The 122,817-nt window shown below is 38.3% G+C and overlaps 2 protein-coding genes across 4 annotated transcripts; one reads left to right on the top strand and one right to left on the bottom strand.

Moving 5' to 3' along the window:
- Positions 1-3,857: 3,857 nt before the first annotated feature.
- Positions 3,858-111,145, bottom strand: RDX (radixin). 3 transcript variants are annotated; one of them, XM_025266921.1, is made up of 15 exons: positions 94,808-94,834; positions 86,921-87,004; positions 82,342-82,437; positions 81,529-81,803; positions 73,078-73,161; positions 72,733-72,879; positions 71,505-71,601; positions 70,524-70,687; positions 54,663-54,793; positions 39,403-39,563; positions 37,247-37,339; positions 31,017-31,259; positions 29,373-29,533; positions 9,579-9,676; positions 3,858-4,454 (listed from the first exon to the last, which is right to left on the bottom strand). In XM_025266921.1, the coding sequence occupies exons 1-14, from the start codon at positions 94,817-94,819 to the stop codon at positions 9,610-9,612; spliced, it is 1,815 nt and encodes a 604-aa protein (XP_025122706.1). In that variant the 5' UTR covers positions 94,820-94,834; the 3' UTR covers positions 3,858-4,454; positions 9,579-9,609. The 3 variants fall into 3 exon arrangements, with proteins under 3 accessions (XP_025122706.1, XP_025122705.1, XP_006072640.1); XM_025266920.2 differs by lacking the exons at positions 3,858-4,454; positions 9,579-9,676 and adding an exon at positions 111,001-111,145 and having other exon boundaries at positions 27,003-29,533; positions 94,808-94,881; XM_006072578.3 differs by lacking the exons at positions 3,858-4,454; positions 9,579-9,676 and adding an exon at positions 107,971-108,074 and having other exon boundaries at positions 27,003-29,533; positions 94,808-94,881.
- On the top strand, positions 64,353-64,541 carry LOC102399842 (60S ribosomal protein L39-like). The gene has a single exon (XM_044929769.1). It carries the CDS (start codon positions 64,389-64,391, stop codon positions 64,539-64,541), a length of 153 nt encoding a protein of 50 aa, XP_044785704.1. The 5' UTR covers positions 64,353-64,388.
- Positions 111,146-122,817: the final 11,672 nt, after the last annotated feature.

The raw sequence follows: 122,817 nt of genomic DNA, 5'->3' as shown, positions 1-122,817 counted from the left end.
TGAAGGTCCCAGTCCACGCTCAGCGGCATGGGCTGAGCGGAGCTCTGGAGGTGGGGAGCTGCAGGAGGGGCCACGGGGGGCCCCGAGGAGGCCGCTGGCCCAGGGGCAGCTCGGGGACCAGGCCGTCGGGCCCAGGTTCCTCCCCGTCAGGGCGCAGAGCTTCACACCCCCCAGCCTTTCTTTCTGCTTCTGAGTCTCCCTGCGGGGGAGCTTTCTCAGCTCTGCCCCTTCACCCGCCCCAGCCAGAGTACGCCCGCAGCTGAGACCATCAAGTGGCTGTGGGGAAGAAGACAGCGACAGGCTTCCAGAGATCCCCCTCCATCTTTCTAACAATTTACAGCCTTTTGAATCCGCTTCCCAGATTGGGAGTGGGAAATGCCAAGTGGTTAAAGCGGAGGTTCAGGGAACCTTTGAATCCAGCCACAGACTCTTGTTCTGTGGTTAAGATACACAGTCATTCCAGGATCGACCGGCTCTAGTGGCCTCAGTGCCCGGGAGCTGAGGGGCGGGGGTGGGGAGCCCCACCAGGGGTGTGGTTCCTGACTTGCCGCCCATCTTGCAGGTCTCTGCGTCCTTTGAAACAGGTAGCAGCGTCACCAGACTGCCTTCCTGAGCCTTCTTTGCTGAATGGGAGGCACAAGCACAATTTCCCATCTCTCCGTGGGGTCAAAGTGCACCCACCTCCCCCTGCAACCACGGGCAAGCTCTGCCGGCACAGCCCTCCCCTCTGATCGATCCAACATTTGGGGGGGCTAACTGTATCATCCCAGGGGAAAAGAAATGGTTTTGAGAGGCATCAGCTCTTTCAGATTGTAAAGCAAAACCTTGTCGTTCGCAGTAATACTCTGCCAAGGGCCTGGAGCAAAGCAGAGACCCAACAGCAAGGAGAGCTGGGTGGAGGGAACCAGTGGCCAAGGGAGTGGGCGGGGTAGGGAGGGGGGTCCAGCCTCTGGCCAGGGGAACAGACTGCTGCTCAGTCCTGTGGGAGAGACTGTGTGGTGCTGGAGTGGCGGGCACAGCAGCAACTTTTTTTTTCTCCATTTATCAAAGGAGAACCATACATGTCTTGGATTCTGTTTTTAAATCAGTTCTTCAGGCTGCTGTATGGCTAAAATTGATTGCTCTCATGTTTTACTCAGAACAGAAATGAGCATAATCCACAACCATTTGTTCCTGCCCAAGGCTGTGGGCTAGAAGAGGACATTGATCTGCGAGAATTACTCATACAGACCAAGAATGTTTTCTGGCCCCAGGTGAGTGAAGGGCACCCAGCTGACTCAGACAGCCTCGAGAACATTTGGTTCTGGAGTTTGACAAAACCAGTAAACAGAACTCCTCTCTGTTCAGCGCCCCCGGGCCTGTAAGTGTGGTCCCCTGTCCTGGGCCCCACCCCTGACCCAAGAATCAGACACTCTGGGGGGCAGGGTAGGGTGGGGGACATCTGTGGTTTCACAAACCCTCCAGATGATACTGATGTTCATAAAGTTGAAAGTAAAACCACTGAGTGAAACTGAGAATTAAAGCAAAATAGTAAGCAGGTGAAACTCACATGATCACCTTCAGCTGGGCTTGTGCGAAACTGGGCTCCCTAATGTGTGTGTCAGTTGCTCAGTCGTGTCCGACTCTTTGCAACCCTGTGGACTGTAGCCTGCCAGGCTCCTCTGTCTACGGAATTCTCCAGGCAAGAATACTGGACTGGGCTGTCATTTCCTTTCCCAGGGGATCTTCTCCACCCAGGGATTGAATCCAGGTCTCCTGCATTGCAGGCGGATTCTAATACTGAATCCCAAATTTGACAGACACCTGTCTCGTGCAGGAGTCCAGGCCTGCCTCATTGGAAGTACGGCATGGAGGAGCCAAGATGGTGTGTGTTTTCTGGGGACAGAGAACAGGAGTGGGAACACGATTCCTCTGCAAACTCACCACTCAAGCGACCTGTCCCACTGCCTGGAAAGGAAGGAGGGGGCCAGCGGAGGCCAAGGGGGCAGAGGCGCTGTGCTAGAGCAGTTGTGTCTGTGCTGGGCGAAGGTCACGCTGCCCACCGATGCGTTCCTAAGTGACTGGGAGTGATCGGCATTTCTCCCTTTGAGTGGCTATGCCCCTGACAGCTTGGCTTGAGCAGGACTGAAGTCCAGCAGTTCACAAGGGCCTTGGCGCTCTTCACGGCATTGCCGCCTCTGTTGGTGTGAGCAGTTCCTGAAAAAAAGGGGCTTCTTGTGCTGAGGCTTCAACTCCCCACCCATCAGTCCCAGGGCCCAGTGTAGACCGCAGCCTCTCTGCCCCTGCAGAAGAGAGCTCACGAGGAGTCCGGCCAGTTTCCTCTCCCACAGGAAGTGGGAGCTGAGTATGTTGTTTCCTCAGAAAGGGTTTGACAAAGGTGGTGCTTTAGCTTGTTATCTTCACGCATTTCTTATAACCTGAAAATGAGTGAGCTTCAGACTCTCTTCAACTCCCAGCTGCCCACCTGTGCCTCCCCCATGACCAAAGGAAGCTAACTCCCTTCCTAACCCAAAGATCAGAAAGGGTTTTAGACATTTAGTCCAAATGTCTCATTTTCTGGCAGACGCATCCGAGGCCCAGGGCACTGTAGGGACCCATCCAGGGTCTTCACCATGACCCATGCCTAGGTTTGACACCCACAGGCTGAAAATCCGCAACCCTCCCCACCTCCACGAACAAGCTTGTGAGCAGCTGGTTATGTGGCATTATCTATAGTTGTGTTTCTCTCTTATCGCACTGTAACAGAGGCAACTGATCATTCATCCTGTCTCTTTTCTGGTATTTCCCCCATATCAACAGTCACAGCCAGACCGATCTGTGTGTGGAAAGATCCGTCTGATGGTAGCACATGGGAATTGGCTGCAGTAGCAGCAGCCCACGCTGCGCCTTTCCCTGTTGACCTCAAGCCTCAGGGCCTCCGATGGATCTATTAAAAGGTGAAAGTAAGCACATACCCGGCTGTTTGGATTGCTACCTGATCAGTGGTTCAAAGGCCCCAACCAGGTGATTTCCTCAAGTGTTTCAGTCTGCATTGTTTTAACACAGAACAGCAGTCTCTCAAGTGCTGCCTGAGAACCCCGGCCACAGGATCCCAGCTCCGGGCTGCACTGCACCCCCAGGCCTTAAGGCCGAATGCTTCTACACCACCTGCCGCTTGTCATCAAGGAGCGGCCTGGGAAACCGCAGTGTGATAAGAAACCACACAAAGTATGTGATTATCTTTCAAGTTATAAAAAATGCCTGATAAAGCAAAGACTTCAAATAAACTATGAGACCAGTCTGGGAACAAATATTTCTTGAAGTTGACAAACGGCATAACAAAAAAGTTGTTTCCTATGTGCTCCCTTTGGAAAGGCACAGTTTCTAAAACAAGCAGACTTACTTAGTGCCCTTGGAAAACCTCAGGGACAGATTCAATATCATGCTGGCATATTTTGTGTGGTTTTTCTGAAAGTCTTTAAGAGGTAATTCTGTGCCTGACCGGTGAGCACCTGTCATATAATTGAAGCACAATACATTCTTCAAGGATGTAAGAGTGGCTATTGAAAAAGCCGACTCCTGTTGCAACCTGTCACCCAATCCTCTACGCTTCAGTCCTCAGACATTCAAGCCACTTTGCAGTGTCAGGAATAGTGCCACCTAGTAAATTAATAATGTGGCTTCACGTCCCAGCTCTGCCCTCAGCCTTCTTTCTCAAACACTGGCTGACTCCAAGCTAACACTCTGTGAAATCGGAGAAGACGAGAAGCTGAGACACGGCAGGCAAGCCCGCTGGCCAGTAGGGCAGTTCCTCGAAAATGTGGTAGTCACTGCCCACCATCAGTGTGCAGAATCAAGCAGAAACTAGTGCCCCAGGCTGATGTTAGAATATATTTATTGCTACATTTATGTACAGTTATACAAACAGCCAGGAATGAAAGAGAGTGTTGCAACAATTTTTCCAGATTCCACAGATGTGTGCCAGGAAACAGAGCTATATACCACTGAGTCTGCTCTCGGTTCAAAGCCAAAAATGTCACATTTTTTTAATGGAAAGTTCTTGGAAATCCTCTCAGCTTATCCCTCCTTACAAGCTAGTCATGCAGAAAAAAGTGGGTTCTCAGAAGCCTACGCCTTCAGGCATCTGTTGTGAGGATGGAGCCTTGAAGACAGGATGCTGGCTTAGGACTTTCGGGTGCAGTGCAGAGCTCGCCTGTCCTGGCCCAGCTCTCTAAGCTCTGTCCTTAGGAAAGACAATCGAGAAGGGTGAGGAGAGAGACAGAACAGCAAGAAAAGGGAAGCCAACAGTCGACAGGTGTGGAAAAAACCACCAACAAGAGCCCTGACTGAGGGAACATTTGTCCATTGGGCTCCAGCTGAGATTCTGGACTTTGGGGGAGAAAGATGTTCAAATCATCAGGCATGTCTTGGTATGACCTTATCCTAAAACTCGCCATGTGTCAGATGCCAGGGACCTGCATGAAGACACAGAAAGTGAACAGGAAAATTAGGCAACAGAGAAGAAAACACAACTTTTATTTATCACCGTAATACAGTTGAAAAGGGCACCACCCTGAACACCTTTCCGGTGACACGTAGCCAAGACTGAGTTTACTACTGAATTATGAAGGGGGATGGAATGCCACAAAGGAAACACAATAATGTACACATTGCAACAAAACAAAGGTGGTTCCACAGACTCTACACTCTAACCTCCGCCTTGCTAGAATTACTTTTTGGTTCTCAGAAGGAATCTAACATGATAGATCTTGCAGTGTTCAGATCCAGAATCTTGATGCAGATACGAGATCATGGTATAAACAAACTCCCCTTCACGTCACAGTCTGATAAGCCTTTGTATGTGAATCACAAGAGAAGTAGCTGAGCCGCCCGTGAGACAGGTGTGCCCAAAGGATCAGTCACTTTATTTTCACCAGTTCTGTCTTACCCACCTCAGGCCACTCCCCCTCCCCCACCACCAGGGGCCCAGGAAAGGTCATCAGATCAGGTCTAACCCAGCCTCCTGAACCAAAATCAGCCTAGCACCTCAGAGAAATGACAAGTCCTAAAGGTTGAGAACTGGAGAAGGAAATGGCAACCCACTTGTGTTCTTGCCTGGAGAATCCCAGGGACGGGGGAGCCTGGTGGGCTGCCGTCTATGGGGTCGCATAGAGTCGGACACGACTGAAGTGACTTAGCAGCAAAGGTTGAGAACAAGAAGCCTGTTGGTCTGAATGCACCAGACATCCAGAGGCCTCTGGGGCTGATTCATGACTCAGCCTGGCACCCGAGGCTGTAGGTGTTCTATCCCTGACGACACCTGCCAGCTATAGTTCGTTGGTCCATGGCTATCCATGTCACGTCTAATTCCTCGCCATCATAATCCCTCAGGACCACTCAATCACAAGGAAGAGGCTAAGGATTCTGATAGAGAAATCCACAGGACCAGAAACCTGTCAGAAGTCCCTGTCTTTTTCCTTGGGTCAATAACACTATAATCAGCTAAGGAGGGGCCCAGCTGTTCTTCTGAGGTGGGCAACTGTGTGACTTTTCAAGCTGAAGGATGTGCTGATTGCCAACTCCCTTGATCCTTTAATAAATCTGCCTGTGGACAATTCAAAATGTCTGTCATTTGATCAGACTTTTCTGGTGAGTCATGCAGAAACTTTCTTGTCCTATATCTGATGGCAATAGCAGAGTTAAACTCACTCAAAGGATTCACTCTAAAAAGCAAAAACGTTAATGAGTGAATATCAATGAGGAAAAATTGCAAAACATCAGGCAAATTTCAATTGGAAGGATTTTGCTGGTGGTGGTGTTCAGTCACTCAGTTGCGTCCGACTCTTTGCGACCCCATGGACTGCAGCATGGCAGACTTCCTTGTCCTTCACCATCTCCTGGAGCTTGTTTGAACTCATGTCCATTGAGTCAGTGATGCTCTCTAACCATCTCATCCTCTGTCGTGCCCTTTTCCTGCCTTCAATCTTTTCCAGCATCACAGTCTTTCCTAATAAGTCAGCTTTTCGCATCAGGTGGCCAAAGTATTGAAGCTTCAGCTTTAGCATCAGTCCTTCCAATGAATATTCAGGGTTGATTTCCGTTAGGATTGACTAGTTTGATCTCCTTACAGTCCAAGGGACTTTCAAGAGTCTTCTCCAACACCACAGTTAAAAAGCATCAATTCTTTGGCACTCAGCCTTCCTTATGGTCCAACTCTCAATATCCACATATGACTACTGGAAAAACCATAGCTTTGACTAGACAGACCTTTGTCAGCAAAGTAATGTCTCTGCTTTTTAATATGCTCTCTAGGTCTGTCATACCTTTTTTCCCAAAGAGCAAGCGTCTTTTAATTTCATGGCTGCAATCACCAACCCCAGTGATTTTGGAACCCAAGAAAATAAAGTCTTTCACTGTTTCCATTGTCTCCCCATCTATTTGCCATGAAGTGATGGGACAGGATGCCATGATCTTAGTTTTTTTAATGTTGAGTTTTAAGCCAGCTTTTTCACTCTCCTCTTTCACCTTCATTTAGAAGCTCTTTAGTTCCTCTTCACTTTCTACACTGTAAGGGTCATGTCACCTGCTTATCTGAGGTTGGCATTTCTCCCTGCAATCTTGATTCCAGCTGTGCTTCAGGCCCAGCATTTCACATGATGTACTCTGCATAGAAGTTAAATAAGCAGGGCAACAATAGACAGCCTTGACATACTCCTTTCCCAATTTTGAACCAGTCCATTGTTCCATGTCTGGTTCTAACTGTTGCTTCTTGACCTGTGTTCAGGTTTTGCAGGAGGCAAGTAAGGTGGTCTGGTATTCCCATCTCTTTAAGAATTTTCCAGTTTGTTGTGATCCACAGTCAAAGGCTTTACCTTAGTCAATGAAGCAGAAGTACATGTTTTTCTGGAATTTGTTTGCTTTTTCTATGATCCAACAAATGTTGTTAATTTGATCTCCGGTTCCTCTGCCTTTTCTAAATCCAGCTTGAACATCTGCAAGTTCTCAGTTCACATACTGTTGAAGCCTGGCTTGGAGAATTTGAGCATTACTTTGCTAGCATGTGATATGACTGCAATTGTGTGGCAGTTTGAATATTTTTTGGCATTGGCCTTCTTTGGGATTGGACTGAAAACTGACCTTTTCCAGTTCTGTGGCCACTGCTGAGTTTTCCAAATTCGCTGGCATAATGAATGCAGCACTTTCACAGCATCATCTTTTAGGATTTGAAATAGCTCAACTGGATTTCCATCACCTTTGCTAGCTTTGTTTGTAGTAATGCCTCCTAAAGCCCACCTGAGTTTGCACTCCAGGATTTTTGGCTCTAGGTGAGTGATCACATCATCGTGGTTATCTGGGTCATTAATATTTTTTGTATAGTTCGTCTTGTATTCTTGCCACATCTTCTTAATATCCTCTGCTTCTGTTAGGTCCACATAGCTTCTGTCCTTTATCAAGCCCATCTTTGCATGAAATGTTCCCTTGGTATCTCTAATTTTCTTGAAGAGATCTCTAGTCTTTCCCATTCTATTGTTTTCCTCTATTTCTTTGCATTGTTCACTGAGGAAGGCTTTCTTATCTCTCCTTGCTATTCTTTGGAACTCTGCATTCAGGTGGGTATATCTTTCCTTTTCTCCCTTGCCTTGCATGTCTCTTATTTTTCAGCTATCTGTGCTTCTCAAGACAACCATTTTACCTTTTTGCATTTCTTTTTCTTGGTGATGGTTTTGATCGCTGCTTCTTGTACAGTGTCACAAACCTCTGCCCATAATTCTTCAGGCGCTCTATCAGATCTAATCCCTTGAATCTATTTCTCACTTCCACTGTATAACTGTAATGGATTTGATTTAGGTCATACCTGAATGGCCTAGTGGTTTTCCCTACTTTCTTCAATTTAAGCCTGGATTTTGCAATAAGGAGTTCATGATCTGAGCCACAGTCAGCTCCCAGTCTTGTTTTTGCTTACTGTATAGAGCTTCTCCATCTTTCACTGCAAAGAATATAATCAATCTGATTTCAGTATTGAACATCTGGTGATATCCATGTGTGGAGTCATCTGTTGTGTTGCTGGAAGAGGGTGTTTGCTATGACCAGTGTGTTCTCTTGGCAAAACTCTGTTAGCTTTTTCCTTGCTTCATTTTGTACTCCAAGGCCAAACTTGCCTGTTATTCCAGGTATCTCTTGACTTCCTACTTTCCAAAATGGAAGTTACTTACATAAATGCCTGCATTGGAATTAATGGTTTAAAGATGAATAGCTAAGAACAGTATTATTTGTGGCAATCTGGATTGTTTAGAACATGTTTTAACCAAGGATTTTAGCTCAAGTATCAGGAATAAGATTAGATTCTATGGAGTCACAAACAGCTACATGCCTTTCAAATCAAGCCCTTCGAGTGGATTTCAAAACAATGAAAATATTTTGGGGATGTCATGGAATGTCAGAGATTCAGTGAATGACCTTAAACTCAATTCATAGCAATCCAGAAGTCAAGGTAATTAAAAAGAATGAAATAATGCCATTTGCAGCAACATGGATGGAACTAGAGGTATCGTACCAAGCAAAACAGATTAGAAAGACAAATACCATATGACGTCACTTACATTTGAAATCTAAATCTGACACAGATCTATGAAACAGAAACAGACTCACAGACATAGAGAACACACTTGCGACTGCCAAAGGGGAGTAAGAGTTGGGAAGGGAAGTATTGGGAGTTTGGGATTAGAAAATTAATAAATATCAAGGCCAAACAAGCAAATCATTTCTAAAAATTATCCAGGCTAAGTGAAAATATATCACCATTTGTTTAATGTCACATGAAAAGAATCTAAAAAGTAACAGTTATTCCACGTCTTAAAGTATTGTCTCAAATATATTCTCACTGAGTTTTGTGTGTAGAATTTGGGGAGGTTTAAACAGCAAGTTGGGGAGACTCAAATGTACCATTCAAGATCTATAAGGTAAACTTGTATTGCTGTAGTTTTATTTAGAAATAGGATGAGTCGAAACATAACTTTGAAACAATTTCTTGTGGTAATCACGTTGATCAATGATTTTTAAATATTTCCAAATTGCGATCAACGCACAATACTAATCTGGTCTACGAACCAATTCTGGAATTCTTTTACTTAATACATAGGTATGACACTTCATTTTAAAGTATATCTGAACATTTTTTCAAAAAAAAAAAAAAATCCTTCCAGCAGCACACAAGTACCATATGTGTGAGCTGGCACAGTGTTACTCTACATCAAGAAGGTTCTTTCACAAAGTAAGAGAATAGTCTAAAGTAGCATGTCTAATCACCTCACGAAGATTACTGCTAAAATCTCACTGTAGTAAACTCTGTCTGACCTCAATGTTCTTGATTGGCAAAGAGCTAAGAGAGGCAAACAGCTGAGAAAGAATCTAGAGTGGGTGAGATTAGGTGCTGCACAGGGAGGGCTGGTTCTGGGTCAACTCTTTTGACTGGCATTTCACGAGACTAAAAGCTCGGGGCTGTGGATGCACAGCTTCAGGTTTTAGGGGGTCCTGCCAGCACTTCTGAAGTGGCGAGGGTGTGGCAGGTCTACTGGGAATCTGTTACCAGTTGTACTTACCCAGTGAGGGAAAGAGCCTTCTTCCTAACTGTTACATTTGCTTTATACTGCTTTGGCAAGAACGCATCTGGAACAATGCATACAGTTTGGGTCCCCACCTTTTAAAAGAGACATAGAAAGGTTAGAAAGCATTTCAGCAAAAGAATACAGAAGGAAGCCAACGCTGTAGTACAGAAGCCAGAAGCACCCTTGTCCCCTGCATTCTGTAGAGCCCTCTAGGTAATCAAATTGCCAAAGCAATCTCTTTCCTAATCTTTAACCTCTAACTTTTCTTTTGTGGCATATACATATAAATAAGTTTCATTAACCTGATAAAGGTCATCTACCAAAACAGCAAATATATGTCATGGCAAATGTTAGAAGGATCTTTTTGAATCTCCACAATTATTACAATGCGAAAATAAGAATAATGTTAAATCTCCTTTTTAAAGAGATGCTAGGATTCTCATAGTTGCAGCCTTTCCGCACAAACTAGTCTTAGTCTTATGACCAGGGAGAGTGGAAAATATTGTTTACCGTATTTTCTATGCTTGAGGGTTAAGCAATTGGAAACGCAGTTACTGATAATCTCTATCTTATAGGTGGGTTATTTATCAAAAGGGCAGCTGTGGTGGGCTGTTTCCCATGGAAACCATGTTATGGATGACTAGTTTGGTTTCCAAGCAGTTTAATGCATCCGTCTTTGTAGTAAAATACAGTAGAAGTCTCAAAACTTGGATAAAGGAACACAGAAACAATGAAACAAAGGAGTTTTACAATTTATTCTTTATAGTGAACTTTGATGTTAAATGGGCAGAATTAATTAGAGGGTGATTAACTAGTATTTGAAATTTAAGAACACTTTACAGAAAATTTTAAGTATTTTCAAAGACTTTGAAGGTTAGCAGAGCTGGCACTTGATTGTACCAAACGTCAGTCTACAATGTATTGCTGTATATTTCCCCCTAGTAACCAGCACTGTTCTCATCATTCTTAACAATGAGGTAGATTTATAGTACCCATAAAGGAACAAAATAGGAGAGAAGGAAAAGGAAGGAAAAGAGAATGATTTTCTTGAGTATACTGAAAAAATTTTTCGTAAGAGCAAGAGAAAGGAGGATTGGAGAGTAAAGTGAATAAATATTATGGTATAAGAAAGAAAATAAAAATAAATGAGGGGTTACAGTTATAACAGAGAAAACCATGCATGCAGTTGGCCTGAGGTGAAGAAGAGTATCAGAAATGTTGAAAGTTCGCCAGCAGGTGGCACCATAAAATTAAAAGCCTTCTAAGAAAAACCGGCAACTCGTGATGGGGATGGAGGCTGTGAGTGCGAGACACACACACATCAGCAAGGCATATATTCACAATACAGGTGACTCTGTTCATGGAGTGCCAAGCCACAGGTTAGGACGTAAATCATACTAAGTATCCTGAGGATGAAATTTGGTTTAATACTAGAAAAATCTACTAATTCAATATGCTAACAAATAAGCACACACACATATTATCTCAAAATACAAAGAAATTGCATTTGACAAATTTTAAGTATCCTTTTTATTTAAGAAAAACTCTTGGCAAAATAGGCATATACATATAAAGAAGTTTCATTAACCTGATAAAGGTCATCTACCAAAACAGCAAATATATGTCATGGCAAATGTTAGAAGGATCTTTTAAAATCAGAAATGAGGTTCTACATTGTATCAAAAGCTTTAGTCAAATCAAGTTGGTAGATAAGGAAAAGAAGTTATATGGATTGAGAAGACGGACTGAGAACGGTATTAACTGCAGAAGAGGCCTATTTATGCAGAAAGCCCAAAAGGCTTCAGAAATTATGAGAAATAGTAAGAATTGAGCAAGAATCTTAAATATAAGATCAGCAAACAAAAATCAACTTCATTTTTATATACCAGCCACAAATAGTTTTAAAATATAACTACTAAAAAGATGGTAAAAATAAGATGCTTAAGATGCTTAATAATAAGTCTAACAAAAGAAATTGGTGATCTTAATGGAAAATTTAAACTTTACTGAAAAGTATTAAGGAAGACATAAATAAATCCAGAGATATTACATATTCATGACTAGGAATACTTAAGTATTGAACAGATGTAATTTTTTCCAAATTAATCTATTAATGTATTTCCAACAAAAAGGTTTTTTCCCTATGGTACTTAAACTAATTCTAAAATTTATGTAGAACAATAAGAAAGGGTCAAAACTAGTCAGAACTACCAAAACAAGGTGGAAAAACTTTTAAAGAAAACAGGCCAAAAAGGCTATTTCAAAGGAGACATGAAAGGTCCATAAATTTAAGAAAAATTCTGAACTATATTAGTAATCAAGAAAATGCAAACTAAAAGCACATTTTAAACCTTTCAAACTGGCAAAAAGTTTGTGATAGCAAGTGTGCTCAAGTCACTGTGGATATACTCTTCCTTTGAAACACAAGTTGATGCTGACACAGAAAAGCTGAACTGATCAATTCCCCCCCATAGGTGCAGATACTGTTGCTTACATTACTAGGAAACATGTTCAAGAAGATTTCAGGCTATGCTGTTTGTAAAATAAAAAATACTAGAAACAATCCAAGTGGGCATCAAGAGAGTAGAAAAATTGTAGTGCATTCATGAGACAGACACTTTCAGAGCAGTGAAAATGAATGAACCACAGCTATGTTCATCAAAACAGGTGTGGGTGTGAGTGTGTGTGACAGTGTGTGTGTGTGTGTGTGTGTAATCAAAATTAGGTCAAGTCCCTATGCATGCAAAAGAAGACATACTGTAGTTACAAACAGTTAAAAAAAAAAAAAAAAAGGGTGATGTGATAGGGGAGGAATACCGAATGCCAAAGCGACTGGCAATGTACTGTTTTAAAACCTGATGCCTGAGTATCTATTATATATATATTTACTAAGAAAATGTACTGTATATAATAATGTATTTCTTTGTTCATTTTTCTCCTAGGCACATTCCTTTCCCTAACCCTGTTGAAAGCACTCTCTCATTTGTATGTGTTTAAAACTTTTAGAAATCGATGGAGGAAAAATACTATAATAGAGAGTTATAAATTTGGTTCCAATTATCTTTGATCTTTTAATCATTAGAATTTGAAGGTCTCAAGCCCTCTAGGTAGAGAAGTCAATAGCTACTCTGAGGACACTGAGTAAAAGAAGCAACTGTGTTAGTCTCACAGGGGTGCACATCCTCATTCTAAATAAGTGATTCTCAAAGTATGGTCCCAGAACAGCAGCATCAGCCTCCTGGATAAAGATCCAAGTTCTTGGGCCCGACATAGACTTGCTGGATCAGAAACTTTGGGAGGGAAGAGCCCTGCAAATCGGCATTTTAACTAAGTCTTCAGATGATTCTGATGTACCCAGTTTGAGAATCCCTGCTGGAAAATTTTCAAATTTATAAGGAAATCTCTTCATTATTACAAAATAAAACCCCTCTACCATGAAATAAACAATCTAGACAGCTGAGAAAGCTGCATCACTGGCCCTTGGAAGAATCTAATGGTTTTTAAAATCCTTTAATTCAGAGGTCAGCAAACTATGGCTCAAGGACCATTCAGCTCATCTATTTTTTTTTGTTGTTGAGACCATGATTTAAAAGTCAAAAGAAGATGATTTCATGACACATAAAATTATAAGAAAGTCAGATTTCAGTGTCTGTGAATAAAGTTTTACTGGAAGGTAGCCAGGCTCCTTCACTCACATCACCTATGGCTGCTCTCGTGCCAGAACAGCGGGGCTGTGAGATGCGACAGAAACTGTCTGGCACGCGAAGTTGAAAATATTTAATATCTGGACCTGAAAATATTTAATATCTTTACAGAAAAAGTTTGATGACTCCTACTTTTTTCAGTAATTACAGTCTACTAACCTCAAAGCAAAATATAATCCTAGTGATTTTTCTCCGAAAAGTACAATTTTCCTTTTAATTCCACAGGCAAAAATCTAGTAGTTTAGAAGAATTCTTAGGAAAGTTAAATCAGATCCATTTTTTATCGACAAGGTAAAGCAAATAATCCACACAGAGCATCTGAAGAATGTTTTTAATTATGCTACTTTCTCTGTCTTCTATTATTTTAATAAGTGACCAAAAAAAAAAAAAAAACCAGCTGGGGAATTTTAATGAAATATTCCATCACGTTTAGCTCTGGAAATTAGCTTAGAAATCTCCATAGCCATTTCCTCAGGTGGCTCACTTAAAGTGTGAACTTGTCTCAAGGCTGCAGAGACTTGTTTCTCAGGCCTCCCTCTGCAGCCGCCTTCCTCCGTGGCTCCTCTTTGGCTGAAACTCTCTAGGCAATCTGATCCTCAGTCTCTTGAATTTTTTTCTAGACCAAGTTCACTTCTTATTACTGAAGTCCTGCTCACCAAATTCCAGAAATACATTTTATTTAACATCTATTAACTAGCTGAAACGGCCGGTTTCTAGCCATAACCATCTTCATCTCAAATTTTATTTTCCACTAGATTTCTAAGATCCCTTGAGCACAGACCCATTTGATTTTGAGAGCTTTAACACTCAATAAAAATAAAAGGATGTTTTCTTACCCTCACAAGAATAAATCACATATTTCAACTTAAAATCTTTAAGCTATACTCACCTTTTCTTGAAAATGAGAGCACTAAACTCTTCACAGGTTGGCATTACTAGCCCACATGAGAAGTGGAATAAGTCTGATCTCCAATTTGATGGAGTTTGGTCTCCAGGTCAGTGTTACTCTGTATTCAGTATAATATTTAGAGCATTCTTCTTTGCCCTCTAATTCACTCACTTTAAGTTATGCAGACAGGAAAATCCTCCAAAGGGCAGTCATGTGAAAATGTCTCGATTGGAAACTTAACCTTTTATATTTTTAAAAAGCACGGGGAGGGAGACTTTCAATTCAAAGAAACCCATACCCAAGGCACACTCTGACATTATAGTGGCCTCTGGGCAAGTTTTGTGTGTGTTAGTCACTCAGTCTTGTCTGACTCTTTGGGACCCCATGGACTGTAGCTCACCAGGCTCCCCTGTCCATGGAATTCTCCAGGCAAGAATACTGGAGTGGGTTGCCATTCCCTTCTCCAGGGGATCTTCCCAACCCAGGGATCAAACCTGGGTCTCCCGCGGGTTCTTTACTGTCTGAACCACCAGGGAAGCAGGTTACTGAAGTCTGAAATGGGATAGTGCACCTACCTTCAAGGACGCCTGCAGCATTTATGGTATCCTTGTACAGATTAGGAAAGGGTGTCTGTCCCACCAGGCATATGGTCCCAAGGTGCATGCTTGTCTGGCACACACTAAATTTGCACGTCTGTCCCTCCACTTCTGACCTGTGCTTCTGTGGGCTCCTTGAGTTCTGGCTCCTTTCCAACCTCATCTCACAGATAACTCTCCCTCAGGCTCACTTAGCTCTGGACATACTGCCCTCTTTCCTGTTCCTTGAACCAGTTGAAGCCCTTTCTTGCCTCACGTTCTTTGCACATGCTTTTCTCTCCCCTTGGAATGCTTTAAAGCAAAGCTTATAAAGCAGTGTCCAGTGGGCCACTTTTGGAGAACAGACACATTGGTTGGCTTGCAAAATGTTTTCTAAATGTTTTGAAATAAATGACATGTAAACTTTAGGAGATTTCACATAAAATTACACTTCTACTTGAATGTTTAAAGCATTGTTCTTTGGACACTTTTTTAAAAAGGTGTCTGCTGGCTTATCCTGGAGAGTCAGAAGGCGCAGCAGCACTGAGGGTTGCTTTGAGGAGCTGAGCCCTCTCTGAAGAGCGTGGGTTCCCCGTCAGGCCCAGTGTGCTCCTTTGACACTTCCGGCCATTTACATTTGCTGTCTTGATTTACTTTAAAATCTTTTTTTATATGCAACTTCCTCTCAGAGACTTCTTCCGACCTTCCTACCCTAATTATCATATTTTCCCCAACTCACTCCCTTGTTTCTTTCAAAATATTAATATAGATCTATTGCTTTCATAGGTCAAAGATGGCTGAACATCGTCCATTTTTCATGATTCAATCTAATACAATTTACAACTTTTAAATTACTCTGCGTGTGTGTTTCATGTTTTACCATACAAAGTAAGCCCATTGATAAGGATCTAGTCTTTTTCACTATTATATTCTCGGTGACTAGTATGTACATAGTACCTGGAAGGTACCAGGCACTAAAATATTCGGGTGACTAAATGCCAAGGGCTCCTCCACAGAAGTTCCTTAGTAGCTCCAGAACAAACATAAAAGCCATCTTAACCTGTCCTCAGGTCCCTAGAAGTAACCCAAGTGAACTTTCCTAACCCACAGCCCAAGACAGTTCTACTGTCTAGCCCCTCAACTCTACAGCTGGCTTTAGTCCCAGACTTCATCAGCCTCTGCTTATATAGCTGATGCCCCTGGTTTTAGTATTGGAAATTACTCTTATGGTACAATTTTTTCCTTAACCCATGTGTAAACCAGCCTTGAGAATACCACTGGACATCCACATTCCATGGAGTCACAGTCGGACAGAGATTAGTGACTGAACAAACAGGTAGTTCCAGCACAGCCCTTGTCTGGAGGTTTTTGTACATATAACTCCTGCTATCTGGATGGCCCTCCTAGCTTTGCCTCTCACCCCCAACTACCGACTAACTCATCCTGAAAGACTTGGCTTAGGAATCATCTCCTCCAGGGAGCCTTCCACCAAGATTAGATCCCTTCTAAGCTCCCAGAATTCATCCACCCCATTCATTTAACAAAAAAACACAAACATATATATTGAAATATAAAAATATACGCATAGTACATTGGATAGTAAGTGCTACATAAAGTAGTTAAAAGACATAGGTAGGGAATATTGGGGCAAAGTGCAATTTTAAATAGGGTGGTGAAGGGAAGGCCACACTGAGGTGACATTGAAGCAAAATCCTGGACGTGGTAAGAAGTGCATCGTAAAAATATCTGGGGAAAAAGTCATTCTAGACTGAGGTAAACAGGAGCACTGGCTAGTTTAGAAGATAACACTGAAGCCAGATGACCTCAACTCAGTGAGAACAGGGGAAATCAGCAGACAAGGTAAGAGTGACAAGCGATCAGATCTTGGGCTCTAAATGGCCACTGAGAGGGATATAGCTTTCACTGAGATGGAAAAGGTCTGGGGGTTATTCCGGCATAAGTGACAGGATCTGACTTACCTTTCCAAGGCTACTGTCTTCATAGACTGTAGAAGAGCAAGAGAGGACTCCAGAAAGCCCATCAGAAGGCGCCAACAACACTACAAGCAATCCTGGTCTGTGGGATGGGCTGACAGCTGTGGAGGATGTATGAATGGTTATTTTTTAAATGTATTATTGAATGTTGGGGCCAACAGGTTCGTGATTAGATTGGGTGTGGATTAAGAGAGGAAAAGAAGAATAGCATTACAGTCAAGGTTTGGGCCAGACCCACTGAAAGAAGGATCTGGGAAGTGGAAGGCTGACGCAGTAATGAGTGGGCGGGGGGAGGAGGAGGAAGACCTCAAATTTGGTTTGATGTAACAAGTTTGAGATGCCTATTAGATATCAAAGTGGAAATATCAGGTAAATAGACACACACATCTGGAGTACAAGGGAGAGGGTTTTGGCTCGAGATTTGTTTTTAGCATACAGATGATATCTCAAGCAACAACACTGCATGAGGTCACTAAGACAGCCAAGTACTGTAGACAGGGCAGGCCTGGGCCCTGCTACACTCCAACATTCAGAGGTTGAGGTTCCCTAAACCTCACTTGTTCAAACACACACATTATTTTCTAGCAGTAGACCACAAATTCTTCATGCTCAGGACAAACTGTCTATTTTATCTCTACAGACATAGTACAGGGCCTGGCACACACTCAATAAACATATGCTGAGCAATATGAATGAATATGCTGGGTCGGACAAAACTAAGCGACTGAACTGAACTGAACCTTCTAAAGAGAATCACAAAGTCCTTAAAAGGCAAACAGAAGACAGAAAAAATAGAACCCACAGGACTGAGGGAGGTACAAATACTAATACAACACTGAGAGATGAACAAAAAATATTATGAAAAACAAAAATGACATAATAAATGCCTTTAAAACACCAGGCTGTAAACAAAATATTCCATGTATATTATTACAGTCAATGCTCAGTGGTACTCCCATTTAACAGATGGAGAAACTGAGGCTCAAAATGGCTGAGTGGCTTCTGAATGTCACATATCTAGAAAGTGGCCAGACCATAATACAAACCCTAATGAAATTTACTACATTGTGCTGCTTCACATCTATTTCAGACACTCTTGAAGTGCCAAGCAGACTGCCTGTTTATCTAACCTGATCTGGACTGATAACATCTGGATCTATGTATCTATTGTAAAAAACAAAACTGCTGCTGAAAAAGTAAGAGAATCTGGGAAAGGATCCTGAACCCCTAGAAAGGGGATAACCATGGGCTAGGAAGTCTGTATGTTGACTTGACTAAACATTTCTGAGCATGCCTAAAACCTATGCAAAAAACAGAACTCAGCAGCTGCAAGAGCAATAGAAAGATGTCAACTGCTACAGATTGAGGACCTAGACTTCATGAGCCTCTCTGGTACATTAGCTTCGAATTTACTGTGACTCTAAGGGAACAGGAAGAGAGGCAGACTGCAAACCACTAACATCAGTGTTTCTTCTAATTAACATGAAATATCATTAGCACTTCAAAACTAATCTAGGTTGTATCCCCCCAAAATATTTGGGGTTCAAGAAAATCACTTAACCAAAAGTCTCTAGGTACAAGAGCAATATTTAACCTGAAAAGTAAAGTCTGAAATCAAAGGACATTTTCCTAAGGTCAGAAAAGAAGATCACATAAATAGTAGGATGAATTAAGTTGATCTACCGCCTTAAAAACCAAAGAAAACTTTGATATTCTATAAAGTACTTTTGCCTCTGCTTGGTGTCATGGTCAAGTGCTTCGTTTGCAATTATCTGACCTTGCCATTTTTCATTTTAATAAAAGTAAGCAAATGAAAACTCTACACTGAGGAAATGGTGGCACTCGAAGGAAATTAAAAACCAAAAAGCTACCAAAGTACCTTTAGGAAATCCTACCCTACTGATTTGCTTCTTTTTCCTTTAAATAACATTTTCTGATTATAAAATTTGAAGAAGTCAGAGGAGTTTTATATACTGACAGATCTTTTACCCTTTAGCCCTCAAAAGTGAAAAGACCATTACAGCCATCTCATCTTTTAAACTGAAATACAGAAATCCAATTTATGAAAAGGAAAAGTGTCTACTTTTCTTATAAAGATGCTTCTATAAGCACATATTACTATTTACATTTTTAAAACGTAAAAAGTGCACCTACATCATTTGAGTAAACCAAAAATCTCCTTTAAGAATATAATATCTAAATCTTATATAAACTTACCTCATCCACACTGACTATGACACAATATCTTAAACAGGATAAAATGCAAGCAGTGTTTGTACAAGAATACATGGCAGTACTGTTTATAAAGCCAAGTATTAGTAAAACTATAAATGTTCATAAGTTAAGGGGCATCCACATAATTAAATACTGTGGTAGTTTTGTACTTCTATGTAATGATTTCCAAATTACACCATTCAGTGAAAGAAGTGCAAACTATGTATACAGAATGCTACACCTCATGTAAACTAGTATATAACATATCCACACTTCTGTATGGATAGGTAATTTCCAGGAGGCATAAGTTGGAAAAAAATACTGGGTTGGCCAAAAGTTCATTCGGGTTTTTCCATAACATCTCATGGAAAAATCTGAACTTTCTGGCCAACCCAATAGTTAACTTTGGGGAGAGCTGCAAGACTAGAGGACAGAGGGAAGTAAGCTTAACTTTTCTGTATTACCTTATTTCTACCTACTGACTTCAGTTTCATGGTTACATATGAAAATTAAATTTTTTTAATTTTAATGATTTAACCAAGTTCTTTAAAAAATGACACTTAGTCATAAAGTAAAGTATGGCCTAAAGTACCTTTACAAAGGCAACTTCAAAACGTGATAATAAAGACAATGAAAAATGTATGCCTTAAAAAAAGAAAAATGTATGTCTTTAATAGCTATAACTAAATAGCTACTTCCCTAGTTTTTAAAATTTTCTTTACGCATAGCTCAAAATTCTTTTAATAAAAAAGAGAGAGAATCTGGCAATAATTATTTTAATGATTAAAATAATCTCCAAAAAAAGTAACCAAAAGAGAAAAAATCCTTCAATACTCCAGTTTTCTGAAGCTTAGCTGTGATACAAACTGTTGCTATATATGGATATTTACAAAAATCAACACAAACAATTAACCAGTGTTTGAGAAGGAAATTCTACCTGTACTGTTTGGGGTAATGGATATCCTGATATTTACTTAAAGTAAAAAAATTATTTATAGTAAAAAAAAAAAATGGTAAACTTAGTGGAAGGTTAAATAATTAATTAGCAAAAGGGCTATAAGAAAGCTGAATATTAAATTATATTTCAATACTGGCTATTCTAACATAAACCATTATTATTCAGTAAACTTTTAACTGATATTAAAGAAAATGCAATTATTTAGTGGCAGAGAATCAATATTAGGATGCCTACTCAGTGATTAATTTATAACCCTGATGCTCCGCAGGAGCTTGAATTTTACAAATGAAGTAAAATTTTCCCAGTCTCATTAATCAAGTCATTATCATGTTTCTTTGTATACTGATCATAATAACCTCTCATTTTAACTCCTGAACATTTTATCTCAACTTTCCTTCTGATTTTTTTACTACTTTACTTTCAATACATTAATTTGAGTTCATGTCTCAAGTGCCTAACTAGTTTCCTTGACACATTCACAGGGTCAAATCTGTCTCATAACTCTACCGGGGCTTTGCATAAATAGCAACTGCTCTGCGAATCACTGGAAGAATGACTGCCTCTATGAATGCATACACATGTATGTATTAATCTTATTACTTAATGGAAGAAAATCCATGCCTCCTGGTTTCCCATTCATCTTTCCTTTCACAATACCATTAAACTGAAAACCTCTTAAAATTTCAAATGCCTAAGAACACATAATGGCTCAAAAATAGGTAGTGGGGAACATTTTCCTACTTCTGTACATCACATCAGTAATCTAGAGAAGACATACTGGCTTCCAGTCTTCCTAATGCTTGAGAATATTCAAAAAATGTTAAGGCCAACAATCTGCTCTAAAAATGAAATTGCTTTTCCAATGGATGTATCTTCTATACATTTTGATAAAAAGCCTTTGGATACAGCCTATGCCCCCCCACCTCAATTCATTATATTCTTAAAACATCAAGTATACTGAAATGTAATGTGGCCCAGCACATTAAACTGTAAATGATATACACGGTTAGGTTCTGGGTTCTAATTCAGGTTTTCTACTGTTTGGTACTCTAGTTTTTACACAATGAAGGTATTCACAATGTATTTTAAGAATACAAATAAACTGCTAAATAAAAGCGATTTGATTTTGCCCCCAATCAACAAATATTTTTCAACATTTTTAGTTTTTAAATTTTTTAGAAAATTAATCAAAGTGAAAGTCCTAAGAAACTAAAATGTGTGATCATGTAGTACATTTGCAAATTACTAATGAAATAATTTAAAAGAAAGCAAATATATTCATCAGATTATGATTTCCTTTTACATATATTTTGTCTTGATAAGAAGTACTCTTAAAACACAAATTAAAAAGCTTCAAACATCTACATTTAATCTATATACCAGTGATAAATCAACATATTTTAAAGTTAGTGGGAGGGAAAACCATCCATCTGTAACTCAGATTACCAAAAGAGCATACACTTATATTCAGAATTCTACGGCCTAAAAATTGAGAAGTATATTAAAATTGTCTGGGGAAAATAAGCAAAAATAAGAGGAAGAAAACAAACATATAATTTGGGCATAAGCACATGAATCAAAAAAAAAAAAAGAAAGCTAAGTTGATGAGCATAATCAGATTCTCAACTTTAAAAAACCTTCAGAAATTTCCAAATTAATTTGTTCAAAGTTGTCACAGCCAGTGAAGAATTATGTATGTATATTGAGATAATCTGGAGAAGGCAATGGCACCCCACTCCAGTACTCTTGCCTGGAAAATCCCATGGACGGAGGAGCCTGGTTGGCTGCAGTCCATGGGGTCGCTGTGAGTCGGACACGACTGAGCGACTTCACTTTCACGTATTGGAGAAGGAAATGGCAACCCACTCCAGTGTTCTTGCCTGGAGAATCCCAGGGACGGGGGAGTCTGGTGGGCTGCTGTCTATGGGGTCACACAGAGTCGGACATGACTGAAGTGACTTAGCATAGCATAGCATAGCATAGCATAGCATTGAGATAATCAATGTTCATTGAGTTGTGTTTCAATATATATACTCCCTTCATAATTATCTGAAAGAACTTTTTCCTGGACCCCTTAAAACTTAGTTTTTCAACTATAAACAATTCTTAATAATTCAAAACTACATGGATGTTAACATTTGGTCAACACATGCCAATGAAACAGTAAGTCTGGAATCTAAACGTCTGTATCTGATCCCAGTGAAGTGCTCCAAAACAGACATTCTGATTTGGAACTATGAAATCACTTATAAAACAAGAGCGTAACAGAGTACGACGACCTGCCTGTAATGAGAACTCAGAATCTAGTCTATTTGTTCTTGGGTGTTCTTAGTTTCCAGCTCTTTTTTTGTCCCACTAAAGAACCCATTCTTAAAAGCTCACGGATAAAATGGATGTCTTAACTGTCCTCAAAAGATGTTATTTGGAAAACAAGCGGAAGGAAAAATATTACCACATATAGCAAACATGAGAGCAAATTACATCTAAATGTTTGCTTTAAACACTCAGAAGGTAGTAATACCATTTCCATGACCACAGCCTTTCTGCAGGCTAATTACACTATAGCTCTTTCTAGTCCACTGTACAAAGCAGCATGAATTTTCCTTTGGAGCAAAGTTCAGTTATTATTCCCTTCTGTAAGTGCATTCCCAAAGGGACCAGATGTCTTCAAATCAAACTAAACCACCTCAGCGAAGGATTAAAGCCCCCTTTAATTCCTGACTCAACCTTCCATATCTTTACCATCCTGCAGTCAGAACACAGGAAATTACATTTTCTATTCCAGTTAAAACAGTCTATTTTTCATCTCTCTAGACTTTGACCACTCTACATAATCTCTCTTCTGTCTCATTAATAGTTCCTTCATTAATAGGCATTTTTTTCCTCTTAAAAAAAAACAAAGACTAAAACACAGGCGACAAAAGAAAAATAAACAAATTACATTTCATCAAAATTAAAAATGCTTGTGCATCAAAGAACACTACTGATAGAATAAAAAGGCAACTCACAGAATGGGAAAATATTTGCACTCGTATATCTGGTAATAGGCTAACATCCACAACGTATAAAGAACTTCTACAATTCAACAAGTTTAAAATGGTAAAAACATGAATATACATTTCAGCAAAGATACAAATGGTCCATAAGCGTAAGAAAAGATGTTCAACACCAGAGAGAAATGCATCATAAGGAAATTAAAGTCAAAATCAAGATGAGATACCACTCCATCCACTTGGATTGCTATTAGCAAAAGCAACATGAAAATTATTTCCCTGGCTGTCTAGTGGTTAGAACTCAGCACTTTCACTGCTGTGGCCTGGGTTCAATTCCTGGTTGGGAGACTAAGATTCCGAAAGCAGAGTGGCCAAATAAAATAAAACAAAATAACAATTGTTGGTTGAGGATGTGGAGAAACTGGAACTCTTATGCATTGCCAGTGGGAATATAAAATAGTGTAGTTGCTGAGAAAGACAGTATTGGCAAGTTTCTTAAAATATTAAACACAGAATTACCACATGATTCAGCAATTACATTCCTGGGTATATACTCAAGAACTGAAAGCAGGAACTCAAACAGAGATTTGTACACTAATGTACATAGCAGCATTGTTCACAACAGTCAAAATGCAGAAATAATCCAAATGTCCATTAACTAATGAATGGATAAGGGAAATCTGGTATATGTGTACAATGAATATTATTTAGCCTTGAAAAAGAATAAAACTTTGATATGTCCTACAATACAGATGAACCTTAAAAATATGCTAAGTGAAATAATTTAGATACAAAAGGATAAATATAGGAGTCAGTCCACTTATATGAGGTACCTAGTATTGTCAAATTCAAAAACACAGAAATCAGGATAATGATCACCAGACACTGGGGAAAGGGAGGAATGGGAAGTTAGTATTTAATGGGTAGAGAGAGTCTGTTAGGGCTGATGAAAAGCTCTGGAGATGGAACAGTGGTGATGTGTGGTTACACAACAATGTGAATACCCTTAACGTCACCAAACAGTTGAAAATGGTTAAAATGGTAAATCTTATATTTTAATACAATAAAGTAATGAAGATTCAGCTGAAATCTAACTCTACTAAGCTTCTCAGTATTGAACACAGATTACTATACTGACTGGTTGTCAACTGGGTATAAAATGAGTCTTTTTATAAAGTTAGAAAAACTTTTTAAATTAGGCACTTTATTTTTTTAGAGTATCTTTAAATATTGATCAGTGTTTAAAATTTGACCTATAAAGTGAAAATTAAGTCATTTATCAGATAACAACCATACTTAAGAAACTGTACTGTATATTCTTATTCTCTACCGGTTGCTTATTTTCCTCTATTGCTCTTCTTTATGTTGTGGTAGTCTCCTTCATCACACAGTGTATCTTTTTATCCAAATTAGCTAAAATTTAAAAGCAAATAATTACATAAATGGAATGATGGTATATAAAACTAAAATGCTACATCTGAATTACATAGATTTTAGAGTATAAACAAAAGGAAAGAGAGGAAGGAGGTAGTGTTGCCCTATGAGTCTAAGACATTCCTGCATATCTAGGCCTATAAGATAAAACATCGTTTTAAGTTGCAAACAAGATATAATGGCATACATTATAATACAATGCTAGAAGGCTTTGATATAATAAATCCATATTTTATCAAAAGGAATTTCCCCAAGGATTATCACACAAATCTCAGAAATTCTGATCCCATGTTACCACTAAGAAAATGGACATATGGCTATATAGACTTAGTTAAACACCACCAGTCAACTACTTTTAGAAGCAAACTCAATGACATGCATAATAATCAAAGCAAACCTAAATTTTAAAAATGTTCATAAATTAAAACTGAACAATTAAACCAGTAATAAATTACAAGGATGGAAGCAACTGACTAGATATAAGCACGGAGGAATCTGGGCATACAAATACCATGAATCAATAAAATGGTGTTGCCATCTTAAAAGAAATTTAGTACTTTAACAGATTATTGCAAATGATCCAAGAGCTAAGATAAATATTTCAGGTTTCACACTTTAAGGTAGTCTAAAACAATGGGTCACAGTCATTCTAATCATACTTCTATATCGTAGAATATACAACATACTGAATAAAAGTGTATTGGCTAAATGTGTATGTGTGCTAAGTTGCCTCAGTTCATAGCTAGACGAAGGGCAGTTAAGAACCTGGAACTGTTTAGTAGCTAGGGAACTCCATAGCCGAACATAAGCTTGAATTTAAAGACATGCCATGGGGTAATTCTCTCAGTCATAATCTTTAACCCTAAAATTCTGTAAGAAATAATAAAGAATATTTCAACTCCTAAAGCAGCACTCAGTCGTGTCTGACTCTTGGCAACCCCATGCACTATACAGTCCATGGAATTCTCCAGATCAGAATACTGGAGTGGTTAGCTATTCCCTTCTCCAGGGTATCTTCCCGACCCAGGTATCAAACCCAGGTCTCTCACATTGCCAGTGGATTCTTTATCAGCTGAGCCACAAGGCAAGCCCAAGAATACTGGAGTGGGTAGCCTATCCCTTCTCCAGCAAATCTTGCCAACCCACGGATCGAACTGGGGTCTCCTGAATTGCAGGCGGATTCTTTACCAACTGAGCTATCAGGGAATCCCCTAAAGCAGCATATGTAACCTCAAATCAGAAAACTTTTGTTATCACAGTTTAAGGGAGGTTGAAATATTGAGGCAGCAAAGCAAGAAGTCATCATCTTTCCAGAGGGAAAATGGTAGCTCTTAAAATCACTAAGATGGAGACATTAAGAAATAGGTCCACTCAGAAAAAAGGGGAGTTAAAATTAACTGGAAAAGCCAGGGATGAGAAGGTGACAGGCTTTAATATATGGTAGGCCAATTTTTCCTTGCTAACAGTGTACTATGTGAGGAGTCATATTGCCTTGACAGTTTATGAAGTTATGCTATCTGCTGAATCCACAGTGCTTTTAAAATGTAGTAGAATATTTGTCATTCTACATGATAAACCACACAGGACTATTTAATAGACTATCTTCTAGTTAAAAAAAAAAAGAATGAAATACAGAATAAGAAAAGCTAAAGTTCTGTTTATTTAGAACAAACAAACAAGAGAGAACTACCAGGGTAGTTCCATATTTAATGTTTCCCCTTATTATAGACAGATATCTAAGCTCTGGTTTACTAATCAGTCCAGTAAATTAATGCTAAAGGCAATAATCCCTATACCTTAAAGTTTTAGATTTCAAAAAGACTAATTACTTTCATTATGCATGCATACGTAAAATGGGATGCTTTGGGACCTAAAAAATCTTTTTATCTTCAATTCTAAAAATATCACCAATCAACAGGTAGTAAGAGCTGAGACAGAAAGTAATGGTATTTTTAATCATAACATTGGAACTCTTTTCTGATGATAACCAGGAGTGAGTTCTAATCAGTCTAAGATAACTTCCTAAGTGTTAATTCTAGTTCTAAGAGAAAAACTCTACTCAGATAAAAAGCAAAATATTGTAATAAAATTCCCGCTTCTTTTCTTTTCTAACAGGATCAGAATAAAGAGATCACTACCTGTTTTTGAGAGTAGAAATAATAAAGTGACAAATATTATTATCAACTGAGAAGACACCTACCTGGCTTTTATTTTTCTTAGAATAGATTTATCACTTGTTTCTTTAGGAATAATCTTCATGATAATAAGAAGCACTAAGTATATATAGCTCTTTAGAGAAAATTAACATTTTAACAGTGAGATTAATCAATGACAATGAAACTGTTTCTTCCTTAGGAAAATCAAATACTCACTATACAATAAGAGCAATGACTAGAAATCTTATATGATATTCTATGAGGAAGAGGGCTGATCTTTAATAATTTAATTTCTCCAGAAAATTAACAATCACTATTACTTCCATACCAAAAATGACATATAATTTTTGGGAAAGAGTAAATGTATGAGGATTTTAAACTTTTTCCTAATCACTTCTCATTTTAAAAATATAATAATTTATAGATCTATTAGAGAGTATAATTTTCAGGAAATATATATAAGAAATCCATGTTAAATAACAACAGTGAACCGTGAAGGCATGAGCTTTTGTCACTTTATTGTTAATCAATGAATGTTATCCAAAATTATAGATGTAATTTAATTGTACAACACAAAATTATGCTAATGGGAAAAGCCTGTTGGAATTTACCAAATACTCATTAATATATTTTTACATTGCTATATGAACATGTGCTTCTCAACTGCTAATAATAAAAGTTATAATTGGTTTAATGAAAACCCATATTGCAAATAGTTGTTCCTGTTTAGAAAAATTCACACAGCTTTAAAAATGGATTAAATCCATTTTAATCCTAATCTACAAATAGATTATAAACAGCAAATATAACTGGTAATTTTTCAACACTGATATCAAACTGAAGTAGGAATGGTAGTGTACACAATTCAAAATCAAGCAAATTAATAAAAATCCAATAGAAATCCAAATTTTCACCTGTTATGGCAATTGTTTAATGCTTTGAAGTGAACACATGCTTTAACCATGAATAGCAGGGCTCACCATCTATTGCTCTCATGTGCTACAAGGAGAAACATCCTCTTCCACCGTGTTTTGAAGGATGTGCACAACCACTGTACAACAGTCACTTCAAGGTTAACCAGTTACCTTTTGTCCTACTAAATCCAAAAAATATATTAAATGCAACCTTTCCTTTTCATAATGTCTGCCCAGATTAATCCTTTTAAAGTCAGCAAAATCAAAAAAGCATGAGATACTTTCAGACACAACTTAAATCTATTGTGTGTGAAAAATGTCTAACAAAATGGCAATTTTAATGGATAATTGTAAATTTGAACGCATAATACCAGATGGAAAGTAGCTGAACCACACAGAGAAAACAAGGCTTTCCGTATCTCCAAATCTAGATGTTTTACAGTAAAGAAAATGTTAGAACATGTGAATATTCAACATCTTTTAAACTGGAAAGATTTCTTTGTAAAACATTAATGAAATTAGTATCACCTAAAATTATAATTTCTAAAATACAATTAACTAACCAAATTTAAGTATCTTTAGAGATTGAAAAAATAAGCACAATGATTTAGAAACCAAATATGCTAAAATGATTATGTAATAATTACATCAAGAATGAAGGTACAGACATTCGTCATATGCTACAAGGGCAACCTCTCTCTCACACATTCACACACACACACACACACACTTCCTCAGATGTACAACACCCTTCCAGAAGATAGTATACCAGTGAGAGCTTACAATTGTAATACAAATCAGAGTCCCACAGTTCAGTTCAACAAAAAGGCAGTTAAAATTTAGCACTCTTAAGATATTCTGAAGGAAAAAGAAATCTCAAAAATACTCCTTTATGATGGGAAGTATCTCTACATATTATAAAACATAGCTTACACATTTCACTGTGTTTGAACGACCAGTCACTGCAGGTATAGTAGTGAGGTAGTATTACTGTCCCCTTCTTGGGACTGATGTTTTCATACGCTGCCCTTCCAGAAAGGTCCAGGGTTTTTTTTAATGATGACAATCAATTACCAACAAATGTATAATTTCTTTTATTAAATATCTGTTTTTCTAATCAATCTATGAAATATTTCAGAGACAACTGTTATTTGCAGTAGTGTTTCATCAATAAACTTTCCTAGGGACTTACTACCTGCTGTCTATACCTTTGTGAAATCAGTGGGCAAAGACAACCAAAGGATGACAGGAGATGAAACACCAATCAATCCAGCTGTCAGAGGACTGTAATTTTAAAAAATCCAATAATGTTTTAAATTGAGATTTAAAAAATTAACCACAAGCTGTACACTACACTATTAAACTTTCTAATCCTTTTCATGATTCATAGCCATCTTCTACACAATAATCAAAGACTTTTCACCTATGCTTATTTTAATCACTGCCAATGATTAAAACATGTAGTGCTACGATTAGAGGGCATATTAAGGTATGAAAAGTACACACTGAGAAAACGAGAATGAGAGAGAATGTGGAAATACATGGAGCTAAAATGTGGAAAGAGAAGGAAAGAGTGCTCTACCTAAACACTCATTAAGTCACCATCATCCTGTAAAATGTACAAAGTGCTTAAATCATACACACACATTTGTCAGACATGATAATTAGTGTTAATCTTCAACAGAAAAAAAAAAAAACGGAAAATGAAAAGTGTGAAAAAGGAGGTGATGGAGCACTGTTCTTCATTCCCTGGCCCAAAAGAAAAAGAAAATCAAGCATGGTATCACACTGCCTTAATGTTGAAAAGCTCCCCTTAAATGTCTTTTAGCCACCACAGTCAAACTGGTGTAAGTGCTTTGGCAAGGTGGGATGCATTCCATCACATCCGCAAAGGCCTGCTTTTCTCTGTTGGTGGTTCAGCTTATGAAGAACATGTATGCAAAATAACAGCTCTCACATTGCTTCAAACTCATCAATACGTTGCTTTGTATTGCCTTGCCGAATCTGTCGCAGAGTCTTGTACTTATCACGGCCTGCTTTAACATTCTCAGCATGAAGAACATCATTTTGTGTTTTCTTGGTTTCATCTCTGGCTTGGGCTAATTCTGAACTTAATGCCTGTTTAAAAAATAAAGAGTATGACTATTATTATTTTCTTAGATTTAAAAAAAAAATCTATGGAAAAGGTTTAAAGACAAAAATACATATATAACACATCTTTGACTTCGTACTATATTAAAATTTCCACGGTGAAATCTTTTTCTTTAAATTGTTTAAGTTGTTTTACTTTTAGTAATGGTGGGGGATAGTGGTTAGAAAGGAATACCCATGGCCTTTCATTTCTGTACTCTGCAACTATGATGATTTGTGTGTTATTCTAAATTTCCTTAACCTTCTCATCTAATACTTGAAATGACTTAAAAAGGTTCAATGTAACCATTATGGTTTGTGTTACCGTAAGATCTAAAATCTATACCATGAGAGAAACTTTCTCCAAAAGGATAATATTACCACTATCACCTCATTTTCCTTATTAATATTTAAAGATTTCACAATTTAAAAATTACAGAACTTATTTTAGTAAGTTCTCCAATGGGTATAATACTACTAAAATTTACTATTTTGACCTAATTATGTACACTTAATAAGCTGATCTTTTGCCAATACAAAATCTGAACAAAAAATTTAGATTCTGTAATGTCTTACAGGTAGTCTATTAAATTATCATCGCTTTACATGTATACTGTTTAAAAACAAAAGTTGTTTCTTAAACACAGTATTAACATTAGGTTCTACTTTTTAACTATAATTAACTACAGTTAAAAGCTATAATTAAATAATAACTTACTAATTAAGGTCTCTCACATCCATAAATGACCACTGGAAAAACCACAGCCTTGACTAGACGGACCTTTGTTGGCAAAGTAATGTCTCTGCTTTTCAATAGGCTATGGTTTTTCCAGTGGTCATGTATGGATGTGAGAGTTGGACTGTGAAGAAAACTGAGCCCCGAAGAATTGATGCTTTTGAACTGTGGTGTTGGAGAAGACTCTTGAGAGTCCCTTGGACTGCAAGGAGGTCCAACCAGTCCATTGTGAAGGAGATCAGCCCTGGGATTTCTTTGGAAGGAATAATGCTAAAGCTGAAACTCCAGTACTTTGGCCACCTCATGTGAAGAGTTGACTCATTGGAAAAGACTCTGATGCTGGAAGGGATTAGGGACAGGAGGAGAAGGGGACAACAGAGGGTGAGATGGCTGGATGGCATCACTGACTCGATGGACGTGAACTCCAGGAGTTGGTGATGGACAGGGAGGCCTGGCGTGCTGGGATTCATGGGGTCGCAAAGAGTCAGACACGACTGAGCAACTGAACTGAACTGAATTAAGGTCTCTACACAAAGCTAACAAACATCTGGTAACAAGAACATACAATGGAAAAAATAATGTGCCTGTAGGCCAAGCACTTACAAACCAATCACAAGGCCAGCTAGAGCTAAACGCTTCCAAAAATCAAGTATTCCTTTTTAGTAAGTTTGTCTTAACAAATGGGGGAAATGCAAACTATATTTAAATGTGCATACAAACTGCAAATTTAAATACCTGAAGTTGCTTCTTAACACGTTCATTTTTCTGTGTTTCTGTCACACGTTCCTCCTCACTTCTATGGTTCATTACCCCATCATTTGATAATTCAGCGCTAGCCTCAGCATTATTCTCATCATGCTCATCATGTTCATTTTCTGCCGGAGGAATGACTGGTGGTGGTGGAGGTGGAGGTGGGGCAGACATCACAGTCTTTAACTCTTCTTTGGTCTTCTCCAAGTCTTCCTGGGCTGCAAAAGCCTAAGCATAAAAAAATAAGCTTATAAGCAACTTACTTTGAGAACCAGAAATTAAAAGATTCAAGTCATCCTTTCTATATGTCAGGATAATAAAAACAAGCCCCAGTGATAGAAGCTTATTTTCAGAATTAAAGACACCACTGTGCAAATCCTAATAAAACTGTTAAATCTAGCAAGGATTATCAATTGTTGCTAAAACTGTTGTACAAATGGTTGATGAGAAAATGGATATAGGTATAATGACAAAGAAATTCACATGTGATAGATTACATTTTAGCAATGATAAAATATAATCAGACATGGGAAGAATAAGACTGTTATTACTCTAATCCCATGATCAATTAGAATAACTGGGCCAATCAGATATTAAGTGTCTTCTGATATAATACAACAGGAAATATCGAACATCACCAATTGTCTGAGTAATTATATCATGCTGGGTTGCCTGGAAAAGTCCTGGTGTAATTATTAACAACACTCCCTTACATTCTCAAAAAGTGTTCCAGTTTGGATAATAAATTGTATGAAAATTTCTCTTATGAGGCATCACAGCCAGAAACTTTTAATTTGAATCCTTTAAGCTTTTAGATTTATCTTTCAGCTTACAAGAATACCAAAGGAAAAAAGACAAGCTGAATGACATCATAAGGAAACTAGAAAAATACAGAAGGAGGGATAATGCGGATCCTTTTAATAAATCAGTATCACAAAAAGAACTGTCCTACTAAAAGAGACTGATCAAACAGATGCAATGCAAAGTCCTACTCTGGACACTGGCTTGGCAAATTAGCTATAATAGACTTTTTGGGTCAATTCTGAATACTGTGTGCCCAGAAATATACTCACGCATATATGGTTAACTTACAACAAAGCAGCCAAGAATATAGATTGGGGAAGGGAAACTATAGACAGCCACATGCAAAAGGATGAAACTGGACACCTACTGTACACACCACAGAGAAAAATCAACCCAACATGGATCAAAAGACTTGAACATAGGACCTGAAATCATAAAACTTTTCAAAAAAATATAGACAGTAAGTGCCTTGATATAGGTCTTGGTGATAAATTTTTGGATTTGACACCAAAAGCAAAAGCAATACAAACAAAAACAAACAAGTGGGACAACTTTAAACCAAAAGGCTTTGCAAACCAATATATATATATACACACATATATATATCAAGAATATGAAATGGCAAGATACAAAACAGGAGAAAATATATGTGAATTATAGTTCTGATAAGGTGTTAATACCCAAAATATGTGAAGAATTCATACAGCTCAACAAAAACAACAACAACCCTAACAGTATTTTTTTTTAATGAGCAAATGATACGAATAGACATTTTTTCTAAAGAAGACAGAGATGGCCAACAGGCACACGGAAAGATATTCAACATCATTAATCATCAAATGCAAATCAAATGCAAATCAAAACCACAATGAGATAACACATCATACCTGTAAGAATGGCTACTATCAAAAAGACAAGAAATAACAAGTGTTGGTAAGGATGTGGAAAAAAGGCAACACTTGTTCACCTTCACTGGGAATGTAAACTGGTGTAGCCACTGTGGAAAAGAGTATGAAGATCCCTTAAAAAATTTAAAAACAGAACTACTATGTATAATCCAGCTATTCTACTTCTGAGTATTTATCCAGAGGAACAAAATGCTAATTTGAAAAGATATACACATCCCCCCAATATGTTCACTGCAGCATTATTTACACAACAGCCAAGATATGGAAGAAACCTAAGTGTCCATCAGTAGGTAAAGAGATAATGAAAAGGCAGTATACGTATATTGTATTGTTGTTCTTTCATCACTAAGTCATGTCTGGCTCTTTGCAACCCCATGGACTGTAGCTTACAAGACTCCTCTGTCTGTAGGAGTGTCCACGCAAGAATTACTGGAGTGGGTTGCCATTTCCTTCTTCAGGGGATCTTCCTGACCCAGGGATTGAACCAGAGTCTCCTGCATTGAGGGCGGATTCTTTATTGCTGAGCCACCAGAGAAGTCCCCATACAATGCAAATATAAATATAAATACAATATATTCAAATATTAAGATTTGGGATTTCTAAAATCTTAAGATACTGGATTTCCATCCAGTACACATATACAGTGGAATATTATTCAGCTATAAAAAAGGAAAAACATTGCCATTTGCAACAACACAGATGGACCTTGAGGGTATTATGCCAAGTAATGTAAGTCAGACAGAGAAAAGCAAATTACCACATGATCTCACTTATATGTGGAATCTAAAAAATCAAAAAACAAACAAACAAAAAAACTGAGCTTATGGATACAGAGAACAGACCAATGGTTACCAGAAACAAAAGTCGAAGAGGAATGGGAGAAGGGAATTAAAAAGTACAAACTCCCACATATAAAATAAATGAGTCATGGGGATATATATAGAGAGAGCATTATATGGACTAACACGAACTATAGTTAATAATATATTCTATATTTCAAAGCTGCTAAGAAAGCAAATCTTAAAAGTTTACATTACAAGATGAAAATTTCTGTAGCTATATGATGATGGATGTTAACAAGACTTACCATGATGATCATTTCACAACAGATACAAATACCGAACCATATTATACACCTGAAAATACATTATATGTCAATTATATCTAAATGAAAAACTTTTGAATATAGTCTGAGATGAGATGAAAACTGACTAAAATGGAACAGTATGTACAGCATGAGCTCACTCTGGACATACAAATGACTGCTGTTGTTCAGTCACCAGGTTGTGTACAACTCTTCGTGACTCCATGGGCTGCAGCACACCAGGTCTCCCTGTCCCTCACTATCTCCCAGAGTTTGCCCAAGTTCATGTCCATTGCATCGGTGATACCATCCAACCATCTCATCCTCTGTCACCCTTTTCTCCTGCCTCCAATCTTTCCATGCATTCTGGGTCTTTTCCAATGAGTTGGCTCTTCTCATCAGGTAGCCAAAATACTGGAGCTTCAGCTTCAGCATCAGTCCTTCCAATGAATATTCAGGGTTGATTTCCTTAAGATTGACTGGCTTGATCTCCTTGCGGTCTAAGGGATTCTCAAGAGTCTTCTTCAGCATGACAGTGCAAAAGCGACAGAGTTCAAAAGCATCAATTCTTCAGCAATACCAATGTATATGTACACACATACATGCACTCAGTATGTCAGCAAATTTGGAAAACTCAGCAGTGGCCACAGGACTGGAAAAAGTCAGTTTTCACTACAATCCCAAAGAAGGGCAATGCCAAAGAATGTATAAACTACCACACAATTGCACTTATTACACATGCTAGCAAAGTAATGCTCAGAATCGTTCAAGCTAGCTTCAGCAGTACATGAACCAAGAACTTCCCGATGTATAAGCTGGGTTTCAAAAAGGCAGAGGAACTAGAGATCAAATTGCCAACATTAATTGGATCATGGAGAAAGCAAGAGAATTCCAGAAAAATATCAACTTCTGTTTCATTGACTATGCTAAAGCCTTTGATTGTGGATCATAACAAACTGAAAAATCCTTAGAGATGGGAATACCAGACCACCTTACTTGTTTCCTGAGAAACCTGTACGCAGGACAAGAAGCAAACGTGGAACAACGGACTGGTTCAAAATTGGGAAAGGAGTACAACAAGGCCGTATACTGTCACTCTGCTTATTTTAACTTGTATGTAGCACATATCACGTGAAATGCCAGGCTGGATGAATCACAAGCTGGAATCAAGACTGCCAGAGAAATATCAACAACCTCAGATATGCAGATGACACCACTATAATGGCAGAAAGTGAAGAGGAACTAAAGAGCCTCATAATGAGGGTGAGAGAGGAGAGTAAAAAAGCTGGCTTAAAACTCAACATTCAAGAAACTAAGATCATGGCATCCAGTTCCATCACTTTATGGCAAACAGAAGGTGAAAAAGTGTAAGCAGAGAAAGATTTTATTTTCTTGGGCTCCAAAATCCCTGGGGATTGGTGACTGCAGCCATGAAATTCAGACATTTAGCTTTCTGGAAGGATAGCTATGAGAAACCTAGACAAGGTATTAAAAAACAGAGACATCACTTTGTCAACAAAGGTCTGTGTAGTCAGTTCTGATTTTTCCAGTAGTCATGTACGGATGTGAGAGTTGAACCATAAAAAAGGTTGAGAACTCTAGAACTGATGCTTTTGAATTGTAGTGCAGGAGAAGACTCTTGCAAGTCCAGCAAGGAGATCAAACCTGAATATTCACTGCAAGGACTGATGCTGAATTTCCAATACTCTGGGCACCTGATGGGAATAGCCAACTCACTGGAAAGACCATGATGCTGGGAAAGACCGAGGGCAGAAGGAGAAGGGGGCAGCGCAGGATGAGACAGTTAGATAGCATCACCAACTCAATGGACATGAACTGAAACAAATTCCTGGAGACAGGGGAGGGGAGAGGAGCCTAGCATGCTGCAGTCCATGGGGTTGCAAAGCATCGGGGCACAACTCAATGACTGAACAACAACACACATATGCACATAGGAAAAGATCCTGGAAGGATATGCACCGCGATGTTAAAATACTGATCCTGGTTTGTGGGAATGTGATTTTTCTTTTACGTGCATTTTCTAATTTCTATAATTCACAGGATGTGTTTCTGTGATACATTATTTTTATAAGTTTGTGTGTCCCTGAAGTTCATATATCATTCCTAAGAGGGATACAATTCTAATAAGGGAAGTGTGAACATATAAGTTAACAGTGCTTTCACTTTTGTGGAGTTCTATGTACATATATGGGCTTCCCACATTGCCTGCCAATGCAGGAGATGCAAGTTCGATCCCTGAGTCTGGAAAATCCCCTAAAGAAGGAAACAGCAACCCACTCCAGTATTCTTGCCTGGGAAATCCCATGGACAGAGAAGCCTCGAGGGCTACCTTCCATGGGGTCACAGAAGAGTCAGACATGACTTAGCGACTAAACAACATGTACATATATACATAACTCTAATATAAAAAACTCCCCTATGAAATCCAAAGTGCTACAAAGAAAATTTAAGAGTGAAAGAAAACCATTTTAGCTAATAAGTACATGTTGTTGTAGAAAAGTCACAGAACTATATACCTTTGAGTGTAAAAAATTATTATTATAGTTTCATTTAAAAGTTTAAAGTCTGAATTAAATTCTCCTCTTATATTCCCCACCCTTCCAAGTAAAGCCTAATTTTTCACTTTTTTGCCATTTCAGACAACAGTAGTTTCACGTACTTAGGAACTCTGAAATCTCAGTATCGTTTTGATTACATTCTTCTAATCCAACTTTAGAGCCAATCATTTGGTTGCCATGCCCCTTTGAGTCTATGAAAAAATGTCCTTCAACAATTCCTGTCCCTCTCTTTTCTCAATGCCACATCCTTAGTGAGTCATTAGCTCATAAGTAATCCTGCCCACTATCCTAATCCATCCATCATTCTGATTGCTTAGCTGTTTTTATAAAATCATGCTTCATCATGTTGCAAACGTGTTTTGAAATCTTCAAAGCCCAAAGTCTACAGATACTTCCCAACATTTTTCTTTTGAGCAGGGCGTTTACTTAAAAAAGCCTTTCACAGCTTAATGATTTCTCTAACTTTCTAGCCTCAACTCTCAAAGTTCCTGAAATAAGATTCTTCCTATGCTCATTCAATTCCTACAATCTGGAATGACTATCTCTTCAGACCCCATCTTTTCTACCCCCAAACTGAATGTCATTCAACAGCTAGCTTCAACTTTTAAGGGTGGGTGTCCCCAACACCTGTCTCATTCCTAAAGAAACTAACACTTCTGTGTTCCCAAAGTACTGATTAGCTCTTATCACTAGATTAATATTAAACTACAATATGTACACATTCATACAGTGGTATCTCTTCCCCTCTAAATCATGACTGTATCTTAATCTCTATAAATTCAGCATATGCTGGGTACAAAGTAGGTGTCTGGTAAATGATAGTGATGAACAAATGATTACTTTGTGTTGCCACTCAGTAGCCTCCTCTTCCTTTTTCTTCTTGGCTTCCTCTAGAAGTGCAATCTTGGCAGTGAATTCGGCAAGTTCTGCTGCCTAAAATAAATGAAACAATTGCCAATACTAAAAAATATAATAGGGTTTCAATAATTTAAGTCAAAAACACTTTAATATACATGAACTGTTTTTTCTTTTTGGGCCACGTCGTGTGGCTTTTAAGATTTTAGTTTCCCCACCAAGGACAGAACCCATGCCCCTGCAGTGAAAGTGCAGAGTCCTAACCACTGGATTGCCAGGGAATTCCAACATGGACTCTTTTTATATGTTTCTCATAGAGCCTTCTGTTTAAAAAAAAAAGGAACTATTTCTTTAAGATCATAAAAATCTTATTTGTATTATAAGCTCATAAGGAGACAAAGTGAGACTTTTAAAATTATTCTATGTACACAAAGTTACTCCTGTTTTCATAGCAAGAACCTAGCAGCTACTTTTTAACTTTCGTCAATAAAATATTTGCTAATGCTTACAGAAGGAAAAAAAAGAAAAAACTGTTTACATAATGCTTTTTATAGCACTTTGTCAAATACTCTCATGTGACACCCTATTAGGTGGTTTTACTCCATTTTTCAAAGGGAGGGATCTGAGGCTCAGAAAGACCCAAAGACACAGAGCAAGGAAATGCCTAAACTAATACTTAAATCCCAATTCTTCTGGCTGTCATGCATACTCATCATTTGCAGGTCCAGTAAATACACACACAAAAAATCCAGTCATAACCCATCTTATAATTAACTTATGATTATCTTATAAAATTTAGAATATACATAATGGCAGTTTATCTAAAGCAAAACATGCCAGTAGCTTATATAAAATCAAAGTGGATCAGAATCCTTTGTTAGCTACAAGCTCTATGTATCTTTTATGGTTTTATTTCTAGGTTTCTTTTTAAAAGAAGAAATAAACAGTTTAGACTCATTTCCAAACTCTGTCATTAAGTTACTTGGATCTTAGGTTTGCTTTAAAGAAAGTATAATACACCTAATTTTACAGAAGTTTTTTCTTTTTTTTTTCAGTTTCCATTATCTGAACTTATTTTCTTATTAGTCCTCATTGGCAAACAAAATTTCTACTGTTGATTTTGGGTACAACATACTTCTAGCAGTGGCTGCACAATCTTGATCATTTATTTAATACAGTAAATAAATACTGCAACCTCCAAACTGTCTATTTTTACACTGGAACTACCTTTATGATGACAGGTATTCATTCCTCTGTCTGAATACAGAAAATGGTTCATTTATTTCATGGTTTTCATGTTTCTTTGTTATTCTACTTACTGCTTTAAAATACATTCAAATAATAGTACAGGGAGGGAGGTGGGAGGGGGGTTCAGGATGGGGAACACGTGTACATCCGTGGCGGATTCATGTTGATGTATGGCAAAACCAATACAATATTGTAAAGTAATTAGCCTCCAATTAAAATAAATAAATTTAAATTATATATATATAAAAAAAAAAGTATTTGAATGTATTTTAGGAGTTCATGTTTCAGCCTCCCTGGTGGCTCAGCTGGTAAAGAATCTACCTGCAATGAAGGAGATCTGGGTTCAATCCCGGGGCTGGGAAGATTCCCTGGAGAAAGGAACAGCTTCCCACTCCAGTATTCTGGCCTGGAGAATCCCATGGACTGGATAGTCCATGAGGTCACAAAGAGTCAGACACAACTGAATGACTTTCACTTTCACAAAGCTATGTCTTTGCAGTGAGTGCACACATACCATAGTGAGGAGAGCTGAAAACACGTTTAACCAACACCTTTGTGTTCAGAGGGCTTCCCAGGTGGCTCAGTGGTGAAGGAGTCCACCTGCCATGCAGGAGACACAGGAGATGTGCCAGTTCGATCCCTGAGTTGGGAAGATCCCTTGGAGGAGGAGATGACAACCCACTCCAGTATTCTTGCCTGGAGAATCCCATGGACAGAGGAGCCTGGCAGGTTATAGTCCAAAGGGTTGCAAAGAGCTGGATATGACTGAGCTACTGAGCATGGAACGATGCATTTGTGTTCAGAGAATATATAGTCTGAAATCGTGGGACTGATTTTATCCATGCTTTTGCCTAAATTTTTCTTTTTCCCTAATAGAACCCAGGTTCCCTTACCAGCTGCTCCTGATTCTTCATCTGGTCGGCAGCCTGTTTCGCTAGAGCAGACTTGGCCTCTTCAGCAGCTCGACGCTCCTTTTCAAGCCTTTCTGCCTCTTCTTTTGCTCGTTTTCGTTCCTGGTCCAATTCTAGAGCTTTTCGAGTCTGTTCTTCCAGTTCTGTCAAATATATGTATCCCCCAAAACAATGATTAATTCTAATTTTCTCATTATGAAAAGAAGCTGAAACAGTAGCAAGGAATATAAGCTGTAAAGTTTTTAAAAATTAGCACATCTTTAAATGAACATACACCTCGTTTTTAACTTGAAAAAGGCCTAATACATTTTAAAACTCTATTTACACCTCAAAGATGCAAAGAAATGAAAATTCTTTATAACTCAGGTTTCTATCCTAACTCTAGAAACATATTCTTTATTTTTAAAAAATATTCTCTCCAAAAGAGAACCCTCCTACACTGTTAGTGGGAATGTAAAAACTGGTACAGCTACTATGGAGAACAGTATGGAAGTTCCTCAAAAACTAAAAATAGAACTATCATATGACCCCAAAATCCCACTCCTGGGCATATACCAAGAGAAAAACCATAATTTAAAAATATATATGCACCTCAATGTTCGCTGCAGCACTATTTCCAACAGCTAAGACATGGAAGCAAGCTAAATGTCCACAGACAAAGGAATGGATAGAGAAGATGTGGTGTATATATATATATATATATACAATGAAATATTACTCAGCCATAAAAAGAACAAAATAATACCATTTGCAGCAATATGGGTGGACCAGAGATTGTCAAACTGAGTGAAGTAAGTCAGAGAAAAACAAATATCATATGATATTGCTTATATGTGGAATCTAAACAAAAGGGTACAAATGAACATATTTACAAAACAGAAGCAAAGTCACAGATGTAGAAAACAAACTTATGGTTACCAGGGGATGGGGGTGGGGGGAGGTATTGGGACTGCCATATACACACTATTATATGTAAAACAGATAAATAAGAACTTGCTGTATAGCACAGGGTACTCAATTCAATACTGTGTAATGGACTATATGTTAAAAGAATCTTTAAAAAAAAAAAAGAGGGGATATATATGTAACCGATTCACTTTGCAGTACACCTAAAACTAACACAACATTGTAAATCAATTACAATTCAATGAAAATTCAAAAAACAAATACCCTCGCCAAACTTTTTTGAGAGAAGATATATCGCTCATTTTAAAGTTTTTATTTCATTTCTGCTGGGTTCTCGTGGCGTGTGGGCTTACTCGAGTTGCAGCACAGGAGCTCTACAGGACTTGGGCTCAGGAGTTGCGGCGCTCAGGCTCTCTACCTGTGGCGTCCAGGTTTAGCTGCCCCGGGGCACGTGGGATCTTAGTTCCCTGACCAGGAATCGAACCCATGTCCCCTGCATTGGAAGGCAGATTCTTTACCACTAGACCAACAAGGAAGTTCCCTCTCCAAAGTTTTGACCAAACAAACTGCTATCTATTTAAAAAATCTATAAAATAGCACACTTTAAAACTTGTGGAAATTTTTACTTCTCTAAACTAAGTATTAGATAAGTAAACCCAAGACATTAAGACTGAAAACAATACTTACTGACTCAAATAGAAATTCTGATGTGGATTGTATGAATTACTGAAAATTTTGAATTATCAGTACACATCCATTCCTCAAGCAGGAAGATAAGAAAACTAGTTATTTGGTGATGAATGAGATGAATTTTAATCCTTAAGTATACAGATCATAAAGTTAATTCTCTTATTCTAATGAGCTGAGAAAGGAAAATATTACTAGCATAAAGCCAAAAGAGTTTAAATCAATTTGAAAGTACTAATTTTAATAACTACTATTATTCTGACAATCTGTGGTAAGTAGCAAGGACATCTGTGACAGAAGACAAGAGGATGTCGTCTATGAAGATGGGTGCAATGTCCTACAAAGGATGACTCTCCCATTCTGTATACTTCAGAAAAGAGGAAAACCTAGAAATCTGTATGTCAAAAGGTTTGAAATCTAACTGTCACGTATAAATCACCTTACTGTTCTTAAGTTTGCTGTTTTTGGTCAGAACTAATTTAAGTAACTACAGTTAAGACTTGGGAGGGTTTGAGATGATTGGGAAGAAAAATGACTTTAAACTCTAGATAAAGTGAAAAATTCTATGTGGCTATTTGGCTATAAAGATGAAATGTATGTAACAAAGGATGTTACTGAAGCTAAATTCTAGAATTAATTCATTTTAGTATTTGTCTTCTAAAACTTAGACATCAGAGCTAGCTAACCCCTCTAACTCTTATTATAATATTCTATCTGGTTGACTGACATATAAAATATAGCTCACAAAGTTCATGACTTTATCCTTCTTCTAAAAAAGCAAACAAATAATTAGAAAAGTTTACAAATGAAAACAAAGCTTTCTCTCATAATAAAAATTCTTTCTGTACTATGATACAATAAAGAAAAATAAGTCTGGGTTACAAAGTTAACTTTCAAAATAAATATTTCCCGATATTCTTTATTTTCTATCAGTTTTTTTTTTTTTGTAGTAAGTATTAATTTGAGGAACAGGAGATAAAGCAATGATTGCTTTGTTGTATATTAAGAATTACACAGAAGTCTAATTTTTTAAACATTGAGAAATTAACTGAAAACTTCAAATCTACTCTAGCCTCTTCTAGAAAGTAAGATTTTGAAATGCCATACATCTCACAAAGATCCTCCTGCTTTTCCCTCCAGTGAACTATAATTTGTAAACTATGATTCACTGATCAAACCCAACCCAATATCTTATTTTTGTAAATAAAGTTTTACTACAACTCACACCCTCTCTCATTTAAGTATTGTATATGACTGCTTTCATGCTGCAGTGGTAGAACCGAAAGCTGTAACAGATCACGTGGCCTGCAAACCCTGAAATATTTACTACCCAACCCTTTACAGAAGGAGTTTGTGAACCCATGAATAGAATATTTTAGGAGTTCCCTGGCAGTCCAAGGGCTAGGCCTCAGTGCTTTCACTGCCTTGGCCCCAGGTTCAAGCCCTGGTGGAGGGAACTAGGATCCCGCTGGCCACGTGGCACAGCCAAAAAAAAAAAAGAGAGTATTTCTATGAAACAAACATCCCTCCAGACCTTGGATCAAGTTAGAGGCGCTTGAGGAGAAGGATTAGATAAGGAAAGTGAATAACATCAATGTTTTTACCCATCTGGGTCATAAAAATCTAGAACCTACAATTTTTGAGGATCTGTCAAGTGAGAAGCCAAGGAATCTGGCTTCTTTCAGAATTTCAGCTCTTTCAGGATGAAGGGGGCAAGTTTCCAGAAAAAATTGTTTCTCTCACTAATAGTACACAGCATACTGATGTAGATGGTTATGGAAGTTAAATTAGGAGTAGATCAGGAAAGTTATTCTAAGTTCAAGCTAATAAAATTTGTGAAAGTTTCTCCTTCTTAATCAGGTTTGAATACAAGTACCACTTGATTTTGACAAGTCTAAGACTTTACAAGCTAAATGATCTCTAATGTTACCTCAAGGGCAAAGATTGGAAACTATAAAATTCCAACAGTTATAAGTAAAAAATATACTAATAAAAAAAAATCTCAGAAGGAGTATAGGGTTTTTTTTTTTCCCTCCTCTTTCCAGTCTAGGGCAACAGTTCATTTTTACACTGAAGAAAGAACTAATACTATTGATATTCTAAAACAAAAGCAAATAAAAGTCCTATTATTAAAATTCTTAGAAATCACAGAAAAAGAATATGATCATAAATTACTTACTGAAAAAGCAATTTTAAAGTATCTGTACTACATCTAAGCAATGAAGTATTATGTTATTGTAAAAAAGTAAGGAAGATATCTTTGAATACATATGGACTTTCAAGATTACGTTAATTGAAAACAGCAAGGTGCAATTTGTTTAAGAAACAAGTGGAGAGAAAAGCATATCTTTGTGTGTATATCATGTATACTTGCTTATTTTATATACAAAAAATGGTATATAATAGTCCTAGCAGAGTGGAATAAAGGCAGAGCCTGCAATATTCTATCAAGCTGAGAAAACAGAGCTCTAGACTCTGGAGCTGCAAAAGCATCCAAGACTTGAAAGGACAAGATCCTGAAAAGAAATAAATAGAAAAGTCTCAAAATCTGTGTGTTATTTCGCCTCAAGATATTTGCCAACTCCTAAAATGTACACATATGGGCTCAAATACTACAGAAACAAGTAAAAAGTAGCTCTAAGAGTGCAAAGAGCTGATCTAAGAGATTAACACCCTCTTGCAGTTTGGGAATCAAAGGCTGGATTCAAGGCCCTTTAAGATAAGATAACTGTCCTAGTAAATACTCAAGTCTTTCAGATGACACCCCCCAAATGGCTACAGACTAGCAGAAAAGGAAAACTAGAAAGAGACCAACCTTAACAAAGCCTGAAACCCAGCACAACTCCATCAAGGTGATCCGCACATATTCTTTCTGTCAAAAGAAAATTAAATCCTCCCTAGAAGAAAATGAAGGCCTTTCTTGGTGGCTCAGATGGTAAAGAATATGCCAGCGGTGCAGGAGACCTGGGTTCAATCCCTGAGTTGAGAAGATCCCCTGGAAAAGGGAATGGCAACCCACTTCAGTATTCTTGCCTGGAGAATCCCATGGAGGAGCCTGATGGGCTATGGTCCATGGGGTTGCAAAGTGTCAGACACAACTGAGTGACACCCCCCCACACACACCATCCCTGAAGGAAAACAACACCATCTAAAGTGTCTATAACTTTTTCACATACAGTGTCGTGCATCTAATCAAAACTACCAGGCATACCAGACAGGACCAAATGAGGCCCTTTAAAATCCCCTCCTCCACACCGAAAAGGGAAAACAGACTACAGAACAGACCCATAAATTAGTCAGACATTGGAGTTAACAAGCAAGGTCATTAAAAGAACTATGACTGATACTGTTCATCTAGGAGAACCTGGAAAAAAAAGCAAAGCATGAGGAAAAAATCAAAAGCCAGACAAACACTGGCAATAATGCAGAAATGGATTTTTAGAAGTCAAAAAAAACCCTCTGCAAACATGCCAAGGGCCAGAGTCCCATTTGTAACTATAAAAGTTCAATTTACCACTCTTTTTCTTATGACTATGAACATAGTCTTTCCTTTACTACCTTCTAGAAACTCCGTACCACCTTTACCTTTAGGCTCACCATCAACAATCGCTTCATAAAGACAACCAGCTAAACGCTCAGCTCTTTGACAGAGACCAACACACTGCTAATTTTATTTTAGCAAAACAGTGAGCCACACACTAGAATCATGCATTAAAGGAGAAAAAAGAAGCCCCCATCTCAAAAAAGATAAAACATTCATAACCACCAAACAAATAGTAGAACTGTAAATGTGAAGAGTGTGTTAAGCTCCTCCTGTGGCTGAAAATGAAACATTAAAGGAAGAAACTCTGAAAGAAAAAAAAAAAAAATGTACATACACACACACACAGGCAGTGGTGGAGAACTTAACAGAAAAGCATGATTATAAGTGCCAACTTAGAAGATAAATCAGAGTTATGGAGCTTTCATCACATTCAAAAACTGTTATCACATCCTCAACCCACAGAAGTTTGCAGCAAAAACATTTCAACAGCTGATCTTCCTTTCCTGGAGTTTCCATTTCCAGAATATCTCCTCCAGGAGCTCTCTCTTCAAAAAAGTATTGTGAATAACTAGAATAGAAAGTCACAGAAGATTGGAGGAAAGGAATAGTTAATATAGCAAAGAGAAAACTACCAACCTAGGAATGAACCAGGAAGTGCATCACCTCACAATACTATGAGAGGAGAGGGTTTATTCTGTGAAATAGCAGTATATTCAGATTGTTGACTTAAATGGAAGAGCCTAGTCTTGGCAGATACTAAACTCTTCTGTAGACATTAGATGTCTTCTTATAAATTAAATGGCTCTCTAATAAGTTTTTCAAGTAATTAATATTTTCCATTTCTCAACTTCAGGATTATAAAAGTATATAACATATAACCATTAACAACTAATACCATAAAAGATTAAAGATAAAAGATAAAGTAACATGGCAGCCCAAGAGTCACCTTGTCTTTGAAACATGCTTTCTACCATTTTATTGTATACCTATGACTTATTTATGAGACACGTCAGTTAAAAATCTTTTTAGATACAACTAGTAAATGAACTCTGTGGCACTGGCAATTCAATAAGCAAACTAGTAGGTGGAACAAGGGAGAAGGCACTGGCACCCCACTCCAATACTGTTGCCTGGAAAATCCCATGGACGGAGGAGCCTGGTAGGCTGTAGTCCACGGGGTCGCTAAGAGTTAGACACGACTGAGTGACTTCACTTTCACTTTCCACTTTAATGCATTGGAGGATGAATGGCAACCCACTCCAGTGTTCTTGCCTGGAGAATCCCAGGGACGGAGAAGCCTGGTAGGCTGCAGTCCATGGGGTCACACAGAGTCGGACACGACTGAAGCGACTTGGCAGGCAGGCAGCAGTAGGTGGAACAACGTCTAGCAATAGATTCACACACAGAGACTTCTGGATTTGTGACAAAGGTGATGATGCTATGTACGGTACAAAGTCTTAGCAATAAATGGATCTGGGTCAGTTAGAAATACATATGGGTAAAAAATAAACCTTGACCCTTACAAAAATCACATATATGGACTATGGACCGAAATGTGAAAGGTAAAACAAAGTTTCTAGAAGGTAGTAAAGAATAACACATTCATAATCATAAGGAAAAAGAGTGATAAACAGAGCTTAAAGTTGACTGTCTTTTCATTAAAAGACACCAACCATTAAGAGAGTAAAAAGGTATACCATGGAGAGATTTTTTTTTTTTAATAATACATGTAAAGATTTCCTTTACATGATCAATAGGATCAATAGGAAAAAGAAGAAAATCCAATGTTTTCCTTGAATGGGCAAAACAAGTGAAAAGGCACTTCAGAGAGAGCTATGATTTGCTAAGGTGCTCAAAGTCATCAGTCATCAAGGAATGCATTGTACTAATCGTATTCACTAGAACGGCTAAACAAACAAAAAAGAAATCATGATAATAATGAGTGGTGGATGTAATGATGAAGATGTAGAGCACTGGGAGGAATGAAAATTGATACAACCACTTTGGGAAACTGATGGCAGTATCTACAATAGCTCTGTACAGCTGTGATCCTGCAATTCCACTCACAATTCCAGTTGTGTACATTCAACAAATTAATGGACAAGTACACCAATTACTATTTTCAAGAATGGTCATAGCAGCCTGATTTTATAATAGCTTCAGACAGGAAATATCCCCAATGTCTATCACCAGTAGAATGGATAAACAGGTAAATATGTGCAGTCGAATATTATACAATAATGTAAAAAAAAAAAAAAAAGAAAAAAACTACAGCTATCCACATAAGTCTGAGCAAAAAGAAGCCAAAAATAAGTACACGTGAATTTCTATGTAGTTCAAACACAGGCAAGATGATTCTAAGACATTGTGCCAAAAACTCAAATAATAAAAGCCCAAAATAAATAATAAATTGGACTTTATCCAAATTTAAAACCAGGGAATACCATCAACAAAGTGAAAAGATTACCCACAGGAGAAAATATTTGCATATTATATATGCGATATATGAGACTTACATACAAATTTTTAAAAAGTCTTATACCTCAACAACAAAAAGACTTGATTGAAAACTGCAGAGAAAATTTGAAAATACATTTTTTCCAAAGAGATACAAAGGGCCAATAAGGATATGGAAACATGCTCAACATCATTAGCCATTAGGAAAACGCAAATCAAAACCACAATGAGACAGCACGTCATTGCCATTTATAATGACTATAATCCAAAAGACAAACACTGTCCAGTGCTGGTGAGGATGTGGAGAACACGTGTCTTGCTGGTAGGAATGTTAATGGCAAACAGTTGTCTTAGAAATCAGATGGGGAAGTCCTCAAAAAGTTAAACACATGGCCCAGCAATTCCACTCTCAGGCTTACAGCAAAAAGAAGTGAACACGTACGGATACACAGTAACTTGTACGCAAATGTTTACAGCAGCATGTTCACAACAGTCAAAGGGTAGAAACAACCCACAAGTTCAAAAACTGATGAAAAAGTAAAATGTAGCATCATATGCATAAAATATTATTCAGCAATAAAGTCCTTCAAAGATGCTAAAACAGGATGAAACTTGAAAACATTATGTTTAGCACAAGTCACAACAGACCATGATTTGCATGACTGCATTTATGTGAAATGTCCAGGACAGCAAAGTCTATAGGGATAAAAAATTAAATTATTAACTGCCCAGGTATGGGGGGGTGGGGAAGCAGGGAGAAACGGGAATAAATGGGAGTGAATGCTAACAGGTATAGGACTTCTTTTAGGGGTGATGAAATTGTTCTAAAACCTTGGTGACAGCTGCGTAACTCCTGTGAATAATACTAAAAGCTATCACATCGCACACTTCAAATGGTTGGGTGGTATGTAAATTGTATCTCAACAAAGCTACTAGAAAAAAAGAGACTAAACTTTATGATGATATAAATCAGAAAGATATCTCACATTTGGAATGAAAAAGTGACTGGGAAGAGACACACGAGGGGGTTCCCTGAGGGCAGGTAATGTTCTCTATCTTGTTTTGGGCAGTTACAAAAATAAATTCATTTTATAAAAATTCACTGAGCCTTACATTTAAGAGGTATGCACATTATTATACCTATGAAAAAATTTCAACAAAAAATCTTTACCATAACTATATAAAAACGTCAGTAAACTAGATTATTTACTTCCATTTTAGAAGTTAGGAACCTAAGGAAATCTAGAGGCTAAAAGTGACTTGCTTATGGTCATATTGTAAATTAATATCTGAATTAAAGCTTGACTTCTATTTGTAAACAATGTATACATAAACCCCCTCCTGCTCACACTTATTACTTTTATCACGTTACCCTGTTTATCTCCTTCACAGCACTTAAAACTGCATAAAATGATTTTTATTATCTGTTACATTTATTACTCTGTCTTTCCTCAATAAACTGTAAGCTACACAAGTGTAGGGATCTTACATGTTCAATACTATATCCCCAACAGCCAGAAAACGGCCTAGAACAGTACTGGGTGCTTAACAAGTTGTCGTTGCTATTCAATAGCTCAATCGTGTCCAACTCTTTGCAACCCCATGAACTGTAGCCCTGCAGGCTTCTCTGTCCATCACCAACTCCTAGACCTTGTTAACTCATGTTCATTGAGTCAATGATGCCATCCAACCATCTCTGTCGTCCCCTTCTCCTCCTGCCCTCAATCTTTCCCAGCATCAGGCTCTTCTCTAATGAGTCGGCTCTTTGCATCAGGTGGCCAAGTATTGGAATGTCAGCTTCAGCATCAGTCCTTCCAATGAATATTGAGGACTGATTTCCTTTAGGATGGACTGGTTGGATATCCTTGCAGTCCAAGGGACTCTCAAGAGTCTTCTCCAATACCACAGTTTAAAAGCATCAATTATTTGGCACTCAGCCTTCTTTACTGTCCAACTCTCACATGCACACATGACTACTGGAAAAACCACAGCTTTGACTAGATCGACCTTTGTCTGCAAAGTAATCTGTTTTTTAATATGCTGTCTAGATTTGTCATAGCTTTTCTTCCAAGGAGCAAGCATCTTTTAATTTCATGGCTGCAGTCACCACCTGCAGTGATTTTGAAGCCCAAGAAAATAGTCTGTCACTGTTTCCACTGTTTACCCATCTATTTAACATGAAGTGATGGGACCAAAATGCCATGATCTTCATTTTCTGAATGTTGAGTCTTCAGCCAGCTTTTTCACCCTCCTCTTTCAACTTCATCAAGAGACTCTTTAGCTCCACTTTGCTTTCTCCCATAAGGGTGGTGTCATCTGCGTATCTGAGGTTATTGCTATTTCTCCCGACAATCTTGATTCCAGCTTGTGCTTCATCCAGCCCAGCATTTCGCATGATATATACTCTGCGTGTAAGTTAAGTAAGCAGGGTGACGACATACAGCCTTGATGTACTCCTTTCCCAATTTGGAACTAGTCCATGGTTCCAAGTCTGGTTCTAACCGTTGCTTCTTGACCTGCATACAGGTTTCTCAGGAGGCAGGTAAGGTGGTCTGGTATTCCCATCTCTTGAAGTATTTTCCACAGTTTGTTGTGATCCACACAGTCAAAGGCTTTAGCATAGTCAATGAGGTAGATGTTTTTCTGGAATTCTCTTGCTTTTTCAATGATCCAATGGATGTTGGCAATTTGATTTCTGGTTCCTCTGCCTTTTCTAAATCTAGCTTGAACATCTGGAATTTCTCAGTTCACATACTGTTGAAGCCTAGCTTGGAGACTTTTGAGCGTTACTTTGCTAGCGGGTGAAATGAGTGGTGCAATTGTGTGGTAGTATGAACATTCTTTGGCACTGCCTTTCTTTTTGATTGGAATGAAAACTGACATTTTCCAGTCCTGTGGCCACTGCTGGGTTTTCCAAATTTGCTGGCCTATTGAGTACAGCACTTTAACAGCATCATCTTTTAGGATCTGAAATAGCTCAGCTGGAATTTCATCACCTCCACTAGCTTTGTTCGTAGTGATGCTTCCTAAGGCTCACTTGACTTCACACTCAAGGATGACTGGACTTCACACTTTGGCTCCAGGTAACTGATGACACCATCATGGTTATATGGGTCATTATGATAACAAGTATCCAGAATGAAATCACTATACCCCTAACTCTTTCCTATGGTTTGTTTTTGTGAAGGTGGAAATTCATTTTGAAATGTATTTTTTTAGAACAGAAACTAAATTCAAGTTTGGCTGTCATATCTCAAATACAGTCACCAATGTTATCTTAAAAATAGTTAAAAGAATGACAAAGGAAGCTAAATAACTTAACAATAATGAATATGGCAATGCAAACTGTTAGCATGATACTGTTTAATTATTTGTGACATTTCAAATTTCAAATAATACCATCAATATCAAATTTTTAAGAAAATAACAATAATGAAACATGTTTCTTTTCAAACAAAAAATTACTGGTTTATCTACTGAATATCATGATTTAGAAATGGTTAGAGCTACTTATCATTTGAATGAGAATTTAGCATAAATTACAAGACAACTGATGCAGAGTTTAGGACAGCCTGGAAAAGCTTTATTATTAGAAAAAAAAAAAAGAGGAAACAAGCAAAACTGGATGTCCTTCGCCTTAAGATGACTGATTTGAAACTGTCTTGACAAGGATGCTCTATATTTTTTCTTGTGTTCTATCTTCCTTATATTCTTTAGTGTTCACTTACTTAAGTACTTGTCTGTATGTTCACTTACTTAAGTACTTGTCTGTATGTAAATCAGTAATATTTTTATCAAACATCTAAATAAATGATTGAAAGATTTAATAAATAGCTATTCTCTCAGAAAAGTTATTATATAAATGAAAAGCTGCTATCCTTCAATCTTCTCTTTAAAATCAAAGCAGTATTATAAATTTCTTTAAACTTTCCTTTTATAAAAAACACTTTAGTACATTCTAGCTTTTTTCCCAAGATTCTTCCTCTAATATAAATATTGTTTACACTCTTCACATAGCACTTAGCACATGTTATCTAACTTTATTAAAATTTTTATGTATCCATCTCATTTCTGTCAAGCACACAGGCTTCACTCCCATGAATGCTATCTATCTATCTGTCTAAAATTCAGCACAAAGTTGGCACATCGTGAATATCTGCTTTAATTGATGAAAAACCACCTAGAGTGGTAGTGTGTGTGAAACTTGCACAGTCATGTCCAACTCTTTGTGACCTCATGGACTTCTTCAGGCCAGAATACTGGAGTGGGTAGCCGTTCTCTTCTCCAGGGGATCTTCCCAACCCAGAGAGCGAACCCAGGTCTCCCACATTGCAGGAGGATTCTTTACCAGCTGAGCCACCAGGGAAGCCCAAGGGTGGTATAAACAGCATCAAGCCGGAATTCAGGAAACAAGTTTTACCCTTGTGCTATGGCCTGCAAACAAGTCTCTTTACTATCTCGGGGTTTCAAACTAAACAGTTTCTAGGTCTCTTACAGCTCTGAGAAGGTTCCTCATGAGTCAGAGTAAAACCCAGGGCTTTTTAAAACCTATTTCTTCTCTTAGAAATATTATTTCCAGTCATCTTACAATTGGGATGATCAATTTGTGCATTTATAACAATCTTTGTGACTTCCTCCTCTAGTTATCCATCTGTGCAAATTATTCTACCCACTGCTCAAGAGCATCATCCCACCATCAGCTGATGCAAGGAGCAAAAATAAACCTTAAACAAAAGTAATTGCTATTTTCAACAGAACTGAATGTCTGATTCTACTAGTCATCAGGAAAGCAAGTACTAATTCTTAAGAAGGAACACAGCATTTTCTTTTGTTCATTATCCTTTTTGTCTAAAGTTACTTTATATAAACCACATTTGCTAAATATAAATGTAGCCCTTCTAAATATACAATGTAGTTGGGACTTCCCTGGTGGTCCAGTGGTTAAGAATCTGAATTGCAACTCAGGGAATGCCAGTTGAATCCCTGGTTGGGGAACTAAGATCCCACATGCCATGTAACACAACTACAGAGTCTATGTACCACAAAAAGAGACTCCACATGACAAAGTGAAGATCCTGCATTGTCACAGCTAAGACCTGACATAGCCAAATAAAAACAATATTAAAATAATAAAACATTAATATAATCTAACATTTTGGTTACCCACTGTCTAGAAAGTAGGTTCTTCCAAACATGTTATCAAAAACTAACAAAACATGGCTACGTGTTGTGTATTTTTTAATATACTGAAACCAGAGACTGAGTTCTAGAAGAGTTTAAAAAGTCACAATAGCTTAAAATGCCTTAAATTACCTAGATGCCTTAAATATCCATAAAGAGATTTTGTTTAAATGCCAGAAAGCATTGAAAATGTATTTCTGTGTATGGAACCCTGGAGAGTCCAAAGGAAAAAATTAACACATATAGTCATTTGTAATGTATAATAATAAAAGTATAAAAATATTTGAGTACTTAAGTAAATGAAAAACAAATATATGAGCACTGGATACACGAATGTGCCTTAAAAATGTTTATGATTTAATTCCACTAAGTATTAAATTGGCAATTAAATAGAATTAGGTCTATATATATTCAAATCCTGAAAGATGATGCTGTGAAAGTGCTGCACTCAATAGGCCAGAAAATTTGGAAAACTCAGCAGTGGCCACAGGACTGGAAAAGGTCAGTTTTCATTCCAATCCCAAAGAAAGGCAATGCCAAAGAATGCTGAAACTACCGCACAATTGCACTCATCTCACATGCTAGTAAAGTGATGCTTAAAATTCTCCAAGCCAGGCTTCAGCAATACGTGAACCGTGAACTTCAGGATGTCCAAGCTGGTTTTAAAAAAGGAAGAGGAACCAGAGATCAAAGTGCTCATCCGCTAGATCCTCGAAAAAACGAGAGAGTTCCAGAAAAACATCTATTTCTGCTTTAGTGACTATGCCAAAGCCTTTGACTGTGTGGATCACAATAAACCGTGGAAAATTCTTCAGGAGATGGGAATACCAGACCACCTCACCTGCCTCTTGAGAAACTTGTATGCAGGTCAGGAAGCAACAGTTAGAACTGGACATGGAACAACAGACTGGTTCCAAATAGGAAAAGGAGTATGTCAAGGCTGCATATTGTCACCCTGCTTGTTTAATTTATATGCAGAGTACATCATAAGAAACGCTGGGCTGGAGGAAGCACAAGCTGGCACCAAGATTGCCAGGAGAAATATCAATAACCTCAGATATGCAGATGACACCACCCTTATGGCAGAAAGTGAAGAGGAACTACAAAGCCTCTTGATGAAAGTGAAAGTGGAGAGTGAAAAAGTTGGCTTAAAGCTCAACATTCAGAAAACTAAGATCATGGCATCTGGTCCCATCATTTCATGGCAAATACATGGGGAAACAGTAGAAACAGTGGCAGACTTTATTTTTCTGGGCTCCAAAATCACTGCAGATGGTGACTGCAGCCATAAAATTAAAAGACGCTTGCTCCTTGGAAGGAAAGTTATGACCAACCTAGACAGCATATTCAAAAGCAGAGACATTACTTTGTCAACAAAGGTCTGCCTAGATGTGAGAGTTGGACTATAAAGAAAGCTGAGTGCCAAAGAATTGATGCTTTTCTTTGAACTGTGGTGTTGGAAAAGGCTCTTGAGAGTCCCTTGGACTGCAAGGAGATCCAACCAGTCCATCCTAAAGGAGATCAGTCCTGGGTGTTCATTGGAAGGACTGATGTTGAAGCTGAAACTCCAATACTTTGGCCACATGAGGCAAAGAGCTGACTCATCTGAAAAGACCCTAATGCTGGGAAAGATTGAGGGCAGGAGGAGAAAGGGACGACAGAGGATGAGATGGTTGGATGGCATCACCGACTCAATGGACATGGTTTTGGGTAGACTCCGGGAGTTGGGTGATGGACAGGCAGGCCTGGCGTGCTGTGGTTCATGGGGTCAACAAAGAGTCGAACATGACTGAGCAACTGAACTGAACCGAACTGAGGTCTATATAAGAAATGGAAGTAACCTAGATGTTCATGAACAGATAAATGGATAAACAAGCTGTGGTACATAAAAACAAAAGAGTATCAGTCATCCGTAAAAAGGAACAAATTTGAGTCAGTTGTAGTGATGTGGATGAGCCTAAAGCCTGTTATACAGAATAAATTGAGTCAAAAAGAGGAAACCAAACATGGCATAATAATCTGCATTGTATGTAGAATCTAGAAGAATGGTACAGATGAACCTATTTGCAGGGAAGGAATGGAGACACGGATGTGGAGAATGGACTTGTGGACATAGTAGGGGAAAGAGAAGGTGGGACGGATAGAGAAAGCAGCATCAATACATACACCATCATGTGTCAAACAAGCAGCTTGTGGGAAGCCGCTAGAGAAGACAGGGAGCTCAGCCTGGTGCTCTGTGATGACCTAGAGGGGTGGGGTGGTGGGAGGGGAGGGAGGCTAAAGACGGAGGGGACGTATGTACAATTATGGCTGATTCATGTAGTTGTATGGCATTGTAAAGCAATTTACCTACAATTAAAAAATATATTTTAAAAAAGACAAATAAGATTTAATAGTATTAAGAAATACTATATTATCTGATGACAGAGCAACAATTTTGAATCCAGTATCAAAAAGAAACTTTTACCTTTCTGGGCTTTCATTGTCTGTTCTTCAATTTGCCTCAGACGTTCCATAAGCTCTTCCTTTTCACGTTCTATTCTTTCCTTTTCCTTTTCCGCTATTTCTCTTTTCTTCTTTTCATTCTCTAATTGAGCCCTTAAAATGAATTACACCGTGTTGTTAGAAATTAATATATGAAAATATATACTTGAAACCTAAGTACCAACTGTAAATCAACTAAGAAGAAATGACAGCATATCAATATTTTAAGTATTCATTATATTTAGATGCATTCAAAAGTCATATGGTTAAGAATATAGGACTACAACACTGTTACATATACACACATTGGATTAAAATATATCTTTTATTGTAAGGTCACAAAAACTATAGTCACTGAATTAAGTGACTAGCTGGAATCCTGAAGCTGAAAGAACCCAGACATGCTTCTTGAACTGAAAAGAGGTCTAACTTAAAAGTTTTGTTGTCTCTGAGGATACATTACAAAGAGATAAAGAGACTCAAGACCATATGGATGGCCTCTGCTCCCACTCTGAGACCATAAAGTTAGGTCTGGAAAAATGAGTATTCTCCATGGAAACATAAACATTAAAATATGAACATTTTGCTTTGATTTCAATCCAAAAAAATAAACAAATGAAATGTCAAAAACAAATAAATAAAAAGAACTCCTGACAATTAATTACATGTGAGCACAAAACAAGTTAACTGCACAGCCGCCATACCTAAGACCACGCCTTCTTTAGATTAGCAGGAACCACCCACTGGCAGAACCAGCAAAGGTTTGAAGGGAGTGCACAGGCTGTTTCATTTTAAAAAGCAAATTAACATGGAAGGGCAAAATATTTCAACCATTATCAATTAATACAAGTTTAATTTCTAAGGTAGTATCAACTTAAACTTGGATACAAGATGACAAATCAGTTTTATCTCCTTTGACAAATCCCTTAGAATAGTATGCATCTAATGGAATGAGTTCGTGACACTGTACAGGAGACAGGGATCAAGACCATCCCCATGGAAAAGAAATGCAAAAAAGCAAAATGGTTGTCTGGGGAGGCCTTACAAATAGCTGTGAAAAGAAGAGAAGTGACAAGCAAAGGAGAAAAGGTAAGATAAAAGCATCTGAATGCAGAGTTCCAAAGAATAGCAAGAAGAGATAAGAAAGCCTTCCTCAGTGATCAATGCAAAGAAATAGAGGAAAACAACAGAATGGGAAAGACTAGAGATCTCTTCAAGAAAATTAGAGATACCAAGGGCACATTTCATGCAAAGATGGGCTCGATAAAGGACAGAAATGGTATGGATCTAACAGAATCAGAAGATACTAAGAAGAGGCGGCAAGAATACACAGAAGAACTGTACAAAAAAGATCTTCACAACCCAGATAATCACGATGGTGTGATCACTCATCTAGACCCAGACATCCTGGAATGTGAAGTCAAGTGGGCCTTAGAAAGCATCACTACGAACAAAACTAGTGGAAGTGATGGAATTCCAGTTGAGTTATTTCAAATCCTGAAAGATGATGCTGTGAAAGTGCTGCACTCAATATGCCAGCAAATTTGGAAAACTCAGCAGTGGCCACAGGACTGGAAAAGGTCAGTTTTCATTCCAGTCCCAAAGAAAGGCAATGCCAAAGAATGCTCAATCTACCGCACAATTGCACTCATCTCACATGCTAGTAAAGTAATGCTCAAAATTCTCCAAGCCAGGTTTCAGCAATACGTGAACCATGAACTTCCTGATGTTCAAGCTGGTTTTAGAAAAGGCAGAGGAACCAGAGATCAAACTGCCAACATCCGCTGGATCATGGAAAAAGCAAGAGAATCCAGAAAAACATCTATTTCTGCTTTATCGACTATGCCAAAGCCTTTGACTGTGTGGATCACAATAAACCGTGGAAGCAACAGTTAGAACTGGACATGGAACAACAGACAGGTTCCAAATAGGAAAAGGAATATGTCAAGGCTGCATATTATCACCCTGCTTATTTAACTTATATGCAGAGTACATCATGAGAAATGCTGGACTGGAAGAAACACAAGCTGGAATCAAGATTGCTGAGAGAAATATCAATAACCTCAGATATGCAGATGACACCACCGTAATGGCAGAAAGTGAAGAGGAACTACAAAGCCTCTTGCTGAAAGTGAAAGAGGAGAGTGAAAAAGTTGGCTTAAAGCTCAACATTCAGAAAACGAAGATCATGGCATCCAGTCCCATCACTTCATGGGAAATGGATGGGGAAACAGTGGAAACAGCATCAGACTTTATTTTTGGGGGCTCCAAAATCACTGCAGATGGTGACTGCAGCCATGAAATTAAAAGATGCTTACTCCTTGGAAGGAAAGTTATGACCAACCTAGACAGCATATTCAAAAGCAGAGACATTACTTTGCCAACAAAGATTCACCTAGTCGAGGCTATGGTTTTTCCTGTGGTCATGTATGGATGTGAGAGTTGGACTTTGAAGAAGGCTGAGAGCCAAAGAATTGATGCTTTTGAACTGTGGTGTTGGAGAAGACTCTTGAGAGTCCCTTGGACTGCAAGGAGATCCAACCAGTCCATTCTGAAGGAGATCAGCCCTGGGATTTCTTTGGAAGGAATGATGCTAAAGCTGAAACTCCAGTACTTTGGCCACCTCATGCGAAGAGCTGACTCATTGGAAAAGACTCTGATGCTTGGAGGGATTGGGGGCAGGAGGAGAAGGGGACGACAGAGGATGAGATGGCTGGATGGCATCACTGACTCGATGGACATGAGTCTGGGTGAACTCCGGGAGTTGGTGATGGACAGGGAGGCCTGGCGTGCTGCGATTCATGGGGTCACAAAGAGTCGGACACGACTGAGTGACTGAACTGAACTGAATGCTATCTAAAAAGATCTTCCTGAGAGTTTGGTGGGAACGAGTGCATTTTTCATTTAGATGCATCTACCATGGGCCTAAATATAGCCAAATTCATTTATCAAACATCTACCAAAGGCTTACTGTGGATCAGACTCTATGTTGAGGGCCAGAAATATAATGATGAATAAGATTTAATTATCAGATAATATTATCAACTTCAATGGGAATAATATTCTTTTTAGTTAAAAAAAGTGATAATAATTATGCTTTCCTCTAAAACTTATCTAAATATACCTAAATATTTACAAAAGACATAGCTGCCATTTGATATCAATTCTGAATTTCAAGCCCAAATCATATAATTTCTCAACTTGCAATCTCTGATAAGCTTATCAGCAAAGTTTTATTACCTATTTCTTTCTTCAGCAACTAGTATGTATCTGCTTTCAATATGAAAAGAGACTCCAGCTTTGGGGCAAACAGATAGAGTTGTAACAAGTCAGCAAGAAAAGTAGGCCATGCATTAAGCTTAAGGGTGACCATATCTTCCCAACTGGTTTTAATGAATCCTCACAGCATTTAATAATCTACGGCTTGGAGTTCATTCATGAGAGGGGAGCTCCACCTCTGTTCTAGACTTCCCTACAAGGTACTTTCTCAACAGCCAGAAGGAAGATTGAATAACTAAGCGCCCCTCTGCCCCCAAGACTTGGACTCACTTTTAGCACATTCACCTCTTTCATCCTATCTCAAGCGACAGAGTATACACAGGTAAACAGCCCCCACCACTCTAGGAGTCAGGGGTTACACAGGTTTAAGACAGTTTGAATATCCCAATTTCCTTGAGAAAAACAAGGCCCTGCAGGCCCCACAGATACTGGTGCCCTTCCTGTATTCTTTAGAAAGCTGAAAAAGCAGGCTTGTCTGTGACATCAAGAGCACCGTATTTCTCAAGTAATTGCTAGTATGGTCAAGAGCTATTTTTTTCATGCCAGGCTGCCTGCTACTCTAAGATGCTGAATAGCCTGCCCACATCACTCCTCAGTCCCTGCTTAGTGAAATCCAGTGCTGCCAGTGTCTCCAAGACAGTTAGCTTCCGCCCTGAGACACTGAGGCCCTGAGACACTTCATGAATACTTACATCTCACCAGATCTGAAGACCAAAGGCTGCAATAATATTCCACAAACTCAGAACTTTGCAAGTCCTGCTCTGGCACACAGATGGCCCCTTCTGGAGATGGGCACTGGTGCTGTTTACCTTTTCCCTATTGATGTTTCATTTGTTCTTCCTCAAGGATGGAGGTAAAGGGAGACATGGAAGCAAGAAAAAAAGACTGAAGATAACAACAAGCAAGTTGGGGGGAGGAATTTTAGTGTTTACACTGAAAAATGAAATAAATGTATAGCCAGTATTTAACATGATTATGATATTTAAAGTGTTTTGTAAAGTTTACTATGCTGCACTCTTACAAGGCTTATATTTCTCATGTCACAAGAATTCTCACCTGCTGACAGCCATCACCAATGAATACCCCATTCAATTAATACAAATGACTTTGGCTCTCCATATTTCTTAGTGATACCCAGTTTCTTTTTGTAGGGAAAATCACTAGGCCATTCAGGTATGACCTAAACAAATCCCTTATGATTGATTACACAGTGCAAATGACAAATGGATTCATGGGATTAGATCTGAGAGACAGAGACAGAGTGCCTGAAGAACTACAGATGGAGGTTCAGAACATTGTATAGGAGGTGGTCATCAAAACCATCCCCAAGAAAAAGAAATACAAAAGGCAAAATGGTTGTCTGAGGAGGCCTTACAAGTACCTGAGAAAAGAAGAGAAGCGAAAGGCAAATGAGAAAAGGAAAGAGATACCCATCTGAATGTAGAGTTCCAAAAAATAGCAAGGAGAGCTAAGAGAGGCTTGCTAAGTAAGCAATGAAAAGAAATAGAAGAAAACAATAGAATGAGACTAGAGAGATCTCTTCAAGAAAATTAGCTATATCAAGGGAACATTTTATGCAAAGATGGGCACAATAAAGGACGGAAACAGTGTGAACCTAACAGAAGCAGAAGATATTAAGAAGAGGTGGCAAGAATACACAGAAGAACTGTACAAAAAAGATCTTCACAACCCTGATAACTATGATGGTGTTATCATTCACCTAGAGCCAAAATTCCCCTGGAGCATGAAGTCAAGTGGGCCTTAAGAAGCATCACTATAAACAAAGCTAGTGGAGGTGATAGAATTCCAGTTGAGCCTTTTCATATCCTAAAAGATAATGCTGTTAAAGTGCTCCACTAAGTATGCCAGCAAATTTGGAAAACTCAGGAGTCACAGGACCGAAAAAGGTCAGTTTTCATTCCAATCCCAAAGAAAGGCAGTGCCAAAGAATGTTCAAACTACCAAACAATCACACTCGTTTCACACACTAGCAAAGTAATGCTCAAAATTCTTCAAGCTAGGCTTCAACAATACAAGAACTGAGAACTTCCAGATGTTGAAGCTGGATTTAGAAAAGGCAGAGGAACCAGAGATCAAATTGCCAACATTAACTGGATCATAGAAAAAGCAAGAGAATTCCAGAAAAACATCTACTTCTGCTTCATCAACTACACTAAAGCCTTTGATTGTGTGGATCACAACAAACTGTGGAAAATTCTTAAAGAGATAGGAATACCAAACCACCTCACCTGCCTCCTGAGAAACCTGTATGCAGGTCAAGATTCCTTACCACTGAGCTACCGGAGAAGCCCCATATTAGAATACATTACTTTTTAAAGAATATCAGATAGCACCAATTATATTTTTCTTAAAATGAAGACTAAAAAGCAACATATATTCAACTTCTATTCAAACTATGTACTAGTAATATTAAAAATTCTTTACTGCTACAACTTAATTAGGGATTAGGTACTCTGCTAAGTGTTTCTGTACTGACACCATTATTTCTCACAAAAACTCTTGAAAGGACTATTATTTTTACAGAAAGGATAAGAGAATAGTGGGTAAGAGGTTACTTGTTCAACAAGTATTAGAATTCAAACCCAGATTTATCTAATCCAAAGCCTGTGTTCTTTGGTATGACATCAGCTGAGTCCCAGGCATACAGGCAGTCAGCTGTGACACAGACTATCCCATAGCTAACCTACAACTGGTATGTAGCTATCTCACTCTAAATTGTAATCTCAATTTGATTTGGACGCAAGTAACTTAAGAACACAGACTACAAGGACCAATAAACCATGGCAAAGAACATCATTTTCACTATTAAAAAAAAGTGATGAGAGTTATGCAGGAGGACATAGCTACATATGCCAATGTATTGTAGGGAAAGAGGCCTCCTTCTGCCTCTTCCCAACTACTGTTCTTGCCCAAGAGACTCCAGCAGCACACCTCTGGGCATTCCCCCAAGTATGTCTGCTGGTTCCTTTGTCATGGGCCTGACCGAAACTGTTTCCACATACACAGTTGTCACCTCTCTCTCTGACCTATAAAGCAGGGAATGAACAAAGACTTGGCATGCCACTTCTGAAAGACCATCAATCCCCATGTGGCTGGACTAACATAAAACAACCTTCAGGTGTTCAAATGAAATAAAGAGTTAATGAATTCCTACTGTATACAAAGCAGGCAATAAATACTCACTAATGATAGGTTGGAACCTTTCACAGAATCCAAGAAAGGAACCATGAGGTTGTTAACTGTGTTAAAAAGATCCAGCATCACCCAACTGCTGGCAGCACTCTAGTGCAGGACACCTCACCCAAACAATGAACAAGACAAAATCATAAACCCAACCATTAATCAGCAGACAGGATTACCAGACATCCCAAAATATACCACCTCACACAGCCAAGCCCATCAAAGAGGAAAAAAAAAACCACCTCACCTCCTTTCACCAGAACACAAGCAGAAGTCACTCCCAACACAAAGCCTAACCAAACCACTGGACAAACCTTACCCATTGAGGGCAGAAACCAAAGGGAAGAAGGAATACAACTTGAAAGCCTGGGGAAAGAAGCCTCAAATGCAGTACATTAGAATAAAAATGAAAAGGCAGAGAAAAATTGCACAAATGAAGGAACAAGATAGAAACTCACAAGACCAAATAAATGAAGAGGAAATGGGCAAACCATCTGAAAGAGAATTCAGAGTAATGATAATAAAGATGATCCAAAACCTCAAAAACAGAATGGACAAAATGCAAGGATCAATTAACACATTTAACATGGACCTAGAAGAAATAAAGAATAAACAGAGACATACAATACATAATGAAATTTAAAATACTCGTAGCTCAGTCATGTCTGACTCTTTGCGACCCCATGGACTGTAGCCCACCAGACTCTTCTGTCCATGGAATTCTGTAGGCAAGAATACTGGAGTGGGTTATTATTCCCTTCTCCAGGGGATCTCCCCAACCCAGGGATTGAACCCAGATCTCTCCCACATTGCAGGCAAGCTCTTTACCACCTGAACCACCAGGGAAGCAAAAATACTCTAGAAGCAATCAATACCAGAATAACTGAGGCAGAAGAATAGAAAGGTGGAAATAACTTCTGAAGAGCAGACTAAAGGAAAAAGAAAGAAAAGAATTGAGGATAGTCTCAGAGACCTCTCAGACAATATTAAACACACCAACATTCAGATTATAGGTGTCCCAGTACTAGAAAAGAAAAAGAAAGGGTCTGAGAAAATATTTGAAGATACTATATTTGAAAATTTCCCCAACATGCGAAAGGAAACAATCAAGTCCAAGAAGCGCTGAGTCCCCTACAGTATACACCCAAGGAGATACACACTGAGACACGTACTAGTCAAACTAACAAAGATTAAACACAAAGAAAGACTATTAAAAGCAGCAAGGGAAAAGCAACAAGCAGCATACAAGGGAAACCCCATTAGATTAACAGATATCTTTCAGCAGGAACCTTATAGGCCAGAAGAGAATGGCAGGATATATTTAAAGTACTGAAAGGGAAAAATCTACAAGCAAGATTACTTGACCTGGCAAGAATCTCATTCGTATTTGACAGAAAAATTGAAACCTTTCAGACAAGCGAAAGTTAAGAGAATTTAGCACCACAAAACCAGCTTTACAGACAAAGTTAAAGGGACTTCCACAGGAAGGAAACACAAGAGAAGGAAAAGACCTACAAAAATAAGCCCAAAATAATTAAGAAAATTCCAAAAGGAACATTATCAATAATTACTTTAAATGTAAATGGATTAAATGCTCCAACCAAAAGACACAGACTGAATGGATAAAAAAACATGACCCATACATACACTATCTACAAGAGACCCACTTCAGACCTAGAGACACACATAGACTGAAAGTGCAAAGATGGAAAAAGACACTCCATGCAAAATGGACATCAAAAGAAAGTCGGAGTAGCAATCCTATCAGACAAAACAGACCTTAAAATAAAACAATATTATAAAAGATAAGGAAGCACACTACATAGTGATCAATACAAGAAGACATGACAATGGCAAATATTTATGCACCCAACATAGGAGCCCCTCAATGCATAAGGCAAACAGACACATAAAAGGAGAAATTGACAGTAACACAACAGTATGGATTTTAATATCCCACTTACACCAATGAACAGTTCATCAAAACAGAAAATTAAGAAAACACAAGCCTTAAATGCCACATTAGGTCATATGGACCTAGTTGATATCTTTAGGACATTCCATCCAAATGCAAAGGAATACACCCTCCTCTCAAGTGCAGATAGAACATTTTCCAGAATAGACCACATCTCAATTGATTTGTGATCTCACAAATCAATTCTCAGTAAATTTAAAAAAGTGGAAATCATATCAAGCATCTTTTCTCACCACAAGAATATGAGACTAGATATCAATTACAAGGGGAAAAAAAACTGTAAAACACACATACATGGAAATTAAACACATTTCTTAAAAATGAACAGGTTACTGAAGAAGTAAAATGAGAAATCAACCATTCCTGGGAACAAATGACAACAAAAACACAACAACCAAAAACCTATGGGCTGCAGCAAAAACAGTTCTAAGAGGGAAGTTTATAGCAATACAATCCTATCTCAAGAAACAAAAACATCGAATAGACAACTAACTTTACACCTAAAACAACTGAAAAAGGAGAACAATAAAACCCCAAAATTAGTAGAAGGAAAGAAATCAAGATCAGAGCAGAAATAAATGAAAAAGAAACGAAGGAAATAATAGTAAAGAGCAATAAAACTAAAAGCTGATTCTTTAAGGAGATAAAACGGACAAACCATTAGCCAGACTCCTCAAGAAAAAAGGGAAAAAAATCAAATCAACAAAATTAGAAATGAAAAAGGACAGGTTACAACAGACAATGCAGAAATACAAAGAATCAGAAGAGACTATTACAAGAAACTATATGCCAATAAAATGAACAACCTGGAAGAAACGGACAGATTTTTAGAAAAGTTCAACCTTTCAAGACTGAACCAGGAAAATATAGAAACTATGAACAAGGCCATTATAAGCACTAAAAGGAAAACTGATCAAAAATCTCCCTACAAACAAGAGTTCAGATGGCTTCACAGGTGAAATCTATTAAACATTTAGAGAAGAGCTAGTGCCTATCCATCTGAAACTTTTTCAAAAAAATTGCAGAGGAAGGAATACCTCCAAATTCATTTTACGAGGGCCACCATCACCCTGATATCAAAATCAGAAAAAGACATCACAAAAAAAGAAAATTACAGGCCAATATCACTGATGAACACAGATGCAGAAATCCTCAAGAAACTTCTAGCAAACAATTCAACAACACATTATAAACATCACACATGGGCTTTTCTTTTCTCCACCATCCTATGTGTGGTTGAGTTTGCTTCTCACAATGTCATCTCACAAGACTCTCAGGGTCAAGCAATTCCTGGCCAAGACACAAAAGCAGAATTGTCCCATTCCTCAATGGATTCGAACAAAAACTAGTAAGGTCAGGGACAATTCCAAGAGAAGACACTGGAGAAGAACCAAGCTGGGTCTATAAGAAGTGTCACATATAAAGTGGAACACATGCTGTGTGTTAAGACCATCTGCATATTAACCAGCCAAATCACAGTTGGAACATCACAACTGTCTAAACTTATGGGAGAAATGGAATGCTTGGCTCCTAATGTTTCTTGTTTCCTTGCTAGCAGTCTATGAGGCTCAGTAATAAATATGTGAAACTTATTTGGGGGAAAAGAAAAAAAGATCACACACCATGATCCCAGGGATGCAAGGATTCTTCAGTATACGCAAATCAATCAATGTGATACACCACATTAACAAACTGAGAGATAAAAACCATAAGATCTTCTCAATAGATGCAGAAAAGCTTTTGAAAAAAAATTAAGAACCCATTTATGATAAAACTCTTTAAAAAAATGGGCATGGAAGGAACCTACCTCAACATAATAAAGGCCATAAATGATAAACCCACAGCAAACATTATTCTCAGTGGTGAAAAGCTGAAAGCATCCCCTCTAATATCAGAAATAAGACAAGGGTGCCCATTCTCGCAACTATTATTCAACATAATTTCGAAGTCCTAGCTATGACAATCAGAGAGTTAAAGAAAACAAAAAGAATCCAGACTGGAAAGAAACAGTAAAACTCTCACTGTTTGCAGATGACATGATACTACTATACATAGAAAACCCTAAAAATACCATCAGAAAATTACTAGAGCTAATCACAGGATACCAAATCAATACACAAAAACTACTTGCATTTCTATACATTAACAACAAAAAGTCAGAAAGAGAAATTAAAGAATCAATCCCATTTATCACTGCAACAAAAAGAACACAATACATAGGAATAAATCAACCTAAGGAAACAGAGCTATACATAGAAAACTATAAGACACTGATGAAAGAAAACAAAGTCAACATAAACAGATGGAGAGATATTCCACTTTCCTGCACTAGAAGAATCAATATTGTGAAAATGACTAAACTATCAAATGCAATCTACAGATTCAATGTGAACCCTATCAAATCACCAATGGCATTTTTCACAGAACTACAACAAAAAAATCTCACAATTCGTATGGAAACACAAAAGACCCCAAACAGCCAAAGCAATCTTGAGAAAGAAAAATGGAGCTGGAGGAAATTAATGTTCCTGACTTCAGAGTATACTACAAAGCTACAATCATCAAGAAAGTATGGTACTGGCACAAAAACAGAAATATACACCAATGAAACAAGACAGAAAGGCCAGCAATAAACCCTTATCTTTGACATAGGAGGCAAGAATATTCACTGAGGCAAAGACAGTCTCTCCAATAAGTGCTGCTAGGAAAACTGGACAGCTACATGTGAAAGAACAGAACTAGAACACTTTCTAACATGATATACAAAGATTAGCTCAAACCGGACTGAAGACCTAAATGTAAGACCAGAAGCTGTAAAACTGTTAAGAGGAAAGCATAGACAGAACACTTTATTATATAAATCACAGGAAGATCCTGTATGAGTCTCCTCCTAGAGTAATAGAAAGAACAACAAAAACAAACAAGTAAGATCTAATTAAACTTAAAAGCTTTGCACAGCAAAAGAAACTATAAACAAGGTGAAAAGACAACCCTCAGAATGGGAGAAAACATAGCAAATGAAACAACTGACAAAGGATTAATTTCAAAAATACATAAGCAGCTTATGCAACTCAATAATAGAAAAGCAAATAACTCAGTCCAACAGTGGGCAAAAGACCTAAACAGTTCTCCAAGGAAAATATACAGATAGCTAATAAACACACGAAAAGATGCTCAAGATCACTCATCGTTCAGTTCAGTTCAGTTCAGTCGCTCAGTCGTGTCCGACTCTTTGTGACCCCATGAACTGCAGCCGCCAGGTCTCCCTGTCCATCTAACTTCCAAAATCCACCTAAACCCATGTCCATTGTGTCGGTGATGCCATCCAACCATCTCATCCTGTCGTCCCCTTCTCCTCCTGCCCCTAGTCCCTCCCAGCATCAGGGTCTTTTCCAATGAGTCAGCTCTCCGCATCAGGTGGCCAAAGTATTGCAGTTTCAGCTTCAACATCAGTCACTCCAATGAACACCCAGGACTGATCTCCTTTAGGATGGACTGGTGGGATCTCCTTGCAGTCCAAGGGACTCTCAAGAGTCTTCTCCAACACCACAGTTTAAAAGCATCAATTCTTTGGCACTCAGCTTTCTTCACAGTCCAACTCTCACATCCATACATGACCACTGGAAAAACCATAGCCTTGACTAGATGGACCTTTGTTGGCAAAGTAATGTCCGCTTTTTAATGTGCTATCTAGGTTGGTCATAACTTTCCTTTCAAGCAGTAAGCGTCTTTTAATTTCATTGCTGCAACAACATCTCCAGTGATTTTGGAGCCCAGAAAAATAAAGTCAGCCACTCATTATTAAAGAAATGCAAATGAAAACTACAGTATCCCCTTACACCCGTCAGAATGGCCATTATCAAAAAAAATCTTCAAACAATAAGAGCTGAAGAAGGTGTGGAGAAAAGGGACATGACATGTTGGTGCACTGTTAGGTGGAATGTAAACTGACGCAGCCACTATGGAAGACAGTAAGGAGATTCCCTAAAAACCTAGGACTAAAACTACCATATGACCCAACAATCCCACCACTAGGCATATACCCTGAGAAAACTGTAACTGAAAAGACACATGTACCCTGATATTCACTGAAGCACTATTTATAATAGCTAAGACATGGAAGCAACCTAGATGTCCATGAATGGATGAAGAAGCTCTGGTACATATACACAATGGAATATTACTCAGCCATAAAAAGGATGCATTTGAGTCAGTGCTAATGGGGTGAATAAATCTAGAGCCTATTACACAGAGTGAAGTAAGTCAGAAGAGAAGAACAAATATCCTATGTTAAGGCATATATTGAACCTAGAAAGATGGTTCTAATGAACCTATTTGCCCAGTAGCAATGGAGATGTAAACACAGACTTATGGACACAGTGGGTGGAAGGAGAGGGTGAGATGAATATAAGAAGATGAAGGAGATGAATATAAGAGGGTGAGATGAATATAAGGAGAGGGTGGGATGAATGGAGAGAAGCACAAAACAGAAACACACATTAACATACGCAAAATAGCCAGCCAGTCGGGGAATTTGCTATATAACTCAGGGAACTAAAACTGGGGCTAGTTGAAAGCTAGAGGGGTAGGATGGAGTGGGAGTTGGGAAGGAGGTTCAAGAAGGAGGGGACATATGTATACCTATGGCTGATTCATGTTGATGTATGGCAGAAACCAACACAATATTGTAATTATCCTTCAATGAAAAGTAAATCAAGAACTACAATGTAATCCTAAGCCACATAAGAGCAGTAAAAAATGACAGAGCTCAAAGTAACATTCCAACTTAGCATCTTTAATGGTGGGGTCAGGAATTACAGGACAGTTTCATGCCTGTTTAAAACATGTTTTATGAAGCAGTTAACTTCTCTTGAAAAATCTGTATGCAGGTCAGGAAGCAACAGTTAGAAATGGACATGAACAACAGACTGATTCCAAATAGGAAAAGGATTACGTCAAGGCTGTATACTGTCACTCTGCTTATTTAACTTATATGCAGAGTACATCATGAGAAACGCTGGGCTGGAGGAAGCACAAGCTGCATTCAAATTTGCAGGGAGAAATATCAATAACCTCAGATATGCAGATGACATCACCCTTATGGCAGAAAGTGAAGAGGAACTAAAAAGCCTCTTGATGAAAGTGAAAGAGGAGACTGAAAAAGTTGGCTTAAAACTCAACATTCAGAAAACTAAGATCATGGCATCTGGTCCCATCACTTCATGGTGAATAGACTGGGAAACAGTGACAGACTTTATTTTGGGGGGCTCCAAAATCACTGCAGATGGTGACTGCAGCCATGAAATTAAAAGATACTTGCTCTTTGGAAGAAAAGTTATGACCAACCTAGACAGCATATTAAAAAGCAGAGACATTACTTTGCCAACAAAGGTCTGTCTAGTCAAGGCTATGGTTTTTCCAGTAGTCACGTATGGATGTGTGAGTTGGACAGTAAAGAAAGCTGAGCAGTAAAGAATTGATGTTTTTGAACTGTGGTATTGGAAAAGACTCTTCAGAGTCCTTTGGACTGCAAGGTGATCCAACCAGTCCATCCTAAAGGAAATCAGTCCTGAATATTCATTGAAAGGGCTGATGCTGAAACTCCAATACTTCTGCCACCTGATGCGAAGAACTGACTCATCTGAAAAGACCTGGATGCTGGTAAAGACTGAAGGCAGGAGGAGAAGGGGACGAAAGAGGATGAGATGACTGGATGGCATCACCGACTCTATGGACATGAGTTTGAGTAAACTCCGGGAGTTGGTGATGGACAGGGAGGCCTGGTGTGCTTCAGTCCAAGGGGTTGCAAAGAGTCCAACATGACTGAGCAATTGAACCGAACTAACTTCTCTAAGGCAGACAACCTGAGTTAAACAATGTAAATTAATAAAATATCTGAATTACACAGAACATTTAAGAAAAAAAAATGTATCTAATACAATGACTAAAAATATAGGTAGCAAAACTATTTCTGGCAGAGGGCTGATTTAATTACTGGATTCAAATCATGTTATTTCCAACACAATGTTTTTATGTATATGGTTAGGGGTCCTCAATTTTGTTTTCTTTAGGACCTACTCTACTCTTAAGATTATTGTGTTATTCTACAATGATTTCCTCAATAAATGTTAACTTTAATTTGGTCTCTGCTGCTGCTGCTGCTGCTAAGTCGCTTCAGTCGTGTCCGACTCTGTGCGACCCCAGAGACAGCAACCCACCAGGCTTCCCATACCTGGGATTCTCCAGGCAAAAACACTGGAGTGGGCTGCCATTTCCTTCTCCAATGCATGAAAGTGGAAAGTGAAAGTGAAGCCGCTCAATCGTTCCCGACTCTTAGCGACCCCATGGACTACAGCCTACCAGGCTCCTCTGTCCATGGATTTTCCAGGCAAGAGTACTGGAGTGGGGTGCCATTGCCTTCTCCGAATTTGGTCTCTAAATTTTTTCAAATAAAGCATCAAGTCTAAATTAGTAAAGAATCAGATTTGGGAATTATGAGTGCTGGAGCCAGTAATGTGGTTCCAAGGTAAATGAGGAACTTATTCAATACTTTTATGTTTCAGAAGTCTTAATTTAATATATTTAACATCTTTTTCTAAAGTCTAAGTGAACCCTGGTTAAAAAGATCAGTGTCACTGGCAGGGAGTGCTAGAGTTACGAAACTCTGAATAGTGACTATTCATGTCACGTCACTGACACCGTTTCGAAGAAAATATTCAGCATATTCCTACCCTGAAAAATGAAGACACATAAGTCACAAGCAAAACAAACTTGAAATTTTCATACTATGTCCACACCAAAGTCTGTCAGTAAAAAGGAAGCACAATACAGGAAAAGCATATCTGTGAAGTCTCAAAAAGCTATTTTCTCAGAAATATCTATCAAAGATTTCTAACTTGAAAATTATACACACTCACTTTAAAAGAGGACAATGATAACACATGCTGTCATTCAATTTTAATACATAACACCTTCTGGAAAAACCTGGACAAACTTTTTGGTCAACCATATATCATGGTATTAAATGAATATAATGTAAAAATGTAAATTTAGAGTATACTATAGAAACTGATGAGGATTCTTAAATTTTAGATAACCTACTGCTATCAATTAAAAATGAAAGGCTAGGGACTTGCCTGGTGGCCCAGTGGTTAAGAATCCACTTTCCAAAGCACAGGATGCAGGTTTGACACTTGGCTGGGGAACTGGGGTTCTACGTACCTTGGGACAGCCAGGCCCACGTGCTGCAACTAGAGAAGCCCATGCACCCCAACTACTGAGCCTGGGTGCTCTAGAGCCCATGTCCCACAACAAAAGAAGAGAAGTGCCCATGTGCTGCAAGACCCAGCAGTCAAAAATTAAGAAAAAGAAAGGCCATAAACTCCATACCTTTCCAACTGCTTCTGATGTTTCTCCTCTCTAGCCTGGGCCTTCATCTGTTGTACTTCAATAGTGTCAGGCTTCCTTCTTCGCATGTACAGTTCATGGTTTCCCATGCATAAGGCCAAAATCCGCTTATTGATTCTCAAACGAGGTGCATAAAAAACAAAATCCTAAACATAAAGGAGCCTGAATTTAAAATCTTCATGAAGGATAGTTCTTCCCACAATAATCTCTACAAAATTTCAACCTTTCCTATGAATTCTAATGTCATATTCTATATAGTTTAGAAATCATGGAATTTCTTTACTCCTTATGCCATACTTTCACAAAAGTGGTTCCTCACCCTTTTGTTTCCTACTGGTTTTGGGGAGAAGCTAACATTCTTATCTTCTCAATGTATTAAATGACATTTATTCTTTTTTCTTCTCCAAAGAAACTATGAACATCAATTTCTTCACCTCAGAGGAAGATTTTCTGTTTGTTTTGCCTTTGCCATTAATCTCAAAATTTGACCTTTTTTCAAGTCTGTTAATCTTTTTAACCTAGAAATTTTCTCCGTATCTTTGTGTTTTCAATAACTGAGCTAAAATACTAGAGTATACCTGACACTACAGCAATTAAAAAAACTATTTAAATATAAAGATTTCTTACGTTCAAGGCTTTGAGTTACAAAAATCCAAAGTTCATTATGCAATACTCTCTAAGCAAGTTAATGTAGAGGAGGTTACCTCCACTAATTCTAGCCACAAACATGCTTTTTTTAAATAGGAATGGTGATTGTTTCCAACCATCTCCTAATAAATATTGTCTATCTGTAGTTAAATCTCAGTTAAAATAAAACTTTGAAAAGGGCTACTTCTCAGAAGCAATTCAATGAATACACAATAATATCTATTATTATTATTATTGTCATTCTTCAAGTGTTAGCATAGCAAAATGGCAGAAATTTAAAGAGTTAATACATAAAAATAAAAAAATTTTACTTACAGGTGCCTTTTTGTCAATCGGCTTTATAACAAATTTTTTGTCATTAAATGAAATATTTCTGATTTCACTCCAAGGAAAACCAATTTTAGGTGTTAACCTTAAAAAAACAAAAGCACCCTTTAAGATGAATATATTCTCATTATAAAAAGAAACTGACCTATTCCAGTTAAGTTCAAAGTCCCCACTGTCCAGAATCCCTAATCCCATTCCCTCCCATCTTGAGCTCACCCCTCTTTCACATTCCCTATCTTTATCTGTAGTCACACCTCTAACAGGTACTCTAACGGAAACTCTTTCAAAATTTTTAAAGGAAGAAAAAAAAAGATTTCATCCGCAGAATTTACTTTTCAGGTCATTTTTGCTTTTCATTCAAAACTTTCAAAATTTTCTCTTCTGAATAACATAGCATTTTAACTTGCTTTGTAATATATGGAAAAATAGGAGAGTAAAATCAGTAAAACACTCTCTTTTGGAATTTGTATTTGCTTAGGAATGTGTACTTTATTAGATACTTGCAAATAATGAAAATAAAGTTCTGAAGCCAAAATAAAAAGAAACATCTTAGAAAAAAGCATTACTGGCATAGAGTTAGATGCTCATGTGACATGGTAAATAAAAGGAAGGTGTAAAATAACTGTAGCTATCATTACTTAAAAGTGCTCTAAGAGCCTGACATGTTATACATTCCTGGTCGATTTCAAAATAAAATGCCACTGTTCACTATGCATGATACAGCAATATTCTACTTTATTGATGTCTAAAAATATTCAAAATAATTCTTATAAATGTTCAAACAAAAAGTGCTATAAGATACAGTAAATTATACACCTATAATTCATTGTCTCACTGCCGCTGATTATGCATGTTAATTTCAATTTCAACCTACAGGCCAGGCAAAACATTTAAGTAATCACTTTTCATCTATGAGAGAATAAATTTTAAGTTACCAGATATAACTCACAAGACATCAGGAAGCATATTTCAAATAGAAGTGAAATCACTCTATTTGATAACCATACTTCTTGAGAAATAGAACTCTGAAACTACAAGATGTTGAGAAAACAGGTATGTTATCTGAGAACCTATCTGACATTAGTTAATCTTTTAATTTGGGGGCAAGGGAGCAGCAGTTAAGAGTAATCAGGCCCCAAGAGAACTTTACACATAAGATTAAAGCCATACAGACTGCTGAATAAAGACTAATTCACTATTCAACTAATTTACTTACTTGTCATCATGTTCATAAATATTCAGACCCAAAGCATCAACACCTAGCCACAATTCAGTTCCTTTCTTATTTTTTATTTCAAAATAGTTGACTCCATACATTTCTAGATCCTGTGCAATCTTCAAGTACTCCATCATAGAATCTTCCCTGTTGAAATAAAGCTGATTTTAACATATATAAAAATAAGATCAAACAAATTACAAAACATTTTGGATTAAAGTTTAGTGCTTTACATATATTCATATAAGTCTAATAACCTTTGAGGGATAATCTGATATAATAAAAAGTGTTATTAAAAAAAACCTTAATTTGAGGAAAAACACCAAGAAAATAACCACTCAATACCTTAGCATTCCTCTATGTTCTTCATGCCAATTCTGTATTCTTTCTTCCCACTGTTCTTTTGTCAGCTTGTGTTGCTCCAAAACACTGTAAGGAAAGAAAAAAATCTATAAAAATGTCCCTTAGATTCAAAATCAATACGTTTTTAAAAAGTCTAGAATTATTCAGTTCCTTAACTGTGGTAGTCATACAAAGCTATACACATGTAAAACTGCACAAATACATACATACATATACACAAATGACTGCGTGAACACTGAGGAAACCTGAATGAGGTCAGTGGATGGCATCAATGCCAACATCCTAGCTGTGACACTGTACTGAAGTCATGCAAGATGGTTACCATCAGGGAAGGCTCAGAGGATACACAGGACCCAGACCTCGTTACCATTTTTTATTACAACTGTGTGTGAACCTACAATTAACTCAAAATAAAAAGACTCTACGACCCTAAAATTCTTTTACATTAAGTTTTAGAAATAGTTACATGGATAGTTTATGGGAATTCAAATGTTTGCAATGAATAAAATATTGCACCAAAAACAGGGAAAGTAACTTTCTCATGAATAATAAGATCTGAGAGGAACAGATCAAAAATCAGAATTCTTCTTTGCTTCTATGTATTTACTTTCTTTGCTGCTAAATTTAATTTTTATATTTTCTACAGGTATACTTTTAAGTAAGTTTACAAGTGAAAAGGCATTTTTTTCCACCACCCACCCCCAAGCTTCAAGTAACTTATTAGTTTCTTTTGTATCATTTCAGTGTTTCTTCTACAAATGTAAGCAAACATAAACATTTTTATTTTCAACACTTAAATCCAACACTTCTTTACAGCACTTAAATTTTCATATTTTTCTTAATACTCTCTTGCCATCTGCCCTCTGTGCTCATCAAGAGGCAAGCCAGGGCAATGTAATGCAATGCAATGCAGCCAACTGCAGAAATGACAATGTTAACGAAATCTGAATGCACAAGTTAATTAAATTGAATGCCACTAAGGTTTATGTTCCCTTGGTATCTCTAGTTTTCTTGAAGAGATCTCTAGTCTTTCCCATTCTGTTGTTTTCCTCTATTTCTTTGCATTGATCGCTGACGAAGGCTTTCTTATTTCTCCTTGCTATTCTTTGGAACTCTGCATTCAGATGCTTATGTCTTTCCTTTTCTCCTTTGCTTTTCACTTCTCTTCTTTTCACAACTATTTGTAAGGCCTCCTCAGACAGCCATTTTGCTTTTTTGCATTTCTTTTCCATGGGGATGGTCTTGATCCCTGCCTCCCGTACAATGTCATGAACCTCCGTCCATAGTTCATCCGGCACTCTATGAGATCTAGCCCCTTAAATCTATTTCTCACTTCCACTGTATAATCATAAGGGATTTGATTTAGGTCATACCTGAATGGTCTAGTGGTTTTCCCCACTTTCTTCAATTTAAGTCTGAATTTGGCAATAAGAAGTTCGTGATCTGAGCCACAGTCAGCTCCCGGTCTTGTTTTTGTCGACTGTATAGAGCTTCTCCATCTTTGGCTTCAAAGAATATAATCAATCTGATTTTGGTGTTGACCATCTGGTGATGTCCATGTGTAGAGTCATCTCGTGTTGTTGGAAGAGGGTGTTTGCTATGACCAGTGCGTTCTCTTGGCAAAACTCTACTAGCCTTTTTGCCCTGCTTCATTCTGTACTCCAAGGCCAAATTTGCCTGTTACTCCAGGTGTTTCTTGACTTCCTACTTTTGTATTCCAGTCCCCTATAATGAAAAGGACATCTTTTTTTGGGTATTAGTTCTAAAAGGTCTTGTAGGTCTTCATAGAACCATTCAACTTCAGCTTCTTCAGCTTTACTGGTTGGGGCATAGGCTTGGATTACTGTGATACTGAATGGTTTGCCCTGGAAACAAACAGAGATCATTCTGTCGTTTTTGAGATTGCATCCAAGTACTGCATTTCGGACTCTTTTGTTGACCATGATGGCTACTCCATTTCTTCTAAGGGATTCCTGCCCACAGTAGTAGATATAAGGGTCATCTGAGTTAAATTCACCCATTCCAGTCCATTTTAGTTTGCTGATTCCTAGAATGTCGACATTTACTCTTGCCATCTCCTGTTTGACCACTTCCAATTTGCCTTGATTCATGGACCTGACATTCCAGTTTCTATGCAATATTGCTCTTTATAGTATCAGACCTTGCTTCTATCACCAGTCACATCCACAACTGGGTATTGTTTTTGGACTGTGAAGAAAGCTAAGCGCCGAAGAATTGATGCTTTTGAACTGTGGTGTTGGAGAAGACTCTTGAGAGTCCCTTGGACTGCAAAGAGATCTAACCAGTCCATCCTAAAGGAGATCAGTCCTGGGTGTTCACTGGCAGGACTGATGCTGAAGCGGAAACTCCCAATACTTTGGCCACCTCATGCGAAGAGTTGACTCACTGGAAAAGACCCTGATGCTGGGAGGGATTGGGCGCAAGAGGAGAAGGGGACGACGGAGGAAGAGATGGCTGGATGGCACCACCGACTCGATGGACATGAGTTTGAGTGAACTCTGGGACTTGGTGATGGACAGGGAGGCCTGGCATGATGTGATTCATGGGGTCGCAAAAAGTCGGACACGACTGAGCGACTGAACTGATCTGAAGATTTATGTTCTGGCTTTTTATATTAAGCATCTCAAATCTCCTTCATTTCCATTCTATATAATGTATTATTAATCTGCATGACTGGTTTGCAGGTATCTAAAAATTCCCACTTTGGAAAAGAATATGGAAAAGGATAGACATATATTATGTATAACTGAACCACTCTGCTGTACACTGAAAGTAACACACTGTAAATTCAATATCCCAATATAAAATAAAAATTAAAAAAAAAGAGAACTTCCCTCACTGTCCAGTGGTTAAGAATCCACCTGTCAAAGCAGGGGACACAGGTTTGATTCTTGGGCGGAGAAGATCCTACATGCTGTGAGGCAACTAAGCCGGTGGGCCACAACTACTGAGCCCTAGTGCAGCTCGCTGTGGGCTATCTGAGGCAGTGGAAGCCAGGTAGAGCCCTCAGGGTTCCCTGTCCCCAGTCCAGGAAGCTGAGGCGCTAGTCAGGGGCCACTTGTCCGGATTCCGCCAAGTGCCTGCTTTGCCCGGGGGCCTTCGCGCACATCGCCAGCCTGGCCATAGGCCACCAGCACCCAGCTCTCCCCTGTGCTGCAGAGTTCTCTGCGCCCCAGGCCGCCCTGGCCGAAACTCATTGGTCAAGGCCCCAAGCGCCGTGCCTCCTGCTGGACTCGGCACCCCCAGCGCCTGGTCCAGCGCTCACCACCGTGCCCGGTGCACTAAGGCCTCCTCAGCCCGGCCCATACTGCGTGTGGGCTGGACCCTGCCCCCAGAGCCGGGCATTCCGGAGCACCAGGTCCCCTTACCAGACTGCTGCCGCCGGCGCCTCAGGCCTCAAAGATAAGACAGGGCCCCAGGGCCCCACCATGAGCTTTCTGGAGACCTTGGCCCTGAGCTTTGGGGGGTGGGTGGGGACTGGGGAAGAGACTCTAGCCCGAGGGTGACCCAGCATCCGGGTGAAGAGGTGCTGGGGAGGGTAGTGGTCACATGCAGGTGAGATATGGTCTATAAAATTAGAGCATCTATATAATACATATTTCCCTGGTTTCTGTCCTTCTCGCTGCCCTCCTTCCTCTAGGATTGTACCTTCTCTGCTCTCAGCCCAGCCCCAGTCCCTTCCAGAGTCCCTAGTGCATGGAATAAAGTGATTATTAAATCTCACCCCTGCCAAAAAACTGACTCTAAATGACTCTACAGCCTGCAACTACTGAGTCCACATGCCCTAGAGCCTGTCCTCTGCAACAAGGGAAGCCACCTCGATAAGAAACCCAGACACCACAACTAGAGGGTAGCCCCCACGTGCCACAGCTAGAGAAAGCCTGTGCACAGTAACGAAGACTCAGTACAGCCAAAAATAAAAATAAAAAACTTGAAAAAAAAATTAAAGGAAAAAAAAAAAACAATTACTGAGGGGTGGGTGGGGAAGCTAAATCTTCTGTCCAGAAAAAAAGGAGTCTTTTCTTCATGATAAGGTTAATGTTTCACCTTGGCTTTAAATCTATTTGATTTAAACGACTTGTGCATGTATGTGTGTGCACATACACGTGCACATGTGTATATGTATGTGCGTGCACATACATGTGCCCATGTGCCTTTAAATGACTTGTGCATGTATGTGCATGCACACACGCTAAGACATATCCCAGTCTGCGATCCCATGACTGTAGCCCCCCAGGCTCCTCTGTCCATGGGATTTCCCAGGCAAGAAAACAGGAGTGGGTTGCCATTTCCTTCTCCAGGGAATCTTTCTGACCCAGGGGTGCAACCCACGTCTCTTGTGTCTTCTGCATTGGCAGGTGGATATTCTTTACTATCGCGCCGCCTGGAAATCCCTTTAAATGACTTATTTGTCTATTTTCTTAGGAAATATTTTCTCACTTTATCATTTATCATCCCTGCCTATCTATATTACCAGATACATGCACATCTCAGAGATATTTTCGGTTCATTTTCAGACCACCTCAACAAAGCAAGTTACACAAAATTTTCAGTTTTCTAGTGCATACAGAGGTTATGGTTGTACTATACTAAGTGTGCAACAGCATTCTCTCCATAGAAACAATGTATATACTAAAATTTAAAAATACTTTATTGTTGAAAAAAAAAAAAAAGGTAACCACCATCTGAGCCTTCAGAATGTCATAATCATTTTGCTACTGGAGGGTTTGAAATATTGCAAGAAGCCTCAACCTGATAGAGATCCATGAAGTGAGCTAAAGCTGTTAAAAAAAAATAGCGCTAACAGACTTACTTGATGCCAGCTGCCACAAACCTTCAATTTGTTAAAAACACAGTACCTACAGTACACAATAAAACAAAGCACAAAATAGAGAGGCACAACAGTATACTTATTTGCATGAAGCACGCAACAATCACATCCATGTTCCTCACCAATTATGCCCAGTGCCAAAACAGAAGAGGCAAAAATTTGTAGAGTGAATAAAGGAATTAATAATTTTCCATCTTTTAAAGAACACTTTAAACCCATGCTTCCCTCCTCTTAGTTTTTTTCTTTATCACAGCCAAATTTCTTTCGGGAACTGTTTGTATTTACTGTCCTTTATTGCTACACCTCACATCACTGCCCCCACTCTACCACAATTTGGCTTCAACCACCGATGCTCTACTAAAACTGCTCTTACACTGGAGATGTCAATAGGTTCAAAACTGACATTTTCCTTCTATGAAATGGGTTCCTTCTCACCTTGAAAAGCTATTGCAAACCACCCAGATACCCAAGTCAGAAACCTGGTACAGAAAAACATGCATATCTAGCTCTTTTCAAAAGAGAGGGATAGTATCTTGTGGGGCTGACTATTCCTATCAGCAGACTGCTAAACTGTACTGTGGGAGACCAGATTGTTTATCTGGGTTTTTCAATACAAGGATTATAAATATCCATCAAAATCATTAAATTTAGGTATTTGATTTAGGTTCACCAAATAACCTGATTACTAATTTTCCCCCAGGCATTTAAGTGATAAAAGTGTGTTATATACTATACATGAAATCTGGCTTCCCTCACAGCTCAGTTGGTAAAAATCCCCCTAAAATGCAGGAGACCCCGGTTTGATCCCTAGGTCAGGAAGATCTGCTGGAGAAGGGATAGGATACCCACTCCAGTATTCTGGCCTGGAGAATTACATGGACAGTCCATGGGGTCGCAAAGAGTCAGACAGGACCGAGCAACTTTCACTTTCATACATGGAATAAAATCAATGACTAAGAGTATCTACTCCATTCTAAACTAAAAGCTTAATATTCTGACATTATGGATTTCTTTTAAACTTAGATAACCTGAATGAATCCTCCTGAGACTAACAACTTGAAGGACACCTGACTGGACCTTCAAAGTTAAAAACCAAATCTTGAGCAGCACGTGCTATCTTTCTTCTTCCTAAATAGATTGGGTTTCTCTAGGTCTCACAGACCTAGAGAACAAACTTATGGTTGCTGGGAGGAAGGGATAGTTAGGGAGTTTGGGATGGACATGTATACACTGTTACATTTAAGTGGATAACCAACAAGAACCTACTGTATAGTACATGGATCTCTGCTCAATGTAGCATGGCAGCCTGGATGGGAGGGGAGTTTGGGGAGAATGGATACATGTATATGTATGGTTGAGTCCCTTCTTTGTTCACTTGAAACTATCACTATGTTGTTAACCAGCTATACTCTGATACAAAACAGAAAGTTTAAAAAAAAAAATAATTTTTTAAATTAAAAAAAAAAAACAAAAAAAAACCCAACGCATCTGAAATGCAATTCTGCTGCTGCTGCTGCTAAGTCACTTCAGTTGTGTCCGACTCTGTGCGACCCCACAGACGGCAGCCCACCAGGCTCCCCCGTCCCTGGGATTCTCCAGGCAAGAACACTGGAGTGGGTTGCCATTTCTTTCTCCAATGCATGAAAGTGAAAAGTGAAAGTGAAGTCGCTCAGTCGTGTCCAACCCTCAGCGACCCCATGGACTGCAGCCCACCAGGCTCCTCCGTCCATGGGATTTTCCAGGCAAGAGTACTGGAGTGGGGTGCCATCACCATTCTACTACACTAGTAATCAATTACTCAATTCAATGCTTAAAAAATCTGAGACACTGAATTTTGGGTTGGACCAATAATTATAAACAGACTAACAAGTATCTCATACTCCTGATTCTTTCAGTGAATACTATATACTATTATAACTATTACTGTTATAATATTAAAGAGCAGAACAGTACATAACATTTAGTGATCAATTACTAAACCTACTGTACTTAATGGTACCTATAAAGCATACGGCAACAGAATATAATTTACTAACCAAAATTGTTAATGCTACAACCAAAGGAATTTAATAATAAAAGTAGACATAAAGTAGTTTTGATTTCTTCACATTTAGTACCTACAAAAAATAAATTACACTTAAGAGCTTAAATATTATGAGGAAGTGATAGAGAACTTCAATTTTAGGTTAATAATATGCAGTTTTGCCTTTAAATAGAAATTTTAAAAATCAGGAATCTGTGCAAATATTAATAATTTCTCTGGATTCTAAAGAAAAATCCCTATCTACATTCTAATATCAGGGTCATGTATACTACTACCATTAAGAACTGAAATGTTTAAAAGTAATATTTGATGTAATTTCTAAATTTTATAAATACTACTACCAACTAACAGTTGTATCACACTTTACAATTAAAACTGTAAAGCACACAGTTCATGAACTGTAATTATAAACATAAGGCTGACAGAGCAAAACTGTTACCCTCACTGTGCAGAGTGAGACATTAAGGCTCAGAGACTGTAGGTTATATACCTGAGGCCACATAATTAGCAAAGGGTAGAATCAGCATTTAAAATCAAGGCCTGCTAATGATGCTTTCCTGTAGCATGCTGCTGTGAAATAACTGTTATACTGAAACCAAGTCTGCCTAAACCAAATTCTCTTACTGAGTTTTTTATTAATCTCTACATGCAAAACTTTTTTGCCTTTCCATGTCCCCTCTGACTTCAATCCTGTGCTAACTGAACGCTAATCAACCAACAGCCAGATGACTAAAGCTGCTGTTGTCAGTATCACTATTAACGTTACTATACTAAAATTGCTGTTATAGATATCAGCATTAATGTACAAACTCAGGTTACTTGGCAGACCCCCAAGTCACGAGCCACCTAGCCAGAGAATCTTAAACCACAGACTTCTGACTCCCAAGCTGTCACAAAACAATGATTAATTCTAGCCTCTTTGTTCTTTCCCTTTAATAAGCACCTAACTCAAAGATCAGGTGGGAGTGGATCTGAGACTTGTCTCTCACTCCCTTGTTTGGTACCCTGCAATAAATGGTGTACTTTCCTTCACCACAAACATGTCAGTAGATTGGCTTTCCTGCATCTGGGGAACAGACCTGAGTTCAGAACAGACAGTAGTATGCTGCAGATGAGAACAGAGCAGTAGACTAAGAGTCCAATAACCAAGTTTAAAAAGTCTTTTGGAATGTCAGAAATTTAATTTTAATTCTATGGAGGAAATGTAGCCTGGAACTTATTATTTTCAAAAACATTTATTAAGCAACGGTCTACCTGCATGAGAATTTTTACTAATAAGCAGCAACAGTCATGCCTCCTCAAGCCCAAATTATCACTGCCTCTACTTACTGCTTATCTGTGAGAATGAGAAGAGACAAAATGTTTAAGTAATTACAGAGTACATAAATCTATGTAGCTTCTGGGTCATAACTTTTAAAAAGTATACTCTAACCCAACTGGCAACTTAAAAATATAAAAAAATAAAAAACACAACCATTTACAAACTTCTAAAACATGATTTTTCAGAGACTATAGTGTAAAAGCATGCTTCACTTACCGCTGGGGGAGGAGCCTATCATTAGCCAGGTAGCCTGGTTTATGAATCTCTTTATTATAATCTCCATACTTGGCTTGGACAGCATAGGAAGCCAAAAGAACTGCAGTTTCTGGTGGACAATATATCTCATCATTTAATATAGCTTCTTTAACTTGCAAGAAAAAAAGTCTCTGGGTTATTTCTTGAATTAACTCCTCAGAAACATCTTCAGGAAAGAATTTAGCTCTAAATTTGAATTGCAAAGGATTCTCTTTTTTAACATCTTGCTGTGTCACCTGTAATAGTAATTTCAAGTATAGTCAATAAAAATCTTAGGTTCACAATAACTGACCATAGTCACATAATATTCTCTTTTGGTACAAAATAGGATATAAAACATAAGATTCTAAATCTAGTAAGATTTTAAACCTGTAATAAATGTGAGAAAAAGATGCCATGCTTATGAATGTGACTGATAACTCATAGATCCTAATTAATAACCTAATTGAAATTTCTCCAGAGCAACTTATCCTGAAGATGTTTAAATTAAGATCAAAGTACTTAGCAATACCTTATAGTATTTCTTACTGCTGAGTTTTCAAATAGGAAAAAAATGAACATTTCTTTTTTTGAAGATGATGATGATATGGTGATGGTACCTTAGTAAATTAAAAGACATGACACTTCTAACGATTCACAGAGATAACTATAAAAAGAGGTTTAAAATCAGTTAGACTCTGAGTTTTTCTGGCTCAGTCTGACTGATTTAACATGATCAAAATTAACTTCAAAGCAACTTAATTATTAGCTAGACATGTTATCATAACACTTTACCTTCTTATTTAGTTTAAGCCATGTAGAATAGCCCTTGCTGTCCACGTACTGCAGCCCAAAAAACCAGACCTCACGCAAACCAACTGTTTTCACCACCTTAAAAAAAAAAGTTTATTTCAGTTCAGCACTCACATTGTAATCAGAAGGCACTATACTTCAAAGGAAGAACAAAACCACATGGAAATTATAGGTTTATTCCTTTGCTACAGTAAAGATCTTTCCTAAATTTAACATACTAATTAAAGGAATATTCCTAAAAATTTAAGTTCAGGTTTTATTAAATTTCATAATGTCATTTCAATCTTATCTGATCCACTCTTCTGTATGCCCTTTTCCTTCTCATCTGCCAACATGACCCTAACAGATAAAAAGAAGAATCTGGGGAAAAGATACAGAGCTATCTTAACCCCACTTTCCTATTTCAATTTATCACTGCCCCTAACCCAAACTATACTATCAAGCAGCCCAAACAAATAGTATCATTTGGTAATAAGACTCTCTGAGGACATGTAAATGCCGTGCCTCAGGCTATCCAGCTGCTGCTTTCACCTCCATTCCTACCTACCTTCACTCAGCATCATATATTCTATGTTCTACTCTCACTGAGCAAGAAACCATTCTTGGAACATGCCATAAATTTTACCCTTCTATAGCTTTGCTCATGCTTCTTCCCCTCCCTAGAATGTTCCTTCTGTACTTTTATTTTTCTTTGCTTTTCTCCTGTACTTTTACCACCTGTTAAATAATGTATTCCTCAAGGCCCAGCTCAACTAACATGCTTCTGTGAATGAAGCTTTCCTATCATCTAGACAAAATTAATCACTTGGTCCTTAGTAACTCCACAGTACTTTATTTATACTGCTGCTTAAACACTTATTTTATCATAATTAATTAGTAGTAGTACAGTGTCTATTTACCTTCCTTGGCTGTTTAAAACTAAGGACAAAGATTACTGCCTTATTCATCTTAATATTCATGTCATTTCCAAGAATGACTAGCTTGTGGTAGGTACTCAAGAATACGTGAGTCTGAGTGAACTCCGGGAGTTGGTGATGGACAGGGAGGCCTGGCGTGCTGCGATTCATGGGGTCGCAAAGAGTCGGACACGACTGAGCGACTGAACTGAACTGAAAGTGGTAAGCTAGGATTATTAACTCACACTCAGGATTATGCCAACAAAATCATATTTTTAACTCTGAATTTAAAATGAGGGAGGTGAGAGTTTATTAGGACTTTACAAAAAGATTCAACATTAGTTCTTTAGTAAACATTCTTGGTTTAAAACAAATAATAAATATTTCTTTTAAAATAAAAATCTAAAAACATGCCAGGCTTTTGGTTTCAAGATAGTAAATGGAACCCTTCAGTTTACTTTCCCTCTTGAAAAAATTTCACTGAAATGACACAAAAAGTAAAAATAAGAAAAAAATTTTAGCTGTGGAAAAAAAAAATTTAGCTGTGCAAGGAAAGGTTACCACTTTAAAAAAAAAAGAGAGAGAGAATTGTCTGAATGATATGGTATATAAATATCCACAGTGACAGCAAAAGCTGATCAATGCCAAACAACCAAAACTTGAATGTGGACAAAGGAGATCCCAGATAATTTAACTTTGGCAAAAGACAGGTTGTCCCACCACAGCCACAGAAAACATTTCAGCTCAGAGTGGCAAAAACAAGAAATGTCAAGAGCAGCACCAAAGCAGCAAGCCTCAGTTTTGTCTCCAGGCTTTCTGTGAGTCACAACACTGCTAAGTACAAAAGGGATCTGCCAGAGGAGCACAAGGGACAGCCTCTTAAATTCAGACTGGCACAACACACACCAGAAAAATAAGAGAGCACAGTTGGGAAATTCCTTTAACAAGCTCCATCTTTCCCTATTTCTGAAAGTCTTGGGCACATAACTACAACATATGTATATTTATTTATAAGTTATACATATGCTATCACATTAATATATCAGAAAGCGCATCCTAAAAAATTAAAAGAAAGATAAAAATACAAACAAACATTTTAGTATTTTTTTCTTGCACTGTAACAGATGATGCTGAGTACTCCTGGGGGTAGTACTATTATAGTCTCACATGCAGAAGCTGGAAGAGGAGGCCAGTGAAGAAAGTCAGCAGGTAGCAAACCAAAGGACCTCACAAACTCAACCAGAGCCCCTCCACATGGCAGATGGCTTCAAGCTGACATCCTAATCAGAAGTGAGGGTTTGCTACAGGTAGATTCATCTGAGAGAACTCCTGCCCCTAGGTCTGCTGGTCTGACCCTGAACCTACTGACCTTGACCTGACAGCCAGCTCACCCATATACTCAACTTCACCCAAGGTAACACCAGATTTGGATCTGGAATTTGGGCTCAAGTTGTCAAGATACAGAACAGGGACTACAAGAAGTAACTGCTGAGAAAGGCCGTAACAGATAGCAATGCTCTTTAACTTAGATCTTTTCATTTACAATATGAAGTGTGTGTGTGTAAGTGTGTGTGTGTGTATCAAACACTGTTCTACACAGTTTACATGAAGTCTCAATTAATTCTGACAAAAACCCTCTGAAGGAATAATGTTACCACCATCCTCATTTGTATAAATGAGAAAAATGAGACAAAGAAAGTAATTTGTATGAAGTCAAACAGCAACATCTGGGACTCCACCTCTAGCAGTGTGGTTCCAGGGCCCACGTTTTTCAACAACTACACATTACTGCATCATAAAACATGTAGTTTCCTTTTCCCTGATATCTAAATAAACTAAAGCAATTCTGCTTAGAAAAAAAAAACAAATATTTTATTTCTCACTATCCAATACCAAAAAGGCCCATGTGCTAATTTGTTTTTGACTAACACAAAACATTTTGCTCACTATAAATAACATTTCAATTTGCTGAGTACAGTAAATGCTAACTCCTTCCACATTTTTATTCAAGACAGCTTATGTACTTACAAACATGAGACCTAGAAGAATCAACAGAAGTATGAGTTCACAAAAGTAAAATATCTATAATGTAAATTGCATGCAATTGCTTACGATGTTGCCTTAAAAAATTGCTCACAACAAAAAAAATCCTTTCATCTCCAAAAAGATTTTATCTGGCCGTTCAAGTTCATTAATTATCTAATTAGTAGATTAAGTTTATTACCTAGTCAAGGGAAGAAACAACTTCCCAGGAGTTTTGAATTTTTATGTCATCATTACTCGGGATCAGGAGGTAATTAGTATGTTATTCACTGCTGTAATACCAGGAACTCTCCCATTTTCTAAGGTCAATAGTTAGCATGACCACAGACTACTGCTCTCCTGATCCTAAGTTCATGTAAAAGTTCTTGTAAAAGTTCATGTAAAAGCTACCTCCTCCTTTCTGCAATCAATTCACTTCTTAAACACCTGACCCCTAGTCACCAATCTCGTTCCTCCTTTTCTCAATACAACTTGACTACTTAAATCATTATATACAGCATTACCTGGGGAGCCTCAATAAAAGTACTAATAGTTTAGAGTAGGTCCTAGACAATCAAACAGAATCTCTAGAGGTGGTTTCCAGGCACTGCTTTATTTTTCTCTTTAAAGCTCCCCAGGGTGGCTCAAGTGTGCACTCAAGAGTAATAAAAAAGATAAAATCAATAGTTCAAGTTCTTTAACATGACATCCATGTTCTAACTCCAGGCTAGCATATTATGAGCCTACGACATCAAACTGCTATCAGGGCCCTATTTATAGTTTATGCCTTTGCTCCTGCCATCTCCTTGAAACCCAAGTTCCCCTGCCGAGTTTATGATTAATCTCTCTATCCAACTTTACTCCCATTCTTGTCCCCTCTGACCTTAATCCTGTGCTAACTGAACACTAATCAACCAGAGTCAGATGGCCAAAACTGCTGCCATTGTTGTTAATACCAATAATGTAGTAAAACTGCCCTTGTATCATCATGTATCATCATTAACACACAGGTTACTTCTCCAGGGCGAGATAAGCTAAGAGACCCTCAGGTAACAAAACCAGAGATATCCTGACTAACCAAACCAAAACTACAATTAAGAAATGTCACAGAAATATCACATGATGATTAACCCCAGCTTCTCTGTTCTTTCCCTTCTGTAAAAAACCTCTAACTCAAAGACCAAGTTGGACTGGATCTGAGACTTGTCTCCCACTCCCTTGCTTGGTGCCTTACAATAAACCCTTATTCCACTGCAAACTCTCGCTGTTAAGAGTCTGACTTTCTGTGCATTGGGTACACAAGCCCATTGCTCGTTTACATCCTCTGTCTAGGATCAACACCTATTCCACTCATGGACTATGGAGAATATCACTGAATTCCTTTTAGTCCTCATTACAACGATTTTCATATCAGATGTTTAATAAACACGTGCTAATAATTATTTTTTAAAAGTCCCATCTCTCAAATCTAGAAATGAGAAAGACTATCCCTACAGTTGTTCAAAATATCTGAACAAGTACTGTGAAAAATTTCAAATGCTACATTGTAGCATTTTAAGTAAAGGTATAGAAAAACAGAAAAAGTATGCAATAGCATGCACACTATGGTGTCAAAATTGCATACTTCATGTAGTGAATGATACCTGGTCAAAAAGCTGTTTGCCAGTTGTGTTGGGCTGAATGGCAAATTCCAGCTCAGCATCCATCGTTGTTACTCTTACATTGATCTGCAATGAAAACAAAAGGTATAATCAGCAGAAAAAAGAAAATACTTAAGTATAATGTCAGGCATGAGAAAATATTTAAGCAATTAAAAAACAACTCAATGTACCTAATATTTTCTTTATTAAAGTGATAGTTTGATTTATTTTTATTTTTGATTTATTGAATACTTAACATACATTAGGTGCCAGGTCTGGTGCTTTTCACATTCTTATTTAGCATCTGCAACAATACCAGGAGATATGTGCATTTCCACATTAGTATTCATTTATATAGAAAACTCTCTGTCACTTGCCCAAGAACACACAGATATTAAAAAGCAGGGCAGGTATTTAACTGATGTACAACTCCAAATTCTTTGAATGTTCACTAGTCCATATTTCTTTTGACACAAAAATCAAATATTGTTTTATTTATACTGTAAATGTATTCTTTACTTTATAAAAAGCATTCATCTATTGCCTTTTACTTGCTAGACTTTTTCAAATTCTGATTTTTATGTGTAAATAACTTCCTAGGTAGATATCTCACCAAAAATGTAACATGCCTTAACCAAAGTAATTTTTATTCCAGAATAGCATCTTCACCTAGAATCCACCATGGCATAGTAAAAACTTATCTTTTAACTCACACTATTAGAACTCTAAATCAGACTTATTTCCCCTTATCTTTAACTCATTCTAAAAACCACATGTACCTCTGCACATGTACTTTTATCTGAAATACTTTCTCCAATCAAAAATACCTTTTAGAGCTCCTTCTTTATAATAATCTTTTAGGAAATATTAATACACATAAAATGTATGTAACATATATAGACAATGATATTTGGTTTTTATCCTGGTTCCCAGCAGAGCTCCTAAAATCCTTTAAATTCGCTGAGTGATAGATGTGAGAGGATTTTCTGTTATTCACAACAAGCTCCTTTCAATCATACCAGAGTTTATGCTAATGGGTGACTCTAGATGGACCCTAATAGCTTCAGAATGGGGGCCAGCACCCAGAGAAACCAATCATGCCATTAGAGGAGTAAACCTTTCAGCCACCCATCCCAACTACCCAGGAGAGTGAATGAGAAGGAAGGAGAGCTGATCTCCAAGGTCCAATGATTTAATCAATCGTGCCTATGAAATGGAACTCCATAAAACCCTAAACAAAGGGGTTCAGAACGCACCCACTTGCTGACAGGGTGGTGCATCGCAAACTCCACAAAGACAGAAAGAAGCTACTTCCCTCAGGATCCTTCTGGACCTCACCCTCTACATCCATGTTCTTTATAGTTCCCTTTACATTAACCAGTCAGTAACAGCAGTAAAGTGCTTCCCTGAGTTCTGTGAGCTGTTATAGCATATTACAGAACCTGAAGAAGGGATTGCGGGAATCTCCAAACCTTAGGCAAGTTAGTCAGGAGAGACAGTCACACGCATTACCTGTGATTAGCTTCAGCAGTCTAGTGGTCTGGGCCCTTATCTCTGGGGTTTGCGTTAACTCTGGGTAGCGCATCAGAATAAATTAAACTGCAGGACACACAACTGGTATCCACAGAGAACTCGGGAACTGACTGGTATGGAAAACCCACCCATTGGGTATCAGAACATTTTGAATTACCAAAGTGTTTTCCTTTACCCATAAATCTACCATTCAACTTTAAAACTAGAAATGACAAAGCAGTGTCACCAGTATATTTCTTCTTTGTGAATTTCTGGAACCCCAATCCCCACTGCTGCTGCTGCCAAGTCGCTTCAGTCATGTCCGACTCTGTGTGACCCCATGGACTGCAGCCTACCAGGCTTCTCTGTCCATGGGATTCTCCAGGCAAGAACACTGGAATGGGTTTCAATCCCCACAAGTAAGCACTAACCTAAATTTTCTGTTTGTGATCCTCTTAATTTTTTTAAAAAACAATAGTTCTATCACAAATGTAGGTATCTATGGTAAAATATTATTTAGTTTTTGATTTTTAGCTGTTTTGTTGTTGTTCAGTTGCTAAGTCGTGTCTGACTCTTGTGACCCCATGGACTGTATGTGGTCTGCCTGGCTCCTCTGTCCATGGGATTTTTCAGGTAAGAATACTTGAGCAGGTTGTCTGTTCCTTCTCCAGGGGATCTTTCTAAAATTGTATAGTACTTGCTAATAAAGTCTTCCTTGATGTGGACAATGATTACAATATGTATTTACTTTATGAAAATGCATCAGCAGCATATATATTCTTTTGCATATGCATATTCTATTTTTTTTTATATATTCTAATTCAATAAAAGGTTTAAACAAAAATTTTGCTAAACTATGATTTGCCTTTTCAGTTATATTTCTAAGATTCATTGGTGTTTTTGTTAGTAGTTGCAATTCACTCATCTTTATGTGACTAGAGAGTAATTCATTTATCATTTTCCTATCAATTGACATTAAATTGTTTCCAATTTTTTGGTTTTTAAGAACAAAACTGCTGTGAACATTCTTGAACATGTCTCCTACTACAAGTGTCTGAGTTCCTCTATAAGTATAACTCAGGAGAATCCCTGGGTGACCAAGTACACACCTTCAACTTCACAATGTAATGCTGAATTTTCTTCTAACATGACAGCATCAATTTACACTCCCACCAACAGTGAATAAGAATTGCTGCTGCTTTGTATGTTCACTAGTAGTTATCAGATTTGCTAATGTTTAATAATCTAGTAGGTATAAGCTGATATCTCAGTATGTTATTAATACACAGATTCTTGATTCCTAATGAAGTTGGAACATTTTCTTATGTGTATATGCAGAATTGTAAGACAGCCCTCATGACTTCCCCCAACCCCTACAACTTACTCCCATGATTACATTAACATTACATGATAAATGAGATCTTGAAGATGTACTTAAGGTTACTAATCAGTTGATCTTAAGATAGTAAAATTATTGTGGGTGGATCTGAATTAATCTCACCAACTCTGCAACCCCATGGACTGTAGCCCACCAAGCTTCTCTGAACAGTAAATTACCTTTAACTAAAAAGACAATAATAATGCCCTAGGTTAGAATTTCTCCAATTTCAAAGTCTCAGGATCTCCTTATGCTCTTCCCAAAAAGCTTTTATGTGAGTTCTCTACCCATATTCACATTAGAAATTAAAACTGAGAAAATGTTAAGATATTAACTTAAATATAACAAGAATAAACCTATCAGATGTTAACACAAAAAACATCAAGTAGGCTTTTCAGAAAAGTCTACTTACATGTTTGTTTAAAAAAGGCCCAGAAGGCTAACATCAGAGCTGTTTCATTTGATTCTAAGAATAATTCCGTTGTTCAGTCGCTAAGTTGTGTCAGACTCTGAAACACCATGGATTGCAGCACACCAGGATTCCCTGTCCTTCACTATCTCCTGGAGTTTGCTCACCACAATTAAGTTGGTAATGCCATCCATCCATCTCATCCCTTTGTCGCCCCCTTCTCCTGCCCTGAATCTCTCCCAGCATCAGCGTCTTTTCCAACGAAGTCAGCTCCTTGCATCAGGTGGCTGAAGTATTGGAGCTTTAGCGTCAGGTCTTCCAGTGAATACTCAGGGTTGATTTCCTTTAGGATTGACTGGTTTGACCTCCTTGCTGTCAAAGGGACTCTCAAGAGAGTCTTCTCCAACACCACAATTCAAAAGCATCAATTCTTCAGTACTCGGCCATCTTTATGGTGCAACTCTCCCATCTGTACATAACTACTGGAAAAAGCACAGCTTTTGACTAGACGGATCCTTGTCAGCAACGTGATAGCCTTGATTTTTAACATACTATCTAGATTTGTCATAGCTGCCCATTCCAGTGTTCTGGCCTGGAGAATTCCATGGCCTAAGTCCATGGGGTCGCAAAGAGTCGGATATGACTGAGCGACTTTCACTTTCACTCCTTACAAGGAGCAAGCATCTTTTAATTTCATGGCTGCAGTCACCCTTTGCAGTGATTTTGGAGCCTAAGAAAATAAAATCTGTCAATATTTCCAATTTTCCCCCATCTATTTGGGATGAAGAGATGGGACCAGATGCCATTATCTTAGTTTTTTGAATGTTGAGTTTTAAGCCAACTTTTTCACTCTCCTTTCACTTTCATCAAGAGGCTCATTAGTTCTTTTTCACTTTCTACCATAAAGGTGGTGTCATCCAGCCCAGTGTTTCTCATGATGTACTCTGCATGTAAGTTAAATAAGCAGGGTGACAATATACAGACTTGACGTATTTCTTTCCCTATTTGGAACCAGTCAGTTGTTCCATGTCCAGTTCTAACTGTTGCTTCCTGACCTGCATACAGATTTCTCAAGAAGCAGGTCAGGTAGTCTGGTATTCCCATTTCTTTCAGAATTTTCCAGTTTGTTGTGGTCCACCCAGTCAAAGGTTTTAGCATAGTCAATAAAGCAGCTGCTGCTGCTAAGTCACATCAGTCATGTCTGACTCTGTGCGACCCCAAAGATGGCAGCCCACCAGGCTCCTCTGTACCTGGGATTCTCCAGGCAAGAATAATGGAGTGGTTTGCCATTTCCTTCTCTAGTACATGAAAGTGAAAAGTGAAAGTGAAGTTGCTCAGTCGTGTCCAACTCTTCGTGACCCCATGGACTACAGCCTACCAGGCTTCTCCGTCCATGGGATTTCCCAGGCAAGAGTACCAGAGTGGGGTGCCATTGCCTTCTCCACAATAAAGCAGAAGTAGATGTTTTTCTGGAACTCTCTTGCTTTTTCGATGATCCAGTGTTGGCAATTTGATCTTTGGTTCCTCTGCCTTTTCTAAATCCAGCTTGAACATCTGGAAGTTCACAGTTCACGTACTGTTGAAGCCTGGCTTGGAGAATTTTGAGCATTACTTTGTTAGCTTGAGAGATGGGTACAATTGTGCAATAGTTTGAGCATTCTTTGGCATTGCCTTTCTGTGGGGTTGGAATGAAAACTAACCTCTTCTAGTCCTGTAGCCACTGCTGAGTTTTCCAAATTTGCTGGCATATTGAGTGCAGCACTTTCACAGCATCATCTTTTAGGATTTGAAATAGCTCAACTGGAATTCCATCACCTCCACTAGCTTTATTTATGGTGATGCCTCCTAAGGCCCACTTGACTTCACATTCCAGGATGTCTGGCTCTAGGTGAGTGATCACACCATCGTGATTAGCTAGGTCATGAAGATCTTTTTTGTATAGTTCTTCTGTATATTCTTGCTACCTCTTCTTAATATCTTCTGCTTCTGTTAGGTCCATACCATTTCTGTCCTTTATTGAGCCCATTTTTGCATGAAATGTTTCCTTGGTATCTCTGATTTTCTTGAAGAGCTCTCTAGTCTTTCCCATTCTATTGTTTTCCTCTATTTCTTTGCATTGTTCACTGAGGAAGGCTTTCTTATCTCTTCTTGCTATTCTTTGGAACTGTGCATTCAAATGGGTATATCTTTCTATTTCTCCTTTGCCTTTCGCTTCTCTTCTATTCAGAGCTATTTGTTAAGGCCTCCTCAGACAACCATTTTGTCTTTTTGCATTTCTTTTCCTTGTGGATGGTCTTGATCCCTGCCTCCTGTACTTATTCAAACAGTTTTCCAAAGTAGCTGTAAATTTCACATTCCTACCAGAAACAGAGTTCCAGTTGATGCACATCCTTACAGACATGGTCTTTTCAGTCTAATTTTAGCCCCTCTAGTAAGTATAAAGTGGTATCTCACTAGTTTTATTTTTCCCTGAGGATCTTTTCAAGTGTTTATTGGCTATTAATATACCTTCTTTTGTAAAGTTTCTTTTGTGTAGTATCTACTCAAAGTTTTGGCCCATTTTTTAAAAACTGGGTTGTCTTATTAGAGTTCTAAAAGAATATACTACAATTATTTTGTCCCATTCTGCCTTGCCTTTTCATTTTCTTACTGTGTTTTTCAAATAGCAGAAGTTTTTAATTTTGATGAATTTTTTTTTAAATGCTATGAACTTTTTGTGTATTATCAAAGAATCTTTGCTTACCTCACAACTGTAGAAATGTTTTATTTTCTTCTATAAGTTTTATAGTTTGGGGCTTTTAATTTATGCTTATGATCCATTTAGAGTTAGATGTCTGTAAATTGTGATATAAGGGTTAACATTCACAATCTTCTGTATGGGTAACTCTTTGCTACAACATCATTTCTTGAAAAGAATTTAATTTCCCCAGTGAATCGTGTGACATCTTGTTAAAAATATTTAGTAAGAATGTATGTGTAGGTATACTTTTGTTCCACTGATCCTATTATCTCATTTTTCAATACCACACTGTCTTATTTTTGTCTCTTGAAAATAAATGTTCTACCCTTGTTTTTCTTCTAAATTGCTTTAAATATTCCACATAAGTTTTGGTAGTTCCATAAACATTATGAGCTAGTCAATTTTATCCAAAGGGATGCAACTGCTGGGATTCAACTGATTGGAATTACATTCAACCTACCAATACATTTGGAGAGAACTGTTTTAATAGTATTCTCTAGACATATCTATGACCAATGTTTATTTTTCTATATCCTTTGGTCTTTTTAATTTCTTAAAGGTTTTCAGTGTAGAGATTTTAAACACTTTCTAAAAACTTATTCCTAAATATTTTATGTTTTTGATGCTGTTACAAATGGAATTTTTACTTCATTTTTTGAATTTTGCTGCTTGTATATAAAACTGATTTTTAAAAAACATAAAACCTTATGTCCAACAATCTTGCTAAATTCTGTTATTAGTTCTAATAGCTGTTTTGCAAATTCCAGGTTATTTACATAATCATGTCATCTGCAAATAGAGAAAAACATAATCCTTGCTTTCTATTGATTATGCCTTTTATCTTTTTATTCTTCTCTCCCTCCAACAATGCACTTTTTACCTGTTCAATCTTGAAAAGTAATTCAAAAGTGACATTCATGCCAGAAAATTCAAAAAACCAAAAAACAATGATTTTCTTCAAAAAATAACTGGCCAAAAAGTTCATTAAAAAAAAGAAAAAAAACATTTTGTTAGATGAAAAAAGGAACACTGACCCTAGGATAAAAAGATAAACCTCAGTCACAAATTATATAATAATAAAACAATAAAATTATTGTATGTACGCCTTTAAATAAAAAACCTAAGACTTTGGGCTTCCCTGACTCAGGCAGTGAAGAATCTGCCTGCGATGCAAGAGACCTGGGTTTGATCCCTGGGTCTAGAAAATCCTCTGGAGAAGGAAATAGCTACCCACTCTAGTATTCTTGCCTGGAGAATCCCATGGACAGAAGAGTTTGGCAGGTTACAGTCACTGGAGTTGTAAAGAGTCAGACACAACTGAGTGACTAACACTTTTCATTTTCACAACTATATATAACATCAGCACTGTTATCACTAGTATCAAAGCTAGAATTACAAGAAAATTAATTCTGCACGAATCCTTCTGACCTCTCATCATGTTCTCCTGTTTTAACAATAAGTAACTTTTTACTGAGCACTGAATGTGTATGTACCAGGATCTTCTAATCCTAACCGGACTCTCACGTAACTAATTACATCTCCATTTTACATGTGAAAAAATTAAGGCCAGGAAGGACTGACTCTAACAAAGGTCAGTCAGATTAAGTGGCAGGGTGAGGATAAGAACTAAGTCTGACCCCACAACCTATGGTAATCTTAATACATACGTGATACTTAAACCTCTATCACTGGCCCATATAACACATTACTTCAGCCACATAAATTTAAAACAAACAACAGTAATGTCAGTGCCTTTTCCCCCACCAAAACTCTACCATAATACTTCGCCTTGTTCCAAAAGAAACTTAACGCCATTAAGTAAGCAGTGTCAAAGTAATAAAATACACCTACTGGTTTCGGCATTTTTCTTCTCTTTTTGTCGCCCTCTTCAAAAACTCTTCACTTTTATGAATTTTCTTGTACGTCTGTTAAAGAAAAGAAAGCATAATTGATCTATTTTTTTATATAATAATGTACAGATTAAATACAATTTTAAACTCACATTTTAAAATGTTAACAATTAAGTTCTCATTTTATTCTGATTTTCAATGTCTTCTATTATTTCTCATGCTTTAAAAATACTTACATTGGTGATTTAAAATATCACACATCTCAAATAACATACTATATAAAATATAAAAGCATCTTGATTATCAAAAGTTTTTTTAATTACAGATAACACATAGTAAAAGGAAAGATTACTAAGAGCCCAAATTCTTTCTTTCCAAGTCAAGCTCTCCCCTGTGCCCAGACTGGTAGAGAGGGACAGCAGAGAACTGATTCAGAGTCTAAAGAAATCAACTCCAGAACACTTTTCAACCTTTCTTCTACGCTGTAAAAGACAAAAAAAGGAAATACTGATTAATGTAAACTACACAAAGATAAATTTTTAAAGAAAATTATTTTTCCTCCTTGAAAGTTTAAAAGTCCAAGTAGAGACAAATACGTTAAGAGTAACTTTTTCACCTAAGGTGGATATAAACAGCCTTAGTCTCCACGCTAGCAACCGGCATGCTACTCACCAGCAAGCAAATGGCCCTCACTAAAATACAGAACTGTCCTTAAGATCAACGTTAAATTATACCTTCACCCACTAAAGCAACAGATCTAAATCTTAATCCAGGGAAAACATGCTATTTTAGGGTAAATTTTTTTACAAACATTAACAAAATTGGGTTTTCCTCCTATAAAACTACCAAAAGATCTAACATTCTTAACCATTTAACTGTCCAGAAAAAAACTGATTATCATTCCAATTTGAAAACCTATTTTAAGTAGTATATAATTACCTGAAAATCACTATATACAAGTAATATATGTAAAGAACTTTTATTCATTATACTATGAACTACTGATAAGCATACAATTAATTTTGAATTTAAAAAATATATTTGCCCTCCCCACCCCCGTCTGAAGTCTACGTCAGAAGCATCAACTCCCTTTTAAGATACTACTTTAATAAAAACAAAAATTCTTCAAATTAAAATAAAAACAAAGGATCAAAATAAGGTCATTTCTCTAAATTTTAGCTGATCACATGCTAATAAACCTCCCTACAGAGGGAACTTCATCATGAGAAATTTCTCACCTAATACAATCGGGTATGAAATTCAGTGAGAAGCATGAACTATCTCATCTCTCTCTTGTTGCTTAACTCTTAACTAGGAAATGACAGATACTCCATCTCTACGATCACCTACTTTCATGAACTTTACTGTACTTCAGTCCTAGCTTCCACTTCTAAATCCTCCTTTTAATCCCTACTATCAGATCATCTCAGGTCTTGAAACAGCTGCACAACCAACCTTTTACACCATCTCCTGCAATGCAGGCAGATTCTTTACCATCTGAGCCACCAGGGACACCCATTTATAAGTTAGTAACTCCCAAATTTGTATCTCTAGTCTTGCTTAGCTAACTTGGCTTGCTCAGCATCTAAATGACACCTCAAATTCAGCATGTCTATAACACAGCTTAAACTTCTACACCCCATAGTCAAATCTGTTTTTTCTGCAAGTCTTAGTGACATATTTCTATATTCATAATATCTTTCCTATGTTTTTTTAATATCTCTACTACATCTACAGTGATGATCCCCTTTCCATTCCTAATACTGTCCATTTTGTCTTCCTTTTTGATCAGTTAATCTTACCAGGAGTTTGCTTCATTTATTGGTCTAAAAACAAGCTTTCAGTTTTATCAATCTGCTTATTTCTCTGCTTTATTAATTTCTGTCCTACTTCTCATCATGACTTTTCTTCTCAGTAGTTGGCTTTGACTCTGTGGCTAATTTTCTAATCCCTGAAACTGAAAGTCTACCTAAGTAATTTCCAATCTTTTTTCTAATATAAGAGAAATGCAGAAATTTCTTTCTGCATTAAGGTCACAAACTAAATACATCCCACCATAAGGATATTCTAAATTTAAAGTGATCTCCCTATTTTGCCACTGAGACTATTTTAAAATAATTATCTGATTATGTAAAATAATCTAAATTCCTCAAACATTTTTAAAACATGAGCATCTTTATCAAATTTTTGAAGTTACGGTGTTTTCCAGATTACATAAAGTACTTTTTGATTCTATCACTAAAATTTTTATCTTAAGCCACAACTACTCACTTATATAAAACCTTAGTAGGACTTTATATTCTAGGTGTGTTATTTTTAAATGACTTTTTAAAAACCAGTTCTCCTCTAAACTTCTCAGCCTCGTTTTTACACTTAAATCACTTACCAGATGAGCTCCATGAGCTTTCCAAACTGATATGTCCTAAAGGCATTTCAGGTCAGTTTCTTAAACAGTACATCCATGCTTAAGACAAAACATCTTGCAATGAGTTCCTACGAAAACAAATCTAAATCTCCTTTCGGGGGGGATAACTAGGGGGAAAAATATCTTATATTTAAAACTCTTCTATTTTTCTGTACCACTGTCATTACTGTTTAACTCTAGGTACTTCAGTGTCCAATTATAATTTCTACTCACTACTAAGTTTTAAATTTTCAAACAGAATGGTTAGAGACCTGGCGGCAGAGTCTACATTTATTATATACTACAGTCAAAGAATTCATTTCCATTATATCTAGTGCTTGGTCAGTTTCTTTTTTTATTGTTCCAGATATAAATGAAAATAAAGTATGTTTGCATTTGATGTTAGATCCAGCCGGATCAAGTATTTAATATTGTGTTTCCAGTCTCTCTACTTTCAGTTTAGTTTGTATGCTAAGTCACTCTAGTCGTGTCTGACTGTTTGTGACCCTATGGACTGTAGCTCGCCAACTGTCCATAGGATTCTCCAGGCAAGAATACTGGAGTGGGTTGCTATTTCCTTCTGCAGGGGATCTTCCCGACTCAGAAATCGAACCTGTGTCTCTTAAGTCTCCTGCATTGGCAGGTGGGTTCTTTACCACTAGCACCACTTAGGAAGTCCCTTCAGTTTAGCTGATCAAAATGAGAAAAAAATGTATTACCTTTTCTCAACTGACTGCGGATGTTAATTTCTTCTTATGAATTGCCAGTTTTTTAATTTCATTTTTTATATGGTTTTAGGCGACTTCATTTTCACTTTTCACTCTCATGCATTGGAGAAGGAAATGGCAAACCACTCCCGTGTTCTTGCCTGGAGAATCCCAGGGACGGGGGAGCCTGGTGGGCTGCTGTCTATGGGGTCGCACAGAGTTGGACAAGACTGAAGCGACTTAGCAGCAGCAGCAGCAGCAGCAGCAAGCTATGTTATTGGGCTTCCCTGGTGGCTCAGAACATAATGAAACTGCAATGCAGGAGACCTGGGTTTGATCCCTGGGTTGTGAAGATCCCCTGGAGAAGGGCATGGCAACCCACTCCAGTATTCTTGCCTGGAGAATCCCATGGACAGAGAGACTGGCGGGCTACAATCCATGGGGTTGCAAAGAGTTAAACACGACTGTGCGACCTAGCAAGCAATCAACGTTGTTATTAGGTGAGTAAAGGTTTAGAATTATTCTATCTTTGTAATAAATACTTCCTTTTTTCATTCAGTAATAATTCAATAGCATATAAAATTCTAAATCAACTATTATTCTCTCAGTATTTGGAAAATACTAGTTTTCTCGTGGCATCTGTTACTGATGGAAAGTCTGCTGTCAATTTAATCTATTCCAGGTATGCTTTTTCTCTCTGCTTTCCTTTAAGATTGTGTGTGTGAGCACATTCTTTAGATTTGCTTCTATTTCTCTTGCTGAGGATTTGGTAAGCTTTCTTTTTCTGAAGACTCATGCTTTTCTCAAATTCTGGAAAATTATTAGCCACTGTCTCTCCCAGTCAGCAATTCTTTACTTAGATACATACTGAGTATCTTGTTTTCTAATCCATGGCTACAAATTCATATTTTTCATCTCTTTACCTGTGTGTGTAACACTCCTCCAGTCACTAGTTCTCTGCAAGTGTTCTTAATGATTTACCTGTCCACTACATTAAATTTTAAGTGATTATACCAACTTCTAAAAATTCACTTTTAGTCTCTTAAAAAATTTTTAATGCTATACTATTTTATAATTTGCATTGAATCCTTTTATCCCTACAATGTTATTTTAATATCCCTATAAAACTTTGTTTCCAATTCACTATGATTTGTTTCCTTATGGAGGTTATAATTTTAGTCAGAAAGCTCATGTCCCTAACCACTCCCCAGTGTGGGATTTCTGTAAGCCCTGAGCTGTCTATGTAACCTTACAGCGGTATTTCAGGTTTGCTCCTACCAGAATACAGTACCAGAAGTTTTAACTGCCCTAAATCAATCTTCTCAAGAAAATAAAGGACAGAAACAGCAAGGACCTAACAGAAGCAAAAGAGATTAAGAAGAGGTGGCAGAAGAAGAACTATACAAAAAAAGATCTTAATGACCCAGATAACACAACAGCGTGGTCACTTACCTAGAGCCAGATATCTTGGAGCGTGAAGTGGGCCTTAGGAAGCATCATGAATAACAAAGCTAGTGGAGGTAATGCAATTCCAGGTGAGCTATTTCAAATCCTGAAAGATGATGCTGTGAAAGTGCTGCACTCAACATGCCAGCCAATTTGGAAAACTCAGCAGTGGCCACAGGACTGGAAAAGGTCAGTTTTCATTACAATCCCGAAGAATTTCAAACTACCATAAAACTGCGCTCATTTCACATGCTAGCAAGGTAATGCTTAAAATCCATTAAGATATGCTTCAACAGTCCACGAACCAAGAACTTTCAGATGTATAAGCTGGATTTAGAAAAGGCAAAGGAACCAGAGAAAAGGCAGAGAAACCAGAGATCAAATTGCCAATATCTGTTGACTCATAGAAAAAGCAAGGGAATTCCAGAAAAACATCTACTTCTGCTTCACTGACTACACTAAAGCCTCTGACTGTGTGGATCACACAGTCACACTGTGCGATCACACTGTGGAAAATTCTTAAAGAGATGGGAATACCAGACCACCTTCCCTGCCTCCTGAGAAACCTGTATTCAGGACATGTAGCAACAGTTAGAACCAGAAATGGAACAATGGGCTGGTTCAAAATTGGGAAAGGAGTAAGTCAAGGCTGTATACTGTCACCCTACTTATTTAACTTCTATGCAGAGTACATCATGCAACGTACTGGGCTGGATGACTCATAAGCTGGAATCAAGACTGCTGGAAAATGTATCAACAACTTCAGATATGCAGATACCACTCTAATGGCAGTAAGTGAAGAGGAACTAAAGGGATTCCTGATGAGGGTAAAAGAGCAGAGTGAAAAACCTGGCTTAAAATTCAACATTCAAAAAACACAGGCATCTGGTCCCATCACTTCATGGCATATAGGATAGGAAAACATGGAAATAGTGACAGATTTTATTTTCCTGGGCTCCAAAATCATTGTGGATGGTGACTGCAGCCATGAAATTAAAAGACGTTTGATCCCTGGGGGAAAAGCTGTGACAAACCTAGTGAAAGTCAGTCGTGTCTGACTCTTTGCAACCCCATGGACTATGGGATCCTCCATGGCCAGAATACTGGAGTGGGTAGCCATTCCCTTCTCCAGGGGATCTTCCCAACCCAGGGATCGAACCCAGATCTCCCACAGTGCAGGCAGATTCTTTATCAGCTGAGCCACAAGGGAAGCTTCATGAAAAATCTAGACAGCATACTAAAAAGCAGAGACATCACTTTGCTGACAAAAATCCATAGTCAAAGCTATGGTTTTTCCAGTAGTCATGTACAGATGTGAGAGCTGGACCATAAAAAAGGCTGAGTGCCAAAGAATTAATGCTTTCATTATAGTGCTAGAACAGACTCCTGAGACTCTCTTGGACTGCAAGGAGATCAAACCAGTCAATTCTAAAGGAAATCAGTCCTGAATATACATTGGAAGGGACTGATGCTGAAGCACTACTGAACTCTGGCCAAATGATGCAAAGAGCCCACTCATTGGAAAAGACCCCACTCATTGGAAAAGACCCTGATGCTGGGAAAGATTTGAGGGCAGGAGGACAAGGTGACAACAGAGGATGAGATGGTCAGATGGCATCATCAACTCAATGCATGTGAGTTTGCGCAAACTCTGGGAGATAGTACGATTCATGGGGTTGCAAAGAGCCAGACAGTACTTAGAAACTGAACAACAACCGATCAATTTTTACCCTCTTGATTTAGCACTCTATTACCGTATCAGACCCCATGGCCACACCCTAGAGAAGTTAGCAGATACTCAAGAGAGCTTGCTCACGTCCTGATCATTGTTATTTGCTAAACCATATGGCTGCGGAGCCCTTCCTGTGCCAGGTCTCACTGGTAAACAAGAACAAAGGGAAAAAGTGAGCATTACTTGCATGCCAGAATATAAAGCTAAAGCATTCAAATTACAGTAAGAGTATTCATCAAACACAGGATCAGCTAGGCAGGTAAATAAACATCACATACCTAAGATTTTGCAAAACTTCTTAAAGTTATGTATTAATCAATTACTGGAATTAAATAAAGGTAAATAAAAAAGGTAATTTTTTTATTTAATTAAAAAGTTAAAGGTAAATAATTAAGTTTCTTTTTCCCTAAAGAAATAATTTATCCAAGTTTGTCATATTAGAGTTACTGCAAGTTATACTCTTTAGAAAAGGACTTTTTAAGCAAAATAACTCTATTGAAGTTTTAGGTTTAGTATGAACACTCTGGTGACATAAAACAAATATATCACAGGCCAACATATACAAAACCAGGTTTACACACACACTAAGCTTTTAAAATCTCCAACAAGCCTAACTGATCTATATGAACTGTGGAAAGTGAATGGCCTAACAAAAAGCCTCTGCAAATAAGGATATAGTTGACTTCTAAAAGAAGATTCTAAAATACATATTTTCAGACCAGCGTTCTCTCTTGAAAATCAAGTAGCATCATAAACTGACTCCATATTTCTGGAAAATAAGTTGTCAATATATAACAAAAGCAACAAAGCTTCTTTGAACAGGAAATCTACTTTGGAGTATATTCCAAATAAATAAATATACAAAACAAAGCAAAGTGTACTAAGATATTCTCAGCAGTACAACAATATTATAACAGCCAATGATTAAAATCAAAATCACAATTAAAGTAATGTGGAAATTACATGATAAGATGGACAAACTGTGTCAACATTTACATAAGGATAAGTAAAAATGCGGAATACATAGCCACTTATTATAACTAAGAAAAAAGCAGGTATCCTTACAAAGGATTTTGGATATACAGAACTGAGCATTTAATACTAACTATATCTTATTTTTCATTAAGCTACTAATTTTAAAAATCAAATAAGAATTTTAAAAATATATTTCACTACATACCAATTTATTCCTATCATGGTATACATAAGAATTCTACCTTAAATTTTTTAGGATGAAGCTGTGTATGCTGCTGCTGCTGCTAAGCTGCTTCAGTCATGTCCGACTCTGTGCGACCCCATAGATGGCAGCCCACCAGGCTGTGTATAAATGTAGTTAAATCCTAAGATTTTAGCCAATTTAGGGATCATTAAAAAATATTTATCATAATATTATTCAACCTCAATAGTACATTTCTAGTCCTCCTATGATTATATTAGCACATTTTTTCCCCCTTCAAAATGGCACCTGTTAGTAGCAGAATGAACAATTTAATAAAATGTCACATGAAAAGCCAAGGTACCTAGATACATGTCCTCGGTTTATACCTCTAACTGGTTCATCTTGAAAACTGGGTTTCACTGCCTTGCTTTCTTTCTTCTCTAGAAAAATGATAGCATATAATCACTTAACCACTGTATATCAAAGATATATAATAAAAACAAACTCTTTTCCCCTTACCCTCATAACAAATAATTATTGACAAAAAATCTACTCTTTCCTCCCCGCTCTTTCTAAATTTCTTAGGGGTCTCACCCAACCTCTTTTCTACACTGGCTCCCACAGAAGCAATGAAGCAGTCATGGCAAACAGTATTAAGAGACACTGCCAACATACACATCTCTCATTTCCAGAAAAATGCATGAACATGTACTCAAACACAGTGCCATATTTCAGAGACAAAACATTCATATAAAACTTTCTCTTCTTCGTCCTTTAACTCTGAGGATGACCCTAAAACAGCCTCTTTTCTTCCGTACAATGGAAAAAACAGCCTCACACTTAACACCTCCACAACAGCAGACTCTCCCCACCTGTCAGGGGTAAAACAGGTGTTAAGTCTGCCCATACTGGGCCTACAATGATGCTTCAATAATTTATACGAGGATGCCTAATTTTATTCTTAAGATATTCTTTTCTACAAGCATAACTGTACTTTTTCTTTCTGTCTTTTGAGACCTCATCTCTGAATATAAATGTGGTCTCTCCAAAGACCATAAAATTACAAAAGGATTCCTCTGCCACCTTACTGGGGATTAAGAAGCAGGATAACAAAGTACAAACTGAATTAATAAGGTAATTCTGGCAGTCAAATTAATGCAATAATGGCATCTACCAAAAAAGTTCTTAATCACTTTTCTCCCCCAACACGGGACCTCTATGAACTCCTTCCTAGAAAAGTATATTTCAAATACATAAAATAACACAGTATCACATAAAAAACCAATTATATTGAACTGTAACTATCAAAAATATAAAACATATAAAATATATATACACTAACATGTGCTTTATTAGTCTTTAAATAAATATCTACCAGTGTATCTAATAATTAACCTTTAAGTAATGATGGGTATTAAACATCATTCTGAGATACGCAACAATAATGCATCATTAAAATATCTACAATTTCTATTAGAAACAGTCTCTGCTACTGCTGCCCACATTCATAATAGAAGAAAACATGTAAAGATGTAACTGTTCTCTCTATTCAAGTTTACAGACCTACAGCTTTAAAACCTCAAATATACGAAGAACTATTTATTAAATTTTTTAGCTCTGTTAAGTACTGAATCTAATAGCAGTAATAATGTACTTCACCTACATAATGCCATGTAGACTTTCCAAGAGAAGCAGAGGACAAGAATTTTAGCTCCAAAAAAGAAACAAGGCCAAAAGCAAGGACAAGGGTAGTAAATGGAATTATTTGCAGAAAGCTCACTCTTCAGCCACTTTACCTGCATCTAATCTTCCTAATAACTGCCCTTCCTCCTTCTGACCAAGTTAAGAATCACAATCCCTTTTTCTTCTAACTAAGCAAATGAAGATTCAAATAAGTCACTTGCCCAAGGTAATAAAGCTAGTCAACAAAGCCAGAAGTCCTCTTCGTCCAAGTCCTGAGCTCTTTTGGCTATCCTATTCTGCGTTCATCTGACATCATTCTAGAGAAGCTCACCCCAATTACCAGAGCATTTCAAGAAGTTAAAGCTCTTTCTTCTATTGTTTTCAGGTCAAAAAGACTACTTCTAAAGATGCTGTAAGTGCACATTAATATTGATGTAATTACCTTTGTAAACTAATTTCCTGTAAGGGAGACATGCAGTTCTAAATAAGGTATTAAGTACTTGCTTATGTAGGAACTGATTTCTGTTCAAGGAAATAAAATATTCAACATTTTTGAGCAATATACACATTACTGGAAATGCAAAGCAAATTTCTAGAACCTAAAACAAACATAAAGCAGAAAGCTAAGTTTTACACTGAATCTAAACTCTTTTCGAAATGAATTTTTTAAACTTAAAAAAGAGAAAACACTATATCTGTATTGTTTTCTAGGAGGGTTGAAAAACAACACATTATCATTTGCAAAAATTAATTGCAAATGTTGAAAGGTAAGAAAGCTAAATCCAGTCCAATTTCTTCACTTTACATTTAAGGAAACATCAAAAATTCATATAATAAATGTTTAAAAATGGGAAAACAAAGATAGGTTCAAGTAAGTTCCCTAGGTACAGGGAAGAAGAAACATCTCTAACTGACCTGAGGAATTCTCTCCACATGTTTTGAAACACCAGCTATTACAGTAACTTAATTTTCAAAGCAGAATAAAGTCAGAATGTTTCTGAAATATCTTTAAAATTAGACAGTACTCTGTGATGCAGTCAGTAAGGTTTCATGGCAGTCCTATCACTAAGTTTCTAACTTCTGAGATATTTGATCTCCTTTCTGAGCAACTGGAATGGTGTCTGGCTCACAGTAGGGCCTCAGATGTTTGTTAGTAAATTAAGTACATAATATTCACTGGAACTTTTCTGTTGATCATTATCAAGGTCAATTATTTTCCTCTCAGATGAGTGAACTGGTAAGCAACAGGCTACAAGAAACAGCAACCATGAATGTTGGGGAAAAAAATAAAAACCCCTAATGAGGTCTTCCAAATTCAGGCCTTTATCATCACACTTAAGACTCTTTCAATAATCTCATTTAATTTGACAATCAAATTTAAAAGCCAGTTAATTCGACACATTTAATAATATCTATCATTGTTATGCTGCTTAGTAATTAGATATAAATGGTAAGCACTTCAGGTATAGTCATCTCTTGGTACTCACAGGGGATTGGTTCCAGGACCCTCCTGTAGACACCAAAATCTAGAAATGTTCAAGCCCCTTATACAAAATACATGTACATCTTTATACATACATGGGCTTCCCAGGTGGCACTAGTGGTGAAGAACCCACCTTCCAATGTAGGAGATATAACAGACTAGGATTCAATCCCTGGGTTGGGAAGATCCCCTGGAGGAGAGCAAGGGCAACCCATTCCAGTATTCTTGCCTGGAGAATTCTATGGACAGAGGAGCCTGGCAGGCTACAATCCATAGGGTCACACAGAGTTGGACACAACTGACGAGACTTTAAATTAAAATTTAAATTAAAAAAATAAATAAAAATGAAATTAAAAGACGCTTGCTCCTTGGAAGAAAAGTTATGACCAACCTAGATAGCATATTGAAGAGCGGAGACATTACTTTACCAACAAAGGTCCATCTAGTCAAAGCTATGGTTTTTCCAGTAGTCATGTATGGATGTGAGGTTGGACTATAAAGAAAGCTGCGTACTGAAGAATTGATGCTTTTGAACTGTGGTATTGCAGAAGACTCTTCAGAGTCCCTTGGACTGCAAGGAGATCCAACCAGTCCATCCTAAAGGAAATCAGTTCTGGGTGTTCATTGGAAGGACTGATGCTGAAGCTGAAACTCCAATACTTTGGCCACCTGATGCAAAAAACTGACTCACTGGAAAAGACCCTGATGCTGGAAAAGATTGAAGGCAGGAGAAGGGGACAACAGAGGATGAGATGGTTGGATGGCATCACCAACTCAATGGACATGAGTTTGAGTAAACTCTGGGAGTTGGTGATAGACAGGGAGGCCTGGCTTGCTGCAGTCCATGGGGTGTCAAAGGGCCGGACACATCTGAGCAAATGAACTGAACTGAAGAGACTTAGCATGCACACATATACATATAAAATATATCTGCATATAACCTATACACATCCTCCCATATACTTTACATTATCTCTACATTACTTATAATACTTAATACAATGTAAATACTATGTAAGTAAGTGTAAATACAATGTTAAATGCTATGTAAATAATTGTAAATACAATGTAAATACTTGCCAGCATGTGGCTTTCAAGTTTTACTTTTTGGAACTTTCAGGAACTCTCCCCCACCCCCACGGAATATTTTCAATCAAGGTTGGGAGAATGCACAGATTTGGAGCGCCAACTTTGCTTAATAACCAAACTAGAATTTTATAGTTTCCTTCAGTCTAGAATCCAGAAACAGCTTAAATATCAAGACTGCTAAGGATGGCTAATGAAAGTTTAGCCCATCCCACACTCTCGATAAAAGTCAAGACATGACTGGATTCAATTAACCAGGGCTGAGATCTCCTATGTCCCCATTCTCCCTTTTAATGGTCTCTCTATTACACTTGTGCCCACATCATTCTGAAATCTACCAGGATTTCTGATTACAAAAAATTACTCTGGTTATGAAACACAAGAAGTTTTTTCTTAACAAAAAACAAAAAATTCACATCACAAAAAACTATGCTTACAATGCTGTTACTCTGAATATGAATTACAGTTTATATACACAAACAGCATTTAAATACATGTCATGGTATATAAAATGGCACAAGCATATTCCGATTAAAGTGTGATGGTCTCATTATCTTACTTAACAAATGCAAAGAATGTCTGGCATATGATTATAAATGTCCAAATGTATGAATGATACTTTAAAGCAGGAGTCAGCAAACTTCTCTGCAAAGGGCCAGAGTAAGTAAACCTTCACAAAACCTGTTGCAACTACTCTCTGTGGTAGCACAATAGCAACCATAGACAACAAGGCAAATCAATGAGCTATCATGTGTTGAAATAAAACTTTATTTACAAAAACAGGTAGCGGGCTGAATTTGGTCTACAAACTAGCTTGCTGATCTCTTCTCCAGTTAACAGTAAAGAGAACGTCATGTTCCAATAAATCAACTTTACTAGAACTAAAGTTTCTTATTTCAAATGTATGTAAATTATGCAGAAAAGCAACCAATGTTTCTAGAGCATCCTATTCATATTAGAGCATCTGATGTAAAAGTAAAGTCCAATGACCTTATTGACATATATAACTAGCCTCTATAAAATGTATTTTAGAATTCTGCTGAAAAAAAATTAAAATTCTATGAATTTGCAAGAACTTCTATACATATTGGTTATTCAAAAAAATGCACCTATACAGGGACTTCCTGGTAGTCCAGCAGTTAAGAGTCCACCTTCCAAAGAAGAAGGAACTAGGATCCCACATGCCACAGGGCGACTAGGCCCGCAGGTCACAGCTACAGAGCCCACTGGCTCTGGAGCCCATGCACTTCAACTAGAAAGAAGCCCATGCTCAGCAAGGAGAGATCCCTAATGCGGCACAAAGACACATGTGCTGCAACTAAGGCCCAATGCATCAAAAATGAGTAATATTAAAAAAAAAAACCTATACAAATGCTAACCTGAAAAAACCCTCTAAGAAATGCAAAACTGGATTCACTATTAAAAAGAACAAAAAAATAAAGAAATGAATCATATGAACCATACTTGCTTTCCAAAGAGTTTCCAGGCAAAAATCTCCATCTATCATAGGGACATTTCACTATCCAAAATCATAAACCCTTTTTTAAAGGATATTTTCCAGTGTCAGTTATATACCATACCCTAGGAAGAAAACAAAAAGTGAATTCACCTTCAATCATGAAAAAAATTTACACAGGTATATAAACACTTCTTATAGGAAATTCCATTTTGACTTTAAATGATGAAAAATCCAAGAAATTTTAAGTACTGAATACTAAACACAGTAATAAACAAACATCCTTTCACTGTTTGTTACAAAATAACCTTACTTTTAAAGACTTTAAAATTGCAAATAAGGGATATATATATATATATGGTATATATTTACCTTCCATAAATATTGGCATTTTCTACATACGAGGAATGGCTAATAGCAATTACCTATGAAAAACAAGACTGGGGGGTGTTCTGGGAAGTTGGGGAGAACTTTTACTTTTCTCTTAACATCTTTCTGGGTTTTTTAACTTTGTCATAAAATTTATTAATTTTATAGTCATTTAAAGTGGTTTAAAATATGTGCAATGTAAATGAATACTGAAAAATATACCAAGAACTAATATAAAGAGTAAAGCAGGATTCCTCTGAAAGAGGCTAGAAACTGAGGAAATCTCTGGGGTCAGACGAGCCACCAACCCCTCAACAGAGCACATAGTTGCTGCAGAAGTTAGGGAAGTTCCCTGAAGGGCTTCTGACACCATGAGGTTTAAAATCACCTTGTAAGAGTGGAATCTACAGCAGTCCAATCCGGTTCCACTGACTCCACTAAGCCAAGGGTAGTTAGCAGGGTCCTGAGAAGAGCAACTGGTCCACAGGATGTCCAAGCCATCCAAGAAAGGGTGACTTTCTTGACTTCCCAGACTGACACCAATACTATAGTATTGTATTAACTACTCCCTATCAAGTATGTTCCCCAACATGACTATCCTCACAGTCTTAATAGGACACATTGTTTTAGGCTTTGGTCTTTGGGAAATATTGATTAAAATTTGTCATTTTGAAATGATGTATGTTAAGTTGAATTAAGTTAAAAATAAATGAAAAAACTTGACTCCCATCTTAACTGAAGATTTCAGACTCCACTGTACTAGAAAATTACATTAGTAGATATTAGAAGATTCAGATCTGAAATTAAGATAAAATGCATACAGACTTTCATTTCAACCGCCTGCCAAAGATAAAAATGAATAATAAAATCCAATTCTGCTCCTGGGAATAGAGAAGCAAAAAACCAAGAAATAACCCTTGTTCTCTGAGACTACTGAGTGTTAGCAAAAGAGAGAAAGAACAGCAGTCTGTCATTTCTCACCACCACAGAAAAAAGGTATCAACTTAATTTCCAGTTAATGCAAATGTCCAAAACAAAGGACAGACTAAACATATTTTCCCCATGCTGAAATTAATTTCAGTTCTGAGCCTCTCCTACGCTCTGCCATGCTTGGGAACACAGGAGTGAACAAAACGATGTATAATCCACAAGGGCAAGAATTCAACATTCCTAAATGCCACAAATTTTGTTTCATTTAAATATACTGTAAAGAATTTCAATGCATATCTATTCATCCCTCACTAAAAAAGCATTGTTTATTAAATACCATTATGCATTTTACAAAAGTAATTAAGCAAAAGAAACAAAGTGCAATTCATTTTACAGATGAATTATAATCCACTAACTTCAAAAGAAATGTTTTACGTTTTTACCACATTTGAGGTAATTATTAGTCTTTGGAAGATAAAGCACACGTGAAAATAATGTAATACTGAAAAAAAATTTAAATGCAACCCTGAATATCAGTCTCTCTTCTTAACTCTAATAATGCTGTTATGGCAAACGGATTAAGCCATTATTTATCCAGCAAATGAACAGGGCAATTGTTCATTCAGAGCTCCATCCGAAATATAAAAGAGTATTTAGTGCTCTAAAAAAAATGTATGCTCAGTAAACAATAGATTGCAATGCCTATTTTCGAGCGCTCGTTGATGAAACAAATGCTTACTATCTTAGGTATTTACATCATGCTTGTCTATTGCCAGAGAACTCATTAACATTTCGACAAAAATCTCAAGTAGATAGATTTTTAAAACATATCGTTGATGTAGTTGACTTTCAACACATTTCCAGCCTCGTTAATAACCACTCCTTAATGGTACTTAAAAAAAAGAAAAAACCGCTCAATACATGGTGTGAATAAAGAACCATGCTACATCTGTATAGGATGTGATACGCTCTATTTAAACTAGAATAATATAGTGCTTTCCCCCCACCCCCCGCCCCTTTCAAAGTTAGCCTGAGAATTACGTTTACAACCCTTAAAAGGAAGAGGGGACTGTAATGTACTCAACTTGTCTATTGGGGTCTAAGATCCAAAATCGGAGAAAGTTACGGGGCTCGGGGGGCGCCCGCAACTTCAGCAGCAGCAGCAGCAGGTAGGGCCAGGGCCGGAGCCGCCAGGGCCGCCGCGCGGGTTCGGGGGGCCGCTCGCGCCCCGAGCCCCGTCACGCAACCTCCCTTTGCCGCCACGGCGGAACTCACGCTCTCTAGTAATTGAACACCTTTACTTTCAAATCGGAGACCGGGGAGAACTGGTAATAAATTCCTTTCCTACCACAGCAAAAAAAAAAAAAGTCATCTTTCCTACGCTTAAATCTGAATTCTCAAGACTGCCTAGAAGGGACGAGCCAGGCCGAGCCCGGGGCGACGCCCGAGCGGCGGGAGCCCGACCGAGCCCGGGGCCGACGCTGAGGGCGGACCCGCGCCCGGCGGGGAGCAGCTCGCGGCGGCGTGTTCAGGCCGCGGTAGAGACGCCGGCCAAGCCTCGCGGCGTCCGCGACCCCGGGAGCGGCCTGGCCTGCCGGACCGTTAGGACAAGCGGCGCCGCGGCCCCGGCGGCGAGGCCACCGGGCAGCACCGGGCGCCGCGACTTCTCGCCGCCACCTCAGCGGCTCCGGCGGAGCCCGGGAGCGGCAGTGGGGGAAGGGAGCGGGCCGGCGGCTTACCTCAGGAGCGGGCGGCTCCTTCCCGCCGCGAGAGTGGCCGGGGCGCTGCGCGGCGGTGGCGGGCGTCGCGGCTGCGGCAGAGGGAGAGAGAGAGAGAGAGAGGCGGCAGTGGAGCAAGCGCCGGGACGCCGGAGAGCAGAGGTACCGCCGCCACCGCAGACAGCTCCGCAATATGGCTGCCTGGCGGCTCCTCGGGGGAGAGGCGGGGCTGCCCCGCGCCCCCCGCCTCCCCCTGCCGGCCGGCCGGCCTCGCGCCGCGGCCCGGGCGCCAACGCCGCTGCGGCGGCCGCCACCCGGCCGCCCGCGCCCCGCCCCGGCCCAGCCCCGCCCAGCCCCTCGGGCTCGCCGCCACTCGCCGGCCGGGGCGTCGCCCGGGGGAAGGGAGGGTCTCCGTCCGGGGCGGGGACGCGCAAGGATCCGGCCGCGGCTCCGGAGTCCCTAGGGAACGGGGCTGAGCGCGGGGGTGGGCGACTCCTTCCGTGAGGCGGACTGGGCTAGAGTGAAGCCCGATGCCCAGGGAAGAGGAACCGCCCAAACCCAGAGCTGGGAGTGGGCCTGCCGCCTCCCCGCGACCGGTGGAAACTTGAAACTCCCGCTGGTGTCAGAAAATTCAGAGGGCGTTTCCATCGCCCCCAAGGAGGCATTCTTTCCCAGGGAATCAAGGACCGAGTGGAGTGCGTTACTTGGCTGTTGAAAGCTTGAAAATCCTGGACCGGGATAGAGAAAAAGGCCTGCCTTAGAGGGATTTATATATACAATGAAGAACTTTATTTTGGCAGTGTTTACCCAACCAGAAAACTTGCTTTTTCAGGGACAATTTTTAGGCCCCACCAAAACCCCAATCGAGAGTGCAAATTTTTATCCAGGCAAGGAAGAAGTCAGTAAAAGAAAAATGATAGAAGTGGGACCGCAAAGAGCAGCCAAACCTAATTATCTTTGACTTTGTGAAAGTTAGGCATTTGATCATGGTCTGACTAGCCCACTCGTTTTGGTAGTGGTCGAGACTAGACAGACTTATGGTCGATGTTCTGTCATCTACTCCCATTCCTCTTGTATTTTCTGGGATTCAAAGAGCAAAACTTGCTCTGCGTATGGAAATAACAAGTGCACAAAATCAAATTAGCCTAGTCTGCCCTGCTTTATATAGTTTACTTTTTATTAACAAAGTTTGAAAATGAAAAAGTTGCTCAGTCATGTCCAACTCTTGGTGACCCTATGGACTGTAGCCCGCCGGGCTCCTCTGTCCATGGAATTCTCCAGACAAGAATACTGGAGGGTAACAATTCCCTTCTCCAGGGGATATTCCTGATCCCAGGTTGGAACCAAGGTCTCCTGCATTGCAGGCAGATTCTTAAGGGTCTGAGCCACCACTGAAGCCCATTCAAATACAACCTCACCAGTGTACTCAACTTTTCTAGAACAAAAAATCTGTATCCTTCTTGCTTTACTGTTTGTCTTCCCTGAGACTATAGCTTTTTCCTGAAACTCTCCTCTGATCACTTTTATTAAATTAAACACTCCTCAGCATGTTTCCACCATTGTCCTTTGAGACCACTTGGAACAATTAAAAGTCCCAAGAGTTAATTCTAAGGCCTTTATAGAGTGCAGTCCTCGAAGATGGGAACCAGGTGTGTGCTTTTCTTTAACTATAGGATTACTCCCTGACCTCCCTGGGGTGGAACAATTATCCGCGTGATTTTTCAGACTTCTACAACAAGCTGCATGCATAAAGATAGTCAAACTATTGTGTAAAGTCCTAGATAGTACACTAATCAAACATACTTTTGCAACAGAAAATGAAGCATTCATTATCATTTGTCACATGACAGGCACTGGTATGAAATGCTTTATAAGACTGTCTTTTTAAAATAATTATAACAACCCTGAGTTTGAAGTAAATATTATTGACGTCTTTAAAAACCCATAAATAGAGCCTCAAAGGAGTTAAGTAATTTGCTTACTGTAACACAGCTAGGAAGTTGTGGAATCTGACCAAACGCAGTATCATTTGATTCTAAAGCCTTGATTTTATCCTATACTCTTCAACAGCAAACAGAGGAGAAATTGTAACACTTTAGTCAGCTATCATATTAGTAACTATTTAAATGAAGGATAATATTCAATGCTGGTGAGATTAAAAAGGTGCTGAGAGACATTGTGAGTGGAGTGTAAACAGAAACAACCTGTTTAGAAAAATTTGGCACTGTGATTCAACCTATAAAAATGTTCATACCCTTGTAACCCATAATCTCATAACTGGGATTCTTGCTGAATGAAATAATCTGTAATAGAGCAAAAGTTTTATTCATAAACTGTATGTCACAATTTATAAGACGCAAAAATAACAATTGTGGAAATTAAATGTCTTAAAGATAGCTATAAATACTTGGTAGCATTTTAGGTAACAGCTTAAAATATATAGCATTAAGTGGTTAAAAAAAAACGCTACAAGTTGTGAAACTAATCATGCAGTATGATCACATCTATGTTTTGCTTTAAAAAAAAAAGATACCTATGAGGTGTTAGACAAAAAGAAAAATTGAAACACAGAGTTGTCTCAAGATAGTGTTTCTACAGGCATCTGTTCCCTCTGCCCCTTATTCTAGTCTTCATTGTATTCTGTACTACTTTTGCAGTAAAAAAAAAAAAATTTTTTTAAGGCTTCATTGAAAATTTTCTTTCTCAGTTTAATTCCAATATTGCAGATTTTAAATGTTAAAAAGAAAACTCACACTTGTGAAAAACTACTTTAAAAATAAAAAACCCTGATATTATCAATAGTTGTAAAAAAAACCTTTTATGTATTGCACATAGTATATATATATAAAAAAGAAAGGAAAAGCTAATGGAGTAGCCCTCATAGTCAACAAAAGAGTCCAAAATGCAGTACTTGGGCTCAGTCTCAAAAACAGCAGAATAATCCCTGCTCGTTTCCAAGGCAAACCATGCAATATGACAATAAGCCTGGAAAATCCCATGGGTGGAGGAGCCTGGTAGGCTGCAGTCCAGGGGGTCACTAAGAGTTGAACACAACTGAACGACTTCACTTTGACTTTTCACTTTCCTGCGTTGGAGAAGGAAATGGCAATCCACTCCAGTGTTCTTGCCTGGAGAATCCCAGGGACAGGGGAGCCTGGTGGGCTGCCATCTCTGGGGTCGCACAGAGTCGGACACGACTGAAGCGACTTAGCAGCAGCAGCAGCAGCACTAATGTTGAAAAAGCTGAAGTTGAACTGTTCTATGAAGACCTACAAGACCTTCTAAAACTAACACAAGAAAAGATATACTTTTCATCAAAGGGGACTGGAATGCAAAAGTAGGAAATCAAGAGATATCTGGAGTAACAGGCAAGTTTCACCTTGGAGTACAAAATGAAGCAGGGCAAATGCTAACAGAGGTTTGCCAAGAGAACTCACTCGTCATAGCAAACACCCTCTTCTACAACACAAAAGACAACTCTACACATGGATATCACCAGATGGACAATATTGAAATCAGATTGATTATATTCTTTGCAGCTGAAGATATAGAAGCTCTATACAGTCAGCAAAAACAAGCCCAGGAGCTAACTGTGGTTCAGATCATGAAGTCCTTATTGCAAAATTCAGACTTAAATGGGAGAAAGTAGGGAAAACCACTAGGCCATTCAAGTATGACCTAAATCAAACCCCTTATGATTATACAGTGGAAGTGACAAATGACTGAAGGGATTAGATCTGATTCAATGCCTGAAGAACTATGGATGGAGGTTCGTAATGTTGTTCAGGAGGCTTTTCCAAAACCACCCTGAAGAAAAAGAAATACAAAAAGGCAAAGTGGTTGTCTGAGGAGGCCTTACAAATAGCTGAGAAAAGAAGAGAAGCAAAAGGCAAAGGAGAAAATAAAAGATATATCCATCTGAGTGCAGACTTCCAAAGACTAGCAAGGAGAGATAGAAAGCCTTCCTAAATGATCAGTGCAAAGAAATAGAGGAAAAGAATAGAACGGGAAAGACTAGAGAGTGTTTCAATAAAATTAGACATACCAAGGGAACATTTCATGCAAAGATGGGCACAATAAAAGACAGAAATGGTATGGACCTAACAGAAGCAGAAGCTATTAAGAAGAGGTGGCAAAAATACACAGAAGAACTATACAAAAAAAGATCTTCATGACCCAGATAACCATGATGGTGTGATCACTCACCTAGAGCCAGACATCCTGGAGTGCAAAGTCAAGTGGACCTTAAGAAGCATCAGTACGAACAAAGCTAGTGAAGCTGAGCTATTTCAAATCCTAAAAGATGATGCTGTGAAAGTGCTGCACTCAGTATGCCAGCAAATTTGGAAAACTCAGGAGTAGCCACAGGATTGGAAAAGGTCAGTTTTCATCCCAATCCCAAAGAAAGGCAAGGCCAAGGAATGTTCAAACTACTGCACAATTACATTTATCTCACACACTAGCAAAGTAATGCTCAAAATTCTCCAAGTGAGGCTTCTTCAGCAGTATGTGAACCGAGAACTTCCAGATGTTCAAGTTGGATTTAGAAAACAAAGTGAACCAGATATCAAAGTGCCAATATCTGTTAGATCATAGAAAAAGGGAGAGAATTCCAGAAAATCATCTACTTCTGCTTCCTTGACTACACTGAAGTCTTTGATTCTGTGGATCACAACAAACTGGAAAATTCTTAGAGAGTTGGGAATACCAGACCACTTACCTGCCTCCTGAGAAATCTGTATGCAGGTCAAGAAGCAACAGTTAGAACCAGACATGGAACAGTGGAACAACAGACCGGTTCCAAATTGGGAAAGGAGTACGTCAAGGCTGTCTATTGTCACCATGCTTATTTAACTTCTGTGCAGAGTACATCATGCGAAATGCTGGGCCAGGTTGCTGGAGAGAAATGTCAATAACCTCAGATATCCAGATGACACCACCCTTATGGCTAAATGTGAAGTGGAACTAAGGAGCCTCTTGATGATAGTGAAAGAGGAGAGTGAAACAGCTGGTTTCAAACTGAACATTCAATAGACTAAGATCATGGCATCTGGTCCCATCACTTCATGGCAAATAGATGAGGAAACAATGGAAACTATAACAGACTTTATTTTTCTGGGCTTCAAAATCACTGTGGATGGTGACTACAGCAATGAAATTAAAAGACCCTTGCTCCTTGGAAGGAAAGTTATGACAAAAGTAGACAGTAGTTAAAAAACAGAGACATTACTTTGCCAACAAAGGTCCATATAGTCAAAATTTTTGTTTTTCCAGTAGTCACATATGGATGTGAGAGTGGGACTGTAAAGAAAGCTGAGTGCTGAATAATTGATGCTTTGAACTGAGGTGTTGGAGAAGACTCTTGAGAGTCCCTTGGACAGCAAGGAGATCAAACCAGTCAATTCTAAAGGAAATCAGTCCTAAATATTCATTGGAAGAACTGATACTGAAGCTGAAGCTCCAGTACTTTGGCCACCTGATACAAAGACCTGACCATTAAAAAAGACCCTGATGCTGGGAAAGATTGACGGCAGGAGGAGAAGGGGACAACAGAGGATGAGATGGTTAGATGGCGTCACAGACTCAATGTACATGAGTTTGAGCAAGCTCTGGGACTTGGTGATGGACAGGGAGGCCTGGATTGGTGCAGTCCATGGGGTCTCAAAGAGTCGGACACTACTGAGCAACTGAACTGAACTTAATACAACAATATTAGAATTAAGTTTATCTGAAGCAACATAACAAACTAAAACATTTTTTCCATCAAAAATTTTTATTCGCAATTTTAAAAAGCTTCAGCAAAGTCACTATTTTTAAAACCTATACGTAGGGAAAAAAAACGAATGAGAGTCTTCTGTTGTAACTGTGATATTTCATGCTAGTCACACTATCTTACACATTCAAGTACATATTCAAAATGTGTTCACCAATATAATAGACCTCAGTAAAAACAGGAAAGATAAGTAAAACTATCTTATCATCTCTTTGTATGTCTAGTAAGCCACACAAATTTAACTGCTGATATAAGCTATAAAATTTCAGTACAGTCAATAGAGGTTTGAGTTCCAGTGTGCCTAAACTAAGAGTCAAGAAACCGCAGGTATTTTCATATCTTTATTCTCTCTCTATCTAAGATTAAATTACATAAGTACACACTTCATAATATCCTCAGAGATATGAGCAGTTAGTCTTCAACAATGACAAGGTAAAAGTTATTGCTTAATCCTCTCTGGTTAGATAGTAAAGCCAATTTAATTCATGATAAACAACAATAACATTTCAGAGGTATGTAATAAATGAAGTGGAAAGGGTCCGAGTGAGGAAATCTATAGCCTTGGCTTTATTCCCAGTTCTTACCAACAAGTTGCTAGGTAACCCTGAAAGATCAAATGGACTAGACTGTAATTTACCTGCAAACAATGTTAAAAGAGGGAGAACATTACATACACCTTTGGGGCATGTCCCAGAGATTGTTTTAAGACATTGTAGTTTTTCAGAACTAGAAGAGGAGCTCAAAGAGCAGTAATTTCCTCCCCGGTATTACGGTGAGATGGGCATCCATCCCATCAACAGTGGCTTCCTGCCACTAATTGTGTGAGACTCTAAGAACATCTTTTTTCTTTTTTAAAATAGACGCAGCTTTCTCATCTACTAAACATGGGAGCTGGATTAGACGGACCATCTGTAAGGTTTCAAGTTCTAAAATTCTTCAGCTTTGACTCTGATTCACATATAAAATATTTGACTCCCAGGTGACACAGTGGTAAAGAATCTGCCTGCCTATGCAGGAGATGCAGGAGACTCGAGTTCTATCCTTGAGTTGGGAAAATCCCCTGGGGGAGGAAATAACAAACCACTCCAGTATTCTTGCCTGAAAATTCCCATGGGTTATAGTCTATAGGGTTGCAAGAAGACACCGCTGAGCATGCATGCATATATACATGACAAAGTGTAATTTCTAGAATTAACTATTTTACAACATAAAGCATTTACTTAAAGGGTCACTTAATGTGATATTTCATAATTTTTGACTCAAATATCCACTAGTTTGTGGTCTATTACACTTCGTATGTGGTCAGACTTTCTTTGCTTCACTAAGTCATGTCTGATTCTCTGAGACCCCATGAACTACAGAACAACACGCTTCCCTGTCCTTCACTATCTCCCTGAGTTTGCTCAAATTCTAGTCCATTGAGTCAGTGATACCATCCAACCATCTCGTCTTCTGTCATCCGCTTCTCTTCCTGACTTCAGTCTTTCCCAGCATCAGGGTATTTTCTAATGACTCAGTTCTTCACATCAGGTAGCCAAAGTATTCGAGTTTCAGCTGCAACATCAGTCCTTCCAATGAATATTCAGGGTTGGTATCCTTTAGGACTGATTGGTTTAATCTCCTTGCTGTCAAAGTGCCTCTCAAGAGTCTTCTCCAGCACCACAGTTTGAAAGCATCAATTCTTTGAAGCTCAGCCTTCTTTATCGTCCAACTCTCACATCCATACATGACTACTGGGGTGAAAAACCACAACTTTGACTGTATAAACTTTTGTCGGCAGAGTGATGTCTCTGCTTTTTAATATGCTGTCTAGGTTTATCATAGCTTCTCTTCCAAGGAGTAAACCTCTTTTAATTTCATGGCTGCAGTTACCATCTGCAGTGATTTTGGAGCCCAAGAAAATAAAGTCTGTCACTGCTTCCATTGTTTCCACATCTATTTGCCATGAAGAGAGGGACCAAATGCCATGATCTTCATTTAAAAAAAAATTTTTTTTATGATCTTCATTTTTTGAATGTCCAGTTTCACTCTTCTCTTTCACCTTCATCAAGACGTTCTTTAGTTCCTTTTCACTTTATGCCATTAAAATGGTATCATCTGCATATCTGACGTTGTTGATATCTCTCCTGGCAATCTTAATTCCAGCTTGTGCTTCATCCTGCCTGGCATTTCCCATGATGTACTTCAGCATTCTTGCCTTGAGAACCCCATGAACAGTGCATGCTTAGTCGCTCAGTCATATCCGACTCTTTACAAACCCGTGGACTGTAGCTGACCAGGCTCCTCTGTCCACGGGGATTCTCCAGGCAAGAATACTGGAGTGGGTTGCTATGCCTTCCTCCAGGGAATCATCCCAACCCAGGGATCAAACCCAGATCTCCTGCATTGCAGGCAGAATCTTTAACATCTGAGCCACCATGGTATGAAAAGGCAAAAAGATATGCCACTGAAACATGAACTCCACAGGTTCATAGGTGTCCATATGCTACTGGAGAAGAGCAGATAAATAGCTCCAGAAGGAATGAAGAGGCTAAGCCAAAGCGGATGCAATGCTCAGTTGTGGATGTGTCTGGTGGAGAAACTGAATTCAGATGCTGTAAAGAACAACATTGCATAGGAACCTTGAATATTAGGTCCATGAATCAAGGTAAACTGAAGTGGTCAAACAGGAGATGGCAAGAGTGAACAGTGATAATTTAGGAATCAATGAACTAAAATGGACTGGAATGGGTGAATTTAATTCAGATGATCATTATATCTACTACTGTGGGCAAGAATCCCTTAGAAGCAATGGAGTAGCCCACATAGTCAACAAAAGAGTCCAAAATGCAGTACTTGGGCTCAATCTCACAAATGACAGAATGACCCCAGTTTGTTTCCAAGGCAAACCATTAAAAATAACAGTAATCCAAGTCTATGCCCAACCACCAATGCTGAAGAAGCTGATGTTGAACAGTTCTATGAGGACCTACAAGACCTTCTATAACTAACACCAAAAGCAAATGTCCTTTTCATCATAGGGGACCAGGATGAAAAGTAGGAAGTCAAGAGATATCTAGAGTAATAGGCAAGTTTGACCTTGGAGTATAAAATGAAGCAGGGCAAAGGCTAACAGAGTTTTGCCAAGAGAATGCACTGGTCATAGCTAATACCCTCTTCCAAAGACACAAGAGACGACTCTACACAGGAACATCAACAGATGGCCAATACTGAAATCAGACTGATTATATTCTTTGCAGCCAAAGATGGAGAAGCTCTATACAGTCAGCAGAAACAAGACTGAGAGCTGACTGTGGCTCAGATCATGAACTCCTTATTGCAAAATTCAGACTTAAATTGAAGAAAGTAGGGAAAACCACTAGGCCATTTAGATATGACCTAAATCAAATCCCTTACGATTATACAATGGAAGTGACAAATAGATTCAAGGTATTAGATCTGATAGAGTGACTGAAGAACTATGGATGGAGGTTCGTGACATTGTATAGGAGGCAGTGATCAAGACCATCCCCAAGAAAAAGAAATGCAAAAAAGGCAAAATGCTTGTCTGAGGAGGCCTTACATAAAGCTGAAAAAAGAAGAGAAGTGAAAGGCAAAGGAAAAAAGGAAAGATATATCCATTTGAATGCAGAGTTCCAAAGAATAGCAAAGAGAGATAAGAATGCCTTTGTAAGTGATCAATTGGAGAAGGAAATGGCAACCCACTCCAGTATTCTAGCCTGGAGAATCCTATGAACAAAGGAGTCTGGTGGCCTAGAGTCCACGGGGTTGCAAAGAGTTAGACACAACTGAGCAACTTAGCACAGCACACATGCCTGATGTCCCTCTCAGGGTACTGGCAATTTGCCTGTGCAGTTCCTTCTGCCCATTCATCTAGTTGACACCTACCCATCTTTAGATCTCAGTCACAATCAAGCCTGTACTGACCACCCTACCCCCCTGGTAAAATCTCCATGTAGTATTTAGTAGCAGGAGCATTGTTAACAGATAGATTTTTTCAAAATTGATGTCTGTCCTCTTCTTTAGACTGTGCTATGCTGTGCTGTGCTTAGTCACTCAGTCGTGTCTAACTCTTTGCGACCCCATGGACCATAGCCCACCAAGCTCCTCTGTCTAGGGGTATTCTCCAGGCAAGAATACTGGGGTGGGTTGCCATGACCTACTCCAGGAGATCTTCCCAACCCAGGTATTGAACCCAGGTCTCCTGCATTGCAGGCAGAGTCTTTACCATATGATCTACCAGGGAAGGCCATGAATACTGGAGTGGGTAGCCTATCCCTTCTCTAGGGAATCTTCCCAACCCAGGGATCTAACCCAGGTCTCCCACATTGCAGGCGGATTCTTTACCAGCTGAGCTACCAGGGAAGCCCCTCCTTTAGACTACAAGTCTATAAATGTAGATACAATGCCAATTTCTTTTTACTCTTGTGCCCTAGCACTTAGCACAGTATCCACAACATCATAAGGTGGCCAAGAAATATTTGTTGAAAGAATGAGTAAAATTACCCACGAAGTTATTGTAGGACTAAAATCTAGGTTTCCTGACTCTGAGTTTAATGTTATTTATCACCCATCTGCTGCTCTCAATTTGATGTACTCAACTCTGAGCACAATACAATGCATTTATTAAGTGGAAAGAAAATCATCAACATTCCTCAAATATTGTTTTTGGCAACACTAGTGGTATACAATATCTAGGCATAGTTATTGTGTTATGACAAAGCTGTCATGTAGACTTGTTTACTTTGTGACTTTGTCACTTGTTTCCTGAAATATAACTGTGATGGTTAATTTTATGTGTTAACTTGAAGCCTAGGTAGCTGGTAAAAAATTATTTTTCGGTGTGTCTGTGAGGGTGTTTCTGGAAGAGGTTGGCATTTGATTGAATAGACTGAGTGAAGGGATCCACTCTCATCAAAGTTGGTGAATCATCCAATCCATTGGGGGTCCAAAGAGAACAAAAAAGTGAAAGAAGGTGAATTTTCTCTCTCTCTCTCTCACTCTCTTTCTGACTGGGAGATGCATCTTCTCCTGCCCTTGGACATCAGAGCTCCTGGTTCTCAGGCCTTTAGACCCTGGACCTTTCACCAGCAGGCCCCTGGTCTCCAGGCCTTCAGGTTGAGTTACAACACTAGCTTTCCTGGCTCTCCAGCTTGCAGGTGGCAGACCATGGGTCTTCTTTATGATTGTTATTACATTTGAGCCAATTTCCATTTGAAAAAATCTCTCATACATACCTCTGTATATCCTATGGGTTCTGTATCCTGAGAACACAGAGTGATACAACAATCATTACTTTAACTAAAAAACAACTTGTCCTATAAATTACTTTACACAATATGAGATTTAAGTTAGTAAATGAATGTAAGGATACTTGTTTACACAAGCAGCTGATATACAATATAAGGTAATGGTTACAGGAAAATTGGAGGGGCTGTCTGAATCAGAATTGGTATTGCTGATAAATATCTAACTGCTACTGATAGCTGCGTGTGAAGAAAGGGGACAAACTCTAGGCCCTCTGCAAATCCCCTGGAGTCCTTGATCTAGTCCCGTTATTAGTCTCTGGAGTTCTGTCAAGTCACGGGGTTGTGCCTCTGTTCCCTCCCTCAAGACTTTCTTCTATAGGCATGGTAGTGACCTGATTCCAAAAGAGGGTGCCCAGCGTGGCGCTGAAGCATTGAGTTAATGACCACTCAGTGCTCTGGCTGAGCCTCAGGTGGAGAGAAAATATGATGGCTTCCAGAGTGCAGGTACAGGGCCTTATGTAAGTTCTTCAGGGGAAACATGAAAGAATGACATTCCCAACTAGTGAAGGACCTTTTGGTTCAAAGTTATGCTGTAAACTAATTTGAAATTTGAAAGACGCCCCCCTCCCCATCCCCATGGAAATGGTTTGGAAGGGGTTGCAATTCTGAAGCTGGTCTTCAGAAGTTTATTAAAACATTAGGTACCTGGACCCACAGTACTGTACAACCAACTGAGGTTTGTAATCATGTTTCCACTGTAATGTATATTGGAGATTCAACTTGAGATGAAAAAACATGTACCTTTTTTGACCAATT

The sequence above is a fragment of the Bubalus bubalis genome, chromosome 16 (assembly GCF_019923935.1).
Source record: "Bubalus bubalis isolate 160015118507 breed Murrah chromosome 16, NDDB_SH_1, whole genome shotgun sequence".
Lineage (NCBI taxonomy): Eukaryota > Metazoa > Chordata > Mammalia > Artiodactyla > Bovidae > Bubalus > Bubalus bubalis.
This window is presented reverse-complemented; position numbering and strand designations above follow the sequence as displayed.

Bases quoted from the DNA above. Each gene is read 5' to 3' on its own strand.
- LOC102399842 (XM_044929769.1), top strand. From the start codon at position 64,389: ATGTCATCTCACAAGACTCTCAGGGTCAAGCAATTCCTGGCCAAGACA.
- RDX (XM_025266921.1), bottom strand. The intron at 82,438-86,920 runs GTATCATTCACT...TTTTTTTTTAAG, and splicing joins GCAAACAGCTTTTTGACCAG to GTGGTGAAAACAGTTGGTTT. The intron at 31,260-37,246 runs GTAATCATTTGT...TTTTATGCTTAG, and splicing joins CTACTGAGTGGCAACACAAA to GCTTTTGCAGCCCAGGAAGA.